Source organism: Protopterus annectens, chromosome 6.part0 (genome assembly GCF_019279795.1).
Source record: "Protopterus annectens isolate FY-2018-M chromosome 6.part0, PAN1.0, whole genome shotgun sequence".
NCBI lineage: Eukaryota > Metazoa > Chordata > Ceratodontiformes > Protopteridae > Protopterus > Protopterus annectens.
This window is the reverse complement of record NC_056737.1, coordinates 1,267,986,397-1,268,130,575: the sequence shown is the minus strand read 5'-3', so window position 1 is coordinate 1,268,130,575 and position 144,179 is coordinate 1,267,986,397.

Here is a 144,179-nt window from a genome sequence, read left to right as displayed (position 1 = left end):
ACAAAAATAGTAGTTATAAATAAACACACATTAAGTGCTTAAACACATGTTAACTAATATAACATGGTGTAGTCAATAGCATTACATTTATTGACTTAGGATCTCAAAAATAAGAAAGTTGAAAACACAACCCAGCATAAATTTCTACAGTGTAGACATCTTAACATTTCTTCACCAGTAGCCTCCTAGATTTCAACAGCGGTCGTAGGGGAACCCTTCCATTCAGACCTGGTGCCTGGTCAGCCCTGAATTTGATAATCCAGTGGATTTCCCTAGTCTCTGTATAGTTACCAATGTCACCTCTCCTGTGTGTTCTAGAGACCTGTTCTAAAATCCTAAACCTGAATTGATGTCCTATACCTTTCTCATTAGTGTGTTTGGATAGTGCATTGTGTAGATTACCCTTCCTCGTGTGGTAGACGTGCTCCCTAATCCTGTCCCTCAAAGTCCGGTTGGTCTTGCCTACGTAGTAGGCCAGACATGAGGTACAGCAGGCTAGGTAGATCACATCCTTGGACATGCAGTTGCCTTTCGTTCTAATATGGTATGTGCCAGAGCCATAGGGATAATGAAAGTCGGGTTCAGTGTTAATGTAACTACAAAAATTGCATTTATTGCAGGTGGTCATGTAGGGACCTGAAGGACCAGAAGGGGCATGACATGTCCTTGGGTAGCAAAGCAAATTCTTGAGGTTCTTTCTATTGCGGTATATAAACTTGGGTCGATCACCTGTGAGGCTCTTAATGGTTCGGTCAACTGATAGAACATGCCAGTGCTTGGAAAAAACATCTTTGAGCGTGCCAACATCCCTGGTATAGAAGATGGGGAAAATGACTTCATTGTCTGTATGAGAGTTGTACCTTCTCTTGTGCAGGTCATAGCCTGGGGCACCTGTATATGATTCCATGGCACCTTCAGAGAAGTATGGTCTCGCTCTATCCTCCCTGAGGTGCTGTATGTCATCCATTCCTCTGATGATATCCAACTGGCTATATCCACGTTCCAACAACTTGACATTAAGATCTTCCAGTTCACTTTCAAGATTGGAGTCCAGCGGTGTATATCTGGACATCCGCATAGATTGTCCCTTGACTATGTTCTTGTATACATGGCCTGGGTGCATACTGGAACGATGCAACAGTGTGTTTCTGTAGCAGGTCTTACGATATACACCTGTATTAACTAACCCCCCTGGAAGTTTGTCAACAAAAACATCCAGGAAGGGGATGGTGGTCTTTGACCATTCCATGGTGAAGTTCAAGAAGGTGATGGAATCATTGATCTGTTTGAAGAAACATTCTAATTGAACAGGTGGGCCATTCCACACGAGGAAGAGGTCATCCACAAAACACCTGTAGAATGTTACAAAATTCTTATATAAATCATTCTTGAATAAATGGCTAACCTCCCATTCTGCCATGACCAAGTTGGCGTAGCTATTGGCACAAGAAGTGCCCATAGCTACGCCATCTCTTTGCAGGAAAATATCCTCATGGAAGCAAAAGAGGTTGGATTCCAAGACCAAACCCAACAACAAGAGGATAAGATCAATATCAAGATTCAAGGGTAGGGTGGATCTCCTCATATAGGCATCTATCATCTCTTTACCCTCTATATTGGGTATAACTGTGAACAGAGACTGAACGTCCATTGTAACCCATATGAGATCCTCAATGCATGAACTAGTTTTCACATACTGGTAGAAGTCTAACAAAAACTGTCTAGTGTCCCTCAGAATAAAACTGTTTGCATCTACTAGGGGTCTGAGCTGTGCTTCAACAAATAGTGATAAAGGTTCTGTAGACCATCCCCTCCCTGCGACTATAGGTCTCATAGGTGGATGCAAGGGGTCTTTATGAACCTTAGGGAAGCCCTGAATAGTGGGTATCAGGGGGTGCATAACATTAAAAAATTCAAAAAGAGGAAGGTCAATAATACCATCATTAAAAAGTCCAAGAAGGGTAGAGCGTATAGTTCCAATGATGGTGTCTACCCTATCATTCGTGATAGGGATATAAAACCTGTCATCAGCTAACATCCGTAGCATGTCATGCTTATACCTGTCCTCATCAAAAACTACAATACCACCGCCCTTGTCTGCGGGTCGGATGGTAATGCCACTATTGTTGCGTAGAGAGTCTAAGGCTTTCCGCTGTCGGAAATTGAGGTTGTACCTCTTCTTCCTGACTCCCTTGTCTGAGCTGTCCATCCTGTATATTTCATCCTCCACCAATTTGCTGTATGCAGCAACCAATGGATGTATGGGAGGAATGAAAGTGCTGGGTGCCCTGAAGGCTGTGGTATTCGAGATGGTTCCCATATCTTTGAAGAAAATCTTTAAGGATAGGTTTCTAATGAAAAGTTTGAAATCCTTCAATGTCTCTTCGTAGGTGCTGTCCGATGTCGGAATGAAGGAGAGGCCCTTCGAGAGGACTTGTATTTCATATTCATTCAGACTATAACTGGATAAGTTGAACACGTTGCCTAATGTTTCGCCTCCCACATTTTCTTGATTGTCCGATTGAGAGAGATACCATAGATTTCCGTCTGGGCCATATCTTTACTTGGCCCAGGAACAATGACAACCACGGCAATTTTAACAGCACACAAATGGTCTCGTCAGCTAACGCTCGCACTCTTGTTAATGTGGTGAAGAGTGGGCACTCTACCACTGACACTATTAATGGGACAGCAATGGATGGCAACCCTGAAGTGTGCTTGGATAACATTTTGACAGATCCTGATGTCGCTGCTGTGGACACTGCGACTTCTGCACCTGTCAGTTTGGATTCAGTCCAGACATTACTGGACACCACCAACCTTGTAACCAACACAAGCACAGACAACAGGGATGCAACACCTACCTCACGACCAGAGCCGGTAGTTAGAAGGAAGGTGACTCCTCATGTGTCCAACAGAACCACTGATGGTCTGAATCCCACTTGCACTGTGGACTCACCAACACAGCATCCTCCACAACAGATGGGCAGCAGACACCCTTTTCCCATCAGGGTGCCCACCAACGAAGAGAGGATGCATCTGAACAACAAAGGGAGATACAAGAGGAAGCTATCCCCGGATCGTCAACCCAATCGGACAATCAAGAAAATGTGGGAGGCGAAACATTAGGCAACGTGTTCAACTTATCCAGTTATAGTCTGAATGAATATGAAATACAAGTCCTCTCGAAGGGCCTCTCCTTCATTCCGACATCGGACAGCACCTACGAAGAGACATTGAAGGATTTCAAACTTTTCATTAGAAACCTATCCTTAAAGATTTTCTTCAAAGATATGGGAACCATCTCGAATACCACAGCCTTCAGGGCACCCAGCACTTTCATTCCTCCCATACATCCATTGGTTGCTGCATACAGCAAATTGGTAGAGGATGAAATATACAGGATGGACAGCTCAGACAAGGGAGTCAGGAAGAAGAGGTACAACCTCAATTTCCGACAGCGGAAAGCCTTAGACTCTCTACGCAACAATAGTGGCATTACCATCCGACCCGCAGACAAGGGCGGTGGTATTGTAGTTTTTGATGAGGACAGGTATAAGCATGACATGCTACGGATGTTAGCTGATGACAGGTTTTATATCCCTATCACGAATGATAGGGTAGACACCATCATTGGAACTATACGCTCTACCCTTCTTGGACTTTTTAATGATGGTATTATTGACCTTCCTCTTTTTGAATTTTTTAATGTTATGCACCCCCTGATACCCACCATTCAGGGCCTTCCTAAGGTTCATAAAGACCCCTTGCATCCACCCATGAGACCTATAGTCGCAGGGAGGGGATGGTCTACAGAACCTTTATCACTATTTGTTGAAGCACAGCTCAGACCCCTAGTAGATGCAAACAGTTTTATTCTGAGGGACACTAGACAGTTTTTGTTAGACTTCTACCAGTATGTGAAAACTAGTTCATGCATTGAGGATCTCATATGGGTTACAATGGACGTTCAGTCTCTGTTCACAGTTATACCCAATATAGAGGGTAAAGAGATGATAGCTGCCTATATGAGGAGATCCACTTTACCCTTGAATTTTGATATTGATCTTATCCTCTTGTTGTTGGGTATGGTCTTGGAATCCAATCTCTTTTGCTTCCATGAGGATATTTTCCTGCAAAGAGATGGCGTAGCTATGGGCACTTCTTGTGCCAATAGCTACGCCAACTTGGTCATGGCAGAATGGGAGGTTAGCCATTTATTCAAGAATGATTTATATAAGAATTTTGTAACATTCTACAGGCGTTTTGTGGATGACCTCTTCCTCGTGTGGAATGGCCCACCTGTTCAATTAGAATGTTTCTTCAAACAGATCAATGATTCCATCACCTTCTTGAACTTCACCATGGAATGGTCAAAGACCACCATCCCCTTCCTGGATGTTTTTGTTGACAAACTTCCAGGGGGGTTAGTTAATACAGGTGTATATCGTAAGACCTGCTACAGAAACACACTGTTGCATCGTTCCAGTATGCACCCAGGCCATGTATACAAGAACATAGTCAAGGGGCAGTCTATGCGGATGTCCAGATATACACCGCTGGACTCCAATCTTGAAAGTGAACTGGAAGATCTTAATGTCAAGTTGTTGGAACGTGGATATAGCCAGTTGGATATCATCAGAGGAATGGATGACATACAGCACCTCAGGGAGGATAGAGCGAGACCATACTTCTCTGAAGGTGCCATGGAATCATATACAGGTGCCCCAGGCTATGACCTGCACAAGAGAAGGTACAACTCTCATACAGACAATGAAGTCATTTTCCCCATCTTCTACACCAGGGATGTTGGCACGCTCAAAGATGTTTTTTCCAAGCACTGGCATGTTCTATCAGTTGACCGAACCATTAAGAGCCTCACAGGTGATCGACCCAAGTTTATATACCGCAATAGAAAGAACCTCAAGAATTTGCTTTGCTACCCAAGGACATGTCATGTCCCTTCTGGTCCTTCAGGTCCCTACATGACCACCTGCAATAAATGCATTTTTGTAGTTACATTAACACTGAACCCGACTTTCATTATCCCTATGGCTCTGGCACATACCATATTAGAACGAAAGGCAACTGCATGTCCAAGGATGTGATCTACCTAGCCTGCTGTACCTCATGTCCGGCCTACTACGTAGGCAAGACCAACCGGACTTTGAGGGACAGGATTCGGGAGCACGTCTACCACACGAGGAAGGGTAATCTACACAATGCACTATCCAAACACACTAATGAGAAAGGTATAGGACATCAATTCAGGTTTAGGATTTTAGAACAGGTCTCTAGAACACACAGGAGAGGTGACATTGGTAACTATACAGAGACTAGGGAAATCCACTGGATTATCAAATTCAGGGCTGACCAGGCACCAGGTCTGAATGGAAGGGTTCCCCTACGACCGCTGTTGAAATCTAGGAGGCTACTGGTGAAGAAATGTTAAGATGTCTACACTGTAGAAATTTATGCTGGGTTGTGTTTTCAACTTTCTTATTTTTGAGATCCTAAGTCAATAAATGTAATGCTATTGACTACACCATGTTATATTAGTTAACATGTGTTTAAGCACTTAATGTGTGTTTATTTATAACTACTATTTTTGTTGCATACATGTTTTTAACTACTTGCCACTATGCTTTTACCATATCTGTCTTAAAGAGTGGTATGTTTATGAATTTACACTCATTTATTTTTTATTTTTCGTTCACCGTCTATGCATTTTGTTTCAAAGTGTTTTTATGAGCTATGCATCTTTAAGATGTTGATGTTTTTGGCGCCTTTTTACCTATTTAAAGCATTGATCTCTGATGGTTTTTTGTGATTAGGTCTGATGAAGCTATTGCGAAAGCGCTAACCTGTTTTATTAATAAACCTGCTTTTCATCAATTTTGCTGTCATTGGAGTAAGATTTTTACTGTATTGGGATTATCTTTTGGATTGTTATCCGTTTTGTCTTTTCGACACCCTCCATTGTTTTGCTCAACGGTGCCGCTATTTATTTAATCATACAATGTATGATAAATCCTTTCTATCATATGATCCACCTGTTTCCTAGTCACCTTCTCATAAGTACTAACATCATTAAGCATCTGTAACACTGAACCACAATAAGCTCTACTATCCATGATGACCACTGTCCACCTTTATCGGTAGGCCTAATGGAAATAGGATTGTCATTTGTAATTCCTTTAAAGCCATATTTTCATTTCTACTCAAGTTTCTAAAACATTTCCCATGCATCCCACTATCAAATAAATCAATAATCGCATTCTCACACATTTTTTCAAAGGTTTCTCAAATAGAATTATTAAGCGGGATAAAAGTGCTCCTTCTACTAAAAACATAGCTATTTGTAGCATCATTGTATTATTATGCCGTAGTTTAAATATGACATTATGTGTAAAAAGTTTCAACTCAATAATACAGTCAGTGATGTCAGTCTTTCTGGCTGGTATAAAATTTATAACTTTCTGCAATAACTGTTCCTCATATGGTGTTAAAACTTTGCATGAAATGTTCCAAACTAATGATCTTTCATTGACTGCCACACCTTCTTGAGTGTCCTGTTGTTGGCCTGTTCCGGCACTGCTTTCCTTTTCATTCTGGCCCTGCTGCTCAACCATTGATGTATTCCAGTCGAATGATTGGAAAAGGGAGAGAGAATTCATTCTAGCAAGTTTTTCCATTGTTACAGGCACAACGGTGCTGATAGGGACATTCAAATCGACCTCTATGGAAGTGTTTGTGTTCTTCTTGCATGCACCTCCATCTACCATGTTCACAACAGGCTGTGTTCATAGGTTCATAGGCTGATACTAGGCTATCTGCCCTAGGGCATTTATAAGCCTAGCCAGAGTATGTTTGGCTTTCGCCACCCTTTTAGATTAGTTGACTGTGCCTCTGTATAGTAGGTCACAGAAGGTAGCCCTTTTAAGGTTTGTTTACTGTACCTCTGTCAAGCAGAGACACAGAAGAGATCCCAGGGGTAAACTTACGATCTCCCATCCATTTGTCAAGATTTCTCTTGAAGAGGGTCAGTGAGGGGCTCTGCCTGACATGGATTGGGATTTTGTTCCAGAGTGAGGGGAGCCTCTGGGATATGAATCTGTCCCTCCAGCATGTTCTATTTATTTCTGTGCTGAGGTTCAGGTCCCTGGAGCATGTAGCTCTAAGGGATTTAGATTTCCTGAGGTGAAGCATGTCCATTAATTCTGGGTTGGACATGGCTTTATACGTCAGACACAGATCGCCTCTGAGTAGGCAGTATGCAACTGAGTAGAGCTGGAGTTTCTTTAGCCAAACTGCATAAGGCATCTGTTTGAGCCCCTTGATCCTCTTGGTGAGATACTTTTGGGGTCTTTCTAGTTGCTGAAGGTGTCGGGTAAGGTACATCCCAAATGGGGCATCGTACTCAATTATGGGCCTGATAAGTGATGAGTAGAGGGACACAATGACCTCTCTTGATCTAGATGTGAACCCTTTCATCATAAGGTGGGCTATATAGAAGGTCTTTCTAACCACTTTGGCAATGTGATTGTCAAAGGTGAGATTGCTATCTACTTGGGTCTCCAAGTCCCTAATTACTTCTTCCGTACTTAATGGATTACCACCTATGTGGTAATTTGTGGGCACTTTGTTTTTTCCAAAGGGGATGACTATGCACTTTTTGGCATTTAACTTTAGGCCATGGCTCTGGCACCAGTTATCCATCTCTGTGAGACCCTTTTGGAGGATGCTTGTGTCAGTCAGAGAGTTGATTATAGCACCCAGTTTGCAGTCATATGTGAACTTGGTCAGCCATAGTCCACCCGTGTTAGCCTCTACCTTGCAGAAATATGTACTGAACAAGAGAGGTCCCAGGACTGAGCCTTGTGGGACACCACTTGTAACTGGTTTAGAGTCTGACATGGCACCTGCTATTCTGACCATGTGGGTTCTATCCCTGAGCCAGTTTGCAACCCATCTTGTGACATAGGGGTTGATATTTAAGCTGGTGAGCTTATTTATGATGCCCGAGTGGGGTATTGTGTCAAAGGCCTTTGTGAGGTCCAGGTAAGCTGTGTGGACTGCCTTCCCTTCATCTATGGCTTTGGTAACTGTTTCAAAGAAGTCAACAAGGTTCAAGAAGCAAGATCTGCCCTTAACGAAGCCGAATTGGGTAGGATAGCATCTGGAGGTTCCCAATGTCTTTGTTTATGATTTCCATGATGATACATTCCATAGCTTTGCAGACCAGGCTAGTCAGGCTTATAGGGCAATAGTTTCCGGGGTCTGTTGTGGCACCACCTTTGTGGAGTGGGACCACTGTTGCTGTACACCATGCCTTGGGAACATATCCTGTAGTAAGGCTGAGACTGAACAGTGACTTTATATGAGGGTTTAGTTCTTCTTGGAGCTCGTGTAAGGAGCAGCCCCAGACGCCGTCTGGTCCCATGGATGCTGTGTTTTTAGCTTTGGAGAGGGCATCTCTCACCTGTGCATCTGTGATCTCAGGAAGGCTACACTCTGTTGGGATAGACATTTGCTCTTTTGGGGGGAAAGGTGGGGAGAAGTTTAAACTTTCATCTGCATTCCGTTCCTTAAATTTCAGCCATGCAAACACATGCCCGAAGGCAAAATCATTACAATCCCTCTCAAGCTTCTTGCACTTCTGATTTAACAGCTGTCTCTCATAACAAGAGCAGAATCAATGACACTATCCAATTTCTCATCCAAGACCTCTGCAATTATTATAAAGCTCCATTTGTAGGTCCTGAATTGCAGAAATCAACCTGAGTTATTTGGGTTTAAAATAGTGTATAAGCAGTTTTAAATAGTTGAAGCTAAGATCCAAATTTAACTTCTGCCACTTAATCAACAACTCCTTATATGTGTCTCCATGTATAGGCATCTTTAACACACGTAACCCTCGAGGTATGACATGTAAGTCCAAACAAGCTAACAAGCTTCAAAGTGATACCTCTGCATCTGCAATCTCTTTATTTGAACAGTTCATTCTCCAATTTTAACAATTCTCTCCTTAATAAGGTTAAATCATAGTCTCTCAACCTTTCAGAATCAGTAGAGTTGAACCCCTCAAGTTGTAAAAGAGGATTTCCATTCTGTTCAATGTAATTACAAAACCTTTCATGATGTTTCCTCATTTCCACACCTGCCCTCGGATTGTAATCACACTCAGGGGTGTCATAGCTTCCTTCAGCCATGGTCCCATGATGCCCAGAAAAAATATCCACAAGACAAAAAACAACAGATGCAGCAGTGAAGATAAATGGTCCAACATGAAATAACAGATAAATGTACAAAAAATAATGACAAGTGAAGAACCTTTCATAGGACATCCTCACAGGAAGCATCATTCTCAAGCATCTTGACATCTTTTCAGTTTTGTGAGTCATAATATTAATGCCTGGGTGAGACCCAGATGACCCCAGATCAACTACCAACCTGAGCTCTGAAGGAATCAGAAAGAGAGCTGGGGGGGGGGGGGTTCAACAGCAAACATCGGCTTATCCATCCTGGGGGTAGGAGGTGAGGGTGGTCAGGGAGTGGTAGAACACAGCCTGACCATCAGCATTACTGACACCCAACAGTGGTAGGTGCAGTGTGCTGTATGGAGTAGACATAGTTCAGTTCATACATGGAAACATACATGAGTCATTGGAATAACAATGATCTCTTGTAAAGTTCAAGCTGTTACATGAAACTGCTGGCAAAGAGCCCAGCAAGTACCCCACTGCCTGACTGGATGATGCCCTCTTATGAAATGACTCATGCCAGTGAAGAACAAATTGGACAGTGGGTTAATAGGATACTGGCATTCATCATGCAATAGGGAAAAATCAATTAGAAAAATTTAAAATGCTCATCATGGTATAAGAAACAGAAAGATGGAAAGAAAGAAAGAAGTAAAAACAAACAAGAAAAATCAGCTTAAGAGAGATATTGTATGCAAGGTAAGGCAAATGGCATGGGTGAGTGCTTTCTTGTAGAGAGCACTCTAGATTTTAAAACTGTACCGTTTTTTTCAGTTCTTACAAAAATCACAGCTATTCTGTCCTTTAAAGCTTATCCATATAGATATGCATTGGTAGAAAGGAGTAGAATTTATCATGTTTTCTTGTAAAATTTTCATTCTTTTATTTATTTATTTATTTATTTATTTAATAAAGTTCTACTAAAATGGTAATCTGCCTGGAATGGAAATAGTATTTGTAGAAAGTATACATTTAAAAATTGCAGTTTAACATCAAATTCTACTTAGACTCATGAGAGATGATCCTGCGGTACCCTTTCTTTCACTTTTATCATACACCTAAAACTGCAGTGCTACGTACACAAGGAGCAATAACAAAATGAAGAAGAAAGATAGCAAATAGTAACCACAAGCTTGAAAATATGTCAAGGAAAAGTTTACAAACTAAAGTGAAGCCATTTGATAATGGATCATTAAAAAAGTTTCAACCAGTTTTATTTTTTTTTTAAATTCTGCATTCTTTTTCTTTTCTGACTAGAGAGATACAAAGAAGAGCAACAAGGGATTTTGAAATCAAAGCAGTGTTTGGGCTTTCAAAGTAATCTACAGGGTTTTTCAAAAGATGACAATTTTTTTTTCTTATTCAGTGGCTGATCACTAATTCAGAACAGTCCTTGGACTGCAAATATGGCAATTATACCAAGGTTATGCTTTGACACTGTTACCACAGGCAAGTGGCCAGAGAGCATCTGTAGTCAAAATATCCAAGTGAGTTAACAAGCTCTTTCACTCTCTGCAGACCAAGAGAAGAAAGGGAATTCAACCCTTGAGAAATGTTAAAATGAAGGAGAAAAAAGGCCGCTGGTGTTTGTTAAAGAAAATGGTGTCACTGCCTTGGTCTGATCAAGGTGTAATGCCTGATTCTCTGACAGATGTCCATGCTTTTACTTGACAGGAAAGCTTTTTACAGCTCAGAAACCCTGCTTTCTGTTCTGTACTAATGAATGACTTCAGTCGTTGAGCTTTTGTATTCAGACTTCACCTTGGCTGTATGGAATAGACATATCAGTCTGGCAATTCTTTTTACTGTCTTTGCCCCATTTGTTTTTAAATGCTGTCTTCCAGAATAGCCCTGGCTACTGCACAAAGGACATCTCAACTCATTAAGTAAATGCCAAAAGAATCATTAATAGATCATTTTTTCTCCAGTCAGAGAAATCAGGTTTAATTAAGTAACCAGCTTTGATGGTAGTGAAAAACAAAAGGAGTTATCCTTGCTGAATGGTTCAGGTCCTATGCGGACCCCGTACTTAACAGCATAGCTCTACTAATGATGAGGGATTCTACAAAATAAAGGAAATGGGAAGAGAGAGAGTCTGTACTACAAACAAAAGCTTTCACATGAGATTTGCGTTCTCCCTCACCAGGTAATTTTTTGGTGCTCATTATAAAACAATTGTTAAGCAACAACAGAGCATACTACAAAGCCTGTGGAAAGCTGCATGACTTCCAGCAAGTAACTGCACTAGTAACCTACTTTCCATTGTCTGATGTTACCAAAGCCTATGTTATTTTTCTCAGGATAAGTTTTGTAAGTGTTTCAGTTATTATAAGCCATGATGTAGTGCTCCAGAAACTTTCCTAGTTCTGCCATGTTTCTATATGCTATTAGAGCAAAAAGGAGTGATGTTTTCCAAAAGCGTTTTTAAAATGTTTCATAATCACCTGTATGCACGTGCATAAAAAGATATCAGCAAAACTGGCCCCCAAAGTACTTTATGTATTTGTTGCGTATGGAGATATTGGGATATCGGGGATATTTATTAAAAGGTTGTTTTCTTCCTTTTATTATGTTATAGATGCTAATTTCATACTGTGACATCCTGAAAAAAAGTTAAACGCATACTGTACATAGTATGTTTTCAGCTCATATATGAAAGGCATAGCTCTTTTTATACACAGCACCTCTTTACGTGTAATTTATGTTAAATTCTGAAATATATGTTAAGTTCTCAAAAATAGACAAATACCCTATATCTTACAAGAGTTCATGCCATGAGGGTTGGTGGCAGTGTATGTCAAATCATGTTGCTAGTATTAAAGGCAAGTATGTTCTAGAAAAAAATGTTCTAAAGAATTCTATTAATGGTAAACCAGATTATGAAAAGAAAAAAATGTGCTGTAAGAACAAATAGTATAGATTGAGAATGTTGCTGCTCTACAAATATTTTAAAACCTGCATGCATTGTTACACAAACACAGGCCCAACTTAAAGATATTAGTACCCAGCACTTCACTTTTTGTGAAGTGTTTGTGTGAGAGGTGATCAGTTTTTGCATGAAATTCTTGGCCACTCAAACCATTATGAACAGTATTATCTGTCTGATCAGTTCTCTAATTAGCTATCATCTAAGACAGTGTACAAACTCTACCTTATGCTCACAGATAATGAACTTATACTCAACACTAATTGTATTTTGAGAGATTTATAAACCTAATCAATCTAGAGGCTGCCTTCTCACTTATAAACTTTCTGTGTGAACTGCATGCACCACACCACCATAATCCTTCCCTAGTCACAACTAAATTTCTTACGCCAAGGCTGTAAAATATTCATTTTCAGAGCCTCTTAGAAATAGGAAGATTAAGGGCTGAATTCTATAAACTTGTCAGAATTCAGCACAATCTGTCGAGTTTCCTGCAGTATTTGTGCCTAACAAAGTAAAATTCAAATCTCCCCCAGTCTATAGGGAATACATCAGCGCAAGGCAGACATAATCAATTTCATCAACACAATCACAATCAGTTGTGTCAAACATACATTCCAGGAAAACCCATTTGTAAAGTAATATATGTATATGCATCATCAATGCACATCTACCAAAGGTACACAAGTCCAACAGAACTTTCAGTAATATGCAAAAAGCACTAAATGAAAGCAGGTGTGCATTAGCCATTATCAAAAAAAAAAAAACAAAACCAAGAATAAAAGCAAAAATCCACAGACCATAAAGTCACAAAGCCAGGTACTCCAAAAGAAACTTTTAGTAAAACTTGTCTTAACACTTCGGCTCACAAGCCTTTTCCGAAAAACAGTCCTTAATATACTAAGATTACTTAAAAATAAGTCATGTATTAGAATACTCAATTAACACTTACTTAAATAAAAACCTTCCAGTTGCATTCTGCATTAAGACCTTTAGGAACCAGAGTATCATAGTTTAATATAAAGAGAGAAGTTTTAATAAAAGTTTCTTTTGGATTATCTGCCTTTGTGGCCAGTGCATCAACCATTATGTCTGAAATGTGACAAATATCTGAAAAAAAATATATATATATATATATATATATATAAAAACAAAAAACTAGCAGTCTAAAAACTTTGTTGATGAGCTCAGTCACAATAATTTCAAAAATCATGAAACCCAGATAGTGTTCCAAAGCAAAAAGCCAAGCAATCCTCAATAACAAAAAAATCAGAAACTGAGGATTGCTTGTCTGTGACAAATAAAGGCTTGTTGCTGTTGAAACTACCTGGTTTCATGATTTTTGGAAATTATTATGACTGAGCTCTTCAACAAAGTTTTTAGCCTACTATTTTTTTTCCGTTTTTTATTTTTTCCTTAAACCTTGTGTTGGTGAGGTTGGAACTAAACAGATTTGCGTGCTTTTTCATTTTTTAAATATCGGAAAACACGGATATCATTGTAATATGTCGATGGACATATACAAATGCACCCATTACAATTTGCACAATCCAACATAATTCACAACATTTCTACTAAAAAGTTTAACTAAGTAAGGTGAAGGGCAATCCTGGCTTCTTTGCCATTGTTAACAGTAGCTAAGAATGGGTGCGAGACACATGTGAAGAACACAAGTTACACAAGCACCCAAGGAATTAGGGTGATAGAAAAGCAGATGTGGGGTAAGGGTGAAAAAAAGGTGCACACAAGAGGTATGATGGTATAGGAATGTCAGAGGGAGAGTCAGAGGGGCATGGGCAAGTTTTTTGTGGGAATAGTCCCAATTTTCTTTTTTTTAGAGAATAGAAGATATGGTAAATACACAGAAAGAGAAGGTGGGCAAAAGAACAGGTGTAAACATATAACAACTATCAAAAGAAGTGACAGACAAAGATCAGAAATACACATTAAGGATAGGTAAGGTACATATAAAGCATACATATAGAGTATACAACACGGGTAAAAGAAAAATGAGAAACAGAGTAGGGATGCATACCAGCCATGGTGCAAAACAAAAGTTCACATGTAAAAATTATTGCTGAGATGTTGTAAACTGTATGACAAACCTACCAGAGTGAGTATGACTGATGGCAGTACACAATGGCTATCAAAATCAATCATCCACTAGGCAGTCAGCAGTGTAACTGTAAGCCAAGCAACAGCAAAGATGAGCAACTGCGAGTGCAGACAAGTGGAGGGCAGAGTAGAACCTACAACCCCATATTTAAAAGGCAAACAACTAAGCATTGTGCCAAAACAGCAGTACTGCAGCAAAAGATTAATGTGACTGTGTAACAAACAAATAAGTATACATACCACAGACACAGGAGAAATGGGATCCATGTGTCAAACACACATGTCATGCCAGAGGCAACACATATGGGTGTTTATATATGCATGGTAGATACATGACATGCAATGGCTTTACATACAAACAGAAAGAAGGCTCATCACACAAACTCACACCAATTACATGAAACATGAAGCAAATGATGATACAAGAATGATTAATGAAAGTTAAGGAATGCAAGACTATGCATGGGTAGGAAACAAAAAATCTCTATGCAATGCACAACACACAAGTACAACATAAACACTGATGGAATCTGCATAACTACTAACACCTTGTGTGCATATGTCTTGCAGGTGTATGATAACTTTCATCGTGGCACAAGGTCATGTTGTACTGACACACCTACATTATAATGATGATGCATTACAGGAAGGTAAACATAGACCTAACATATGTCATGCACATATGAAACATGTAGGTCAAAGCTATAAGGGGGAAGGGAGACAGACAGCATAGGCATATGTCAGTGAAGGAATACCAACATGACAAAGCTGGCACAGAATAAAGCAGGATTACCATAGCTAAGGAGGCACAGTGCACATGCATGTGTCTACAACACTAACATGGACTGCTCAACCCCAGGACAAACTCATCATCAGCCCCCCTTTTTCCCACTTTTTTCTACATGGGGTCCAGGTATCTTGTTAACTGTCGCCAGCTCTCTCGATTCAGTGCCACACTCCTGCCTTCTTCAACACTCATGCTTGACTGTCGAAGATCTTCTTTTACACAATCCATCCACCTCAATGCTGAATATCTTTGCTTCCTTTTACCTTCTTCCTGTCTGTTCCAAATCACCCTCACCAGATTGTCTTCTGCTTTTCTGCACATGTCTAAACCACCATAATCTGTACTCTTTGATCTGTTCTGCAATTGGAGCTACTTTGGCTTCTGCTGTTATGTCCTCATTTCGTTATCTGTCCCACAGTGTGCATCCTACCACCCTTCTCAGGCACTTCATGTCCATCACCTCTAGCTTCTTCAACTGTTCTGCCTTTACTGGTCAGGTTTCTGTACCAAACAGTAGGACTTGTGGCAGTACCCCAGGGTAAACTATATCCCCAGAAGTACAGAATTACCTTATACCCCCTTACTCTCCATTCTTCACTCATTTCCTTACTTCAGATTTTTCTCTCCCTAACTCTCTTTCTAAATATGCCATAACCCTGTTTTTTATCTCCCTTCACATTGCAGTTCTTGTTTATATTATACTAACTTATCTTTAATTTCTCTAAAGTGCCTACAATTTCTCGAAATATTAAATCATAAAAATATAAATTGTGTATGTTCTAAACTAATGTTTTCACATTATCTAATGTGGTATAAGTATTACAACTGCAGACGTGTTTTATTATTTTTATAAATTGTAAAATTATTGTTTTTAAAATGTTTTTGTAATACCTTGGAACTTTTCTCCCTGGGTCTCTGCTGAAAATGAATGCCTACCCAGTCAGATTTTCATGGTAATCTAATGTCAATAAATAATAAATAAATAAGTCTTACAAATGGGCAACATCTGACATATGTGCATAGTGCATTGGGAATGGCTATAAACATGTCTGTGTAAATATGACACAAACAACACGGGAATGTGTAACAGCTGAACAGCAAATAACATGGGTACACAGTTTGACTATCCCAAATCCATATATACTGCCATGCTCCTATAAAAACATAACATAACATGTGGCAGAATCACAATTATTGATATAAATATCATTATATAGTTGAAGACCTGATCAAAGGGCAGTCATATGCGCAAAAGAACAGCACAACAAAATGGAATAAGTGCATGTAGCCCGTTACATTTTTTTTTCTGTGAGTGATAGAGTTGCTTTATGTTCTTCCTGGTCCATTTTGTTTTCTGTTTTAAAAAATCTACTTGCCCTGGTGTTTTTGTTCTATGCGAGAAATAGACACTTACATTATCTAGGCTTCACATTTCACATGTTTTTTCAATGGGTAAATTATTTCTTAAGTGATGCTTAAATGCACATTGAATTTCTGAGTCTTTGTCTTTTTCTGAAAAAATTTCAATCCAACATAATCTAAAGCACTGCTGGTGATTCCCCGCTGTGTGAGGAAAGTATATATATATATATATATATATATATATATATATATATATATATATATATATATATATATAGGTTCACTACATAATCTCAAACTTTTGAAATATCGAATTTCAAAAGCTCGAGACCATGTAGCCGAAACCCCGGAATACCAAAAGACCAGAAGCATGAAATTCAAATTCCCTATGTTCGGACATACTGAATTAACACTTCTGGTGTTGCGGTTCAGGTAAGTATGTGTGTGTGAGTGTGTTTGTGAGGGGATTTGGTGTGTGTAAGTGTATGTTGTGACTGTGATGTGTATCTGTGAAAGACTGTAACATGTGGGTGTGAGTTTTCCTTGTCTGTCTGTGCGATCTCGGAGTTAGAATATTTAAGGGGGGGTGGGGGTGCAGGGGAGCTTGCCCCCTTCTTATCTGTAGTGTAGTGTGATATATTTGATTGTGGGGGGGAAGCTGTGTGTATGTGTGTGCTGTGTGTGTGTTAGATGTTCAGGATTTTAAAATTCGCTCTTGTGTAGTTTTGGTAAATAGGGGTTTCGGGTTTATAGTCTCGAGCTTTTGAAATTCAGTATTTCAAAAGTTCGGGATTATGTAGTGAACCCATACATATATATAAATATATATATATATATATATATATATATATATAAATATAAATATATATATATATATATATATATATATATATATATATATACATATGGATCTAGGACTTATGCACAAATGTGCAAAGTCCCAAATCCATAATCACCGAACATATATTAAAGAAAGCGCTTTCACTGAAAAAGCGCTTTTGTTAATATATGTTAAAAAAAAAGAAAGAAATCTACGTTTATGTGGGGGGACTTTCCCTGCACGCCCCACACCCCCCTACTTTAATATTCTCACTCCGAGACTGCACTACAGTGAGGAAAAGGGAATTTTCCCTTATCCATACCATAGTGCGGTCTCACAAACAGGCATACTTACACGAAAGTGCTTCTTTGGTGAAAAGCACTTTCGCGCAAGTATGCCAAACCGAAATTAGTTTAGGTGATTTTGTCTTCAGGGATATGTACGGATCCCGTATATATATATATATATATATATATAGATATATATATATATATATATATATATATATATATATATATATATACATGGGTCTACTTGACATAATCAACCCACACTTCACTGAAACTCCTCATAGAGATGTAAAGAGCGAATGTTCACATCAGAGAAAATGTTCACAGGGAAAGGAAACACTTGGACAAACTAAGAAAACTGCCTTTTTCCCCATTGTAGTGCAATCTCAGAGTTGGTATATATAGTTGGGGGGGGTATGGGTGGGTTTGACATGTTGCAGTGTGTGTGGCATTCATAAAGTGGCCAAGTGCTTCCTTTCCCTGTGGTATTTGTCTCTGATTTGAACATTCGCTTTATTGAACATTCACTATTTTCATCTCTAAGAAAAGAGTTTCGGCGAAGTGTGGTCCAATTATGTAAAATAGAGGTGCTCTCTGTTTTACCTGCTCCATTTTTTTCTGTTTTAAGAAATCTGCTTACCCTGGTGTTTTGTTCTATGTGGGAGATAGACACTTATCAATGCTGTACAGTTCACATTTTTTTTTCATTGGTTAAATTGTTTCTTGAGTGGTCCTTAAATATACAGTGAATTCATTTTTTTTTGTTTTGTCTTTTTCTGAAAAGATTTCAAGCCTGCATAAACTAAAAACACTGCCGGTGATTCCCTGCTAGTTTTTCCCTACCCACTTTCTCCTTCGTTGATCTACTTTTTAAACCTGATTATTTTAAGCTGTCCATCCCTACTGTAAATTGTGCTTTAAAAAATCCTCCCTTTCTACACTGCTGTTGATATCTTGAATTATTTATTGGCCTTTCCTTGTGCTTATATTGAAAAAGAGCATTTTGCCTCTCATTGTCTGTTTTACTGATTTACTTTGAGTTCATTATCTAGCTAGCAGCTGGATAAAGTAGTGGATTTTTACACTCTAGCAAGCATTTGCTTTTACATCAAGAGATCAGTGGATTTTCCATCTAGAGCACTTGGAGGTAGCCTGCTCTGTTAAGGTTAGGGTAAAACCTGAGATTTCTGCATGTAGTTTTATTAGCTATACAGCTTATTAATCAGCTTATCTTGATTTTAGTGCCTTTATAAATTCTATACAATTGAGTAGCTGTTGGCTCATTTATACAAAGTGAAGTACTTTTATTGAATAATCCCACTTTTGTAAGCTGTTTAAAGTACACTGCTGTATCCATACCTTTAAGTGTGTTTGTGCAGCATTTCATATATTTTAAGTTTGTTTCTGGTGGCATTTCACTCTGGGTACTCCTTTACTGTGCTTTTACATTAGAAGGATTACGATTATTCACAGAGAGGCAGTAGGTGTTTACCTGTCTATCTGAACAGGGAAGCACACAAAAGGGTTCTAAGTATTTTTTTGCACTTCTCTTTTATAAAGTGAGTTATATAGTTAATTGCACTGTATTACATTATATCTCTGCAGTGCTGTTCTTCTCACAACAGTGGTTACCAGTGCCCTGTATAGACACAAAACCTAAAAGCTCAGTTTTTCCCTAAACAGTTGTCAGTGAAAACCTTCCAAGCGTTTCTGTTGCTCTAGGAGCAACTCAGTTGCGCACTGAACATTGTTGCCTAATTGATCAAGCTTAGCCCACATAAAGTATAGGTCTCTCTTGTAGTCTCAGCACTAGCAGCACAGTCCTGTAAAATTAACCCATTCTCTCCCCTAATAAAACATACAGTAAGTGCCTGCTATCATGAACGGGCAGTTTCCCATCATCTTTTTGGCCAGGCTAATAGACATGGGCATCATGAAGCAATGTAGTAATTGTCTCATATATACTGACAACTACTTAATCCTGAAATAAACAAATACTTTATGTAAGAGATGTAGTTAGACTATGAAACTGGAGGCAAGATTCTCACATAAGGACAAATCGAATGCCAAACAGGTTGTCATCACACACACATTTCCTACACTAAATAAGGACATGACACATATACCTACACATGACTGCAGTACTCACTAGTAACTAACCCAAAGATCAGAGGTCTCCTAAATGGAAACCACTTATACATAATGCAAAAAACAATCACAATGCATAATAACATGCACACCAGTGTCTCAACAAGTAAGACCATAACACCACAAAGCTAATGCATTGGTCATAGGTGACTCCATTGCGAGACACAAAGATGGATAAGGAACAGGTTAGGGTTAGCTGACGGTCACATGCCAGGATCCGTCAAGTCACTCAAGCACTCAAGTCACTCAGTCACAAGTACCGATATGACTCCATCGCAGTCCATGTGGAGGTGAATGGCTTGAGATGTACCTCACTTGACCAAGTTCTCAGAATTCACAGGCAGGTATAAGCCTAGCCATTCTACCCTCTACAAAGATGATGCCACAATACAAACAAACAATAATTGACTTAAACAATTGGCTTAGCTTCTGGTGTCAGTCCAAAGAGACTGAACATCTGTCAGCCTGGGAAGACATGGTCAACAGGCCATGCTGCCAGAGATGGTCCGAACTTGTCTCCTGTAGGCTTTTAGATACTGGCAAAGGCATTAGTCACCCATATTGTGCCTGTTTTAGCTGTTGTCAAAATAACCAACCTCCCAACATAACAAAATCCTCTCTTGATAAACTGAATGTACTGCTGATTAATGCCTATAGTCTAAACAAGAAACTGCACTCCCTGGAAGCAATACTCACCTTGGAAGATACTGACTTCTGTGCATTCACTGAGGCATGGTTCAAAGGCACAGAAAGCACCGTGACCGTGCAGTACTACAATGACTTCCATACGTTCAGACCACAAACTGAGCATGAAAGAACCAACACAGAAGGTATAACCATCTTCATTAAGGATAAGCACACCTCGAGACCGGTCAAACAGTATGACTGTCTTGAGCTACTCCATGTCCAATTAACTATAGGCAAAGCTCCCTACCGCATCATAGCTAGCTATAGGTCCCCCACCATGAAACAGGAAAAGCATACCACATACTTGTACTTGTATTGGAGTCACTTGCCATACAGCCCAACACCTTACTCATGGGTTATTTTAATTATCTTACCATTGACTGGGAAACATATTCAACAAAAGCATGCTGGCTTAGAGGTTCTTGGACTTTGTCAATGTAAATGCTCTGAAGCAACTAGTCAGCACACCCACAAGAGACTCAACTGTACTCACTAACATGGGGGAGCATTGCACCCCCCCATGTGATGGCTTACCTGGTAATATCTGACTACAAATCAGTCTTGTTCGATGTAATTATAAGACCAGAAACCCCCTCAAGCTTAAAAAAGCTTAAGAATTTTTCAAAGACAAATTACCTCCTACTAAGTGATGGCATAAGAAGTTTTAAGGCCCCTCAAACATAGATAACATGGACTCCTATGCAGAGGTGTACACGAATACCCTGCATAATCACTTAAGCAGTTGTACAGAATCAGCTGCACCTGACCAGATTAAAACCAGGTCTTGCCAAAAATACAAGTCACCCTGATGGACCCCTAGTATAAACAGGCTGTACAGCAACAGAAAGAAACTAATGTCCAGGAACAAGAGTAAACTGCTTAACTTCAGTACATACTGACCACTATGTACTACAAAAACAGTGAGAAAATAGTCATTATTACGTTAGCAAGCATTTCCATAAAATACAGCACCAATTCGGTCACTGATGTTTCAGTCTCAGTACTGTGTACACATATGGATTACTGCAGCCAAAAAAAAGAGTAGTTAGATTCAAACCTAGAACAACTGCCACTGTTCACACTACAGACCAGAAGCCTACCTGCTTAGCTAATCAATCTTTGTTTTGGGAATATAAACTGATGGAAGTCAAACAGCTTTCATCTATGAATATGCAGGAAAGCATTACACACTCTAGCAGGTGTGTCAGTCCAAGATGACATTGTGTAAGTGTATGGATAGACCTAACCATGTGGACAAAGGCCTATAAATGTACAAAGTTATTGTATGCTGAACTCGTTGTGGTGTTATGTCATAATCAATGAAAATGTGTACACGTGTATGATGAATGATACCTCAATGTTGCAATTTTGCTGAGGGTACATATGCACAAATATAATTTAATCATACATATGTGTACATAGGCAAATATACACAGATCGATAGATAGACCTATGTTTGTCATTTTGTATGGACATGTACATACATATATTAGCCAAATGTGAAGTCACTTGTTATATTACATGACAAGTAAAAGAAAATTAAAAATGCTACCATGTGCACTGTGTATGTGTTGTTATACACATTAAACACCATATTGTGCGTAATATAACCAAAATGCATTGTGTGACTTCAACTGGTGACATTCAAAACATAAATGTCTAATAGAGTGGAACAAAAACACTACCATTCATTATGCATTTCCTGCAGTCAGGCATTCCTGTGTAATAATATTCAATCTGGCCATTGATGTACATGACGTCTGCAGTGGGATTTGTACAACAAAACAATGCAATCATGATTGCATGTCATCACATTGCTTACAGTGATACCACTCATCTATAACATTTCAGGGTTCCACACATGTAGATTAGGTATGAGGGCAGTCAATGACTCCACATACAGTGGTTATCCTACAGCCATAAGACATTATAAAGATTACAAATCCACACTTCTAGTACTTGCAGTGTGCATACAAGACCCACACATATTTCAGCCATGATGACATGCAATGGTCTTACTGATGAAAGCAGACATGGATTATAAAAGATTGTTGTGAATTTTATAATTTAAATTTTTCTAATATATGTATCACTCAGTTTTTACACATACAGACGTATACTGTATGATGTTTCTAGAATCTTTGTGGAGAACGGAAAAATACATAGTTATCTGCAGCATAATCCCTATATGTTTCAATGCATCATGGCCATGATAAAAGTTTAAAAATGGTTGGCAGTCTGATTGGAGTCTGCTACTGTCACACTGTGGGTTCTATCTGCGAGCCAATTTGCAACCCACCTAGTGATATAGGGGTTGATTCCTAGTTTGGTGAGTCTATCAATAATTCCTGAGTGGGGAATGGTATCAAAGGCCTTGGATAGACTGAGGTAGGCTGTATTTACTGCCTTGCCCTCATCCACAGCTCTGGTGACTGACTCAAAGAAGTCAACCAGGTTGAGCAGGCATGATCTACCCTTCACAAAACCAAATTGCGTGGGTTCCAGTGTTTGGAGATTCCCTATATCCTTGTTAATTAGGCCCATGATGATGTGTTCCATAGGTTTGCATATCAGACTAGTCAGGTTAATAGGGCAATAGTTCCCAGGGTCTGTAGTTGCTCCTCCTTTGTGGAGAGGGATGACTTTAGCAGTGCACCATTCTGTAGGGACAAAGTCTGAGATGAGGATGTGATTGAACATGTAGAAAACAGCCAGGAATATTTTCAGGTCCCATACAAATTGTATTCTTGGCCTTGGACAGTACTGTTTTAACCTGTGCAGCAGTAATACTGGGTGCCTGCCAATCTACTGGTATTGTGATTGGTCCTTTGGGGGGGGGGGTAAAGTTGGCACTGAATCTGTCGGCCAGTATATTGGCAATATCTGTAGGCTTGGCATAGGAGATACCATTGTGCAGTAGTTCAGAGCAAATCTGGGTATTGTAGTTAAGATTCTTTACATAACTATAGAAGGCCTTGTGGTTGTCTTTACTATTCTGTTTTCATAGCTAGCTTTAGAGGACTTGATGAGGGATCTCAACTTTTTGTTGAGGCTGATAAGGGTTTTTTTCCAGTCTTAGGACTTCACCATATTCCACATCAATTTCCTCCTTCTGTTGTAGATTTTTTTTATGGCAGGGCACCACCAGAATGACTTGCTTTTTTTGGAGAAGAGCATCTTGGTTCTATTGGGTATGGCGAAATCTATGCATTTGTGTATGTGTTTGTGCAGTGCATTGGTGTATTATTCAGTGATCATGCATCTATTCTCCATTTGTATGGGTGCCATGAAGTTAGCCACCACTGCTTTTAGGAACCCAGTGGTAGCTTTAGAGAAGTTTTTCATGGTGGTTACCTTTGCAGGGGGGAGGGAGGGATGTGGATTTACAAAGTGATCAGTTTGTGGTCGGATCTAACCAGGGAGGAGTTGACTACTGGTGTAGAGCAATGGTTGCCCATGTTAGTAATGAGCAGGTCAAGGATGTTGCTACCTCTAGTGGGGATAAGAACAAGCTTGTCCAGGGCATTGGAATTAATGAATTCCAGGAAATGTTGGGCATGTGTATTGGTACATGAGTAGTTTTCCCAGTTAATGGATGAGTAGTTGAAGTCGCCCAGTATGAGAATTTTAGATTGGACCCTAATATTCTCCAGGGTGCTTAGGAACATAGAGTGTGAGTCTTGGGACATGGTCGGGGACCTATAGCAGGCTACAACCTGAATCCCTGTCTTGCCCAATGTTAGCTGCACCTGAAATATCTCTGATGCGTTATGTTGGGCTACCAGTCTAGAGGTGGGTGCATCCTTTATGAATATGGAAACACCACTGCCTTTGGAGCTTTGGTCCAAGTTCTGGTGCTGAAAGGTGTGGAAAGGTGTGGAATGAGTTATAGCCTGATAGTGCAGAGATGCTTTCTGCTGCCTTGAACCAGGTCTCTGTTACAGCACAAATGACGATGTTCTCCATTTTAAGGAGTGCTTCAAGTGAGTGCATTTTGCAATTTAAACTTCTAGCATTGAGCAGCATAACCCTCAGATTGCATTTGTTTCCAGCTGTTATGGTGGTTATTTGGTCTTTGGAGCACTGCCTAAAAAATGCACTATAGGGGTGGAAAGAGCCTTGGCCAGTGTCTGGAAGCTCAGGGGTGACAGATGCAGGCCATCTCTAGCAAAGCATCAAGGTCTGTCAATCATGTCATCCCAGGCAAACAGATACTGGATCCACTTAGAATGACACCAGAAACTTAGCCAGTTGTTGAAATCAATCATTTTCTGCTTGTACTGTGGTATCATTCTGGGTGATGGTAGGATGGTGCTCAGGGCTAGGGTCATACCCGCCTGGGCTACATAATCCGAGAGCTCCTCCATATCTCTTTTCATGTAGTCCAGGGAGGTACATCTCAGGTCATTTATACCCGCATGTACCATGACAGAGTCATATTTGTCCCTGTTGTTGAGGAACCTGAGTGCGTGCATTATGTGGTGGATCCTGGCAACTGACAGGCGGCTGACTGTTACTTTCTCCTTATTTAACCTAGTGAGTGGGGACATCAGTGCGCCTCACTATTGAGTCACCTATTACTAGTGTGTTGGGCATGCTGTTTTGCCTTAGGGGGCTTTGGTTGAGTTGCAAACAGTTTAGGAGAGTTATGTGTCTCGTGATTAGTGTTGTGTTGTGGTGGTCAAGTGCATTTCTGCCTTGGAGATCTCTGCTATTTGAGTAGATTTTTATTGAGAGCCGCCACAAAGGTGGGTGTGTGGTTTGTGTTTTTATGTGAAGGCAGTGCTGGTGTGTGTTCTGAAGGGCTATGTGTTCCATATGGTGTGGTACAAGTGTTGACCTTCTCCTATAGACCAGCTATTCCAGTTGTGGCTGGAGAGTGTGTGGCTTCCAATTTGGATATATAAGTGCATCTCTTACAAGTCTGAGAGTTTGGAGGTAAGAGGAGAGGCTTGTCAGTGTACATGAGGCAGATGCTACATTGCCTTAAGATGCCCAAGTTCACCAGGTTAATAGGAGAAAGCACAGGGAACTGACCATTAGACATGCCTGGGAGGGTGGGCATTAATAATAAGTACTGGAGTTGCTTCCTTGCAGAATGTTTAGTGCTGGTAGCAGGATTGTCTACAAGCAGGATTGTCTACAAGCTGCATGTTCAGTGACTGATCTACAGATGTTCTCTTAGTTTCTTAGGTTCAGAAGTAAGTACTAGACTAGCTGCCCTTGTGTGCAATTTTAAGCCTAGCCAATTTCCCTTTCTCTGATACTTAAAAATGTTGTAGTAGTTGTGATTACATTCAGTGGAATGAAAGCAACATTAGAATGGGTTAGCATTTACAATGTTTTTGTGGTGAATTGTAGTCATGACTGCCTAGCAGGTCATTTTCATATGCTGTTGTTTTACTGACTTGTTTCTGTATAAATTTCAGTAGTTGTGTTGTATATCATATCGTGACAGTCATATTTGTGATGCTGTCTTTCACTGACTGTGATAATATCTGAGATGCATCCTACATTCTTGAAACAGAATTGGTAGTGTGTTCAGATGTGCATGTAACTATGGCAACGCCGTTGTTAAAGTACTGGAGTTGTGGCACACAGCTTATGTTCCTGTACCTTACTTGTTATGCTGTCAAGAAATGTGGGTTCAAATCCCATGTCTGCATATTTGAGCTATACAAACTTGTTGAACTGATTGATAGCTATGCACATGAATGCTAAAGTTAGGGCATATGGATCAGCTCTTTAAATGTGATTTTTATATTCATTCTGACTATCTAGACAAGACATTTGTATACATGACTCAGATTGTTTTGCATAGCTATGCACTGGAAATGAGAGGTGAGACATTCTTTTAACATGTACGTATAACATTGTCATGTCAAAATGTGAGCCCATATATAAACTCTAAGATGTGCATATCATCTTCCAGAAGTTAAAATGCAACAGGAGAGACAATTTCACACACAGGGAAAATGAGATAATAATAGATGCTCTACACCAGCATGGCTGCAGCCTGCTTGGATGGATGAGTAATACTGTGTGGAGGAATCAAGTGTGCACAGATCTGACACAGATGAAAATGCTGCTCGTGATCATAATAGATCTAGGGAGACTTGCTGGCGGTGTTGCCCTGATATGATCTTCCATACAGCCAACAGACTATGCTGCTCTGAGAGGGTGAGGAATGCCACTGGAATTGGTCCACCATTGCTTCCCCCAGATGAGTCTTAAGCTCCAAAGTCTTCACCTCCTTTTTGTTGTTCTTCAGTTTGTGGTGTTTTTATTTAACTTGGCCTCCCCCAGATGAGATTACAATGCTCCTGGCCTCCCATCATGCCACGTGCCAGAACCATTGGACACCTGGGGTAGGTATTGAAACAGGTGTTCCAGGACATACAGGTATGTCAAATGTTCACAAAACACTGAAGCATACACCATTTCACATTGAAGGGTATTAATTCACAAGTCTTACAATATTTTATATTTGTGTTATACTAGTAGAACTATGGATGTGACAGCAGACCTGATGTGGATGCACAGTGTAAGTGTTATAGCATGTTATCTTACCAACACAGTGCATACATAACACTGTCAACAACATGTCTGTTGTGTTTTTTAATTGCATAGCCCCATCAACATCTGAACAGCATCAACACATGTCATGTAAGAGTCTCCATATCCTACTAGTGTGATCACTAGTTGTCGTGTGCCTCTGTTTCCTATTATGATTATGGAGTATACTCAAGTTGCTGTTTGTGTGCCATTTTAATCTACAGATACTTCATTGCAAGACATGGGCCATGAAGCACTGACTACAGAAAGATCTGGTAAAGATTGTACATACTCTTGTTATCTATGATATTAATGTTGGCTTGTTCCCTACACAGTGTATCTGCACAGTGCACCATCTGTCATGTAAGTGTCTCCCTATCCTGTTAGTGTGATCCCTGTTATGACTGAAGAGTATAATCATATGTTGTTTTTGTTCCACTTTATAATACAGGATTCACTTTACATTGGATGATATGCTGTCCATGGGGGAATGTACCTGGTAAGGCAGCTATATGATTGCTACATTTCACTATGATAATTGCATCTGTGCCCTTCATGACTAATGTGGTCTTGTTTACCTGCACAGGACACCTGGAGCCACAATTCACGATAAAAAGGCTGCTTTAATTTTGAAATGCTGATAAAAACAAGTAAAACTAAGTGCTTTTGTCTTCTTAATGAAAATTTCTTCAGATAAAACCATGTTTGAAAAATTTAATCCATATATACACCAATCTAAATCACATGAATGTGAAGCCCTCAGTGATGTCATGCTTCCTTTGGGAAGATTTAAAGAGGATTTTTAGAACATTTAAAGGGCCATGCAGGTAGAAAATTGGCATGAATTACAACAAAATTAAAGTTAGTTTATACATGTGTTTCTGTTTTTTTTTTTTTTTTTTTTTTTTTGCATACTAATAATGTACTGACAGCATATACCAGCCATCACCTTTCTAAAGATTTAAGTTTTAAAATACAGGTGATGGATATCTGGTGATTCAAACCAGGCCAGTTTATGTTATTATTTTTTGGAGGACCTTTATATTCTGGTTTCGATTCCCTGGCCAAGTAGATTGAATATCCAGTCCACAGATCCTCTGGAAGCGTTGAATAACAGGATAGATAGGAGGATCTTATTTGTAGTTTTCAAAACAACCAGGAAATCAGGATAATGCAACCTGATAAGGGGGTGTGACCTTATTGCTATGAATACAATCAGTTAATGCAATAAAATGAAAGAGGTTTTAGACAATGATGCATACATGAAGTCTCAATTAATGAACTTAATTTTGCTTACAGGAGAATCAGATCCAACATCATGGACTTGTATATTGATAATCAGATCTCAGTCGATGACTATAACTTCTTAAATGTAAGCAAGCCAATTATACCAACCATTTTTGGGTTTCCTAAACTCCATAAGAGTATTGAACAACCACCACTTCGGACAATTGTAGATGCCAGAGGCTCCGTCACCCATCCTCTAGCAAAATTTTTAGATGTCAGTTTTATAGAATTTGTCATGGCTGAACCACACATCTGTCATGGTTCATGAGAGATTTTTGGATAAAATGAATCACATTCCCTACAATGAATCATATGTATTTATAACAATTGATATACAATATTTGTATTGTACCATTCCACATCATGTTGGCCTAGAATGGTTTTGTGAAATTTTAGCTGACAAAGGACTACAACAGGACATCATAAATGTGTATGAAAATCTTATGGAACTGGTGCTGAAAAATTATTTCATTATTTTCAGAAAAGAGATTTTTTTTACAGACTAAAGGTGTAGCCATGGGTTTAGCATGCGGGGGTCTATTTGCCAATGCAGTCATGATACAGTCGGAGAAAAAAATTCTTTTTGAGTCCACTTTCTGTAGTTCATGCAAATTCTACACCAGGTGCCTGGATGATATATTTCTTTTGTGGGATGGATATGATGACAACATTCCTCCAGTTCCTGGAATTCATCAACAACACCACAGAATTTCTCCAATTCACCCACCAAGTCCATGATACCCATATCTAGATGCTTGGCTCAAAGAGAACAATATCAACAAAAGATTTACTTCTGAAATTTACTGGAAAGAAGCCTACTCTAACAAATTTCTCCACTACACAAGTGTGCATCCTGAAGTGGAGAAGAGAGTAGTCATCAAAGGCCGATTCGTCCACGATGCCCGAAAGATCACTGATGGGGAAACATTTTGGGATGAATGCAACCTGTTAAGGGACATGTTTTTGAAACATGGATATCCACTTACTTTTATAAATGAATTAATGATCAAGATCATGAATAAATGTGAAAGGAAGCACTTCATACCCATCCTTGGGGCAACAGTGCAAGATCATATTAGCCCATTGGTTATGGATGCACAAACATCCACACATATCACTAACAGGAACAAAGAGGTTTTCATTAAGAAGATGAAAGTGCTTATCTTTTACTTGTTTTTATCAGCATTTCAATATTAAAGCAACCTTTTTACCATGAATTGTGGCTTCAGGTGTACTGTGTCCATACCTTTGAACTATCTTGCTGTGTGCTATATCTCAGGTGGAATGCTACGTGATGCCTTGCATTTGCTTAATGTTGAGTTATGTATGTTTATCCTTTCACATGACAGTGGCACTTTAGCCCTCGCAACTGGTGGTAGTGTCAGAGGAAGACATGTCAGGTAAGTTTTAGTACTTGTACTGACATCATCTACCATATTTATTCGATATGTAAATTACATAGCATATCTCTTATTATGTAGGGACCCTGACCCACCCAAAGCCATGACAACCTGGTAAGCCAATATCAACATTAGCATTATAGTTAAACATTTGCCCCAGATTTTGGTACTATGTGTGTCTTTGGCTTCTGGGAATATATGAGACGTGTTATCTGTCTCCTTCTTATCTGCCTCCTCCAGTAGCCCATCCACTGATCCTGAGGTGGGATGTGATGTGTCTCACTCTGATAGTATAACCTATGGCACACAAGACACTGTATTGGGTTCAGTGTCCAGCCTGGAAGGGGACAGGCATGTGATTCATTGTGTAGCCTCTGATAGAGAGTGCAATAGCACAATATGGCTGGCCATTCTGATAATATGAGGATATCAGATGATGGGCATGATGATGACCATGACCTACTGTCCCATGTGGTGTCTAGTAATGATGGTGACTCTTCCTCATCAAGGATTGATGCTGTCCATCACACTATATCTGGGGGTGTAGCTAATGTGCATGGATGCATGTCAGATGGTGTCCACTTACAATTACAGGTGCATAAATGTTCACATTGATGTCATGGCACTGACCTGTGTACATTTGCCTGTACCAACAATCATGTAACACACCAGCTGTGTATGTTATATGAAGGCCAGGAGTACACACATGGAGAGGTCATTGCACCATTGGCAGCACAGCATGGCAGTGTGGTATCCATTGCATACTCTGTTGAAAGCCTTGTTATGGCAGTGCTAGAGCAGTGCCATAGTGCAAACCAGGAGTTACATGCCTTAACTGTACTGAGCAGACTGCCTGCAGTGGGGAGAGGCAGACTCTCCTCTCATTAGACCCACACATGGCCCTCAGATGTCGTTGTCTGTGCTGCAACATGCAGGCAGATCTGCTGCTGGTCACTCCACTGTGAGTCCAGCAGTCATGTCCATACAGATGCATCACACTACTGCTCCTACTCAAACTGGCTCCCAAAATGCTACAGTCACCACATCCATCTCCTTTGTACAGAACCAAGGGTAGAGTGTTTCCAGATGTGATAAGGGGAGCCAGGACTGCAGTGGGGGACATCAGCATGGGAGCCTTTGAATGCGTTAGGGTAACACTGATGACTGATGCAATGCGTGTTCTGCTGTGCCATTTTGACTCTGTGGCAATGATGACCCACTGTGCTTTCCACTGACTAGTCAATCTATAGGCGGTTTTTCAAATATATGATGACACAGGGTTTTTCAGATCATTTCTCTGACCTAGGTGGTTACCCTCAAGTTGTGATATGTACTTCTTATTTGTCATTAGTATACATTAGTGCAGATGCTGACAATAGCAATGCTCTATGTGACAATCTCCATGCTTCTGTTTGCATATCTTGTTAGTTGATATATACATGATGTTATCTTTGTCATCCAGCATTGATTCCTACATTACACATTTCCATGTTGTCTACCATTCCCTCAAGGACAGGTATACCTATTTATGCATACCTTTATTATTTATTGTATTTTAATAAGATACACATGCCTCACCCTCAGCGCTCACTGCACTTCTGTGAACATGTTTCTATTTTCAGTCCACATGCTGACATGTAGTTCCCCATGTATGCCTTCCCATATGTCACTGATTCCACACCCATACACATAAACATTTGTATGTTGCTGTATCTCAAACCTTGTTGCATGTTCCATGGCTGCTGTGTAGTCACTGTTACTGATGCTCTGCATGACTGAATTCATTCTTACCTGTAACTGAGTCATATTGCAGCAATAACCCGTGCATGAAAGTATTGCCTGATGTGTGACTTTCCAGATCAGGCATGGGATGTGAGGCTTGTTTTCTGTTTTTTTTCCATCTTTTTAACTGATCTTTGAAGTGTTTGCAATTGTTTATTGTGTTGTTCCACATTGTTACACATCACACAATGGGCACAGGTGTTACATCAATGCTTTTAGGCTATGTTTTTGCTGATACATTCCCATACACTGCCTGGACTTAGATTTTCTGTGGTACCGGCTATTTTATGGCTACATTCCCATGTTAGTTATCTGTATGATGATATTCTTCATATACAATGATGCCTTCTGTTGTGCACACCTTCAGCATGCCACAAATTTGCATGTGTGGTCCTCTGTGGTCCTCTTTAGGGTTACCACCTGTCCCACTTTGCGAGGGACAGTCCCTCTTTGGGCAGTTGTGTCCTGCAAAAAAAATGAATAAAATGGCAAATGTCCTGAGATTTTAGGATAGAATTCTTTCCTATATTTTATTTAATAATTGCATAAAACAGTTATTCTGTATCTGAAACACCTAAATGTTATAAGAAACAGAATAAGCAACTAAAATGCTACAAGAATAGCTTTTATTTAGGCAAAAACATAAAGTTCTGTCCTTTGTACTAGCCGTGGGTATGTTTCGCCCTGCAAAATCTAATGTTTGTACCAAAAATGTCCCACTTTGGGCATTTGAAAAGATGGCAACCCTAGTCCTCTTTTGTGATGTGCCTTGCAGAGAGACTTCCTGTGATGATGTGGTCCTTGCTGAATGCTGTGTATATGTTGTTACAGGTGTATCATATGCTTTTGTTGTGCATGATGTTCGATGTGGACAAGTAATGTCCATAGGTTCATAGGTTAGTACCAGGCTAATTGCCCTTGAGGGCCATTTTAAACCTAGCCACTTACCCATGTAAGTATCAAGCCCTGCACCTTGTGTCTGTAAGGCAAAACCATAACCATTATGCTGATCTCCGACCTCATAATGTATAACCATTGCACACAGATACACTGCTGCAAGAGGGGTATGTTGACAGACACACACACACACACACACACACACACACACACACACACACACACACACACACACACACACACACACACACACAGTTGCCCTTTATGAGATTAGAACACCTACCTCTCTAGTACTATGCACTATAGTTCTACTTACGTATCCCATGCACCACAAAGCTTATATTTCTGTTGTGCTGCTCTAGTGGGGAAACACATGAACATCACTGTTTAGTCTGTGTGCATTTGTATGTGTGGCTTGTCATGACTCAAAGGTGTGTCAGATGATGTTGTGTTGCCTGAGCTAGGACATATGGTCATATCTTCTGTCACTCAAGCCTATTTCGTCTCATGCTTGTATTCTCCTGATCATCCTGTGACATCTGCGGTTCCTGGATTATGTCACCTACACCTACATCTGGCAGGCCACCATGATTTGATGTTAACATGTTGACAAGCATGGCATACACATTGACCATCTGTGATGCTTTTTTTGGTATGTATTGTACTGAACCCAATGATATGTCCAGACATCTGAATCTTGCTTTCAGATGGAGCTCTGTTTGTTGTAATTAGCAAAAGCTCCAAGTGGATAACTGCAGTGACCTGTTTACAGGTGTATGAAAAGGAATATTTGCTCACCTTGCTTCTTGTTGCAGTGTCTGACTACTGTTTACTGTATAGTGGTGGTTATGTACTTACCTAGTAAAAGCCTCACCAGTACTTTATCATGTTGGAAAGCAAACCTCAGGGAATGTTTCCTCCAAATTACTTCATCATACACACTACTGGAGTGTGTTGCCATGATATTAATAATGAGCCCAGCTGCAGAGCACACCACCTGACAACTGAGTGATTGGCACACCTTTCTACTGATATATCATTCAGCATCAGGTACAGCTGGGGTTTTAATTGGGATGTGGGTGCAGTCTATTGCACCAAGGACATGGGTGAAGTTGTGCATGACATAGAACTGCTGCATGGCAGTTCTGTGCTCCATGTGTGTTGTTAGAAAGTGGATATATTCATTCCCCCTTGGTGCACATTGCTGCCATGGAGTTTGAATGAATGTGATTGGCAGGTATCTAAGACATTCCTATGGCATTTCCCATATGCCCCTGATATCTCCCAGAGGTCAGTATAGCTAGACTCAGGCACACTTTTGTTTCTGAACATAATGTCTTAACACACACACGTGTGTTGCATTCATCCTGCACACAGCCTGCACCAGCTGTCTGTCTAATCTCTATCTGTATATGTATCAGTCTACCTATCTATCTATCTATCTATCTATCTATCTATCTATCTACCTATTATTTATTGTTCAGAGACCTGGCTTAACTGTAACCTAGCTCTGCATCTTGCTGGCTTTCTTCTGGGTCACATTTGCAGATAGTCCTCTGTTATGGCTTGCAGTAACTCAGCCTGGTGTAGTGAATTAAATACCTGTTGCATGTTTTTTAAAGTTAGGTTTGTCTAATATGCAGGACTTCCTAGGAATGAGTACAATATATTAGCATTAAGCACATATGGCCTCTGCCGAATGGTTTCAAAAAGTTGTTGGTGAAGTACTGCATCACATTTAAATTGTGTTGGGCCCACTAATTGTGTTTTGGAATCCAGTGGGCATGGGCAGAGCCTGCAATTATCCTACACTGAGTAGATAATTACTTGATCTTGTTTTAGTGTACACTATGAAATTGTAACCACCACTGACATCTTCCTTCAGCTTGCTTTTCTGTCCAGAACTTTCTTTTGAAATCTGGCCATACATTTCAGCAAAAATCAGGCCACTCATCCATCTCATGCCCACCTCCCATAAAAAGTCACCCTGCAAAAACACTCTAAATCTCAGACTTTAAACTTCTTCTTGTCTTTCGGCTGTTCCCATTAGGGGTCGCCACAGCGGATCATCTATTTCCATTTCTTCCTGTCCTCTTCATATTGCTCTGTCACACCAGCCACCTGCATGTCCTCTCTCACCACATCTATAAACCTTATCTTAGGCCTTCCTCTTTTCCTCTTACCTGGCAGCTCCATCCTTAGCATCCTTTTCCCAATATACCCAGCATTCCTCCTCAGCACATCTAAACCAATGCAATCTTGCCTCTCTGACTTCGTCTCCAAACCGCCTAACCTGAGCTGACCCTCTAATATACTGATTCCTAATCCTGTCCATCCTTGTCACACCCAGTGTAAATCTTAACATCTTTAACTCTATCACTTCCAGCTCCAACTTTGAACCATAGCAGCAAAAAAAAAAAAATGGTTTAGTGATTGGTGACTCTTTACTCAGGCACACTGATTTCCCATTCACAAGACTGAACAAGATGAAGGTTTCCCTAAGGACCTTAACACTTGATAAATATGACTATTGTACTGCTGAATGTGGGAGTGAATTATTTGACACATCAAGCCCTGAGGGCTATGCAGAGACATGTCAGACCTTTCTGTATGCTACAAATACAGGTAAGACACTAGTCCTGGTGCTATTGGATCTTTTAGCATTGAACAAAATGCTCGAAAGTCCAGCTTGCTTCACTAAGTATGGTCTGCATCTCTTGTTTCATGGCTTTTGCATACTGGTTAATGCATTTGCTGCTCCCTCATGCCTTTTTTTAAGGCACAGGCCTGCTGATTCTATTCAAAGCCATAAATATCTGAATTCCTAACTCCCACAATTATCTTTAAAGACCATTTACTCAAAGAGCAAACCAAGACCAAAAATGCCTCCACCATAACTTCGTACAATATGCCTGTTTAATTAATAGTGTTAAATATGCCTTTGCAGACACACTCCTCTCATGGTTTAACTTAAATGTAGCTACTAGTTTTGTGTCTGATGAGTTGCACAAAGCAGCGATGATGCCTCTCCATAAGGGTGGCCTTACCAAGGGCTGTAGCTTTCTCACTTGTTGCCCACTCCTGCTCCCCAGTTGGAACATCGATCGATGGTAAGTTGAGCAGGAAAAAAGGTCCATTCTTCATTTTGGCACTCCTTCACCTATGCTGTTATTCTCTTATGAGAACCTCACCTCTAGAATGTGGTGCTCTTTCCTAATAGGACAAGTGCCAGGTCCTAATACCCTCACCCTCTACCGTTGTCCACATTTACATGCATGAAGAAATTTAAGTTTAAAAAAAACTGAAGATCGCACCCCCTAATGCATTGTACCTTTGGCAGCTGTCCCCTTTGCCCCACCCTAGCTAAACTTCTGAGGCCAATAAGTGACCAGAGTAATTAGAGACCTATCCGCCTAATGATAATTACCCAGAAAACTAGCACATGTGTATTCAAACATGTCATGAACAATAAATACATGCTGAGATTTAAAATCATGAATGTTGTCAGGGGAAACAAATTTTATGCATTAGCAGTGTTCAAGGAACCAAATATACTGTTTATAGTTAAACTAGTTACTAAGTAGTTGTTAGAAAACGTATGACTCAAAGAGGTACCAGCAAGTCGATAACTACCCAGCGTAATGCTAATAGCACATATCTGTTCACCATTGTTTTTACAGATATGGTTAAAAACTTGAAAATAGATTTGTTTTGTCATTTAAAGATACATCAATTGATTTATTATGCATATGTTTCTTAAATTTGTAGGGGTAATCGAAGAGATGGCAGTTTTTATTGTGAGTTGATTATAAACCAGCAATATGAGGTTTTAAAGACCAGAAAGGACATTGCTGCCTACAGTCTTGGCAGTGCTGAGTTATAGCACCAGTGTGCCTAGTCCTTACCTCTCAAATTCTTGCAGCACGAAATCTGGACAAAGCCATAAATAATGAGGGGACAAAGGCCCCAAAATAGGAGCACTTTTTAAATATTGCTCTTATAGATGTAGAAAATTGATAGAATTTAGGTTTTGCATTAGCATGAATTTTCTGAAGGGTATGAAGTCTGAAACTCAAATGTCTGTCATTATTTTCTGACTTCACCCCTCAACAATATGCCAGTGATTTGACAGAAATCCATAATTTTATAAGAAATAGACCAAAAAACATGAAGCAAAAATCTGGTTATTCTGTGAAAATCTGTACAGTTGAGAGGTTTGCCCTAGTCAGATACTTCATAGTGTGAAACCATTTAGTGTCTACTGCTGTGACTCACATATGGTAGCAGAAATACCAGTGTTCCTGTACTGTAACCATCCTGTCATATGTGCTTATCCATATATGTAAAGTAGATCCATCTCTCTCTCTCTCTGTGTGTGTGTATATATATATATATAGAGAGAGAGAGAGAGAAAGAGAGATTTTATATATATATATATATACATATATATATATATATATATACATATATATATATATATATATATATATATATATATATATATACACATATATATATATATATATATATATATATATATATATATATATATATATATATAGATAGATAGACACTAGAAGTTTCAAAACTTCAAACTTTGAATGGTGGAGACCATAACATCGAAGTTTTGAAATTTCAAAAACCTAAGGAAAGAAAAAATAAAAACAAATATTTTTTTTCAAATTTTTGCAGGAGGGAAAGCCCCCTGCTCTCCCACACCCCCCACTAACTAAGTACTAACTAAACACACTACCTCTGAGATCACACTATAGTGAGGAAAATGGTAACTATCCTATTCCGTGCTATATGGCGATCTTCATTCAAAATGTTCGAAGTTTCAAAACTTCAATCTTATGGTATTGGTCTTTTGAAGTTCGAAGTTTTGAAACTTCAAGCTTCTGAAGGGGATCCCTATCGATATGTATCTATATAGCTCCTGTCACTACACTGCTAGTCCTATGATAAGAGCAGATGCTGTATGGATATTGAGTCCTGCTTACAACGACAGCCTTCTGTAATGCAGTATATCTCAGACAAATGTAGGCCAGTGCTGTTCTGGCACCATCTCATGTACAATTTTAGCACTTCTGCTACACTGAGCCTACATCAGATATCCTGCTTGGGAAACATGATGATACAGATATTGAGCAATGCCACGGAATGCTGCCTCCATGCAAAAATACTGCCTCTGTACATATGCAGATCACACATAAGTGTATGCTGTACCGATAGTGGCACAGGAGCATGCCTTTGCAAGTGAAAGTATTTTATGACAGACCTGGTACACTTTGTACACATATAGTCTATCCTCTCAACAAGTTTTATCATTACTATACATGTAGGTGTAACATAGACCCACATAGACTAAGTTGATAGTGTATCGGATCTGGTGATTATTATGCATTCATTGACATAGTCTGGTTATAGGAATATCGACTAATGATGTGTTGCTGTCTTACTTATCTGTGTTCCAATCCCTAGTCAAAGATATACAAGATGCAAGCAAGGAAAGTGTTTCATAAATTACTATTGCAAATTAAGTAGATCGAGCTCAATAACAACTAGTATTTCAGAATATAAATACTATGCTGACAACTCCTCAGTGATCATGATATCTCCCTGCATGGAGACCTGAAGTAGCTATACAATATAACTGAGATGATATATGACAGGTGACAGGGTGTTTTATGGTTGCCTTGTGTGTCATCTTAGAATGGCAATAATACATATTTTAACCAGACTGAATGTTCATTCCCAAGACTGGTGTTCAGCAAACTGAACATGTATTGATGCTGATTAAATCATTATAACCACTTAAGACACCTAGCATGCTGCACATATGTTGGCTGTATGCATTTGTAGCATCCTTCATAAATGTACACCTAGATGTAAGATTTTTATTTTCCTTTCTGCAGACATACACATGGCACCTTAAGCTGTATGCATGCACATGTACTGGTAGGCAAGTCATGGCCTTGTCATGTGACAAACATACCTTCACAGGTATACATTGTGCTGTATTGTGCCTCCTGTGCATATGGATGTTTCTGAGGTCACCACATCCCATGTTATTATTTTGTATTTGCTAGTGGAGCAATGGTGCAGCAGATGCTGGTACCATTACACACATTACTTCAAAGTGCTGCTTAAGGACACTAAGTAACATGTTGAATGTGAGTCTGGCTGCTACTGTTTAGTGATCCTGCACAACAATGGTTCATGTTGGTGTTATGGTCATCTGCAGCTCTTTGACAGATGAATTATAGGTTTACAGGTTCATAGATGTTTATTAGTAGGATGATATGGGCTAGTGCCAGCATAGCTATCTGGAGTTTTGTAAAGAATTATATCTTTTGAATATCAAGCTGATGTGTACAAAATGCTTGTGTTACAAATGTACTGGAACTGTATGGCATTTAAATATCAAACTGATTTGTACAGATGCTTATGTTACAAATGGATTAGAATCATATGCATATTTATTAGCAAAGGACCCTGGAAGAGCAGAGGCTAACCAGCTAGCTTACTTTAAGAAAATAAGGGAAATGTAAATGAGCTGGTAAACCATTAAAATAGCATCCCACAGTGATGAATAGGACTAGAGACAGTAGGTCTGGGACAGGCCATTGTTTAATATCATTTGTAAAGAAGAGGGAAGGTACTGTAATTGTTTTATGATTCCAGGGCACTGTGCTAAACATTTAGATCTGTATTGTAGCTGTCTATACTAAATTCCTGTCTCAGTTTCAAAGGGGAATAGTGTGAGATGCTAGAGTCATGTGACCAGATAAGGTTATTTTGCCAGCCCTAGAAATAATATTTTTTAGATATTAAAGGGAATAATCTCTGAGCATTGAGTATTCTGTCTTGGGACTGACAACAAGAAGGACCATTTACCACATCATCTCCTTGCTCTATTAAGTAAGTAGGGAATAGTAATTGTGCTAGATTCAGTCAGGAAAATATAGTGATGCTTAGCTTAGATATTGTTTTTCTTTATTTGTCTGATTCTGTCCATCAGTGTTATTTTCAATATTTCCTGTGATTTGAACTCTGTGGTTTATTGTACATATGTATTCAATAATTTCATGTTTTGTTTATTATTTATTATTAAATATATTTAAAACTTTTATTGTGGCTGGTCCTTTTAGAATGTAGCTGTAGATCAATGTGTGTGTATATATCTTTAAGAAGCTATCCGATGGCTTGCACAAGTGTATAAATACTGAGCACTTGCAAGCCTGACTGCCATTTTGTAGTAAGCTGTTGAGATGTAAGCATGTATGTATATAAAGTCTGTCTATTAGCCAGTTCATTTGTATTTTATGATGCTGCAATCCATCCTGATATGTTTCTATGCATTAAATCAACTAAATAAAATACCCTGCCTGCTTGTTATCTATGTTAGAGAGGGAAGATTAACATGGTGACAGAAGTGACATGTCTAAAAAGGACATGGTGTCAAAAGTGGCATGTCTAAAATGACTTGAGGCCAGGATGGGTACAAATTATTTAGTTTGAGGTCAAGAGGCACTCAGTTGAAACTGGAGGAATATACAGCAGTGAATCATCCCTACTGTATGTATACTTTGCAAAACTGGTCAGAAATGAATTTCAGGTGTTAAAACTTGCTCGCAAAATATGAAACAAGGCATACAGAATACTCTAGATGATATTTGTATAAACTGATATGTTTGATATTGATAAAAATACATGAATTACTATTGGAAATATTTGAAATAGAGTCCAAATTGCATAAAAATGAATAAAATAAAAGGAAAGGACCACATTTTCACTAAACACATATTTTTCGTATTGGTTAAATATATCCGAGTTATCAGACATGTATAAAGTGTTTGCATGTTTGTGCAGTATTACAGTAAAGTTATTTCACAAAATACAGCCATTTCAAAGCCTATTTCACAAAGTACAGTATTTTGAAGAGTTAACTGTGTATCTGAATGTTCTTACAAGCTCACAGAACAGTCTGTTCATACATAATTGCAAGGGCCATATTTTCAGTGTGTTTGTGCATACCTTGTGGGCATGGCAGTTGGCAGATGGATTTCAAAACAAGCAAGTTAAAGGGGTGGCAATGGGGTCCCCTATATGCAAATGAGATCATAGCAGTATGGGAAGCCCAATATCTGTTTAACTCAGTTTATATGCCTAACATAAAAATGTATACACATTTTTAGATGATTTATTTGTTGTATGGAATGGTCCCTTAGATTGTATTCCTGAATTTGTCAATTATCTTAGCAGTACTACTGAATTTCTAGTATTCACTTATCAGGCCAATGAACATACTTTACCTTATTTAGATGTCTTACTAACTAAAGAACAGGAAAATGGTATTTTAAAGACTAATATTTATCGGAAAAAGACTTACTCAAACAAATTTACATTTTACTAGTAATCACCAATTTCATGTGAAAAATTGTGTGATAAAAGGTCAAATGATCAGAGCTGCAAAAATGGTCACACTCACAAATGACTTTTTAGATGAATGCACCTTCATTGGAAAAATGTTTATTAATAGTGGATATTCAAAAGAATTAGTGGATTCTATTTAAATTGAAGTAATAAATAAAAGGAAAGCAGGTATCTATTGTCCCCTATTGGAAGATCATACCCCCGAGAGTAATGGGGACATATCCTTTGGGGTGCATACTAATAATGTTGGGACATCTGATTTTAATGTGGAATATGGATGTTTTGGGAATGGTAGTATGAATATGAGGGGTGCTATTTTACCATTTGATACTTAGACCAATGCTAGTCATCCAAGTATATCTATTAATGACAAGCATTTAGCATTTGTTATGCCCTATACTAAAGGCAATGTATCCACAAGATGTATACTAGAGAAGAATTGTCCTTTGATCTTAGTTGATCAGGACTTAAGTAAAATTTTGGGCAATGGTCCTAAAATTATATATAAGAAAGATAGAAATCTTAAAGATTTGTGTAATTTTTTAGTGGATGACAGAATAAATGTTAATGGAAAGATGAGAAAATGTGGCATGTGTAACTATTGTTCTAATATTTTAGAAAACAATAGTATTCAATTGGGAGATAAAATTATCATCATCGATGGCCAGTATAATTGTGGATCCAAGGGAGTGGTATATGATGCTGTATGTTCCAACTGTCCTGCCTACTATATAGGAAAGACAGAAAGGAAATTAAAACAGCGTATGTTTGAACATTTGTATGAGATCTCAAAGAGAAAAACTACAAATGCTCTATATAGGCACTTACAATTATTTACTAATCATTCTTTTTCCTTTATAGTATTGGAACAAGTTAACTCCAACCCAGGGGAGGGGGGTCCATGGAAAATTATTTTAGAAAATATGGAATATTTGTGGCAAGTGTTTTTGAATGCTTCAATACCACCTGGCCTTAATTAGACCATATCTATAGCTAGTGTTTTGAAAATGAAGATCGTTAATAGATAATTACATTTATAAATATTTTAATTCATTTTTTTAATAATGCAATTTGATAATTGGTTTTATTTTGTATAAAAGGAACATTTGTTGAGATGTGAGTGGTCTGAAGAAGGCTGGTAAATCTGGCCAAAAGCGCTTACCAATAAACTTATTGTGTGTGGATTATTTGGGTTGCTGCTTTTGTGTTCCTTGATTACTGGCCCAAAGAGGATTCTTCACATATTGGTGGCACTGGTGGGCATCACATATTGGTCGGCAGTGGTGGGGCCATCACATGTCATGACTAGGCTAATGACCATAATGTGGCAGATCCCAGCCCCTAATAAACAACTGACCGTGACTTTCTCCTTACTCAGCCTGGTGACAGGGACATCAGTGTGTCTCATGATGGAGTCGCCAATGACCAGAATGTGAGATTGTATGTTGCCTTGCCTTATGACCTTAGAAGTAGAGGCTAAACCAAATAATGCAGAGAAAGTGCTGCACTCTAAAGTACAAACTGAAAACATTAAAAACGGGACTACTATGTCCTCAGGAAAATGCCAGCAAATGTCAGCAACCAATAAAACCATTTATTTATTACATAAAGTCTGAGTTAAGTATTTTCTTCCAAGAACTAATACTGAGTTCACCAAACACATTTAAACAACAAATTTCAAATATCACATGATAAAAATCATCCACTAAAAATGTCAATAATAAAATGCATTACTGAATGTAAACATCTTCTATATATAAATATATATAAATAACAATACTTTGCAAATGCATGGGTATTAACTGAGAAATGTAAATGAATAAAAGTGAACCTCTATATAAAAACATATGGTAAAACAAGTCCTGCCAACTGTAAAGTTGTGCTCAACCACAAACCAAGTAGTATGAACAAAAATGTAGAACACAGGACCACAGCAAACCAATAAACAGCAGATGACAAAGAGCAGTGTAAAATCCAAATAGACTTTTATTCAAACACAGGTGAGCACTTTCACGATAAAATCTATTCTTCAGACCATATGGTTAAAAAAAGGACACATAAATAACCAATTTGGTATGACAATTAACCTGGGTGTTTATTTTAAACTCATTTTAAGTTATAAGTTATCTCCCTCATGTATAAATTTACACTGATTGCAGGAACCAATTTTTTTAGAGACCCATGTTAATTGTCAGACCAAAGGGGTTATTTATGCAGCCTTTTGTGATTCTTGCCACACATTTTATGCCAGCAAAACTGAATGACATGGCCTAAAAAATGCACTATGGGAATACAAAATTTTATGTCAGCAAAACTTGAATGCACAGTTGATGGACCCCCTTTGTGGCTGGTCACCACTTCTCCAGTACAAAACCAGTGCTCAGGCTGTGGTTAGACATCTAAGTGATTCCACTGTTCTTGTTTTAGATTGTTTAGTATGCAGCCTGGGATGTTATCTCATCCCATAGAGGCTGTATTTCTAGCCTTGGAGAGTGCTTGAATGTCCTGTTCTTTGGAGATAATCGATAGAGGACAGGTATCACGAATGCTATGGGGTATGGTTGGTGGGAGCAGGAGGGTGAAACTGCTGCCAAATCTGTCTGCTAGCAGGTTGGCAATTTCTTCAAATTCAGTATGAATGCTGCTATCCACTAAAAGTTTGGCACATAGCTGGGTATTCCTATAAGTTCAGCACACAGCTGGATATTCCTATAGGTTCAGCACACAGCTGGGTATTCCTATAAGTTCAGCACACAGCTGGGTATTCTTATATGTTTGGCACACATCTTGGTATTCATATAAGTTTGGCACACAGCTGTGTATTCCCTTTGAGGTTTGGGATGTAGCTAAAGAATGTGATATGATTGTCTTTAATGTATAACTATCTTTTTGTTCTTGATAGTAATATCTAACAATTTCTAAATACCTAGTAAGGAAAGCAGTTAAAATCAAGAAAATGTCTAGCTATATGTAATTTAAGCATACCTTGTTGATTATTTGCTCTCCTACACTTCTTCTAAAGCCAAGATGGGTATTGCAGTTTATTTATCTTACCCATATGTTATTTCCTTTACACGGGTAACTTATTTCTTCGCATATCTTCTTTTATAGTTTAGTAATGAATGTCTCTAGATTATGAGGGTGAATTATATCCCCTATCTATTAATTGAATATCCAACTGGCTTACAGACAAGACCCAGGAAGTTAGAATTGGGTATTCCACCTATTCAAGGAGGCCAGTCACGAGTGGAGTCCCTTAAGGATCAATCCCTGGACCTCTCATTGTTGGCATTTACATCTCTGATGTCAAGGGCAATGTCAGTGGTCCCTGGCTGACTAAATTTGCAGATGACTACAAATTAGGAGCTGTCATTGAATCCCACACTAACACAAATATTCTTTAGGAAGGGCTATTACAGACAAACAACTGGTGTCAGAGCCATGGACTAAAACTAAATGCCAAGAAGTACAACCACCCCTGGTAACTATCACATTGAAAAAACACTCCTTAGAGTTGACCCAGTAGCCAGGGACTTAGGGACACCCATAGACAGTAATCTAGCCTTTGACCATCATGTGTCACAGTAGTGAGGAAATCATTCCATGTTGTGCAACTTAACTAACTAAACAAAGGTATGACATATGTGTCCTAGACAGTCATTGTTTCACTGTATTTGGCATCATCAGCCCTATTACTGAGTACAATGCCCCCTTTGATATGTACCTAACCAGACATTTCCAATAAACAGAATGTCTAAGGAGGTTCCCAAATAAAAGAATACAGGACATAAGTAAGATGTCCTATGCAGACTGCCTCAAGGCCCTATCCCTGTATTGTGTCTCCTACAGGCTGTTGATGGGAGATCTATGCATGGCATACTGGGCATTATCAGATCCCACTCTGACAGACCTCCTGCATATCCACAAAACAAACAGCACTAGAATTACCCAATCTGAAGTCTTAAACCTTGCCTGTGATATAGATAGGACTTACTGGATAGACAGATATGTATCCCAGAGACTAAATACTACATAATCTCTGGAACAGGCTCCTCACCCATGTGAAGTAGAGTTACTCCCTAACCCAATTTAAGTGTAACTTGAGCAATTGGATGGGGAACAGGAAATTCATCCCTGGCTTGGTACCTATGCCTCTAATGGACACAGGTAACCTGTAATGGGTTCATTTGCCAGGCCACTGCTTGTAAATGTTTTATCTCCCAAGCACCTGCTTCCACTTATCAACGGTACCAGAATTTGTTGGAGATTTAGGATGCATGGCTAGGCTTTAACAGGCCCATTTAGTCATTACCCTAGTAAACACCTATGAACCTATTAGATAAAATATTTACTGCAGAGTTCTAGCAGAAAGGTTTTTTTTGTTATGTTATCACTTTAGGCCAAAGTCTGGTTAGCTAATGTTTGATAGTCTGATAGGGATTTTATCTGTTGGGTTAGGAATTTTGATAATTCCATGTTTGTAATTAATATGCATTACTTACAACATAATTATTGTATTTTGTATTATATTATTATTAATTTTTATGCTCCAAAATGATGAGAGGCATTCAATAACTTAATATGTTTAATTGCTTTTTTCTTTTTTTCCCATTTCAGGGAAGGGAGAAGCTGGAGAAAATTGTAATCTTTTATCATATAATTATCACTATTATATTAAAACATTAATGGTTTAAATAAGCCAAGGAAAATTTCAACTCTGATACAATATATAAATATTAATAAGGCACAAGTGGTCTTCATACAAGAAACATATTAAACAGATGGAAAAGGATATTTTAAACCCTGGTGACTTTATAATTGTTGCTCGATCTTCTTTTAAAACTAAGAGAAGGGGATTCATGATACTTTGGAGGAAAAATATAGATTTCCCACAAAGTATTTATAAATATGAAGATCAAGACAGTCTTCTTACTTTTATAATTTTAAAGTTTAACAATAGAATATGGACTTTAGTTAATCTGTACTGGTTTCCTAGTATGGGACAAAGTTTCCCAAGAAACATTTAGACTTCATCCCTAATAATTATAAAGGTGACTTAATTATCAGAGGAGATTTTAATTGTATTTTGGAGGATTCTGACACCAGTAATAAGAGAAAACTAAGGTTGACTTCCACTGTGAAAACATTTAATTGGATAGAACTTATTAATATGAATAATGCATTTAATACAAAAGATCCCAGCTCACTGCTCTTTTCTTATAAGAACTATAAATATAGTACATAGACCAGAATAAATAGAATCCTAAATTATCAAGATATAATTTCTCAGATATCAAATTTTAACATTATTCCTTTTCCTGTATGTGATCATGATGCCCTTACTCTAAAAATTCAAAGCAATTTTAAAAGATTATCATTTTTGACCAGCATACCTGCATATTTAAATAAACCTAAAAAGATCAAATGCTGGTTAATGTCTGAACTAAATATCTTTTTGGAATCTAATAACACTTCTGATATTACTGCAGTCATAATTTGGAAGCCAGTAAAGGCTTATCTCTCTCTCTCTCTCTTTCTCTCCACATATATATATATATATATATATATATATATATATATATATATATACACACACACACACACACACACACACACACACACACACACACACATATATATATATATATATATATATATATATATATATATATATATATATATATATGGGGTTCCTGCATTTTATCTTTTGTCAAAAAAACCCATATAAATTAATTTCAAAACAACTGACTAAATCTAAATTTACTAAAAATAATAAATCTAATTTAAAAGAATAGAAACATTAGATAAACAATATTTTAACATTCTATCTCATAAATAAATTTGGTTCTAGAAATATCAAAAATGACTTTCTATTCATTGTGTCCAAAATATGCATAATTTATCAAAAAAGCCAAAATGCAATCAAATAGTAATAATATTCTAGAATTTAGACATGGGGATAATAAGAAAAACACTACTGATATTGGAGGCATACTTGATACTTTTAGATTCCATTATACTTCTCAAAACCAAGATCCTAATTCTGATGTTAAGAACTCAATAATAAAATTTGACTCTGTTAATATTAAAAAATACCACCTAAATTATAGGCTGAGTTACAGAAACAAATCTCTCATAAAAAATTTATTGATAAAATTAAAAAATTAAAAACGAATAAAGCTGGATGAAATAATAATACAAGCTTATAAACTGTTTTCTCCTTTTATTATTTCCTTTTTTCATAAAGCTTTTTTTTAATTCAAATCTCAAGAAAAGATCCCTCCTGGGAAAAAAATTCCTCAACTTTGCTTCTCTTGTAGACCTATCTCACTTCTAAGTAATAATTACAAGATCTTCATGTATATTATTACTGATAGAATAAATAACCCATAGCTCATATAATGAATTTTTGTCAAACAGGTTTTATTCATCAAAGGCAAAGTCAACATAATATAAGATATATACTAACCCTTATAGACTTTGTGAAAAAAAAATATATGAAGAAGTTCATTTAATTAGTCTAGGCATTGAAAAGCTCTTGATTTTTTTAATTGGCCCATGTATTTAGAATTCTAGAATTATTTGATTGTCCTACATATTTTATTTCACTTTTAAAGAATATTTATAAAAATAAATACTGATTATGTTAAAATTGGCCCCTTTTCTTCTGAATACATTCATTTCAGTAAAGCTGCTAAGCAGGGTTGTTCATTATCTCCAGTTATATTTGCATTAGCCATTGCTATTATAATTTGAACACATTAAAATATTACTGGCATATATATTTGTAATCCTTACTCTTTTAAAAGTATGCTGTTTGCAGATTATGTATTATTAATGCTTCCAAATTCAAGATCAACTCTTTTAGAACTGGAATCCTTAATAAAGTTCTTCCAATCTATTTCTGCTCTTTACTTCAGTCAATCTAAGTCTAATTCCATAATACTAAATAAAAAGAAAAACATTTCAAATACATAAGAATTATATTATTGCAAACACATCTCTTCATTTGAATACTTAGGTATCACTTTATTGAAATCCATGCATGAAATAATGTCTGCCAATTATGATAATATCATAAATATATTAGATATTCTTATTTCTAAATGGAGAAAGATTCTTTTACCTTAAGGTTTGTATATAATTCAAGCCCTGTCTCTTTGTCCAGATAAACACCACATTAACAACATAAACAAATAATTGTTAGAATTACTTTGGTTTTCTAATAAATCTGGAATAGCACTAGCTTATTATATCAGACCATGGGTTGTTGGAGAAGCTAATTTTCCAGATATTGACATTTATATTAAGGCATCAATTTTTTAAATTATTTTAAACTGGGTAGATGCAAATTTTAATACTAATTGGAAAACATTACACATGAACTATTTTTAAACATAATAATGAAAATTGGGTAACTTTAATTTAAGTAATCAAGACAATTTCTTTTGGCATTATCTTTGCAATTTCATACAGCATAACATTTCCCCTCTTACAAGCTATACTTCTTTAAGCTTTATGCTTAAGACATTTAAAATACAATTATCTCTAGTAAAATTTGGGTTGTTTCTTTATTTCCCTTTAGCATCACCATAGGTTCATAGGTAGGTACTAGGCTATCTGCCCGAAGGCATTTATAAGCCTAGCCAGAATGTGTTGGCTTTTGCAGCCTCCTTAGATTAGTTCCCTGTGCCTTTGTCCAGCAGAGCCACTGAAGTGATCCCTGGGGTAAACCTTCTGCTTCCCATCCACTTGTTAAGGTTTCTCTTGAAGAATGTTAGCAAGGAGCTCTGCCTAATGTAGACTGGAATCTCGTTCCAAAGCATGGGAAGTCTCTGGGACTGGAATCTATCCCTCCAGCACATCCTATTTATTGCTGTGGTGAGGTTTACATCCCTAGAGCATGTGGCCCGAGGGGATAAGGTTTTCTTTAGGTGGAGCATGCCCATCAATTCTGGGTTGGACATGGCTTTGCATATCAGGCAGAGATCACCTCTGAGTAGGCGGTATGCAACCGAGTACAGGTGGAGTTTCTTCAGTCAAGCTGCATAGGGCATTGGTTTGAGGCCAGTGATCCTCTTGGTGAGGTACTTCTATGGTCTTTCCAGCTGTTGCAGAAACCTTTTTAACAAAACTCATAGTCACGTATTCACTATTTAGGAAACCAAGAATTTTGTTTGTTGTAAACATTGTTTTTTTTTTTTTTTTTAATAACTAAAAGTCAAAGATATTCAGCAACTTATTTGATAGAATATGATTTAAAATCCCATGACTGGTTATTATTGCAAAGTGTGAAAATGCACACACCGACTGTGTTTCTCTCTAACTTTGTCACTGAAACTTTAAAGAAAAATCACATATTAATATATTTCTTTTATGAAATTATATTTAATAAAACAAAAAAATTGAAAATTTAATTTCAAAACTTTATAAAATATTTTTAGAATACAAGATAAATTTAAATGTTAAATTATGGAACCATATCACAATGGGCCACATCTCTTTTTTAACCTCTGAAAATAACCATTAAACACTCTTCTTGGTCTCATTATTGGCACAGATTTACATGGAAATTTATGCACAAAGCATTCCTAATGCCAAATAAAATGGCTAAAATTAATCGAAACAATGATATATACTGTTAAAGATGTTTCTAAGAATGTAATACTGATTGGATACTGTTTTTAATTGTTTTTCTCTAAGTGAATTTTGATAGAATATTGATGATTTTTGAAAGATATATTCTTTGGCACATTTTCATTATCCAAGTCTTTAATCTTATTTACTGTAAATGATAGATATGAGTTAAAAACGATAATCTCTTTCTGCTATGAACTATTCTTGCTGTAGCAAGGAAAGGTACTACCAGAAGATGTAAATCAACTGCATCACCACTTTTTGAAGACTTCTTATCCTTCTTAAAAGAAACTGCTTTTAGAGAGACCAAAGTAAAATAACTCAGGATTCATCCTAAACAATATAACAATAATCTTTTGACAAAAGTGGTATCTCTTATTTACTTTTTTTCATCAAAATCTTTCCTCTGATGATTAAAAAATGGAAAAAAAAAGAATATTTTTGGAAATATTGTTACATATTAAGTTAGGTTTTGTATATATTATACATAGTTTGATTATGCTCATCATTTGTGTATTTATCCTTTTATCATTATCATTATATTATTATAACTGAATGTTTATTATTTCTTCATCAAAAAGAACAATATTTTGTTTTGAGAAAAGAGGACACCATGTCACATTTCTTGTTTTTTAATTTAAGGCCAAGGTCCATACACCATTTGTTGGTACATGCTATGCCATCCTGGAGAAACCGGAAGTCAGATGAGGAGTTTATGACCACTCCAAGTTTGCAGTCATCACAGATTTAGTAAGCCAAATGGCTTTCAGGTCAACTGTTTTACCAGAGAAATAAATACTGAGGAGAAGTGGTATTAGGACTAATCCTAGGGGACAACACTGGTAACTCTTTTCTATCCAGTGAACATATGGGATTACATTTAGTTTGATTAACTTGTCAATAATTCCATAATGTGACATGACATCAAAGGCCATTGCCAGGTCCAGGGGGTGGTGTGAACTGATCTGCCTTATTCAATTTGCTAGTCCATCAAGGACAGTTTTTTTTCCTTGGTTTGGGTGACTGACATGTTGGAAAATGGATAGCAATTAATTTATTATTAAAGTTATAAAAGATAGACCAGCACTCAGAAAAGCTTTTTGAGCCACAGAATTAAACAAATTCCATACATTTGAGTTCATTTTTTTTAAATAGATAGTCAGCCCTATAAAATATTTCTGAAGTCTGTCTCCTGGGAGGTGGGGGATGAATTCCAAACTGGTATCACTCAGCAGACAGGAAAACAAAGATTATTCAGGATCTAGTAGACAGAGAGTCTCTGATAAAAAAAATCTTGTAAGTTGTCTTTCCTTGTAGGTTCCTTTGTGTATAACCCATGTCCTAAATAAGGAGTTAAATAGGTTATTAATTGGACTCAGAGTCCACCAATTTTCTGGTAAAATAAGGTCACTGGCAAACAGTTTTCATGTGACTGAAGACCTTTCTAGGGTTATGTACTCATATACATAGTAACAAGTATAGCACACTTGAAATGTTTCCTTTGTTTCTTTAGGTGTGGTTTATTTTCAGTGAAATATTAAAAGTTCAGTTTTATCTTAAAATAGAAAAAATAGCACATTTTCACTTAACCCTGTTCATTTACAGTTTAGCTTTAACCCACTTTTATAATATCTCAGTGCAACACAACAGTCCTTGTAGTCAGACATGTTGCTTCAGCTTACAATAAGCTAGCATGTAACCTTCATTTATATCCATATGCAAGTTCTTGTATTCCTTGAGAAGATCTGCAGGACTCTCAATGATTCTTTCAGTATTTCCACATTTTCTCTAGTAAAAGTAAAACAAAAATATCTACCCTTGGGCTCAAAATCAATCCCTCTATGATAGTGAAATGTCTCTGATATTATTGCATCCCAACCTTTCTTTTAACAGGATATACTGAAGTGACCTACATTAGACTATATATTATTACTACCATAATATGCTGACTATACATTAAATTTTTTACTGTAATATATGGTATATTCTAATAAATTTTATCAGTGGGACAGCCAATGTGCTATAATGGCCACTGTCCAGCTTTGAACCTGGCTTCTATACTGAATCTGTACTTTATACTGAATACTAATCTTGTACTGCAACTTTCAGATTTATCTACTCTGAACTGAACAACTGTTTTTAATGAAACTATTAAAAATGGTCGTTCATCGATTTAATGTAAAAAAAATAAAATAAAATTCTATATGTAATTTCTCTATAGGTTGTCTCTATATTTTCTGTAAATATTCTGTCATGCTATCTCTGATATGTGATATGTAATGATATTTTTGTTACTGTTTGGAGCTTTTCTCCCCGAGCCTCCGCTGAAAATGGACATATATCCAGTCGGACTATCCCGGTTAACAAATGTAAAATAAAGTAAATAAATAAATAAATGTGATGGGCTATGGGAATGTGGTAATCCAGCAACATTCTTATTGCTGTTGCCAGTTCTTTGCCTGATAGTAAAATTAAAAAGGAAAAAGCGGTAGGATCTCAAAAAGCAGATTGAGTGAATAACAAAATGGGAAGATGTGCTACTTTAGATATTAAAAGGTATATTACTACTATTAACTTAAGAAAAAAGTGAGAGCATTAAAGGTGAGGCAACTTTACTGTGTGCTATATGAGGAAGGATTGAAAGATGAGAATAACTGAATATGTTAATCGTTATAATAACTGCTGCAGTTGCCTAATCTATATAGGATATGTCCTGCCAGGAACAAGATTCCCAGCCAGCATACAAAGCTTCAGATTATCATACATGTGTTCAAACTGTTAAGCAGCTTGAGCTGAACTGAATGAAAGACAGGGGTAGTCAGTGTTGATCATAGACTCACTGCTTATATTACATCCACCCAACCAAGGACAATTGAGGCAACTCAGGATTAACATGGCTAGGCTTGTAAGGGCTCTAGGGCTGCTAGCCAAGTAACTCTTAGGAACCTAAGAACCTATGAGTGCTGAGCCCTGCAAAACTTTCCTAACACTGAAGAGAGTGCTCCTTCTTTGGGATTCAGTGGATTGACAGTTGTTTAAAGCTGTTCCTTGGCTAGACAGATAAACTTCCTTCAGGTAAAATCTTCTATTTTTTTTTTTATTAAAAAGTATCTTAATCGTAGTAAATGTTACTTTTTGCTAACAAAAATAAATCAATAAATAACTAACTAAATAAATAATGGGCTCTGCATATAGGAGTGCCACTTCTTTACTTTTGAAAATAAAGCTGCAATTCCCTGTGATTTCCCTGACAGACAAATTGCTACAAAGAGATTCCTGGGAGAAACTGTACTTAATTTATTTTTGGGACTGTGTTAAGTTCTTTTTACTGTGTGTTTTTTGGGGGACAAAAGTCACTTTTTTCTTACTTGCCTGTTTTACCAACTGTTGCTGCTAACCTTATCCAGAAATCTCACACTTTTTTTGGCTTCACCAGAAAACGACCTACCGATTCCTTAGTCCTACCTTCATCCATTTGTAAAAAAAGAAGCAAATCAGTATACAGCCATTTGCCAACACAGCAGGATTTTGAATTGCCTTAGCCATGGATGGGGGGCTCTGAAGGGTCCAAAGCTTGTTCCACAGACCACTCATCTTTTTCTTTGAATCCTTGTGGCATAGTCCATGTAATCACCATTGACAAAGGATTAAGCATGTCCTCTCTGGCTGTTAGAGTGCCATTTGTGGACAAGGGGGAGCCAATCTTTTTGGTTGTGAAAGTAGGGACAGAGAATTTCTCTTGTCTAGTCAGAAAGTTGTGTGCTTTCCTAGGGAGGCTATAGTTATCAGCTCTCATTCTGTGTCTTCAATAATTTCTGCTAAAAAAGAAGCAAAAACTATAACATATGTCATCCTATCACAGTTACAGTGGATATAGTATTTTTGAGAACTTGCTCAGGGTTTACTGCAGACACTGGACCCCTCTAGTGTGGCTTTTTCTGGTAAAAGAAAAAGATTTCTCATTTTCTAAAGAGATCCATATTGCTGAACCTGAAAATGATTTTATGTGGACAGATGAAGTGGTTTTGCCGCAGAATTCAGAAGTTTGATTCTGAGGAGCTTGTTGTCAAAGATTCATTTTCTCTAAGAATATTACCAGAAAGAATCAGCTTTTCAATGGGAAAACAATGACATTTCTTAGTCCCTCAGAAAGTACTATAGGTTCATAGGTAGGTACTGGGCTATCTGCCCGAAGGCATATATTAGCCCAGCCACATTGTGCGGTATTCACCGCCCCTTTGGTCAGTTCCCTAGGCCCTTGATCTAGCAGCTAGTACCCTTGGCCCCTATCTAGTAGAGTTGTTGGTATGATTCCTGGTGTGAACTTTCTATTACCCATCCACTCGTTAAGGTTCCTCTTGAAGAGTAATAGTGAGGGGTACTGTCTTATGTAGATCGGGACCTTGTTCCATAACAAGGGAATCTATCCCTCCAGCATGTTCTATTCATTGTTGTGCTGAGGTTTATATCCTTAGAGCGTGTAGCTCAAGTGGATTTGGTTTTGCTAAGATGGAGCACGTTCTGGGTTGGACATGGCTCTGTATGTTAGACAGAGATCGCCTCTGAGAAGGCGATATGCCACAGAGAAAAGCCTTAGTTTTTTCAATCATGCTGCATAGGGCAACTATTTGAGGCCAGTAATCCTCTTAGTGAGGTACCTCTGTGATCTCCCCAGCTGCTGGAGATGCCTAGCCAGGTACATTACAATTGGTGGATTGTACTCAATAATGGGTCTGATGAGGGAAGAGTAGAGGGGTACCGCTACATCCTTAGATCTTGATGCGAACCCTTTCGTGATCAGATGGGTCACATAGAAGGATTTTCTAACCACCTTGGCAATGTGGTTATCAAAGGAAAGCTGACTGTCTACTTAAGTCCCTAGATCCCTTATTACTACTTCAGATTTCAGGGGGTTACCTCCTATGTGGTGGTTCGCAGGTACTCTGTTTTTTCCAAAGGGGATTACGACGCATTTTTTAGCATTTAGCTTGAGACCATGGCTTTGACACCATGCATCAGTCTCATTAAGGCCCTTCTGGAGGATATCCATGTCGGCCGGAGACTCTATTATAGCACCCAGCTTGCAGTCGTCCGCAAACTTGGTCAGCCACAGCCCTTCAGTGCTTGCCTGTACTTCTGAGAAGTATATGCCAAACAGGAGGGGCCCCAGGACAGAGCCCTGAGGCACACCGCTCATTACTGGTCTGAATTCGGACATAGATCCCGCTACTCTTACTTTGTGGGATCTGTCTGAGAGCCAGTTTACAATCCATCTTGTGATGCAAGGGTTTATGCCCAGGTTGGTGAGTTTATCAATAATACCTGAATGGGGAATGGTGTCAAATGCTTTAGCAAGGTCAAGATAAGCCGTGTGTACCTCCTTTCCCTTATCTATAGCCTGAGTAACTGTCTCAAAGAAGTCCACCAGGTTCAGAAGGCATGATCTGCCCTTGATGAAGCCGAACTGTGTGGTCAAGTGTTTGGAGGTTCCCAATCGCTCCATATATGAGTTCCATAATGATTCGCTCCATTGCCTTACAGATCAGACTGGTCAGGCTTATTGGTCAGTAGTTCCCAGGGTCGGTTGTGGGCCCACCCTTGTGCAGCGGAACCACCATTGCTGTGCGCCATTCTATGGGCACATATCCTGTCGAGAGGCTGATTTGTTACCACTAGAATTTCAAGAACCTTCCCCATTCTTCTTGTTCTTTCTACCTTGAAGAATGTTTTTTTCTTACTGCCTGTAATTTCACTGACAAACAAACTGCTGCAGACAGATTACATAAGGTTCCACAGTCTTTTAAGTTTTTATACAGTCTTCTCAGAACTGACACAGCAGCTGTTGCTTTATAGGTTCATAGGTTAGTACTAAGCTAACTGCCCTTGCAAGACATTTTAAGCCTTGTGTTGGTAAGGCAAACACCTTAACCATTAGGCCACCCTCCCACCCCTTATTGAATTCAACTACTGCTAAACTTCTGGTTAAAACTAACGCCTCACTTTCTGACAAAGAAGCAAAGGCTTGAGATAAGTTTGAGAAAAATGTGTATTCTGCAACGCTTGCATTTGGAATTCTCAACTGTCATGGTCATATACTAAAGTTCTTGCTTGCCATGAGTTGGAATGTGAAACATATTTTGGCATCTTCTATGTCTCAGATATCTGCTCCTTATTTAAAATATACTTATCATGCTGTTGATGCCATTTCAAGGGCTTCTGCCACTGCTACAGTTATGAGAGAATTTGCCTGGCTGTGGTATCCTAAATCCAGGTTTTCACTGCAGGAGCTGACACAGCAACTGCCTTCTCATCTCTTAAATGCTGTCACTCAGATCCTTGCATAGAAATTCTCTTTCTTTGGTTTGATGGTTTCCCTGATCCCTGAAAACCATATACTATTTCATGATGTCAGCAGTACACCATATATGGTAATTGCATGTGCTACTTTCATGTAATAACAATAAAATGTAAATTCTTGCAGTGCAGCACATTTCCAATGTTCTGTTACCACTATTGCATTTTTGTAGCCACTTCTGTCTCTCTTACCCTCCTTCTCAAGCATTTATCTCATCTAGTCATATCCTTTTGTGAGGCTATGTATAAAAAAGTTATACAAACCAATGTTATCTTTCAGAACTAACACCTCTGGATTAATTTATACAGCATTTAACCAGCACACACTATACAATACACATGTATATAGAAATATAAATGCCTTTGCTGTTAAAATCTTTAAATCATAGCCTCTTTGCTTTGAATTATACATAGTGTACTGAAATGCTATTTAATGTACAACCATATATATTTTTGTACTAAATTGTTTACTGATCATTATGATTTTTATTGATGCAATATTAAATCTTTAATTATTATTACTTCTGTATCGCTGTTTACCATAACAGCTTCGGCATCTTGATCCATTTTTTGGAGAGTTAGAGTAGAGACATGTGGAACTGACAGCTATAGATGTTATTTGGATATAATAGCCAGAGAGTTTAAAGTGCTGTTATTCTATTCTTGTTCTGGTTTCTGGCCAGAAGATATCAATGGGAACATGGCAAGCTGAGTGCTGTTTCTTGTCTCTTGAGGTCATCCACCTTCCTTGCTGATTTCATAACAAAATCTGCCAAAGTTCTGGCAATGAGGTATGGATGCTCACACTTGTCTGAGCACTGAGAAGACTTTTGACAGATTTTGCGAATACCTTTATGCCAGCAAGACAAGTGACAACCGCAACACATAAATGAGTTCATGAGTGATGCTTTCATGTAGTAGTACAGAACCACCATGGCATATGCTGATGAAACTTGTTCAAAAGTCATATCATTATGTATATATTGCAATATATTGAAATATACAATACTTACAAACTCGGGAATAAACTTAGTTTCTCAGTGCATGTCTCTGAAGCATGAATTGATCAGTAACAGAGTTTCAGTTAAAATGTTCTTATATTAGAATTTAATTTATATGTTAGAATTACGTACAATTTCTCCGAAAGGACGATTAATTATTTGATATTCAATTGAATATTGATGAAGACCATTGTATTTGTACAAAAGTTAGACACAAGGACACAGTACCTTTTAATTTTCTACATGGTAGTAGTGATCACTCAAAAGGGTTGATTGCTTCATTGCTGTATGCTCAAACAGTGTTTAAATAATATGCATTCATGGGGTGGGGAAACTGATTTCTTCTCTGGGAATAGTAAGTTCTGTTGTATTCTCCTTTCTTGTTGTAGTACTGTGCCCGTCTCTCTGAGCGCCTGAAAGTGGGAAAAACCCTGTCATCTGGATTTTGCATATCAACCCCTTCTTCCACCCAATCGTTGGTGTGCCCTGCATAATTGTCCACAATGGAAGGTGAATGCCCTTGTGGAAATTCAACACTACCATGTCTGTAATGTTGTTTGTGAATAGGCTTGTTCCTATTGAACTTGTTGTAAAATACATTTTGATTTTTGTTAATATATACAACATTGTCTTCATAATTCTTTTGGTCCCTAATAATTTTACGTTTTTTCTTTTGGAAAATGTTGAAACATCTATTCTCAACTCTATCCAGCATTTTGAAATACATAGTACTGTAATGTGAAAACAATAAATCATTTCTAATTTTGTTGTCTAAACTTTGTACATCCTTAAAAACATGTTCTTTTTGAATTTCATAATACTGTACAGTTTTTCTTAAAAGACCCAGGCCTATTTCATTAAAGTAATCACAAAAATCAGACAAAATTTCATCAGAATAATCTATGCCAAAAGGAAATTTATAAATTCTGAGTCCCTGTGGCACAATTTTTAAATTGATACATTGTTTTAAATATGCAATGTCAATTTCAATGCTTTTGCATTTGAAGAGTCTTTTTTCCATAGAAAAAATCAATTCCTTCAAGGAAGCATTGTGGTAATCCTTGTCAACATGGTTAAAGTTGTTATCATTATCATTAATGTTGTCGACACCAGAAAAGCAGTATTTTTTTGTAAGAACCTTGTCAAATCTGTTAGTAGCCTCCTGTTGAGAGACTGTCACCGAATGGAAAACCGGTGTAGCGCCACTGTCATTGTGAATAATATTATTAATAGAAAGTCTATCATTATTTACTATAGGTTGAAACACAGTACCTGCTTTGGGTCGAACATCGGTGTTTGTAGATGTAATAGGAATGTTGCCTGACCCCACAAGAATGGGGGAAGGACCCAAATCTGTACGACATCCATTATGTATACCCTTAGTACCATTCGTACGACTGGAGTCTGTAATATTTAGTCCAAAGTCAGGAACGTCTTGTTTGTCCGACTCGCCATTACTATGAACCGCTCTAACTTGACTAACAAAGTTCGGGTGTTGGAGCGGAAGTCCTGCACCATTGGTGTTGTAACCAACATAACCCGGAGGTACGAACACACTACGCTCACCCATAAAGGAAGGAACATTAGCACCGTAACTGTTTCTTTGAGTTAAGAGTTCCAAAAGTTTGGTGAGTTCACCCTTTAACTGGGAAACTTCGCCACATAACTCTTTTATCTCCGCTCCTTGGTCCTCGGCAAGCGTGGTGTTGGACAAGTTGAGATCCCCAGAAATATCCATGGTTCACAAAATGCCACAAACAAGTAACAAATGGAAAAACTAGGTAAACCAATGAGATAAATCTAGTTGAACCAGGAATCCAGGACACCAGTTGAATAATGTAAAAACTAGATTTATCTCATTGGTCCCCTCACCCTATGCCCATACAGCAACTCAAAAGGTGAAAAACCTGTGGATTCCTGGGGAACCACTCTGTAAGCAAACAGCAGATGGGGTAAATATTTGTCCCACTCCCTCTTAAACTGATCTGCAAATGCCCATAGCATGGACTTGATTGTAGAGTTTAACCTCTCACCAAGACCATTAGTCAGGGGATGGTAGGGGTGGTCTTCATGTGCTTCACCCCACAAGACTTCCACAGACAAGCCAGTAGGTCTGGCCTGAAATTGGCACCTCTGTCAGTCAGTATTTCTTTTGGGAAACCTACCCTTCTGAAAATCTCTAACAATGCATTTGCCACCTTCTCTGCTTCAGTGGAGGACAAAGCCACTACCTCAGGGTATCGTGTAGCATAATACATTACCACTAGGATATACTTTTTCCCTGTGGAACCTGGGGTACACAGAGGACCCAAAATATCCATAGCTACCCTCTGAAATGGCTCCTCAATCACAGGCAAAGTCATTAAAGGAGCTCTCACATTGTCTCCCACCTTGCCTACCTTTTGGCACTGCTCACAGGTCCTGCAGTACCCTGTTACATCTCTGGAAATTCCAGGCTAATAGAAGTTCTGCATGATATGCCTCTTTGTACGTTTTATGCCAATATGACCTGCAAAGGGAATATCATGGGCTATGGCAAGAAGCACCAGATGGCAGGCTCTAGGCATTACCAACTGCTGTACTCTCTCACCTTATAGCCCTCCCTCAGGGTTCCACTCTCTGTAAAGTAACCCTTTGTCCCAGTATAAAGATTCCCCCTTTACTTGAATATCAGGTGCCTCCTAGCTACCTGCCTCATGCTTTGCAATGTAGGGTCTGAGAGCTGAGCTTGTCTCAATTCTGTCCTTGTAACCCTTCCCAGCTCCCCTTTCAAAGGAAGTTTGGCATCCTCTGACAGTGGTGCCTCACTGTCAGCCTGGGTACTACTATTCACCTCTACCTTTGCAGTCACTCTGTCCCAGGGAACATCAGTACCCACAAGCAGCCGTGGCTCACCTTCAGTCTTACTGCTACTGGGTAGCTCCCTCCCTAAAGTAACCACCTCACCAGTCCTGACTGCAAGTCTGGAGTCTGTCTGGGTCTCCCCCAGGCTACCAGACCCACATGCTTGTCTCCTAGCCAGACTGCGTGTAACTGCACAAACACATGTTACTGCCTCATCCAAATCCTTCACTATCAGGACATCTGCAGGATGGCAGTTTGATACTCTTGTTGTCTCAAGACAACCTACTACTGGCATTTTGTCTTTCCCACTTACTGGATCCCTCATCATTTGTTTCCCACCTTGCCTCCATGGACACCTATATGCCACATGGCCCCACTGGCTGCATTCAAGATATTTAACCCTAGCTCCTGGATGTGTACCTGGACTAGTGGCTTCCCTACTACTGGCAGATTCTGTTGGGGCAGTCTGTGCAACCCACCATGGGGTCCTTTGGACCCTTGAGCAGTACTGGGGGTCCCTTTCTGTGCATGGCTGCCCTGCTTGCCAGGTATATGTCTCCCTTCTTCCCCAACTCATCCAAAGTGCTACATTGTCTATCAGCTAACCAGATCCTCATATCCTCAGGCAAAGTGCTAAGGGCCTGTTCCCTCACCAAAAGATCTGCCAGCCCTTCAAAAGTGGTGACCTGACATCCACTCACCCACCTATCAAAATAAGTGCTCAGTTCAGCAACATATTCACACACACTTTCATCTGCCTTGCGTCTATGCTCACGAAACTTTTTCCTATACTATTCAGGTGTTAGCTTAAACAATTCTAACAAGTGATTTTTCACAGCAGTATAATCAAAACATGCAACGTCAGACATTTTTGACAAAACAGTTACAGCTTTACCATGGAGTAAGGGGGTCAGGAACCGTACCCAGAGCCTTTGGTCAACACCATACTGTTTGCATACCCTCTCAAACATATGAAGGAAACTATCAAAATTATCCCCCTCTTTAAACTCTGGAAGAAATTTACTGACCTTTTGTGCTTCTGGGGTCCAGTTACTCCCTTTCCCATTACCTCCATGACTCTGGCAAAGAGTCATCATTTCCCTCTCATGCTTCCTCTACCGCTCCTTTTCCTCAGCTTCCAGGCATAGCAGTTTCTCATTCTCCTCAGCCTGTAGACTCCTCAGTCTCTCAGCTGCTTCTAGCTCAAAATGCCTGGCCTTCAACTCAAGTCTCTTTAGCTCCAGATGGATTTTTAAGTCCTCTGCAGAAAGGATGAGCTGTCCATTCTCTGAGGGTATTATATCTCCACTGTCAGTCTGATTGTCCTCCTGGTTGCTGTTTTCTGATGCAGCTGTAATCAAGGTTGCAATCAGGTCTGTCTTAGTCAGGTCTCCATGCACCAGTCCCCTTGCCTGGCACATCTCCGCCAACTGGCTCCTTGTCAGCTTTCCATACTCCTCTGCTGACATGCTGCCTGCTCACCTTGACTAGCTAAGCTAACAAAAGAAATAAAACAGTTGTGATCTGAACTCTGAGTATTCACTGCATGGCTGATTTGGAGTACAAAACACTTTCAAAGCTCACTGTACACAAGCTATAGTAATTCACTCTACCCACACCACTACAAGCCAATTAGTATTTGCCAACCAATTAATATGTGGTGTGGATATCCCACCACTGCCAAACAATTAATATGTGATGCCCGTGCCCTGGCCCAGCAATCAAGGAGCCTCAATCCTCACCACTAACACCAGTGAGGGGCATCTCGTATGGGAGGAAAGGATAACAAATACACATAGCAAAGTGTAATTTCCCTTAAGGGCACACAGAGATCACAGTCAGTCCAGGGCTGGTTACTCCCTTGATCTCCAGGTCCTCAATAAGACACCCCAATGGCACAGCTATAGGGTCCAGATCTCAGCCTAGTGGGCAAGCTAACACCTCCAGCACCCACTCTGTACAACCAGTGCTTTGTGTACCGCCCAAGTAGCTCACACACACACACACACACATACACACACACACAGACACACACACACACACACACACACACACACACACACACACACACACACACACACACACACACACACTTTGAGAAGAGTTTATACAACCACACAGACACTCCTGGGGAAGGCTGGCACAGGTTCTCCAGCTGTATATGGTAGTACCAGCTGCCACCACCCAGTAATATTTATCAGCTACTCAAAGGCCCTTAAAAAGGTGTCCAATTATTACTGTGCAATATTATTATCCAATTGGTAGTATAACCTAGGGCTAAAGCTATTAGAGTGGCTTTGTACAATTTTACCCAAGCATGCAAGTACTCTAAAGAGCTTAAATTATCTCTACAAAAGCAGCCACAGTTGAAAGTGTTTAAAATAATTAATAACAGTCAAAAAACAAGACAATAATTTTTAATACACAGTGCTAGTCAAGAATTCAGAGTTCACAGAGAAATACTTAACATAATTCAGTAGTACAGTTCTGACATCACAGAAAAACACTTAGTCTAATCTTTCTAGTTTCTAGCTATTTCTAAGAGAAAAACACAAGTCTAAGACAAACTTACATATAGAGCAAAACAGTGCTGGTGAGTTGGATAGTCAAGACAAAAATGCTTAATGCTCTCTGATTCTCTCTGTTTTTAAAATCACATTCCTGGTTCACATTACATCATTCTTCACACTTCCCTGGGTTACATTACATCATTCTTCACACTTCCCTGGATTTCCAGGCTAACAGAAACTACATTTACATTCTTCACCTCTGGGCAGAAACCAGAGCAATAAAGGACATTTATGCATGCAAATTTTGGCCATTAACTCTGGCCTTAAAACAATAGCCAGGATGCCCCACTCTAGGCTCACTGTCTCCGAATCCTAATATCAAAGGGTCACAACATGCTTTACTTGGTCAGTAGAGTGCACTGTTGTTACATTTTTTTCAATTCCACATGTAACACTATGTTTACCATTTAAAACAACAAGCCTGTGGTTTACATTAATATTTACAAATAACAGAATTATCTTCAAAATTCTATCTGGCTAGGCTGGGAGCCTTCATCTATCTTCACCCAACCTTCACAATACATAGTAAGAAAACAATATAAGAGTGGTTATAGTAAAGATCAGTTGATGCAGTCTGTAAGAAAATGATGTCAGGAGGATTTAAAAAAAAAACATATAAAGTTAATATAAGGAAGAGGAATTTTATTTTATGGAAAGATTTCTGGTGGGTAAATTATTGAGAAATAACAGGATGTGGTGTTATATGTGCTAAGGAATTATTTTTGTACAAGTAAAATGGGTAATGCCTATTGACAACATTGGCATATATTATTTACAGGTGAATAATTGAAATACATCTTTTATGATGATTTTATATTTGTTTATAGAAGGGATAACAGTATATGTGATAAGATTATGCATAGCTGTTATAATAACAAAAAGACAATGACCTAACAAACAGCAAGGAAAAGGCAAACAAAATGTTATGTGTGAGCATTGCACAGCTTTCAATTACCTGCAGGAGGAGATGTATGCATGTATGGTTAATTGCGCAATACACAGTATTTATACGCATCTCAAGTGCAACTCGGAGTATGTAATATATGTTATATTCTCCAGACATTTCAAATTTTATACAGGGTAAACAAAACAAACATTAAAATAAAAAATATTGGAACATGTGGTAGATTTTAGAAATCAAAGACTAATACATCATGTAGGTATTTATGCATTGTATGGAAGCAGGACATACTGTAGAACAAATAATCCCCGGATTCATGAAACTTGGCGCAAGTCCGGTGTAAGGCTTGCGCCGGCCGTGCGGCATACATATGGAGTAGTTGCGCCATATGCATATTAATGAAGGCGCGCAGCCACCACAGCTACGTGCATAGGAAACTGCGCGAGTGCAAGGGGCGTATCGAAGTTGCGCAGGGAGGCGTGTCAATGTCAGCTTACGAGGAGCAACCTAAACTGCTGAATATTATATTCCGCCAGCAATAGTAATCGTACCTATCAGTGTCCGTGGAGACTGAAACGTATGCAAAGCAGAGTCCCTGCGAACAGAAAATGAAGAATCAAACACAAATGTACGGTAGGGAATAATGGGTCCCTACCCATGAACAAATGACATGAAAACCGTGTGCCTATAGTCCACCGTAGTGTTGATAGCTGTACCATGTGGAAGTGAAACGTATCAGATGTTAGCGCGCTGCCAGTAGGTACGTCCAGTCCAACGGAGAGGGTCACCAGCCGACCCATAATGTGAGGGAGGGAACATAGCTGTGCAGATGTGTCCATAACAAAATACATGAGGAGAAATGTAGATATAGGTAGTGACCGTATGTCTGAATCATATCCCACAAGCCATGTAATAGTCACATACAAAAGGTATTTCCGTATTTCACATACCAAATGTGATAGGAAATAGCATACACATGTAAACAAAACAGAAGGAGCATATAAATGAGCCATAACAACACGGACACATGTAGGCCGAAAGGAACAGTATGATCCATTCCGTCGACCAAGGTTACCACCTGTCCCACTTTGCGAGCGACAGTCCCTCTGTGGGCAGATGTGTCTTGACACAAACATGTAAAACTGGCAAATGTCCAGAGAATATAGGAAATAATTCCTCCGTAGACGTCATGCAATAGTTGCATTAAACATATTTCACTGGACGTATATTACATAAATGTCAGAACAAACAGAATAAGATACCAAAATGCTACAAGAATAAGCTTAGATATAGGCAAGAATTGTAAGTTCTATCTGCCGAACTGACCGTGGGTATGTGTCTGCCTGTAAAATATGCTGTGTTCACCGCAACTGTCACAGTAGGGTTGCCACCTTTACAAATGGCCAAAGTGGGACATATTTGGTACAGATATCAGATTGTACAGGCCGACACATACCCACGGCCAGTACAAAGGACAGAACATAACTGTTTTGCCTACAGAAAAGCATATTCCTGTAGCATTTTAGTTGCTTATTCTGTTTCTCATAACAGTCAGGTATTTCAGATACAGAATTAACTGTTTAATGCAACTATCACATAAAATATAAGAAATATGTTTGTCCTAAACTCTCAGGACATTTGCCATGTTTACAATTACATGTCAGGACACAACTGCCCAAAGAGGGACTGTCCCTCACAAAGTGGGACAGGTGGTAACCCTATGTCACACTGTGGCCAATTGAAAAGGTGGAAACACAACCGTCAACTGTGAGGAGGCAATGTCCACAACAGTCGGACATGTGTAAGGAATAGCTTGGACATAGGAAAAGGTGCCATCCTACCAATGAGTAGAACAGGCTGGCAAAATCCGAAAGGCAGCTGTATAATCCGAACGTGTATGTGACACAGTCGAACGGGTAGTACCCGGATACACCAACCAAGTAATGAAAGTGAAGTAAGGGCGTGTACCTATGTGAGTGAGGTATAGCATGTGGAAACCAAACATGGCAGGGTAGTCCCCAACACATGTAGGGTTGTCAATGTGTAACTCTGGCCATGTCATGGGCCAACAACCAAAGTAGTGCTCTGAGTAATTTGCGTGTGAGGGGTGTGTGTTTAATGGTAAATTCCTCAAAGGCGATACTTGTGTCGTATGCAGAAAAGGTGAACCGGAGGTGTATGAGGGGGCAGAGGGTGAAGTGGAAAGAAACACAACCCCATGTAGAAACAGCTGCAAGACAAGCAGACAGGCCATAGTGTAGAACACAATCCCACAAACATATGAATATGGAAATATACGAGACAAATGTATAGATACGGCACCATCACATACCCACAGATGGGTCATGATGGAACTGGCCATAACAAATACAACACACCTGGATGCATAATAGCCTACCCAGCATACCCTCCACAACACCCAACCTGCCACCATACCAGAACGTCCACCAAATCCAGCCGTACTTGGTCCACTGGTTTGTTGCAGAAACAGCTACACACAGTGACCCCTACACATATGTAGTAGGTATTGTCAACCTAGGCAGTGTCAGGATTGCAAACCATGTATCCCCTGCAGGTAAAACCCCCTGCACATTTTCGTGAAGCCACAAAAATCTTCATTATCTAACTTGTTTTGGTCTTGTCCAATTTTTGGGATATCCCTCATGGGATGACCAACTTGTGTAAATAGTAGAATGGGTATGACGACATGATGTCCAATCCAGTAGATATCTGGACACAAGTCAGAACGTGCAGTGGTGGTCCATGACACTGTCCAGCCCTAAGTGGGCATGCATAACCTACCACCCAGGATAAAATACCTTCCCGTGACGCACATGTCCAGACCTGAATAGGAGAGAGAATATAATGCACACATTTGCAAAGTGGAAAATGGCATGAGGGCGAGGAAGATACTACGTAAACAGGTCAACCCTGATCAAGTGTGAGGGACACTGACTGTATGCAGTCGTGACTGACCATACCTGTCAACCTGTGTGAGCAAGATATCTGGACAGAGCCATGAATATAAGTGAGACAAAGGTCCAAAATCAGGGACAATCTGTAAACATATCTCTTAGAAACATAGAATCTGATAGAATAACAGTTTGCACATTGGCATTAATATCTGGAGTATGAAGTCTGAAACCCAAATGTCTGTCAGCACATTCCGACTGCAGTGTTTAATGCTGAACTACTGCTGTGCCAGAACACAACAGCATATTACAGAGGTCCGTGCCATACCACTCAACTGTCTGGATATTCGCAGAATGACTAGGGTCATCACCTGTCCCACTTTGCGAGTAACAGTCCCTCTGTAGGCATTTGTGTCTTGTGAAAAAATCAGGACATAGCAAATGTCCTGAGAGTTTAGGACAATCTTATTTCCTAATTTACTTTAATAGTCGCATAAAACAGTTATTTTATACATGAATCCTCAATATGTTATGTGAAGTAGCATAAGCAATTCAAATGTTACTAGAATAAGCTATTATATGTAAAAAAAAGGTTAAAGTTCTGTACTATGCATGGCCTGTAGGTATGTTTTGTCCTGGAAAATCTGACATCTCTACGGAACATGTCCCACTTTGGGCAGTCGAAAAGGTGGCAACCCTAAGAATGACCGCAGGTTCACCCCATAGTATTGTTGTGTGCCTCCGACAATCTGCACCAGTGTGGTAAATAGCTGAGGATTGACATCACTAAATAATGAGAAATATCCTGAGTATAAGACTCCACAACCTGCAGAAAAGTCATGCTAATGCAAAACCTAGCAGTCTATCAACGTTCTAAGCTTGCATGAGCAATCATTAAAATGTGTCCCTAATTGTCCCCCCATCATGTAGGTTTTGCGCAGGTTCGGTGCTCTAAGAGGTTGAGAGGTATGGTCCGTACATATTTACAGAAACAGCCCTTCACACTTGTGTAATGTACAACTGCATACCTGTAGTCACTTCATGTCCAAAAATAATAATCCCCGTATGACTGTATACAGGTAATAGTCAAATGGGAATGGGAACACCCCTCACCGTGGAGTAAGGACTGTAACAACCCCACCCATAATATGTAATGCAAACAGAATAAGCTGCTGACAGGTGCCCAAACACCTGTGTCTAGAAACACAGGTAAAACTTCAAAATAGGGAGATAATGCCTGTCCATATGCTTCGTCTGACATTTGACCTCGGCCAGGGAAGTTCCGTGCACCAGGTGGACAAGCCTAAACTCAGATCACTACATGAACACCCTGACAATCAAAGACCTGTATGTGGCTGGACTATATACCTTGGTGTTCTGCATATCCTCGGAGTGATTAACAATGCAGCCGGAGTCCACAGCAGTAGGCAATAGGGAATGTGTAATATGTAGTACCACCTTTTTCCCAGCAGGTGAATGGATGCCTGTGTCGTAGGTGAAGCGGTGAGGTGTATGTTGATGTAGCTAAGTACTATGGGTATGCATATCAATGAGGGAGAACACCAGTAGAATAGCGGTTCCGGTATCCGGCCAATGTGAATGCAGTCCCGGTTGACCTACGACCACTGCACATATAACTTGAAAGTGTAATGAAAGCGTTTGTGCTGTACACACATTTAAATATGTAAAGGTGAATGTGTGTTTCGCAGTAGTCCATAAACTGGAATACAGATATGTAACTGTTACGGTCAGAATTATGAAAGTACACGGAAGCACAATTATCTATGAAACATATGTAACCCACAATAAGGATATGCAAGTGCGCCTGCGCATGTGTAATCCGCTCACAGAATAGAAAATGAATGGTGTTTTCCCCGCATTCTATGTACATGGCTCATACCTGTTAACCCTGTAAAGTATGAAACCGGACAAAGCCATGACAACTACTGGTACAAATAGGGACAATCCCCAGATATTGCCTAACAAACATAGAAAGTGGATAGAATAACAGGTGTGTCACTAGCATGGATTCTCTGAAGGGTATGAAGTCGTAACCTGAAATGTTTGTCATTATTTACCAACGTCAGTCTTTAATGATATGCCACTAACTTGCCAGATAGACACAAGGTTATGAAAAATGGACCAAAGATAAGAGGCAAACAGCTGTACATGCAGCGGAAATCTGTACAGTTGAAAGGTATGATATGGAGATATATATATATATATATATATATATATATATATATATATATATATACACATATATCCACAGACATAATCCAAAGCAAATTATGAGATGAGGAATGTACAGACATATGCATATATGTATATATATATATATATATATATATATATATATATATATATATATATATGCACACACGATACATGAATAGATATATACACAACAAACATATGTCCCTGTACATATAACACATGTACATAAATAGGTCACGGTATAGCTAATATGGATAGACAGACAGACATGCACGAAAGGAGAATACACCGATGGTTTCCAAACCATTTCCCAGAAAGTACCAGTGTGACAGGGCCTGCAAGTTCTACACGTTAAACATGAATATAGGTGTCCTTTGTAGGACCCCAAAAATTGATCCTGTACGAAGTGTGAATCATCATTGATGCGAAAGATGTCACAGCTGCAACTATGATATAGCTGTACAAGCAACAGTAGCAGGTGCAAGGGTAATAACACATGGGTCGATTGAATGTATGATGTACGAGCTGATATCCGCAGAGTGGGGAGTGCTTGGAAGTGTCCTCACACTTTATTATCACTCACAGTAAACATGTCTAATGAGTACTGTGGAGGTGTGTCAGGAATGGGAATTATGGGTATGCAGAACTGGGCCAAGGTGTTGGTTGGCACAGATCTATTAGGTACGCCCCATGGGAGTGATCAATATACCTATGTAGGTATAGCACATGCCTATATTCACCAAAAAGGTGCAACCATCCACTGGATATTGTGTAAACCATTGGGGGAAGATGTAGGGACCTATATCAGTGTCATGTAGGCAATTATCATGGATGGACATGCATACGACCAAGATGGTAACCATACCTGCCAGAATGTCAGAATAAGACAGCTGGACTAAGGCATAATACACAACAGACAAATAGGGACTATATTAAATATACCTCAGACAAAGTCAGACCATTGATAGAATAATTGTGTAGTCGGGAATACGAATGTTATGAGAGTTAGTAATCATGAAATAGAAATGTCAGTCGTGCTTACCTAACCGCACAGTCCATCATGGCTTGCCAGCAATCTACCAGAAAGGCACATTATCATGACAAGTGTAACAGAATCATAGGTCAAACCTCAGGGCGTATACCCATAATGTGTACAGGTGAGAGGTATGAAGGTAACCCGTCCTAATGAAATGTACAGAACTAGTGATACTAGGTGGACAGGTGAGAAGAAAGACATCAGGACAAATGACAAAACATGTACAAGTCATAAGCATGTTTGTCCACAAATGTGAATTACAACGTATGGCCTGTGAAAGTCAATGTGGAAGGTTAATAGACTCAAATGACATGTGTCCCTCAGGGTGTCATGCAGTGTCACCGATACAGTGTCCAGTCCCCCATACCCGTACGTGAGCTCTGCCACTGACGGAAAGCGCAAATACCGGCGTACACATAAGGTACATGATCGAATAAGTAGTGTGGATAAGCACCTGTTGGCCTGTGTGAGGAATATAACCCAGTGGGTGGGTGTGTCCTGCAACAGGAATGTAATGGTAACTGGTCTGTGATGGCACCATGTATTGTGTGTATTGCCGTAACTGTACGAATGTGCAGATGTATGCCTCATATGTGTGGTGTGTTCCTCTCACAATCTGTACCTGTCTGCCAAATACCTGAGAACTGATGTCATTAAATAATGATAAACATATGTGTTTAAGACCCCAAATCCCTCAGAAAGGTCATACTGGCGTGGCCAAGGATGAACACAGGATAGCAGCAGATTTCTTCAGCTCCACCAACTTAACTACACTGACAGGAAATAATTACTTTAAAAATCAACTAATTAAATAATTTTCTTTCTAAATACGTTTGGAATATCAGTTTCTTGAATAATATCTAAAAAAGAAAGAAAATTTCAATAATTTTCCTGTCAGAAATCATCTTGGAAATTTCTCTTTCATCACCTCTGTTCAAAATGAGTTCCAGTAAGGCAAACAGTCAGGATTCCAGCATCAAGAAAGAGCTTCAGTCTCTGATATCTACTATTCAGCACTAACAACCAAAATGGACAAACTGGATACTAAAATTGATAACTTCATAGAAAAAACTACAAAACAAATGGATTTGTTACATCAAGACTTGCAACAACAGAAGGCTCAGATTACAGGCATAGAAGAGACTGTTAATGATATGGAGAACAGAATCCAGGAAGAAGAAATTAACATTGAGTTTTTGATGAAGCAGAACACACACCTACAATCCAAACTTGATGACCTGGAAAACAGATCTAGACGCAATAATATTAGGATTTTTGGACTGCCAGAAAATATTGAAGGTAACAACATTACTTCCTTTTTAAATACTTGGCTTCCCAAAACTTTAGACTTGTCAGAAGCATTTTCTTTTGGTATTGAAAGAGCCCATAGGTCCTTATCTAATTTTAACTCTAACAAAAAGTATTCTAGATCAGTTATAGTAAGATTTTTATCATCTTATGACAAGGAGATGGTATTAAAATCTGCATGGGCTAAAGCACCTATTAAAATTAATGAGGCAACTGTGCATTTTGACAATGACTATTCTTCCTTGGTAATAACTAAAAGAAAAGTTTTTTTTGCCATTAATAAGAGAGCTTTAGAAAGCACAGTTCAAAACTTACCTTTTATTTCCTGCCAAACTAAAAATCTTTTTACCTGATGCCCTAGAATTTTTGAAGATTTAGACTCTGCTTTGCTGTATATTAAAAAAAATAAGATATTAGATAAAATAGAAGATATGGAATGGGCAAGTCCTTCGTTAAAGAGGATGGCAACAGGAACTTCTTGGAAGACTTCAGAGAAGCAAAAAAGGCTAAAAAACAAATGACATGTTCTATATTTTTTTTCTTTCCTTCTCTCTTAATCTCTTCAAATACAGTTACTGCATCTCCAGAAAGCCACAAATATTTTAAAGAATTATTCAAAGTTATTTTTCTGTGTGCAAAAAACTGTTTTTGTTTCATAAATAGTCAAACTCTCTGAGGAACAAATAACATGCTATCAATCAACTTGTTTCTCTTTGTGATAAAGAGACCTAAGGTTAGTAATTTGATACATTTTCTTTCTCTTCTTGTTTTAAATAATGGCATTCTTTTTAAACTATGCATTTAGTGAGGGTGGGGAGGGCAAGGAGAGAAGTATGATGTAAAATATGGAAAAAGTGAAATAATAACTTATTAGTTCTTTAAAACTATATATGCTGTTTAAACACTGTTGCTAAATATTATACCATGACTTTATTGCTTATACATGATTACAAATAATATGTCATGATATAATTGCAAATAATTAGAACTAAAATAGTTGTAAGTAATATGTTTCATGTTTAACTTTATTAATACAAACAACAAGTAATATTTCTTTATAGATACTCTTTGTTGCTTCCTTTTTTTCTTTCTTCTCTCTCTCTCTTTCTTTTTTTTCTCTACTCTCTTCCTTTTCTTTTTTTTCTCTCTCTTTCTCTTATAAGTACAGTTATATGCTTCTGATAATACTGATATATGTATATAATAAGATTTGTATGAGAAAATGAAATGGGGCATATAAAAATAAGTTGTATAACATGTTAAATAACTGTAGGCTTGGTTTCACTGTCATAGAGACTGTAATGACTTGTAAAATACTTCACAAAGGTTTTGCACTGTTTAGTTTCATTTGTATTACTAAATGAATGTCAGTCACTTGCATTTACTAAAATTCCCGCCAGAATGTTAAGGGAGACAATTTGGGATGTGGGTTACCTCGTGAATTGTGTCCTCGAGTTGTTTTAAAAGCTTCAACACTCGGAATACACGCAGAGAAGCTGAATGCAGTCATTTTGAACTTTGACCCCTGATTTCACACTGACACATCGCAGATTCAAGAAGAACACTGTTCCAGGAAGTAGAACTGCTGTAAATGCGACTTTGTGATGAAAAACGAACTTTATGACATCTAAATGTGAGTTATTCTTTATAACAACTTACTTATTTAAGATGTAATTTATAAAATATGAAAGTTATAATGATTTTAAATGATTCAGTATGCCATAGTAAGCAAGTGAGATATTTTAGAAGGCATAGAAGGTAAAACATATATACACATGTTTTTGAAAGCTTACATGACTGCAACATATTATTGTATATAAATACTTATGATTTAAATATATATAATGTTATAAATCATTTGACTTATCTAATTGACATGCACAAGTATCATTATGATTATATCTTAGAAGAAACTGTCATGTGACATATTTTAAAGCAGCAGTTCAGATATATAAAATACAGATGGCTTTCTTCACAATGATTTATGTATAACTAGGAATTTACATTGCTGTGCAGTATGATTTGTAAACATATGTATGAGTATAAATATTTTATTTACTGGCAATAATAAGTATGAGAAGAAAGCTTTGGTGCAAGTAATTTAAAGTTTTTAAAACTGTTAACTGCATTTCTATGGCAGAAAGTAGGAATACCCTAATATATGTAATGTCTGAACCATAATAGCCTAAGTTATTGAATCCAAATGAACATAAGAACTTATTTTTACAAACTTTTAATAAACTAATATATAGATATGCCCCTTTTTTTTCTTTTTTTTTTTTTCTCTTTTGTCTCTCTCTCTCTCTCTTCCTTTCTCTCTCTCTCTCTTCTCGGTTCACATTATCAAGTTTATTAGAATGCTATTTTGATTATGAGTGTATTTTACAAAATAGATGTACATAGTAATATGAGCTGTTTCTAAATGTTCTTATTTGTTTATATGAAGCTGATTTATAAATTGTTTAGCTTTGTCTTACTAGATAATCTAATTAAATGAGGTTAACTTTAGTTAATAATAGTTAGTATTGAATTGATATGGTGGCAGCTGAGGTACTGCTGCTTAGGATAGGGGATAACTTGAGTGGTATGTGCTACTCAAAGTTGGAGTTCTTAACTCCAGGCTGGGTGCAATGTTTAATCCTAATATTATTTTCACCTGTTTATTGTTGTTTGTATATAGTTCTGACATCCACAACACATTTTATAAACTCATTGTCACTACAAATAAAAGTGAAGCTTATACAAAATCCCATAAGATTTTCAATAAATACAGCTATAATTAATGGTACACCTAAAGGAGGAGGTATAATATCATTTATTTTGTTAATTGTTATTCTGATTATATGTTTTATATGTTTATAAAAGCTAAATGATTTCTCTAAAAGGAATTTCTTTAAACATTAATGGACTGAATAACCCATGTAAAAGGGCAAGTTTAATGAGATACATTAATTTGCATAGGGCCAACTTAGTATTCCTTCAAGAAAGACATCTCCTGAAAAAGGATATTGATAAATTAGCCACTAATAAATATACAGTCTTGGTTAGTTCAGAAAACACTCAGAAAAAAAGAGGAGTGGCTATTTTATGGAATAAAAGTATGCCCATACCTAAAACTATTAAGTCTTATAAAGATGATAAAGGAATGTTTTGTATGGTTACAATACAGATTAATGGAAAGACATATACATTAATCAATGTATATTGGATACCAGGAATTGGCATTAATACAGTGAAACACCATCTCAATAAGATCATATCGTTTTCTATAGGAGATATTATTTTAGCAGGTGACTTTAATTGTATCCTACATGAAAAAGATACTACTACTATAGGAAAAAGGAAAATTACATCTAATGCAAAACATTTAAAGGATTTTGTTAATTTATATCATTTGAATGATATTAATAATCAGATAGATTCAAAATCATTACCATACACTTTTTTTTCTAACAGATATAAAACTTACTCAAAAATAGATAGAGTCTTTATTTCTAACCAGATGGTAACAGACTTAATTAATTCTGAAATCATTTTGTGTCCTATATCAGATCATAATTCAATTGTCTTTGAGTTTATGATAAAAAGTACTTACAATGTTCAGATCAAAAGGATACCAGCATACTTAACTCAACTAAAAGACTATAAAGATTATATACTTTCAGAGGTGCAACATTTTTTAGACTTAAACAATACACCTGAAGTCTCCATTGTTTATGTTTGGGATGCTTTAAAATCATATTTATATGGACAAAGTATCAGATGGTATAATAATAAAAGGAAATCTTGGGACAAGGAATTACTAGATATTCAAAGCAAATTAGACTCATACAAACATAATAATAAAGAAAATATTATGGACAAAAAAGTCATTGAAGAAATAAATAAATTAAATGAGAAATACAAAGAAATTTTAACTCATAAAGTTAAAATAACATTAGAGAAATATAAGTTCTTGTCTTACTCAATAAGTCCCAAATACTTACATAGACTTAAAAATTAAACAAAAAGGTTGAATAAACAAAATCATATCAAAGAAATTTTCTCTCCAAGGAAAAAGAAAAATGTTTCTAGTTTACCAGAAATATTAGATGAATTTAGAAATCACTTTCACAAAATTAATCATAATAACATTAACATGGAGCCTAAAGATAAAATAAAGAAATTTATAACTACAAACATGAACAAAAAACTTAATAAACAACAGACTAAACTAATGGATAAAAATATTTCATATACAGAGGTTATTACACAAATAAACAAGCTTAAATCAAACAAAGTACCAGGTAATGATGGTATTATACCAGAGATCTATAAAATTCTTCCCAAATGTACTTACTCATTAATACATAAGGTTTTTATTTTGGCCCAAAATGAGTTAACAACTCCCCCATCTTGGCAATACTCATTTATTTCACCAATTTTAAAACCCAATAAAGACCCAACCAGATGCACTTCATATAGACCAATTTCATTACTTAATGTTGACTATAAAATGTTTATGAGTATTTTTGCTGATAGATTAAAGACAATCATCCCAGGCATTATAGATATAGACCAGACAGGCTTTATTGTAAATAGAAATACTTTTGATAATATAAGGAGATCTTTAACGTTAATTGATTTTGCAAATAGGAAAAAGAAAGATTTAACACTTATTAGTCTCGATATAAGTTCAGCATTTGATTCAGTAAGTTGGGACTACTTGTTTATCTTACTGAAGTGCACAAACTTCTCAGATGCATTTGTAAATCTAATTGAACATCTATATAAAGGAGCATTGACTTACATTAAAATAGGAACATATGTCTCACATAAAATACCCATTTTAAAAGGTACAAAACAAGGGTGTCCACTCTCTCCATTATTATTTACTTTAATAATGGAGTCTTGGGCTAATTTGATCAGAAACAGTACTGATATAGAAGGATTTGATATAGATGAAAATACAATATCTAAAATTCAACTTTTTGCAGATGATGTTCTCATTACATCAGCTGGATCTAACTCTTCTATGCAGTCCTTATTTGATAAAATGATGGATTTTAAAAATATCTCTGGTTTAATATTCAATGAAGAAAAAACTAAAATATTACCAATATACACACGAAAAAATGTCCTCATTAATGATTTTAACAAATATATACCCAACTCAGATCAGATAACTTACTTAGGTATAATATTAACTAAAGATATCAAATCTATTATACATAATAATTATAGTACCTGTCTTCTTAATATACAAAATCTTTTCAATAGCTGGAACAATATGTTTTTTTACCATGGAGGAGAGACTCACAATTATTAAAATGATAGTATTCCCTAAGATATTATACTTAATACAATCAATAATACTCCCACCTACAAAAATAATTATTAAGAAATTGAATTCACTAATGTTAAATTTCTTATGGGCACCTAATAGACCTAGGATTGCATTAAAGAAACATACTAATAGCTGGTCTCAAGGGGGCATTTAATTTCCAGACTTTAATTTATATACTATCTCTTCTATTATAAAAGTTATTACTTTGTTAATAGATCAGTCATATGTTGCAAGATGGAAAGATTACTGGGAACTAATTAGCATTCACTTCATGAAAATCTCTTTAATACATAAAAATATTATTGTAAATAACCCCATGTTATGGTTACTAAAAGAATTTTGTACTTCATCCATTACACCAAAATATATAGTTAGTTACCCATTAAACATTATTATCAGTTATCGTAATTTTATATTCATGCATCCTAAGTATAAGGAATGGAATGTTATTCTATTCCCTATAATGTATACACAAGGTATGCTTTTGTCAACCACCTCTGAAAGAACTCTTTTAGTCACAGAGAATGATCTAAAGTATTGGTATCAGTTGCTGTCTGATAATAAAGTAAAAAATTTAGACTTCTTAAAGCAAAAATTTGATTTGAGAGAAACATGTTGGTTAGAAATTCAGACTTTTAGACAACATCTTATTAATAAAATTGATTTAATGTCTTTAACAGTTAAAGAATCTGTTCCAATACTGATTGATTACTTGATATTAAATTTACAACATAGAGTTTCTGATAAAGGTAAGCTCTCATACATACATAAAATTATCAGAGAAGAAACTCATTACAGTTCAGATACCTATTGGAATTATTTCATTTCCATTAATGGTGAATCACCAAAACAACAAGATAAACAATATATATTGGAATCTGCTTATAAAACTACTTCTTCCATTAATTGGAGACTTTTTACTTGGAAATTTTACATAGATCCTTTTATACACCTTTAATGATGAATAAAATAAATAATAAAGACAACTTATGTAAAAGATGTAATGTAGAAATAAATGCTGATTGGGCACATATGTTTTATGACTGTATAAAATTGAAGGAATATTGGAAGTTAATCAATGATTTTTGCAGGCCCTTTTCACAGATAATTTCATTGTTTCTAAATCACTTATATTATTTAACACACCTGTTCCTAAAAGTGTTAAAAAGTTAAACTTCCCTTATTATGGTCTATTCTAGCAGTGGCTAGAAAAATAATAACCAGAAATTGGATTTCAGATACCCCTCCTTCATTTAATGAATTTAAAAATGTTATGACTGAAGTGTGTCATATGGAATTGATGACAATAAAATCAAGAACTACTAGAAAAACATCTTATTATATTATATGGGATACTTTACAAAACCTGTTAAAAAAATCTTAGTCTCAATAGCATGACATTATAGTTTAATCAATTGATTTGATTTGTAGTGGATGTCTTTGTAAATACTTTGGTTATTTTATTGAATGTTATAACTATTTCTATTTTAATTGCTTGTATAAAATTGTTATGATATTTATTTTGTATGTTAAAAACAATAAACTTGCTTTAAAAAAAAAAAAAAAAGAAAGAAAGGTCATACTAATGCAAAACCTATAATACTGTCAACTATCTACGTTTGTAAGAGCAATATGTAGAATCTGCCCCTATCTGTCCCCCCATCATGTTAGGCTTTGTACAGATGTTTTGCACTAGGAGGTTGATAGGTATGATCAGAAACAGATACATGTCTGAGGAAACAGCATTATCGGCTGCAAGATAACTCAGAAGGTATGAAAAGCGCTCCAGTAGGAAGCTCATCCGCAGGTATGTGCTGACATGTCAAATGACACAGCAGTCTACAGGAAGTACCTATAGGGTGTCACATTTACCAATGATGACAGTGGGACATACCCACAGCCATGCATACACCACAAATAGACATAGCACACAGCAAAGCCTAGGCCATGATACATGAAGCCTCCAGCGTGTATGGATTCAGTGAGAGTACAGCAAGGAAAGATGACTGCCAGGCTATTTAGCAAACACCCGTAGGGGCGTGCAAGACCGCCCGTAACACGAACATTGCACGGACAATGTTGGGATTTGCAACATACCCCATTTGTATGTGTAAGCTATGCAAATGATGTAATTATGGGGTTGCCACCTTTCCAAATGGCCAAAGTGGGACATTTGTGCTACAAACATCAGATTTTGCAGGGCAAAACATACCCATGGCCAGTACAAAGGACAGAACTTCAGTTTTTTGCCTGAATAAAAGTTTATTCTTGTAGCATTTTAGTTCCTTATTCTGTTTCTTATAACATTTAGGAGTTTCAGATACAGAATAACTGGTTTATGCAACTATTACATAAAATATAGAAAATAATTTTGTCCTAAAATCTCAGGACATTTGCCATTGTCTCACACTTTTTTGCAGGACACAACTGCCCAAAGAGGGACTGTCCCTCGTAAAGTGGGACAGGTGGTAACCCTACATAATTACGCGATACATGAAACAGTAAGTTGTCTGTGCAAGAGCAGAGTTATGTGCAGAAATGTACCCGGATGTTATGCGACTAACGTTTTGCACGTTGCTAAATGGAGCAATGACAGTTGCAAATACAGTATGAATACAGTCGAAGAAGCATGCAAATGTCCAAGTCCAAGGCCAGTGGTGGCTTTGTCCATTGGATATCAATGAACCAGTAGTTGTCCTCCCCCGATCCCTGGTGTGGAAGCGTAATGCAGCACCACGACAACACACTGCGCTTCAAAACAAGACATATGGATAATATACATACAAAATGTAGGTTTTAGTTAGATGTTAGTACGCCATGCAGATAAATAGCAAGCTGGAGACAACATGGCTACTGCGTACTGGTACCTATGTGTGGAAGTGCTCTGTCAGAGATGTAACGAAGCATTTGTAGGCAATGTGAGGCAAGTGAGGCTGAGGATAGTGAATCACAACATGTCATGCCATATGGGCCAAGCCTCTACAGTGTAGTGTAGGTTAAGGGGACTATTAGAGTAGAAGATAGACGACAACAGGAGTGTGTATGTACAAAACACTGTAACCTCACCAGAGCAGTGTCACATGTGTGCTGTCAGTACTCAGTGGAAGAGGCGTGTCATGAGATATCCTAAGGAATGTCAGGAGACTGACGGCACATGCATTGGATACCACCGATGTGACCTGCAAACCTGCCCACAGTGTGTCTGCGCCCGTGCGCGCCAGTAAGACCAAGTAAGCATGTGTACGCATGTGTTAGCCCGTGTGCGCATGTGGAAGAACGAATAAGCTAGTGTACGAATGGTGAAGCCCGTGTAATGTCGTGTATGCATTTGTAAGCATGTATACATGTGTACTACACACATCACACACGTACTGCACACACAGACACACATGTTGTCAATACTACACACATCCGTGAAACGGCACATGGATGGAGACTACATCATCAGAAGTAACCGTGCTGTAAACTATGCTACAGTGATAGTCATAGCTGCAATGCATCATGCCTGCTGAAGTACACCTGGAAGTAACACACTGTGTGTTAACAGCATGCTAACATCAATACAGTGGAATAAAGCCACTATGTGCAGCAGCAGCACCAGGTTAGTCAGATGCTGCATCAATGTTACACATCACAGGTGGTGGCACATGTGACATCATATGCACAGGGTGTGGTGTTAACATGTCCAGAGCTGTCATAGAGCCATCCAATGTACACATAGGTGTGTGTGTGTGAGGGACAACAGTTATTGCATGGCCCAATGGTGGTGCAATGGGTGTGTGTATGTGATAGCCGTAGCTGTTTGTGGTAAGTGTGTGTGTGTCTGCATATACACAGGTACAGCATGTGTCAGCCATATACAGGAGGTTGTGGGACAGTCACAGACCATACCTGCCAGGCTGTAGAGATCCCCATTACTGGCCATAGACACCCCTTCATGCATCCAACACAACCCAGTCCTGCACCTGTCAATGTCTACACATACAGTCCTGGGATCTGTACCACAACCTGTGGATAAACGTGCGTCTGTAATGTTAACCTGGGGTGCATAGAATTGACAGTTACTACAGACAGATATGAGTCATACTCACACTCCAATGTAATAACCACTGCTGACTGTTGCCGAGATCTGCATACAACCAGTCAAAGGTGCTGCACTAACATTGTTTCCAATGCCCCTGTAATACCCAGCAACATAATTACTGGTCACTACACATGTATAACCCACGATCACTACAGCACACAGTATGTGCACTATCACAGAGCCATAGCAGATGTACATACATCCAAGGTGCTCACGTACAGACAATGCAGCACAGTCAAGAGTGATAATCCCAACATACATATCTATATACAATATACATTTTATATATATATATATATATATATATATATATATATATATATATATATATATATATATATATATATATATATATATATATATATATATATATATATATATATATAAATATATATAGAGATATATATATATATATGTAGATAGATACATACACACACACACACACACACACACACACACACACACACACGTGGCAGGGTTGGGAGCAGAACATAAATGTAAGCACTGTACCACATGACAGCATTACACAGTTACAAAATGCCCTACCGTGATCAGTGGATCACATGATTCACACAGGCACATGTCTAGCCTGCAGACAGCAGCATCAAAGGCAAAGACGCCGCACGGATGTTATGGAGTGTGAATACTGTAAAAGCAATGTACTCTTGTCATGCAGCTGGAAACACACACACACACATGCACACACACACACACACACACACACACACACACACACACACACACACACACACTTGGCAGGGCTGGGAGTCGAACATACACCTAACTACCTTAACACACTACAGCATGACTCATTTACAGAACGCGCTACCGACATTACTAAGCACAGCAGTCCCAGAGGCAGACATCTAGGTGCGTGTCATCATCCGCAAAGGCAAAGACGTCGGTAGGAAACTGCTGTGGTGTGCGGCATCTAAAAGCAAGACTGAGTCCTCAGGCGGATGGGAGCATGCGCGCAAACACACACACACACACACACACACACACACACACACACACACACACACACACACACTTGGCAGGGCTGGGAGTTAACTACCCTAACACACAACAGCATGACGCATTTACAGAACGCACTACTGAGATTACTAAGCACAGCAGACCCAGAGGCAGACATCTAGGCGTGTGTCATCATCCGCACTGACAAGGACACCAACAGGGATTTTATAGAGAGTGATCAGTCTGAAGGCCTACAGACATATTACTGTCCCACATTACACGTAGACAAACACATGGCAGTGGTGTGATTGTGGCAACGTAAGATGTACGGTGCACCACGATAACATGACATAGTCACGGGACACCCCACTGACAGTACACCCTTCAAGATAGTCGACCAGTGTGTACTCCGTAGGCATCCATCGTGACGTTGAAAATGGACATCTGTTGGCTGGATGACCACCATGGCTATACAGGATGTCAACAGTCATGCACAGAAGGACATCACCGACACAGGGTGTCACTGGGCATGGCCGCACGCTTAGTCATACACGTCCGTTCGGACTGTACTGTGTGTCGATCTACACAACGGCGTACTGGGCATGCTCACACACTTAGCATTTGCAAAGGGCCATCTTGCATGTGGATGGAGTCTCAACTCGCAAGGGCTCAGTTGGGACTATCATGTGTGTCCATCTACACAAGAGCATACTGGGCATGCTCACACAGCATTTGCAAAGGGTTGTCTTGCATGCAGACAGAGTTTCAACTCGCAAGTGCTCAGTTGGGACTGTCATGTGTGTCCATCTACACAACAGCGTACAGGGCATGCTCACACACTTAGCATTTGCAAAGGGCCATCTTGCATGCAGATGGAGTCTAGACATGGAAGGGCACAGTAAAGCATAACTGTCCCCACACACAGAGCGGTCACACACATGTAGTGACCAGCACACGCTCAGCTGCCATCACAGTTGTTACAGGTGCAGATCACAGATGTACACACCGCAGTCTACACTGTAGCCCCTGAGACATCACCATGTTGTTGCTGCAGCAGTACACAGCCATACATTACCACAACACCGTGTGACACATGACCAGTGGACTGTACAGAGGTCTACAGCAACTGTGCAGGGTACACATGTACTGAGAGGGTTCCAACAGGTGTTATGCATTGCAAGTATACCACTATACATGACCAGGTCAGCTCAAGACATACCAGGGGCCCCGGGTGGTACACAGCTGTGACACATGAGTGTTGCTGTACACCAATGAACACGCATGTTTGGATATGTCAAACATGTGATTGTAGTGAATGTGTGCATGGGCCACACACAACACATATGTACATAGCTAAGCCTTTGCTGTCCCTCATGCAGAACAGTGGCCTAAGCAATCATACGCACGCAAATGGAAGGTGGGTCCATGTCTGTTGAATGCTCACAGTACAGGAGGTAGCAATGTCGGAGGACACATTCCCCTGTAGTAGTCACACATGACACCCGTGATATCATACCTCAGTCCATGCGTCATGTATGTCAACACACATGTCCACCAATAGCAATGCATACAAACATGGCTACAGGAGACACATGTAGGACCAACAAACATGTACAATCTGTACTGTGCATGCAGCATCCATACATGTGCAGTGGCCGATGTCCGTACCACAGCTGTGCCCAACTACAACATGCAGTCGCAATGCAGCCCCATCATTGACACCTGTATATCATGACATACAGACAGTACAGTTGGTTGTACATCCAGTATGGCGGGATCTGTGTACATAACGTGGTGATCCACCTGTGTAGATTTATGTGTGCCAGGGATGGCTCACAGGTGTGTCACATGCCACCCTACCATGCCATGTGCAAACAGTATGCTATGTCACTGTTACTTGATGGTGATGACTTAACGCATACATAGCGGTCAGGTGTAGCCAACTGCATGTCACATGACACCTGTATCACTGACATCCACCTGTGTGCACATAGCCACACAATTGCCAGACATAGCGTTGGTACACATACTGCGGATAGTACCACTGCATGTCTATCAAACAGATCATCTTATGGCAGGTGTATCATTCCCAGCACTGTCATGCGTGCCCGCTTGTGTGACTACACATGCCACATATGGTGGGGACTACGTCCCAGATGTAACACATCCCTGTACACTGTTGTACAGATCTGTACATACTGCAGTGTGGAAAGCATGAGGTCGGCAGGTGTGGTGCATCACACACATCGGCTATCCGTACACACATAGCTGGTCACCACAGTGTGTCTGTGTATGTACGTATGGCTGTCTGGTGCTTGGTGTGAGGGTGTATGCTATCATACTGTGGAAACAGGATCACTAACCCCTCATGGTGATGCAGTCTACTACTCTGTTGATGCCATCGGTCCCAGCCATACTGGCTACCTGTGCATGTCCCTTCTCTGTGCCACATTGTGTGGGTGCAAAGTACTGTGAGGGTGATGGCAACATAGGCACGGGTCCGCACATGAACACTATGGGATGTGTTATAGTGCTGTAGACCCCATAAATGTGGCCATGTACCTGTACTGTGACAGGGTATTACTGATACACAGTGTGGCCTCATGCTATCAGGTGGCCTCTAACGTCATCATTGGCCTGACCATGTCAACATACCTGTAATGTTTCCTGGTATGTATGTCACATCTCTGTCCACTGTAGCCTGTTCAACTTGACCACATGCTTTAGGTGCAGTATATGTGTGGACATCTGTGTCATGTTCGGACATCTGTGTCATGTCCAACTGTCCAACAGTCAGGTTGAGGGTGCGTTTAGCATGCTGATATTGCCATACGTGCCTGTGAGTATTCCACAGTTACACATGGGGGACTGCAAACACTGCTAACTGTAGGCACATGCCAGTACACCATAGGAGGGAACCAGGGCATTACTAACATGCTGTTACTGTTGTAACCGAGACACATACTGTGAACATATTACAATGCATGCTGCACCTGGACTACATGGTATGACTGGTGCATGTTGACAGTACACCACTGATGTCACATACACATCTCTCAGTATTCACACACGTCCAATGTAACATACACATCCCTCCATATGCTTACACAAGTAATGAGAGATACACCTCTCACATCTCAGTATTCACACACGACCAATACAACATACACATCCCGCAATATGCATGCACAAGTAATGTTAGATACACCTCTGTAGTCTGTTCACCCTGTGCATCAGACCATATGAGCATATTCCTGCACCGATGGTGTGGATGACAGGGATGTGGCACAGGCTTCATCATATGCACAGGGTGATACTGTTTGCCAGGGGCATAGGCTGTGCCAATGGATGACATCATGTGTGCGGGTAAGGGCCAGTGATTTGAATGGACATGTCTGTTCCACATGTATGTGGGTGTTGTGGAGCCCTACAGCTGTGTTCGCTGTGTGCGTGTATGTGTGCACACAGTTCTGTCATTTGTAAGGCCTACACAAGGGTATTATGGACAGCTCCAGAATGTACAGACCAGGTTGTACAGCTCACTGTGACCGGACATGGCCACGTGTCCTGTGCCTGCCAGGAGTTGCACGGGCACTACCAGGCAGAGGTACAGAATGGCTACTGTCCGACGACACATGGCCACTGGAACCATGTCCCCACAGGGAACATCCAGGGCCATGTCCACGTGGCCTGCTGTGACCTGGTGTGGACATCACAGCACCAGCTGCACTGCTACTGCTACCAGCACTATGGGAGCGGCCATGTGAGGTGGCATGCACGTGTTGACCTGCACTAGGTGGTGTAGCTGGCCTATGTCCATATTTCCTATGCCTCACCCCTACCAGATGTTCCAGCACAGACAGCTCACGCTCATGGATTGCCATGCCACGGTCGAGGATTCTGACCATGTCACCCAATCGCCTGTCCAGAACATCAGCAAGCTGTTGTTGAGCAGCTGCCAATGCCTGGATGTTGTTGTTTAGGGTAATGATAGCAGCCCTCTGCAGCCTCTGCCCTTCTCTGTTCTGCCATTCGGCACATGCCTGTGTTGCCATTACAGTCTGGAACATGTGTCTGGTGATCCCAGCTGCTGTGCTATATGCTGCAGGTGCATGTCTGCCAGAGGTCCTCGTACAGCAGGACCAGCCACATCCCTGTGTGGCACATCTGCAGTCAGTATACTGCCACCATGGTGTGGAGACACACCTTCTGTAGCCACCACATGTTCCTGTTCAACGTTAACAAATGATGACTGTCCTTCCTTTATGGCCACTGTAGATGTCGTATGTGTTGGCAGCTGAACTGTGTGTGGGGAAGAGGGGGGCATAGCTGGGATGGCAACCATTGGCACAAACTCACCCCTGACATCCCTGCCTGTACCTCGTGCATATGTTCATCACTGCTAGCATCTGTGGGGACACTATCAGATGGACCACAGGAGGGTAATGCACCTACATCACCTGTGAATGCAAAGAAATACTCTACATTACAATAGACACACCGACACACACACACACACACACACACACACACACACACACACACACACACACACACACACACACACACACACACACACACACACACACACACACCGACACCGACACACACACACACACACACACACACACACACACACACACACACACACACACACACACACACCAACACACACACCGACACACGCACACACCAACACACACACTGACACACCATGCATGTGAGATGACAGATGGCATGCAACATGCTTGTGATACAGCTGACAGCATGCAGCTCAGACATCAATAGTGTTTGCAAGCATACCCCCTGGAATGCACACTACCATGCAATTCACACAATCATGGTAGTATGCATGCATCCCCATGATACACCATGTGGACCAGAACAGGATAACAGTACACATGGCTGATGTGACCTTTTTACATGTAATCTGCTGACGTTCATTAACATGCATGCATGCCTGACACAATGGTGTTGTGACACATGTACAGCATCGTACTGGGAATCACATTGCGGTGTTGTCCATATGCCCTACAGATAAACTGCATGTTGAGCAAATGTGCATGGGCATGGTAGAGGACTGGGCCGTCTACATTGCTGTATAGTGTGATGTACAGACACTGTGCCATTGCATGGCATCATGAGGCGTCTATATTGCTAAACAGTGCATGTTATGTACACATTGCATATCCAGAACTGCATGCATACCCATGACATACCTGTGGATTGTGACCTATGATGCTGAGGTGTATACACACCCAACCATGCTGTGTCATGTGTCAGGTCACTGGAGGACATACAGATGACACCCCTGCATGATGACTACAGAGTGTTAGCTGCCTGGCAACCATGTCCACACATAGCGGACCTGTCACGTCACCATTTCACACATGACATTGATGTACCATGCACACATGGTGCACAGCTAACAGTGATGTCCTATGGCAGGGGGGAGAAGTACTGTTTCTGTGGCCTGGTGTCACTGTCAGTGGAATCTGTGAAGGTGACTACCGTCATGCTATGACACAGACAGCATGTTCAACACATCTTATGAGGTACATGTCACTGACACCTCCGCTAGCTGTGCACAAGCAGTTATGATGTGCAGCGTACCACATCACCTGTACAATCGGTCTAATATGGCTGTACTTGGACCATGTGTGGACAAAGTGGGACAGGGTGTATCCACATCCCGTCTTCTGTGTGGCTAAGTGTTTCTGGCCATCCCCCATGGCCATGTGTGCACATGTGTTGGTCATGTATGTGATGGCCATCTATCACACATGTCTGTGTTGTCCCATATGACATATACCCATAGATGTTGGTTATGTCACCATCCACAGGGCTATGCAGACAACAGGTGTATGTGGGGTATGGGTTATGGGGAATTGTGACAATATTGCAACCAAAACGCTACATGTCTCGGACATGTCGGATGGAACATCACCATGTGTGAAACCTTTGCAATGGCATATAACACAATGGTGACGCCTGTGGTCTGCCCATATCACAGCTCACTGTGCGGTACTGGTTTGTGTACCACACATTCTGTTCCACTGTATAGTACATATGCCTCCATTGTAGAACACCTCCACCATTGTATGCACAGCTGGACACACATGTAGCAGTGACAAATACTGTAGTTTCATGTCTGTGTATCATTTCAGTTGTATATATTGCACATGGGTGGCCTATGTGGATGATGGGTGATGCAACCTGTGTATCCATGTATTAACTGGCCACATGGCGAACAGATCTATGCTTTGACATGCCTGATACTGATGATAGACTCACCTGCAACGGACTCTTGTCTGTGCGGCATGCCAGAGGTACCTGTATAGGGTGACACAGCAGTATGGACATTATCCATGACTGTATGACAGCCACAGGGTGCACAGTGCAGGTTAACACATTCGCCTGTACAATAGCATATAGTCAGCACATGTGTGCATACCATACCTCTCAATCGCTTAGAACAATAAATGTGGACAAAGCCTACTGTGATGGGGGACATATAGGGACAACTATGACATATTGCTCTTACTAACCCGGATATTTAATAGACCAATAGGTTTGCATGCACATGGGTTTGCAACGGAATGTGCAGTCATAAACACAACTGTATGTCATCATTTAATGACTCCATTCCTCAGCTATTTGCCAGAAAGGGACAGATATTAAGGGGAACACACTGACAATATGAGGCTGACATCTGGACATCCTGCAATTACCTGTACAGTTCAGAGGTATGGTGCATACACAGGGTAGCAGAAAGCATGTGTGTCCACATACCTTGCATATGTTGTTACATTACATAATGTACACTGACACATGCACATACGTGAGATATACTGGCCATATGTACAGTACTGACTTACCAGGCAACTCCAGGCTCATTGGTTGCGAGGCACCCACCTCCACGATGGCAGCTACTGTTTGTGGGGGCTGTTCCGAGGGTGTTCCCAGACTGGCCAGTAGCTCCTCCGTGTGTGTGAGTGGAGGCTGGGTTGGTGGCCCACCACCCATATCACCTTGTTCTCTGGCAATTGCAGTGGCACGCTGTTTTGCATGATGTATGAGGTCCGTGCAATGTCTGCGCACCTGCTGGTAGGTGCGATTGTGGCCACCCACTTCCTTGACCCTCCTGCAAAGATCCTGCCACAGGTCATCCCGCTGCTGTGCATGCTGTGGCACGTGGCTGAATAACGCCTCACAGTTCTCATGGAGGTACGGTATTACGACATCATCGTCCTGTCGGCTATATGCTGGTAGGTGTGTATGCTGCATTATCTGTAAAACATGATGAAGGTGACAGGTCACATTTACAGACATGTACAGTGATACTGCTGCACATAGATTCTAGTACATTCGCACAGTTATCTTTGCAAATCAACATGACACTAACACGACTGGCATGTATGTGTCTCACACATGTAACACCCAGTATGCATTAGATATCATCCCCATATATGTGTGTCACCTCATTAGTGTTCCTACTGCATGTGATGTCAGTCTCCATGTGGACATGTCTGTTTGCATGCACTGGTGTTCTTACCTATCTACCCATTCCTGATGTATCCATGGTAATGCTGTTGACCTAGATGTTGTGGATATGTCACATATCAACACGGACACAGCCTTACTGGACTTGGGTAGTGACAATGCACCAAGTACGCATGGAAACCTGTACATGCATCTGTTTTTCCATAGACATCTACAATGCACAGCTGTTCAAAATCCTGCCACGGATCACCTGTGTTGCACATGTGATAGGCATGGGACAGTGGCTAGTCGGACGTCATTTGCAGGTAAGGTTATCGGCTATAGCATGTACGGGCTGGGTTTTCTAGCTGTATCCAACACCCATTACGCCACCACGAGGGGCATCAGTGACACATTACTGATCCAGATAGATGATACTACATCTACCATACGGCCAGCACACCATGTAAGGCAGGGGTGATATGTGCAGCTATGTGGACAGGGCTGCATGGTATGGTGGGAGTATGGCACAGGGATCTGTCCAGCATGTGGCCATCCTAGTTGTAGGACGGTGGTTGTCCATGATGTATGTCTTTCAGATCAGGCTATGGACATGTAGCATGTCTAACAACATAGTGTCGCATATGTCTGTATGCAAGGTGGATAGCATGCTGCATACTGGAGGTGAGTATTGTGGAGGCTGGTATTGGCCATCCACGCATGGGCCCTACCCCTGGAGGGTGATGTGTATTCCAATATTGGTCACACGGGTGCTGTGTATGCCTGTCCAATGATCTCCATGCACATGGATACCACCCCGTCATGTCATGGGTACCTCAGATGACTACATAAAGGGCCAGGGAGATGTCTCCAGCTCAGGGAGGTTTACTACACTACACCATCCCTAACACAGTGTCCATACTGTTGACCACAGCCTAGGTGTTGCATAATGGGTACAGGGGTATTCCCCTACTGGTGTCATTGCTGATATCATCCACCAGAATGTGCACATATGTCACACACATCACACACACACAGCCCATTCTGTATGTTGTTCACAACACTGTGACAACAATTGCCCATAGGTCATGGCCATTCACATCATCACACATACCGATGGCTGACATTTGTCTGTGTGGTATGGGCTACAATGCGGGTGGGGTACAACACATTAACCCTGGTTTACTGTAGCTGACACTGTGTGATATGCACATGTCACTGTAGCACCTTTGGTAGTTGTGAGTCTGTCAACAGGCCACTAGTAGAACACTTCTGTGACATACACAGGCATCTGTAGCTGAACATCCGTACTGTCTTGTACATCTGTACTGCTAACATCTACATTGATAATGGTTCATGAACCTGCAGACCTTACCCGGCAGTGTTCTGATGTGGTGCCACCAATCATGACTGTTGTCAACGCATGTGGGTTGATAGTATACAACACCCTGTCTGTAATGCGTGGGCATGCTCAGCACGTCTTCAGAGCTTCTTGGCATGTAATGTGCTACTGCTTAGTTTAGCAGCCATTTCACACCAGTCCTCACAGGTACACTGTCTGTCCATACATTTCCAGCTTGATAACTGTGCAACAGCTGTCGTACACACATCACTCACATACCTCGTGAGACATGGTGGTTTCCATGGCCTGTCCACCTGCCACGTACCACTTATATACAGGCATGTCCAACTGGCATGTACCAGTGCTATTGCCTGTCACTATGATGACTATGTTGTACATGTGGCAATAGAGCTATTCTCATGTCCACAGTCAATGCACACCTCCCAACATACAACAGTACAGCCTGTGGGGGATGCACATATGCAGCCCTGCTGGGGGTTATACTGTCACCAACCCTGACTGCACCTGACAGTCATGTGGGGTTGTGCAACATTGGCAACGCACCCCACACATCACATGGTCCCACATGATCCCCATCACAGGCCACACATATGGAGACACCTTGTGCAGTACCCCTCCATACTCTGTGTGGGCACCAACAACAGCCCACATCGCCAAACACAACCACACCAACCTGTAGCCCACAGTCACGTGTGCCCATCACATACAGCCAATAGGGCGTCAGAATATACTCAACACACCTGTCTTAGGTGACTGTTGGCAGTCACACTGCTGTTCCACTCAGCAGGCTACACAAGGCGATAGTCACTTACATCCTGCTGTCCAGTAACTGGTTCTGCAACATAACCTATGCACACATGCCACAAGTCAGCAGGTACGGTGTGACTCCCCTTCCATGTTTGTGTGACAGACGTTGTCACTCAGGGTAGAGACTACGTGTGTAGGGACATGCAATAGCCCACCAGTGCTGTTGCCCTGCTGGTGTGGTCCATGCCCTGGGAAGCATTTTGCGTTCATCCAGACCTGTTACCACTGTATTATGAACGACTGTGTCACTCCCAACAGTTGTCCCTGCTTCTGCTGTCATTCCACAGGCATCTAGTATACGTCCACTTTGACAGACCCGGCCAAACAACATGATGCTGTGGCACAGTTGACCTGCACCTGTCAGCCCTGGGAGTACAGATCACATGTTGGTCTTTTGCTGCTTTTATACTGCCTGTCTTGCACAGTGCCCAATAGCAGTCACCACCAGAATGGGAACAGGCTAGCGAAGCATATGGTCATGTCACACAATGCTTGACATCATCCTCTGTGATGCACGCAGGCAAGGAACACCTAATACTGCACCACTGCAACATCTCTGCAGTGACTGGGACCTACCTCTTGGCTGTGCAGAGCACACCTGAATTGACTGGGTATAGACAGACTGTACCTCTCAGGCATGTACCTGGACTGGCACACCCACAGCTGAGGTGTCCCCATATTCCACTATGTTGTACACACATCCCGGCTGGTTACTTCGCATGACAGTGGTAGTTGTTGTCGTGACACACGTGCAGGTGGACAATGCACAAGCAAACGCTGAGACATATTCCAGTGCACTTCAGTAGCACGTACACGACAATGTGGTTCATGCTATTCCACACAGAGCCATGCAGGTATACACCAGAATACAGACGACACTCTGGGGGTGCAGTCCCATGGACATACTTTACAACAGGTGGGGGCTGTTACACAATGGTATACATTCCCATGGGCGGGGTGACTCACTGGTCAGCCTCAGTAGGGCCACAGGATCCCATATCACATACACCATAACTAGCTACATACACATTACTGTAACACATTCCAAGATGTACCACAGGGCATTTTGGTGGTATGTCAGTAGTCGTATGCAATACCCACATCTGCTCACACATACAACTGTCACTCTGGAACATGACACTAACAGGTGATGTTGGCAACATCCTGTCTGATGGCTTCATTGATAACATTACACCCTCTCACTCCCTGCAGGGCCACATTCCTTGCAGGTACATTGCGGTGTACCTGCAGTCACACCTACACAGTACTGACCTGCACTCTATATGCCCTAGGACACAGGCCCCTTGTCACCCTGCAATGTCCCAGGCTGTGATGTCCACAGAACTCTGAACAGCATTTCTCCCCACTGGGACACCATATTCAGTAATAGCCTTGTACCAGACTTTGTGGCCCCTGACTGGCACCCAGCGACTGTAACACTCCTCACAGGTGGCGCCACACTACATGACTGGGACTATTGCCCTACACACCTCACTGGTCTGTTATGCACGGCTATAGGGCACATAATCATGGACATCATTCGTCGAGTCTCTGTTGTGCCCCAGTCCTTTGATGCCAGCTGGGTTGGTCTTGTTGGGGCCACAGCATGCCTCCTACACCTGTTAAACACCTTTCCTACAGTCGCCATAGTTGTTGATGATGACACGGGTGTCCACACAGCCTGCATTGTCCTCTTGCTGCCATTCAGCACCGTTCTCCATTCTGGTATTGACTACATACGCATACACCTGCACATCACAACATATGTCTCCGGATGTTATGCAATGTGGCTAATGGATGGGACACACACACTGAGGGTGGCATACCAAATCACATACTGCAATCCAGTTACACTTGGCTTACCACAGTCCTCAGTCATGGGTCCCTCATGTTCGGTATATGCTTCCCTGAGGTACAGGCTACCACTGAGGGGACTTCCCTGCCTAGCTTTACAGACCACTGCATACCCAGCACCGTTGTTGCTCCACCAGCTGATACAGACCCCATCCATATGGGTGTCACTGTGACAGATACCGATATGAACATCATGGCCTCTACCTGCATGATACTTGGTGTGTACATCACCTTTGCAGTACACCATCCTCCCACTGGTTATCACATAGGTGTTATTCCCCTACATACATGTTTCATTGTACATGTGTGTAAGACACATGTATGTCGCACACACTCCTGTGATTAACACATTGCCACTGTGGCATGGATATCCTTCTACATGTTCACACGTGTCTGTCCTGGGTGTGTAGCTGGTACATGGGCACCCATTGTACCTCTGAACACCAGACGTATACACACATCCATGGGTACAACACCCCACGTAGGGTGTACCTTACACAACAGCTTTACATACCCCAACATTAATACGCCATGATGTTTATTGAACTACACCTGGTGACGTATGTGGCTTATGTACAGACACCACATATGTACACATTTGCAGACTACATGCTCAGGGGTGACGTCTGCTGCACAGACAGGGCCCATGTCTGCAAATATGTTTATGGATATACTCCGCATACACAACATACACAATAGCCACTATGACCATGATGCTCATGGATATGTGCACACACGCGACTGTGTGTGGCATGTGCTTGGGGGTTGCATTCCCAGACCGGACACTCACCATGCTTTGAGACATGTTTCCTATGTACGTCACGCATGGACAGTCAGTAGCAGTGTTCATGTGATACCTCGCTTGCTGGATGGTGGACATATGTACGCCAGGGATCACTGCAGTGGCTGTACTGTGCAGTGATGCAGGTTACAGATGACTCTTCTCTTCACAGGACACTACCCTGGAGAGGTGCCACTGGCGTGCACACTGTAGTTGTTGTTACACATTGACTTGCCAGACTGCATGGTACACCACTATGAACCTGTGCAGCTATTACATGAGCTTTGTGCATGGTTACTGGTATAGCTCTTCCAGTTAGATTGGCTGTCACGCTATTACAATGTCCTGTGACTATGGGCCATATGTCTACTGTTATTGTACATGCCAATCATGTTCATGTTTGTCTGTCACATCTCTTCCGCTATTCTAGTATGGAAGTAATGTTTGCGTCCTTTGAGTACATAGCTATTTCATCATAACTGTTTATACATATCTTAATTACATAGTACTCACATCACTATATGATACCTTTGTTATGCATCATATGCCTGTTCTCCTGTGTAACATATCTGATGTATCAATCTACTGTACTATACATTACACATGTTTTACATGGTATCCCATAATTCAACCATTACTTGTACAGAGGGTCCACCTTAGACATGTCATTGACGTTATATGCACATACACATACACATGCGTACTGTTACAGTATATCTACATATACCAACCCCTGCTATGGCACGTATTTATTGGACATACCCTGCCACTGACGGCATCCATAAGCAACTACTTAACCACCTACTCCAAAACAACTTACCAGCCAATTGTCAACACGGATTTAGACTTTCCACAGTACTACCACTTCCCTACTAACTTCACAGACTTCATCAACAAAAACCGAAACAAAATTCTCTCCTCTGCAGTCTTTATTGATTTATCTAAAGCTTTCGACATGGTTAATCACCATCTCCTTTTAAATATACTGAAATCCCTCTCACTTGAACCTCTAACCATAAATTGGTTTAAATCTTACTTAGACAATAGACAACAGGCTGTGCTATGGGAAAACAATCTATCTACTCACCTCCCTATTTCCCTAGGTGATCCACAGGGCTCTATATTAGGCCCACTCCTATTCTCCATTTTTATTAATGACCTTCACTCAGCAATTCCTGGTGCCACCTGTATTCAATATGCAGACAACTCCACAATAATTTGTTCAGCCATGTCTCCAACTGAACTACAGTCCCTTACCCAAAAATAATTTAATACAGTAGAACAACGGTTTTTAAACCGCTGCCTCCTCCTAAATCCTAAAAAAACTAAACTTTTACTTTTCACACCAACCCAAAAATCCACACCAATAAATTTCACACTAGTATCTAATAATGGCACTATCATATCTCCCGACTCAACCACTAAACTTTTAGGAATAACAATAGATAACAACCTTAGCTTTGATACTCATATAAACAGCACAATAAAAACAGTCAACAAGAACTTGGGGTCCCTCTATAGAATCAAACCCTTTCTTACACCAGTGGCCAGGACCGCCATAGCCAGAACTCACCTAATCTCCACCCTACTCTATGCTTCACCTATATTCAATAATCTTTCTAAAAACAACCTCAACAAGCTGACTATCTCCTATAATAATAATATTGCTAGATTTGCCACTGGCTCTCCTTTTAGAACTCATCACTGTCTTAATCTTAAGCAGCTAGGATGGCTAAAGTTACAAAACTAACTGCAATTTCATCAGCTTGTCATAGACCATAGGACCCTGTATCAACCCACCAACACTCCGATACTCTGTTGCCTCATTACCCCATATAACAATCTTAAAAATTTATGCTCCTCAAACAAACTCCTTATTAACACCAGCAGATCAAGCAACTTAGCAGGAAACTCTCTGTTCTCTAATACTGTTGGTAAACACTGGAATCTTCTTCCCACTGAACTCATATCTCTGTCTTCATTGACACGTTTTAAACAGAATCTAAGACTATTTCTCAGTACTCATTGGTTATGCCCCTGTACTAACCCTGACTAACTTTCTCTCCAAACACTAGTTTTATTACTCTTTATCTTTATTGACCTATCCTTAATCAACCAAAGACCATGTTATTGCAATTTAAAATATGTATATATGTATATAGTAACATCTCTTGTACATTACCTTGTACTGTCTTGTGTTATGCTCACTAGGAATACTGTATTTTACTAACAATAGCTGTTATATACTTTGACTATTGTAACTTACTATATTGTCTTTATGTATGTGTCTTGGAGCTTTTTTCCCCAGGCCTCTACTGAAAATGGACATGTATCCAGTTAGACTAGCCCGGTCAACAAATGTAAAATAAAATAAAATAAATACATAAGGAAAGAGGGTGGTGGGATGCAGTCCAGGAAGTCATCAAAAGAAAAAAGTAGTGTTGGAAAAAGCAGGAGATAGAAGAGATGAACCAGGCTAGGAAGGAATACTGGTTGGCTAACAAAGAGGATAAGAGAGCAGTTGTAATAGCAAACAACATGGCATAAGAAGCACTCTAGCAGCTTCTGGAAGGTGACTTAGTAGATGGCACAATGGAACTATATCAAGTTGCAAGGCAAAGACAGAAAGATAAAGAAGATAGTCAGATGCCCTTCATAAAGGATGCCAACAAAATCCTGCTCACCAGTCCACAGGGCATCAAAAGCAGATAGAAGGACTGCTTCCAGCAGCTTCTGAATGAAGAAAGTCCCACAGAAGATATACTGCCTCAAACACAACCTACAATGAAAGAAGAGAAGAGATCACAGCAGATATGATCAAGATGGTGGGTGAGATAGGGGAGAAATGACTCATGACTGTACTCATAGCAGTGTAGAGAGAAAGGCGTATTCCAGGTAACCGAAGAATAAGCACATTAGTAGTAGTAGTGTACAAGAACCAAGGAGATATTCACAACTTTGGACAGTGCAAAACTCCTGTCATGCTGCATGAAAGTGAGAGGATGATTCATAAGAGAATATGCAGAGAAGTATAGAGTAAATGGGAGATGAGCAGTTCAGATCCAGATCAGGGTGCAGCACAACCAGACCAATGTTTGCAGTGAGACAGATAGTTGAGAAGAAGCTAAAGAAGAGAAAAAAGTCCAACTGGGTATTCCCAGACCTGGGGAAAGCATAACACAAGGTCCCAAGAAAGGCAATTTGGGCAGTTCTGCAGTCTCACAAACACTGGTGTATTTAGTGCGGGCTATGTACAAGGACCTAATGACTCAAGTAACAACAGTGTTCTGTCTCAAAGAGGTGTTCCTAGGGGGAGTGGGTGTGCATCAGGGTTCAGATCTGAACCAACTGCTCTTCATACTGGTGACAATGTTAGCAAACACATTGGAGGGGACAGATCAACAAAGCTGATTTTTATTTATTTATTTAACCGGGAAAGTCTGACTTGGAATGAAGCCAATTTTCAGCAGAGGCCCAGGGAGAAATGCTCCAGATGCATGTCTTTATAACGTGGGAGGAAACCGGAGCACCCAAAGGAAACCCACATGAATGCAGGGAGAACATACAGACTCTGCACAGAAGGCACCCCAGCCGAGAATCGAACCAGAAAAGCTCTTGCTGTGAGGCAACAATGCTGCTAATGCACCACTGCGCCATCCTCCTGATATATGCAGATGATGTGGCATTACAGGCAGACCCTTAACAAGAACTTCAGTAGAGGATAGGGTAATGGAATGCAACACTGAAGGTAGATGGATGAAACTGAGTAAAGATAACACGGTTGTAATGGCAGCAAATAGAGAAAATCAGAAGAAACTGAAAATTAAGACAGAAAGGAAAATAGTGGAACAGATGAACAGCTTCAAGTATCAGGGAGGGTGTTTGAGGAGAAGGCAAGTCTGAGTGAGAAGGCCAAAGCTAGAATCAGAGAAGGTGAATCCAACTGACAAAAAGTGTCAGGAGTAGAGTAGGATGGAACGATGTCTATGAAGCTGAAAAGTAAGTTGTACAAAACATTGGTCTCACCAGTGCTACTGTATGATACAGAAATCTGGGCAAGAAAGGCAGAGCAGCTGATGAAGGTATAGGTGATGGAGATGAAGTGTCGGAGATGGGTGGTAGGAAACACACTGTGGTAAAGATGAAGAAATGAGGACATCAGAGAAAAAGCCAACGTAGTTCCAGTTACAAAGATGGTCAAAGAGAACAAATTGCTGTGCTTTGAGCACATGTGCAGAAACAAGAAATTAATCTGGTGAAGAGAATCTAGGACAGAGAGGAGGAAGGCAAGAGGAAATGAGGGCATCCAGCAAAAGGATGATGGTCTATGTGAGAGAAGACCTGTGACAGTAAGGCATGAGTGTCAAAGAAGGGAAGAGGGTGGCACTGAGTGGTGAGAGATGGTGACAGTTGACACAGCACCCCAACTGTGTACAGAAAATTGGAAAAAGGGGGGTGATGATTATGAAATGATGATGATGATGAGGATTGCCTGTTTTATATTCAAATACCACAGCTTTGACAACAACAGTTACGGAGTTTAGGTCAGCCATTGCAGAGATGTTGGATGTATATATCCCATGCTTTGTTTGAGGTGGCAGTTCTCATAGCTGACTGGTAAATTGTGCACTGCAGCTATACAACTGGTTACAACAAAGAGGATTACCCTGCTGCATAACTCTGTCTCTAAGCTTCTCTGGAATTATTTATGTATTTTAAATACATATCAGCTCACCTCCATGAAGTTCAGTGTTAATGAACCTCATCCTTAATTGCTTGAGTCTACTACTCAAATATGTTTCACTAACCATGGTTACAGTCCTGAGATTCTATACTCCCATAAATAAACCTAAATTCCCTGTGCTTGTGAAGTGTTAAAATACTTTATAAAATGGGTTTCTTTGCTTTTACTTCTCGAACATGATTTGCTTATTATGGTTATAGTCCTGAAGCTATAAATGCCCAGAAATAAAAGTAATGCTCAGTGCTTGTGAAACATTACATCAGTTACAGAATGAGTTATTTAGCTTGCTCCATTATAGAAATAAATACAACTAGAAAAAAAAAAAACAATCCCAAGTATCAACTACTGCTTAAGAGCATGTGCATGGTTGTCTTACAACACTGTTAGTTATAATTCCTCTGTGTTTAGAAACATTGGCATGTAGTAAGCAGCTACTAAGTTAAGTAATGGATACAGATATGTGAGTTCTTTGCCATCTTGATCTATTAACCTATAATCAACCACATTATTTATCTATACTTCTCAGGCACTGTATAGATCTGTGTTGCGGATACAGGTGTGTGAGTTCTTTGCCATCTTGATCCATTAACCTGTAATGAACCACATTATTTGTTGATCTGTACTTCTTAGGTACTGAATAGATCTGTGTTGCTAAACATGAAGTTGAAATAGCTTGCTTGCATTTGTTGTTTTGAGGAGTGCTGACAATTTCTTTATAAAAGGTTGTACATAATGCATCTTTTGTCATTCTCAGAACGCATCATTAACTTGTCATAAAATATAATATGGTTATGCATAATCAGTATTCATGTGTAACATTGTGTAACTGGAAGATTCTGATTGTGCGCTTTCCTTTTAGTGTTGATGAATGTTCCCCACCTTAGCGTGTTTTTTAATTTGCTATTCCTTTTGGTGCACTTTTTCTGATGGAGAATGTGGAATGTTGTAGAAAACAATTTAAGGCATATTGATTTACATAACTACTATTTTTATAAATTCTCAGAGTGATAATGCAAAGCAATACAACCATTACATTGTCAAAAGATTTATCTGCTAGTTTATTAGTATTTTTAACATAATGTAGTGATATAAAAAGTGTTTAATATCCTAATATAAAGAACTGCAGTAGATAATAAAAATGCATAAAATCACAAGACAGAGATGCATTTTAACACTTAGTTATGTTTATATGCATCTTATAAACAAATCACATCACTTACACCTCCTTTTAGTGAAAATCTCCAACATATTAAATATTATCTACTCTTGCTGAATGATGAAGCCAGATCTTGTTAGCTCCTGTTATCTGGTTGTACCTATTACATCATTTGATTTAGTACTTAGGTTTAAGCACCTAAATAAGAGCTGAATTACATTATTAATTTATATGTTATGCTATTTACTAATCTTATTAGCGTTGCAAAAAGACACCCACATTGCAAATGATTCATATGAAGGTTGTTTTTCATATTAACTAGTTATTATTTAATACTTTTCATTTGTTGTCTTGCTTGGGAGTATTAATTTTCAGTGGAGTCACAGAAAGAAAAATCTCAAGGAATATTTAATCTAGGTTGTTAAGCAGCCAGTGGATATAAATTATTTATTTTATACTGATAAAATGGGGGGATATTAAGAAATGATTATCACTCAAGATTACTTAAAAGGAAAAATTGACAGGCAATGCATGGGAGGGGGTGACAGAGCTGGGGCTGGCTCATCTAGTGCCTAGTGCCACCCTAATCTGGTGCCCCTTTGGAGTTAAGGGGCAAAATAGAAAAGATTGATAAATAGTGCACTTCACTTCTCTCTTAAGGAGGAGCTCTACGTCCTCAGGACCACTGACTTTAAAGTAAGAGAATAAAAGTAAATAAATGCATGAATAAATAAATAAAATTGCCAGGATTTTCTTGTGAAAAGGAACTTCATTTTTGAGTTGATGCTGACAGCAGCAGCATCATTAGCACAGCAACCTGTTTTATTAGCCACCTTCAGAGCCAGGATCAATGAAGCTGCTCTCCATTGACCTTAGTGTCACAAATGGGGTCCATCCACCTGTGGCTGACATATTATCACTTACACAACTAGGACATTGCCGATCATTATCACAAGGATAGTGACACCATATGGGACTCAGTAAAAATGTGCAGGCCCACACATAGAATTAAAGAGGACATGTAGAATGCCTATCACACTAGACACAAAGGTTTGTGTAGCACTAGATATCTTTACTTAGGAACTGTTCAGCATCCAGCAGGGTGGTACAGTATAAGTTTTGCCAGCATCGGTTGTGTAAATGCTACAACATTTCCTTGAAATTATACTGCAACATGAAGAGTGGTATATATTGTTTCTAGAGAGTATAAGAGAAAACTACCACTATGCAGGCATTCTATGACACTTTATGAACCACCTCATTTCCCTAAGGTTCTGCAAGTTATTGACTGTACTCATATTGTTACTAAAACTCCATCTGATTCACATGGTAACCATCAAATCAACTTGAAATGCTTCTAATCCATCAACTGCCAAATGAACAGAAGTCCACAGCTTATCATATTCAATGTTTCTCGGCAGCATCATGACAGTTCCTATAATTCTGATATCTGGCACATGGATGACCTCTATTAGCATTTCATGTGGGATTGACTTTCCATGACATTGTCTACTTGGTAGTGGCATATATTGTCAACTATAGAGTCCTGGATATGCTGTTCCCATGTATGTCAGAAGCAGGTCACTTATAGTGCTGTCCACTATTGTGTGCTGTCAGTGATGCAAGACACATCTTAGAATTGTGGCTGATGATTTCAGTCTGCATCCCCGAGACTATGTGAAGATGGCATACAACACAACATTGTCACAGATACACAAAATATCAAACTCTTGTTTGAATTCATGGAATTTTACTTCTGCTGCTTGGATGATCCTGTTGGCACACTGCAATATGACCCTGAGATCTGCACTAATGTATTTAACAGGAGGACCAATTGGCATAATGGTTAAGGTCTTTGCCTGTCATGCAAAAGGTTCAATCCTGCCCTCCATCCAATACTTGTTTGGAGTTTTGCATATTCCTCCCACCTCCAAAATCATGCTGAGTGTTTCCATCTTAAACTCACCAAAAATAAAGTTGTGGACAGCAACACAGACTCTAAATGGTGTCCTATAGGAGGACGAGTTGTGAATACCAACCAGTTTGGGCATTTACTGTAGTGCACAGTATCCTCAAGATAGGAGAAGATGGATTGCAGACTGCAGACTGCATGCCGTGGCATGGCTAGCCACTTTATGGTGTAAAATATATCTCTGTGTGATTCACTCATGTTGACTAAATCACCCAATGGGCATGGGTATTTGCTTGTGATAAATGGGTTGAGGACCCACTCTACTCTGACCCACAACAAGGACTCGTGCTAATTTTGGGAAGGGTATGTAAGCCCACTATAAAGTCCAGCAGCCAGCTATTGTCCAGTTGCCAGTTTGGTTTGCTTGGAATAACTTAAAATCTGGACATAAAACCAATCAACTTGTCAAGTATTGTTATTGACAGGAAGGCATTTTGAAGTGGATGACATGATGGTAAGGAGGAGGCTGGTCATCATATGTATCCAAGAGACAAAGAGACGAGATGGAAGAGCAGCACAACAAAGCCACTTGTCTTGGGATCCAGAGTCTGCTACTCAGGAGGAGGAAAACCGGCTAGAAATGGTGTGGGAATTGTGGTGAGGGAGAAGCTTCATAAGGCAGTGAGGGATGTCATTGGAATTAGTGACAGACACATGTCAATTACACTCCAGCTTTATGATAGGGCAGTATGCATAATCTCAGCCTATGCTCCACAGCAGGGTTGTGAAAAAAGTTGCAGGACCTACTAGGTGAAACAGGACAAAATTAATTGATTTTGATATGGTTCATAGGTAGGTACTAGGCTATCGGCCCAAGGGCCTATGTAAGCTTAGCCAACAATTTTCCCTGGCTTACGCAACCCAAGAAAGTTAATTTACTGTGGCCCTGTCGAGCAGAGCCACAGTAGTGATCCCCAGGGTGTTTTTCCTATTTCCCATCCACTCATCAAGATTTTTCTTGAAGAGTGCTAATGAGTAACTTTGCTTGACATAGATGGGTAGCTTGTTCCAGAGTATAGGAAGTCTCTAGAACAAGAATCTATCCATCCAGCATGTCTTGTTTATTGTGGTGACAAGGTTTAGGTCCCTAGATCATGTAGCTCAGAGGGATTGGGAATTCTTTAGGTGTAGCATGTCCAACAGCTCTGGGTTTAACATAGCTTTATATGTTAGGCAGAGATCTCCTCAGAGTAGGCGATATGCTACAGAGTAAAGCTGGAGTTTTTTGAGATGGTCAGTGTAGGGCATCTGTTTGAGGCCAGTAATCTTCTTTGTGAGGTACTTCTGTGGCCTTTCCAGCTGCTGCAGATGTCTTGTGAGGTATATTCCAAAAGGGCATTGTACTCTATAATGGGTCTAATGAGTGCCAAGTAGAGGGGAGCAATGATCTCTTTTTTCCTGGATGAGAACCCTTTTGTGAGGAGGTGTGCCACATAGAAGGATTTCCTGACTACTGTGGTGACTTGATTATTAAAGGAGAGACTACTGTCCTCCTGGGTCCCAAGGTCTCTTATCACACATTCGGCATTAAGTAGGATGCCGTTTATGTTGTAGTCCATGGGTACAGAGTTTTTATCAAAGGGGATGACAATGCACTTTTTGGCATTGAGCTTGAGGCCATGCCTCTGACACCAGGCATCTGTCTCAATGTGGCCCTTCTGTAGGATATCCACATTATTTGGGGGCTCGACTATGGGTCCTAATTTGCAGTCATCTGTGAACTTCATTAGTTAGAGGCCTTCTGTGTTAGCCTGTATTTCAGAAAAGTAGATAACAAACAGGAGAGGTCCCAGGACTGAACCCTGTGGTACTCCACTTGTCACTGGTTTGAAGTCAGATTTGGAGTCTGCAACTTTTACAGTGTGGGTTCTGTCAGTGATCCAGTTGGCAATCCATCTTGTGACATAAAGATTTATACCTAATTAGTGAGTTTAGCTATAATTCCAGAATGGGGAATGGTGTTGAAAGCCTTGGCGAGGTCAAGATAGGCTGTGTGAACCACCTTACCTTTGTCTACGGCTTTGGTGACTGCCTCAAAGGGGTGACCTAAATGCACATATTGGGATAGGCATAACAGGATATGAGGACTGCTTGGGTCCACATGACTGGGGCAACAGGAGAGGCCATTCCAGACTTCTGTCTGGCAAATGGCTTGATAACCGCCAACACATGGCTCAGAAAGAGAAACAGTCACAACAGAATCACACAAGAGTGGCCAACACACAACTCAGATAGACTTCCTCCTAGTAAGGAAAGGGCATTGGGGTAGAATCAGTGATTGTAAAGTCATCCCCAATGAAACAGTCAGCCCACAGCATAAAGTGCTCAGCAAACAGTGGTCAGAGAGGGCTCTAAAGTCAACAGAGACCAGGCTGAAGACCTGGAAGTTGACTGAAGAGAAAGTATAGTTCAAGGAGGTTTCCAGCACCTCAAGAGGAAGAAGATATAGGTGAAACTGAAGAAGAGGAATGACAGCACCTCAAAACAGCATAATGGAACAGATATGTGGGTGAGGCAGGTATGGGAATAAGGTACATAAGGAAAGCTGATGGTGGAATGCAGAAGTCCAGGAAGTCATCAAAAAAAAAAAGACTGCAAGGAAAAGTGGGAGACTGAAAAGACAGACCTGGCTTAGAAGGAACACTGGATGGCTTATAAAGAGACTAGGAAAGTTGTTACAATATGCCTGTCTGCCCCCTCCCCCCGGGGCCCCCGCGGTCCCTAGCAAAGAGCAAGGCATTACAGGCACTCTATCAGCTTCAGAAAAGTGACTCACTAGATGGCACAAAGAAGTATATCAGTTTACAAGGCAAAGACAGAAAGATAAAGACAGTCAAATAACCTTCATAAAGAATGCTATCAACAATCTACTCACCAGTCCATAGGACATCAAGGACAGACTGAAGGAGTACTTCCAGCAGCTTCTGAATGAAGAAAACTCCATAGGATCTGTACTGCCCTTGATACATTTTATGATGAAAGAAGAGGAGGAGCCCTCCCAGAAGAAATAAGAACTGCACCGAGGAAAATGATCCGAAGGAAAGCAGCAGGCTCAGATTTGGTGACGGCAGATATGATAATGATGTTGGGTGATACAGGGGAGGAATGGCTCCTGAACGTACCCATAGTAGCATGGAGAGAAAGACGTACCCCAGAAGGAAAGCAGCAGCTCAGATTTGGAGACAGCAGATATGATAATGATTTTGGGTGATACAGGGGAGGAATGGCCCCTGAAGGTACTCATAGTAGCATGGAGAGAAAGACATATCCCAGATGACTGGAGAATAAGTATACTGGTGCCAGTATACAAGAGCAAAAGGGATATCACAACTGTGTACAGGAGGTATCAAACTCCTGTCAGATTGCATGAATGTTCTGAAGAGGGTTATTGATAAATGAATACTCATAATAGGAAACAGTAAAATGGAGATGAGCAGTTTGAATTCATAATAGGATGCAGCACTACTGACCCAATAATTTGCAGTAAGGCAGATAGTTGAGAAGAAGCTAAAGATGAGGAAGAAGTCAAACTGGGCATTGCTTGACCTGGAGAAGGACTAGGACAAGGTCCCAAGAAAGCTAATTTGGGCAGTCCTATGATGGTTTCAAGTCCCAGAAACATAGGTAGAATTAGTACAAGCAATGTACAAGGACCCAATGACTCAAGTATAAAAAGTGCTCAGTGTCATAGAGGGGTTCCTAGTGGGAGTGGGTGTGCATCAAGGTTCAACTCTGCGCCCACTACTGTTCCTACTGGTGATGGACTACAGTAGCAAACAGGTCAGAAGGGACAACTCAAGAAATTTTCTGTATGCAATGTGGCATTACAGGCAGACTCCAAGCAAGAAGTTCATCAAACAACTGGGGAACAGAATGCAAAACTGTGGAACAGGTTAACAGCTTCAAGTATGTGGGAGGGATAGTGGAGGAAATGGGAAATCTGAATGAAGAGGCCAAAGCTAGAATCAGATGAGCTGCGGCCAATTGGTACAGACTGTCAGGGGTAGTGTGTGACAGAGGAATGCCAAAGAAGCTGAAAAGTACTGTGTACAAAAAAGCGGTGTGACCGTTACTACTGTATGGTACAGGAGATGAAGTGGCTGATGGGGGGTAGGATGCATACTGAGGGACAGATGAAGAAATGAGGACCTAAGAGCAGAAGCCAAAGTAGTTCCAATTGCAGAAACTGTCAAAGAGAGCAGATTATGGTGGTTCAGGCACGTGTGTAGAAAAGCAGAAGACAATCTGATGAAAAACATTTGGACAGATGGGAAGAAGGCAGGATGAAATGAGGGCATCCAGGCATCCAGGAAAGAGGTAGATGGATTGTATGAGAGAATATCTGCAACAGTCATGCATGATTGTTGAAGAGGCAGGAGAGTGGCACTGAATTGAGAAAAATGGTGCCAGTTGACATGACACCCCAAACCCATGTAGACTAAGGTCAATAACTGAAATAGGATCATGCTGCTGATGGACACTTACAGGCTTCTCTCCAAAGGTGGATGCATGCATCTCAGAGGCAGTGCAGCTCTCAGATGCCAGAAGGTCAGCTTGACCCTTCACCACCATCTCGTCTGAGAAATTTGATTGCACCCTACATTGTTAGCGTTGCAGGCCTGTACAAACTGAATGTACTGGACCTTCTACCATTGTAAATTGTGAAAGCATAAAGATAGCATACCTCTGACAGTGCTGCCATGGAATACATACTGGTAAATTAATTTGTTTGCATGGCACATTTACATAGCTTGTGCTGCAGATTGTTGCAGTTGCAGGCCATTGTGCCTGGAGAACAACTATGTGTGTTTTGTGCTATGTACTCCCCTCACTCATGTGAGTTAGTGCATAACAGTTATGAAACATGCTAGGACTAACCTGGTGCATCTACTAGGGGCACTCAGACAATTGTCATCAGTCCCTCTCTGACATCCAGCCACCAGCAGTTATTACAGTTCTTTCACATGCCTCAGACAGGGTTACCAGGAATACTTCCACTTCCACTTCTGTGAGATGGTTCTGTGTTGGTGGTCCACATGATGTGGAGGATAAGTACTGGACAATATCCTGCACCTTGGTCTCAGCATGCAATATCATGCTGCAGGCACTGCAACATAAATATAGTTCTGTTATGGCTTCCCACAACACTTATGTCCTGCAGCACATCCTGCTATACCTGGTCCCGGAAAGCCTTGTCAGGTTTACCCCTGTCAAGGATATGCATGCCCTTTGTCCTTAGAGTCTGCAATAACAGTTCTATCTCTGCTGAGGTTAACATTTTCAGCCATTGTTGCTCTGTCAGTCCCATGAAAGATGTGCAACCCTGTGTGTTATACTTGGATCCGTGTGTGCATTTGTATGCATTAATGTCCTTGGCAGAACCCTATGTCTCAGCACTTTATTCTTGTCTCCTGGTGAGCACAGACCTGTCTGCTATTGTTTTGGCACTACTCTTACCCTGTACCATAGTAACAGCAGCAATGAGTGTGTTATCACTGGTTGCTAAATTATTGCACTGTGCAGCCATCATGTGGTGTGAGCAATGCACAGGAGTCATCATTTTTCTTGTAAGATACGTTGCAGTCTGTATGCATATCATAGAGTTCGGCCACCCTCCATTGCTGGACAGCTTCCTGTTATGCTCTTGTGCTCTGTTCCCTGTCATGGTGGCCCACAGAGCTGGACATCGCTTTCCCACAGCAAGACAGTACTTTTTTCTGAATCTATGCACTGTTCCCTGACAATATGTTTGCAGTGAGACAGTTGAACAGTAACTAAATAGTATTTGGTCACTTTACATTCACAATTTCTTGACCACTTACTGTTGTGCTATGTTAATGCTATACACTGCACTACTCGATATCAATTCACGTAGCTTTTATACATCCATGTGTGCACCATGCAATCTAAAGGCCGATTTCTACTTCCCTTTCCAGCTATCAGTATACTCAGAGGAAATGACAAACAGTTTTCCACCTTATTCCATTCACTGTTATTCATCATGATACAGACTCCTGCAATATGGTGACCACACTTTTTATTGTGCTAAAATGGGCTGTATAGCATGATGGTCACGGTCAACCTAATAAGAAAATCTACAGTGATAGTCTTTGAAGAACTATTATGGTAATTCTTATCAATTTATGGGCTACCAATTCATGTTCAAGTTACTCTCGTACAAAGAGACTGCAAAGCTCATAGTGACACTTGTGCATAGTAGGAATATTTTCCATTGTACACCTTTGCTGCCCAGTGATGCTTGTCACATTGCATCCATAATAACTATGCGTATTGGGCTATCATTTTCATCCTCATTCTGACCTGCAAAGTGAGCACAGCCTCTGTGGGCCCTGGTGTCTGCAGGACTAACACCTGGTATGGATAAGAAATTTAGGTCTTTCTCTTCTTGCCGCATGGGAATTATAAGGTACCTAGCTGGGGAAATTGAATGACTCCATGCGAATGGCTGATGCCTACTGCAGTCTGCTAGGCTGGTGATTGATTCCATTGGCATTATCTGCTGTCAGCACAGGTAAAGCAACTTGCAGATATAGAAGCAAAATGTCCAGCAGAATAAAAACAGCATCCTAGTGTGGCTCTCTGGTCCAAAATTTAATTTAGTGATATCTAAACACTATTACAGAAAATCTCTTCAACAAAAATAACAATATCTATACTTACATGTCAAACATTTGTGCAATAGCTATTGGTGTTATTCTGCCTTGGAGCACATTTTTTTCTAACCTTATTTTGTATACTATGCTCACTTCTGGAGCTCCAGCCACATGATACAGACGGTGATCTAGAAACAACAGAAAATATAGTAAACTATTTTTACTTAAAAGAGCTAATGTTTACTATAATAACCTACTTCTAAACAAGTACCAGTAACAAGATTTTATTCTTTGAACACCTCTTGTCTAGTATAACCAACTCAAGTACCATGAATATGAAAGACTGCATGGAATCTTTACTATAAATATGTTTTTAGAGTGCATTGGTCTGAACACATCTCTGGATGTCTGACAAATGATTAGCAATGCATTATTTTAATCTTTGATCTATCTTGTCTATATAGAAAGAGTTACAGGCTTGGCATTGCATAGATATACTAAATGCTTCAAGTCACAGTCAGTATAGAATATAATGTTAAAGATTTTCCCAGATATTAAATAGCTACACTTTAAATAATTATAACAAATTAGACATAATATAAAAATGGTTTACTATCATTATTTTGAAAGGCAAAACATTTGCCATTCGAAATAATGAAAAGTTAAACCAAAACCAAACTTTTCAAATGTACACAATGTTGCCCCAAATGATCGACACATTTGAGTCAACATTGTCGCCAAAAGTGTCATGTCATAGCCATATAGGAAATTATGTAAATCAAACTCATATACGACATATCATGTTTTTGTAGGGGGGCAAGCCCCCCTGCACCCCCCACAATCCCTGCTACTAATATATTCCAACTCCGAGATCGCACTACAGTGGGGATATGGATGAATTTCCAATCCCCACTGTACCATGATCTCCGTACATATAGTCGAACACACTTATGCGAATGCACTGCATTTGCATAATTGTGTTCAACTATCCAATACACTTTTCATTTTGTGCACAACATTCTGATTTTTGGCAGCATAATTGCCGATAGAATGTCGTTCTTACAAATGATAGCAAACGTATAAAAATATTAGTTAAGAATCGATACAAGGTAAATGACAATCATTTAATATTTAGAGAAATTTTGCACAGCTTGTAGAGAAATTAAAGGTAATACAGATAGAAATTGCAATATGAAGTGAAGGAAAAACAGGCTTATGGTATATTTATAGAGAAAGATAAGGAAGAGAATTAGATAGCAGTAAGGAAGTAAGTGAAGAAGACAGAGTAAGGAGGTATAAGGAATGAAAAGGTACTGGTTCACATTTAGGGACATCATTTAGCCTGGCTTTGAGTCAGAACAAAGCCAGATTATAGCTAGGATGTCTTTCAAATTGGTTTTAAAAGATGGGAGGGAGGGTATTGACCTAATAGATACAGGTAATAAGTTCCAGGCCTTAGCAATCTTGCACGAGTATAGACAATGTCCAGATTTGTTAGGCTTGTAGACAGACAGGAGTTTTTGGTCTTTGGAGCTCAATGACCAACTGAGAACATAATTGTTTAGAATGTTTTTAGTGCTGGACACGCAGATGGATGCTAGATAATTTTATAGCTCGTAAGAAGTTGTGTATGTTTTTGATGTGGCAGTTCTAACCAATTAAGGCTTTTCAGTGCTATACAGTGGTGGGTTTTGAAAGAGGTATGTGCTGCAAACTTAGCACCTTTTTATAGCATTGTTCAAGTTTGCATTTTTATGAAACCAGGAAGTTAGTAAGGCTGGAAGCATCATATAGAAGAGTGGGGAGGAGATAAGTAGTTGCAAGTGTAGTTTTAGTTGCATCGGTGAGAAAGTTTTGTTCTCTGTAAACCGTCCCTAGTTTTTGATGAGTTTTTCTTATGCAATTTTACATATGTAGGTCAAATGTAAGACTATCATCCACTATCACCCCTAATAGTTTACTGTGAAAAGTGAATTCAATGATTGTACTAGCAAGACAGAGGAATTTAACTTTTGTTTTTTCATTCTCGTTTCCCAGAATGCTTTGCAATTATATTTAAACATTCTCGCTATTAAATTCTCATCCTCATCCTTTACCTCCTTTAATAGTCTATACAAGCTTAAACAAGTAGACTATAGAAATGAAGCTAAGAGCCCCATTCACCCTTCATTTTTGCTCATGTACAACATATCTCTTCCCACTGGGTATAAACTTGAAACCCATATGAAGGAAAACACCAACTGTGCAGCTTCCTTTCATATTTTACTTAGATCATGTATACATTTTACATCTACACTATTTTCCCATTAATACTGAATTTACCAAATAAATCTTTTTCCTCAGTGCTAATGTATCAATCCCCCACAGAGGATGTATGTCTATTGTTTCTTTTATCAAACTTTCCCAATGCATCATAACTACATAATGTTTCCCAAATTGTATTCCTAGGAACATTACTTCATTCATGGAAAAATATCACCACCCCCCACAATTGTTACCACATCATCCAAACCCGTTAATCTTCATTGAAGGTTATTCCCATTTCTTTAACCCATTCAAACAAACCAACACTTCCCTTGTCCATATTTTGCTCATATCATCTACAACTACATTATCTATGTATGACAAAACAACTAGTATCATCATTTCCTTTTGCATCATATATCTAGTATCTTTATATAAACTACTTCACTCTCTCACTATTGCAGTCATGAAAAATGCAAACAATATTCCACTAATGGGACAGCCGTGTCTTATACCACACTGTTTTAGTTTTTATTTTTTACTTGATATATCTTTAACTGTTGTCATGTGATCTTTTATATGAGCTATAAAGGTGTGCGTTTCTTGTGTGCTAATTGTTACACCTGATGATGCCTATTTGGTGAAAGCGTTTGTGTTTGTGCACTGAGTAAAGATTTTTATCCTGGATACATCAGCCGTGACTGTGCCTCTTCATTTTCTGCAATTGGATATTAGTTCTTTTGAGACACAGTGTTTGAGCCTTTTTGTGGTAACAGTTTTAATGAGTTTTACTTAACAGTTTGTTGCTGCTCTCCTTTATTGCCTGCCAACACTTCTGCATAAGTTTTAACTGCTGCTTTCTCTGCTTCAATAAAACAGACTACAAATTATCTTAGTGCACAGCAAAGCAAGGCCATGAGATTTTCACAAGTTTACATGCTTCTCTTCAGATCCATTTTGTCTTACTTTACAACACAGCACGCTGGATAATCGGGTTCTTATTAGATGACCGAAGATGCATTCTTTCAAATGCATCTTGGTTGAACTTGAAAAGACGAAAAGGCAAAATAACAACGGGGCATATAAGCAAATTATTTCCCTGAGAAAGAAATCGCTTGGTCGTGTCTGTTACTTTGCCGTTTTTGTCACTGTAGTGTGATCTCAGAGCTGGTAAATTTAAGTAGGGGGTATTGGGGGCGAAGCCCCCCACTTTATGTTATGTTTTAAGTGTTTTTTTTTTTTTTGGAACAGCAATTTTTTTCTCTTGGAAAAAAACCCACTGTTCTAAGCGTTTGAGTTTGTAAGCTTTTGCTTACATGGGGTCAATAAATCATCGTTCACTTTTCTAAGCATTTGATGATTTAATATAGACCTCCGGGTCTATTATCTTAGAAGGCGTCATCATTTGTGTCATATTTTCTTATTCTCACTTGGCTGATAAAATACTTCATATCTCTTCCACTTTCACTATCATACTGTAATGTATGTGGTAGATTGGCATGCATAGTAAATTTTACACTGTGCTGTATTCTCATCCTGTGCAGTTAGCTAACCTAACTAAATGACCTAGTCCTTAGCATAACTGACTGTTGTGTACTACTTATATAAATAATTATTTACGTCCTGTTGTATGATCGAGTTTATGGATCATGTCTGTTTGCTCTTGGGTTGCAGTATTATTTCCCATGTTTATATGACATATTCTGTGTAAGAGAACTGTTTATTTTTAGAAATTCATTTCAAAGATTAAAATGCATTGTGTATCAACCTGCAGTTGTATTTATTAACTATTGCAACACTGACTACTCATGCCTGACTTGTCAAGATGTTTATTCGTTGCAAATCACAGCAATCTGAAGCTTATTTAGCTCTTGGAAAGACAAAATTGATAGCTGCTATTTTCATGCAGGCCAGACTAAGCCATCTATTTGAATACTGTAAAACATAATGATTAGACTGTTCATCTCTTTCAAATCCACAGATGTACGCATTTGCAAATCTTGAGAACATTATGATGATACATATTCAACTCGGATAACTAGATTTATGAAATACCTTATTACTATTGTTATTGCATTTAAAGCTTAGCTGAATAATTCCTACAGAGTTTTAGATATCATATAGAAAGGCATTCAGAGTTTAATGAAATAGAATGATAATGCTTCCACTTACCTTACGACAATATTACTAGCAGTGCGTCTTTTCACTGTCAGAATGTGTCTAAGAATTGAAATGACACTTTTGATCTTAATACTCAGAGCTATCATTCATTTTATATGACATTCTTACTAAACCTGATGACCAATTAATTTTGTGAAGCACTTCTACTAGAAACAAATTCTGCCTGTGCAAAAGTCTTTAAGAATTTTAACCCAAGGCTAAAACTTTTTATGTAAACAGAAACATATAGTTTCATAGTTTCATAGTATAGTACTAGGCTATCTGCCCTGGGGCATTTGTAAGCCTAGCCATAGTGATGTGGCTTTTGCCACCCCATGAAATGGTACAAAAAATGTACAGAGTAAATTTAGAATACTGTGCTTCTGTCTAGTAGTGACACAATGAAGGTCCCCTTATATAATAGAATTAGTTTACTGCGCCCCTGTCTAGCAGTGACACAGATGTGACCCCTGGGGTAAACTTACGATCTCCCATCCACTCATCAAGATTTCTCTTGAAGAGAGTCAGTGAGGAGCTCTGCCTAATACGAACTGGGATCTTGTTCCAAAGCATGGGAAGCCTCTGGGTTATGAATCTATCCCTCCAGCATGTCCTATTCATACTTGTGCCGAGGTTTAAGTCTTTAGCTCTCGTGGTCTTGATGGATTTGTATTTTTTGAGGTGGAGCATGTCCATCAGATCCTGATTGGACATGGCCTTGTACGTCAGGCAGAGATCACCTCTGAGCAGGCGGTATGCTACTGAATAGAGCTGAAGTTTCTTTAGTCTGGCAGAATAAGACATATGTTGGAGACCCTTGATCCTCTTGGTGAGGTACTTTTATGGTCTCTCCAGCTGTTGCAAATGCCGGGTGAGGTACATACCAAATGGGGCATTGTACTCAATCATGGGTCCGATGAGGGAGGAGTATAGGGGTACAATGACCTCCTTGGGTCTGGATGTGAATCCCTTCATGATGAGGTGTGCAAGGTAGAATGTTTTTCTAACCACTTTGGCAATGTGGGTGTCAAATGAGAGGTCGCTGTCGACTTGGGTCCTTAGGTCTCTGATTACTTTTTCCGTATTCAGTGGGTTGCTGTCTATGTGATAATTTGTGGGTACTTTGTTTTTCCCAAAGGGGATGACTATACATTTTTTGGCATTTAGTTTAAGGCCTTGACTCTGGCACCAGTTGTCCATTTCTGTGAGGCCTTTTTGTAGGATGTATGTGTCCGCTGGTGTATCGACTATGGCGCTTAGTTTGCAGTCATCTGCGAACTTTGTCAGCCACAACCCTCCCATGTTTGCTTTAACATCTGAGAAATAAATGCCGAACAAGAGGGGTCCTAGGACAGATCCCTGTGGGACACCACTTGTGACTGGCTTTGAGTCTGACATTGCTCCAGTGATTTTAACTTTTATGGGTTCTGTCCTTTAGCCAGTTTGCAACCCATCTAGTGACATAAGGGTTTACGTTTAAACTGTTCAGCTTATCTATGATGCCTGAGTGGGGTATTGTATCGAAGGCCTTAGCCAAGTCCAGGTAGGCTGTATGGACTGCTTTGCCCTCATTAATGGCTCTAGTGACTGTTTCAAAAAAGTCAACCAGGTTCAAAAGGCAGGATCTACCCTTTACAAAGCCGAACTGGGTGGGGTCAAGTGTCTGTAGGTCCCCTATGTCTCTGTTTATGAGTTCCATAATGATTCTTTCCATAGCTTTGCAGACCAGGCTGGTTAAGCTTATGGGGTGGTAGTTCCCAGGGTCTGTAGAGGCACCCCCTTTGTGGAGTGGGACCACTGCTGCTGTACGCCAGTGTTCAGGTGCATATCCCGAAGTAAGGCTAAGGTTAAATAGCATTTTTATGTGTGGGTTTAGCTGCTCTTGGAGTTCACGTAACACGCAACCCGGGATACCATCAGGTCCCATTGATGCTGTGTTTTTAGCTTTGTTTAGGGCGGTTCTCACTTGGACATCTGAGATGACAGGGAGATTACATTCAGCTGGGATAAGTATTTCTTCTTTTGGGGGTGAGGGAGGGGAGAAATTTGCACTGAACCTGTCAGCCAGAATGTTGGCAATATCTGTGGGTTCAGTGTATTTTATGTTGTTGTGAACTAACTCTGAGCATATCTGAGGGTTTCCGCCCAGGTTTCTAACATAGCTGAAGAAGGCTTTCTGGTTATCTTTAGTGTCCTTAGCGATTTTTCTCTCAAAGTTGGCCTTGGATGTTTTTATGAGAGAACGTAGTTTTCTGCTAATGTTGATCAGAGATGTCTTCCCTTCATGAGATTTTGCTCTGACGTGCAGTAACTTCCTTCTTTTGTTATACAATTTGTTAATGGCTGAGGTCCACCAGACAGGGCACTTGCCTTTGGTGGAGAGGGACTTGGATTTTTTTGGGATTGCATGATCCATGCATTCTTGGTGATGTTCATAGAAAGCATTTGTGAAAGATTCGGCATTGTGGGATGTGGTATCCACTGGCACAGTGGGCTTAAAGGATACCATCTCAGTCTTAAGAAGAGTGAAGTCTGCTTTTGAGAAGTTTTTCACTGTGGTCATTTGTGCTGGGGGTGGAGGTGGGATATGTATATCCAGGGTGATTAGTTTGTGGTCAGATCTCACTAGTGAGGGGTATACTTCCGGTGTGGAGCATTTTGTCCCCATGTTTGTGATGATCAGGTCTAGTATATTATCTCCCCTAGTGGGAGAGGTGACTAGTTGTTCCAGTGCATTTGAATTTATGAATTCCAGGAACCTTTGGGCTAGGGTATTAGGGCTAGAATAATGTACCCAATCTATGTTTGGGTAGTTGAAGTCTCCCAGTATGATGGTATTTTGTGATACATTCATATCCTCCAATGTCTTCAGGAAGGCTGAGTGGGGTTCCTGAGATTGGGAGGGTGGTCTGTAACATGCTACCAGTTGTATAGCAGTTTTGCCTATGGTTAGTTGTGGAGGTGTGGGTGTGGGTGTCCTTGATGAATATAGACACTCCCCCTCCCTTTGTGGTTCGGCCCGGGTTTTGGGGCCGAAAAGCATGATACGAGGTATAGCCTGGTAGCCCTGGGGTGCTCTCAGGAGCCTTGAACCAGGTTTCAGTTACTGCACAGATGTCGATGTTCTCCATGCTGAGGAGTGCATCGAGTGCCTGCATCTTGAGATTTAGACTTCTGGCATTGAGCAGCATTACCCTTAGTTTTTTTCCATTTTTGTTTTCTAAGGAGATGGGTTTGTCTTTTGAGCCTTGCCTAAAAAAGGCACTATGGGGGTGGCAAGAGCCTTAGCCAATATCCGGAAGCCCAGTGGTGACAGGTGTAAGCCATCCCTTGCGAAGCAGCGTGGCTTGTCCAACATGTCATCCCAGGCAGACAGACATTGGATCCTTAGAATGACACCAGTACTTGAGCCAATTATTAAAGCTGATCATCTTGTCTTTGTATTGTGGTATCATTCTTGGTGAGGGCAAGATGCTGCTCAGGGTCAGGGTCATACCAGCCTGGGCTACATAATCGGAGAGCTCCTCTATGTCTCTTTTCATGTAGTCCAGGGAGGTACATCTCAGGTCATTCACGCCAGCATGGACAATGACGGAGTCATATTTGTACTTGCTTTGGAGTGACTTGAGTGCGTGTGTTATGTGGCGGATCCTAGCTCCCGATAGACAGCTCACAGTCACCCTCTCCTTGTTCAGCCTGGTCAGCGGGACATCAGTGTGTCTGACTATAGAGTCACCTATTACTAGTGTATCAGGCATGGTGTTTGGCCTTAAGGGCTGTGATTGGTTGACACACTGATTTATTGAAGTATGTGTTGCATGTGCTTTGTTTTGAGGTGGTGGATTTTTGGATGTCTGCTTTGGGAGCCTCTGTTGTTTTGGTAAGTTTTTTATTAGAGCCTCCGAGTATGTCTTTGTGTTTTTATGTGTTTGGTTTGCAGTTGTGGTAGGTCTGTGTGGGACTGGGATTGTTGTGTGTGTGGTTACCATCTCCTCCTTTCTGGTCATGCCAGCCCTGAGTTGAGAGAGTTCAGCCTCCAGTTTGGCTATATAGTAACTTCTTTCACATGTATTTGTGTTTGTTGGGAGGAGGAGAGTGTTGTCTGTGTACATGTGGCAATTGTAGCATTGTCTCAAGATACCCAGATTGACCAGCTGAACTGGAGAGGATGCCAGTAATCTACCACTCGACATACTAGAGCAGTATAAGGGAGTGCTTTACCTTTAAGCGAAGTGGATATTCACAGGGGTGGTAGGTAGATGTAGTGCTTTACTTAGTACGAGAGTGCTTACTTAGTAGAGAAGTACTGAGAACAAGGGCTAGGCTTATAATATAGTGAGTAGTCTGATTATACTAAGAGTAGAGCTTCCTTAGCGCTGCGCTATGCGCACAACCGCGCAAAGCCGTGCGAACGTGGATTTTAAACAGTGAACTACAAAAGAGCTAGAAATGGTCCAAAACAACCAATTACTACAGCTTCTTGTGCTGAGGTCACTTCCTATAGGGTCAGGTAGGCTGCTCAAGGCTCCCCACTCCCACTGGTGAGCAAAGAAACTTCCTTCTATCCAAGTAAGGTAATGGACAACACAGGAACTACACCACAGCCCAGAATACAGCAATGCCTGTAAACTGGTCTAAACTAGTCGAGAAGAGGCGGGAAAACAAGGATTATTTTTTTTGTTTTTTTGTTTTTTTAATAGAAACACACAGAAAATGCAGAAACAGTGATAAATCAGTTTTAACTTGTGTAAATGTTACTAGGAAGATTAGTTTGTATAAATGTTAATAGGAAGATTAGTTTATTTATTTATTATTTTTTCCTTTTTGCTGACCATTTCAGTGGAAGATCAGAGAGAAAAGGTCCGCATAAGTTTAATACATTTTCATATAGTATATAATAGTTTACTTAAAAAGTTAAGTCAGTTAGAAATGAAGGGTTGTACTAATAGCCCTGGGTTTTGAACCTGCATAGCTGTTATCTGAGAAGACTGCCACTAGACATATATGCAAATACGCTAAGCACAGGTCATTCATACTGACTAATGAAATGCAAAGGCATTTTGAAAAACCCACCTGCTTACACGAAAAGGGTGAAGTAGCTGAAGATAAGCTGTAAGTTTATGCAGAGGACTGTGTACTGTGGTGGTGGTGCTGCGGTAGCGTTGTTGCCTCACAGTAAGACGCTGTCCGGTTCGATTCTCAGCTAAACCGTCTTCTGTGTGGAGACATGCATGAATGGGCATACCTTCGTTGAAGGTTGTGCATCAGGGCAGGCAACTCGGTATGTAAAAATCTACTGCCAATCATTAGCAGACCGGAGTTCCGCTGTGGTGAGCCCTAACCGGGAAAAGCCGAAAGAAGTAAATATGTAATATGCAAAGGACTGTGTGAAAGCCATAGGCTTTGTATGACTTCAGGTGTACTTGGATATGGCTGGTGAATGTAGATATGAGCAGTCATGCATGAAACACTTAGGGCAAATAAAAGACTCTGCAGCTTTTATCATTAATATTTAAAAAAAATAAAGGGGTTTAATGTGTTTTATATGGGTTCCTATTACGTAATTGAACTTCAACAAGTTCAAATCCTATATGGTCGAAACCATATAGTCGAACTTGCTGAAGTTCGAACACAGAAAAAAAAAATAAAAGCTACAACAGTAAACTAACTGTTGCAAGCAGGGGGGCAAGCCTCCCTACACCCCCTACGTGGGGGCTGCACCCAACACCCCCCCCCGCTCTTTAAATATTCCAACTCTGAGACCGCACTATAGTGCGGAAAGGGAATATTTCCCTTTACTGCACTGTAGTGCGATCTCGGAGTTGGTATATTTAAAGAGCGGGGGGTATGGGGGGCTTGCCCCCCTTGCTTGCAACAGTTACTTTGTTGTTGCATCTTTTATTTATTTATTTTATTTTTTGCCCTGTTCATAGTTTCACTTCGAACAGACAAGTTCGATATTGTCGTGTTCGAAGTTTCAAAACTTCGATCACATAATAGGATCCCGTTTTATATAAGGGTATCCTTATGTGGATACCCTGTTGTTTTCATTAAAGAATGGAAAAGGGGAGACAGAAAAGACTGATTTGAGGGACACAACAAAGAGGGAAACACAGCATGAACGCATCAAGAGAGTTGAGCTGGAGGAGGAGGGAGTTGGGGGGGGTACTATTTTTTTTGTTGGTGGATATACCTCCCTAACTTTTCAAATTCTTTTTAATATAAGATGATTATGTAGGTGTGACATAGATAAGAAGGTATAGGAGATCAGATAAGGGAAGGAAGAGGTGAAGATGAGTGAATCCCAACAACAGTCTCCAGTGCATAAGAACTCAAATGTTTCCACTGCCAGATGATGTTACAGTGGAGGACCCTGATGATGACAGGAAGGGGCCTGTAGTTGTGTGGTAGTCAGTGTTGGTTGGGGTAGTGAGTCTTTTACCTGCTGATTTGTAGCCTTAACTGGTTGAAACCATCTGTCTATCACCTGCTCCACCACATCATCAACCAAGTCCTGAAGCACCAGCATCAGTGAGATTTGCCAGGCTGGGACATGGTAGGTTGAATACAGGACCAATAAGATCACCCTGATCCCATGTATACATTCCTGGATGAGCAGAGGGTGAACATTGCCTAATATGAGAGGTACTTAGCCTGGTTGTTCCTAAGAGATTTGAATTTTGTAAACAAAAGTAAAGAAGGACAAAGAAATGCATAGTTATAATACAGAAAAGTAAGAAAAAGGTGGGGGGAGACAAAGAATAAAATACACAAAATAAATTCACATATAATGTTAGCATTCAGTTTATTATTATCAACCAATTTTATTTTTATAAACTTTTATTGAACTAAAACAAAATGTATAGGAAGTACTTATGTGTACATGGAAAAAGTGATATGGGACATACATATGCATACATGGGAACAATAATATCGGAAGTGCTTATGCATACTTGGGAACAATGAGTATACTGCTATTAAGTCATTGGGGGGGTTACATTTTGTATCTACTATAGTAACATAAAAATTATAATATATTTTATATATGTGCCTGATAATGCATTTGGTTGCAATAAACTACCCTTTATAAATACTTGCAGTGATATATATATATATACAATAAAAGCAGTAAAAGACAAAATACTGCATTTATACATTGACATATATTTTGGATCCAATACTGCCTGAAAACACTTTAGACCTTCAATTGCTACCCTTTATAAATATTTGTAATCATATATAGTAATGAGATTAGTTAAAGACAAACTACTGCATTTATTTCTTTATTCATACTTACTAGCAGCTTCAACCAGTTATTTCAGTCTCCTACTGTGCTTTGCAGTTTTATAAGTGATCCCCTCATCCTCTCGATGGAGAAGACATAAGTCCATTGTTGTTTACCTATATTAATCATTTTTTACTTAACATTTCTGATATGATCATAATACTCTGCAAGGCATTTAATTCACTGTTGCAGATGCTTAGTATATGTTTTCTTAAATATTTATTAATATCTCAGTTATCATATTGTGCCAATATTTCCTTTAATACAAGTTATAAATAGTAGGGTTGCATCTTCCTTCAAATTGTTATACTTTTGTAAGCATGCACAGCTTGTCTGTTTGGGAAAGTTGTGTTGTATGGAATCTTTCCATTCAATTTCAGACTATATTATATTTTGAACTGTTATCATTTGCATGTCTAAATTATAGTTTCACGTAACAGTGTGAATTTTCTACAGGCAGAAGGAGAAGTTGTGCACTCACATAAAAATGTAGCAGTTGAAGTAAATATTCATTTTATTTCAATTCAACCTTCAGTAAACAAAACATAATACCATTACTTCAGGACAATAATGTGTGCTTTGAGAGTTTTATGCTTAATAACTGTATGCACATAAGGGTTTTTTTTATGTATACAAAAGCAATACAACTGGTCATTTATCACTAAACTGTGTGCTGATCATTCACTTAACATTGCAACCTCATCCTCTTCTTTAATTAGGTTGTGGTGTGCCTCACTGAGTTCAGCCATCTTGTACATGCAGCTAAACTGTGGAAGAAATATTATGTCATACAAGTATTATACTAATAAATATTTTCTGGCCTACAGCAACAATATTTACAAAAACTGTCTGCATGTACTTAAACTTCTAACTTCGGTAAGACATACTGTAAATGAAATTATGTGACAATCCAAATATTTTGGGGGGATTTGTGTATAAATGCATATATTATATATGTGAAAAAAAGTTAAGTGTACTTATACAGATGTATATCTGCAATTTATAAACATATTCACACTTCCATATATTTTATTATCCATATATATATAAATCTGTATTGATACAGAGAATTATGTTATCACATAAACATCCCATATATTTGTATACAGATACAGTTCAGTATACAGATAAGTTTTTGTTTCTTTTTGCATTACTATAACATTAAACATATTTGCATTTGCACATTATTTTAGTTCATTTTTAAACTTATGTTTAATATGACCAAAAAAAAAATAAAACAACAAATAAATAATACTTACTGCAGAACTTTGACCTTCTCATCACTACCTGATCAACCCACTTAGCCAGCTGGTCAGGCCTATGCTTCTGTAGGTCATCGTACTTGTGTCTGCACTGAGGGCCAGAGTTGGTGATCCCTGTCAGGGATGACAGGTGCTCACCTAACTCCTGCAAGACGTCAAGCTTTTTCCAATCAGACCCTCTTAACATATGCCTGCATTTTGTTGAAATATGAATTGCTTATACGGTAGAACATTATTTTGGTCACTTTATCTGAAATAACCTTGTACCTTCACAGGTGCTATGATCATTCAAAGTGCCAGTACCAGAATGAAGAAAGTATGAGCAGAGCTATAGTTGACAGGTTTAGAACTACTCACTCTAGGATGAGACATCACCCTAACCAAACCCAATTAACCAACAGAAGCAATGGACCTGGCACTATAATTACGGACAGCTTTGGTTTAACCAAAAATGCTTTGTCACTTGTATATCTTTTTGTAAAGGAATACATTCACTTTTCATTTTATATGTGAATAAAAGACATTAATTAAATCATCATTTTTTACTTACAGCTGCTACTATTACTGTGCATTGTTTTTTTTTTTTTTTTTTTTTTTGGTGTATTACACTTGAATGAATGAAATTTAGACATCCCTCACACAATATAACAAACTAAAATAATGAGTGAGAAGGTCACTGAAAAAACAATCAGTGAAAACAAAATGAAAACTCCAGCAAAACTAGAACTTTCACTGAGTGACCACCCAAATCACTTGCATCAGGGGCACATGGGATACATTCAAAGGATCCTTATGAACATCAGGTGTTTCAGCTAATTGTGCAATTCTGAATGCCCATGACTTGTTCCATCATTTTAACGGACAATACCAGGCCAATAAAGCCAAACCACAGAAGCTGTGGATATGCATATTTCAGCCTTGTTATGACATCATCAGCACAGCACAAGCATTAGAAACACAGTGCTGTTATACCCGGCTGATGTCCATTATCATTAGGGTCACTGCAAAAATATCCTAAACAACAAGCTAAAACAATGAGTGAGAAGGTCACTGAAAAAACAATCAGTAAAAAAAAAATTAAAAGTCCAGCAAAACTAGAAGTTCCACTGAGTGACCTCTCAAACCTCTTGTATCAGAGGCACATGGGATATATGCAAATGATCCTTATGAACATCAGGTGTTTCAGCTAATTGGTGATTCTCAATGCCCATGACTTGTTTTGTCATTTTAATGGACAATCTCTGGCGAATAAAGCCAAACCCCACTAGCTGTGGATATGCATATTTCAGCCTTGTTATGACCTCATCAACACAGCACAATTAGCTGAAACACCTGATATTCATAAGGATCATTTGCATATATTCCATGTGCTTGTGATACAAGAGGTTTGGGAGGTCACTCAGTGGAAGTTCTAGTTTTGCTGGAGTTTTTATTTTGTTCATACAGTATAACAGAAATTAACATATTCCTCATACAGTATAACAGCAGTATTATTATATATATATGTTTTTTTTTGGCAGGGGTGTTTGGTGTTTTTGCAGAAATAAATATTCCAGCGTATGAGAGTAAGAATGTGAAGTAAATGTTGAGTTCTTTGAGATGATAAGGTGTGCCAGATGTCGTTAGATGGGTAGATATTATAACTTATTGTTGTGGAAACTAGCATGCGTATGCTTCCATTTTGTCATTTCTAAACATGGTCAACTTAGAGAATAACCAAGATTGTTATCCGAGAATTTCTGCAGCAATCTAAGAACTACTGAGGAGAACTGCAGACTCTGCCACTATCCCCAGCATGTTCTGAAGTAGCTGAGACTTAATTGCACACATAAGTTACCATACACATTCCTGTATTACTACAATTTATAGAGATAAATGTAAAAGGGCCTAGTTGCAAACAAAATGTATAAATGATCCTGAACTTACTTGAATACGTTCCCATATTAAGTTGTGATTACTTGAGTTAGGCAGTAAATGACTTAGGAAACTGCAGTAGGAAAAAATAACAGAAATATTGCAAATTAATATGAAACAGTTCAAAATGATATAAGATTAGTGAGTTCACTTCAAGAAATGTTTGCTTTACTGATATGATGTGCATATTACAATGACGAGTGAATACTGCAAAGCTATCATTTGTACATGGAAAATCATTACAGCAGCAGTGGAAATATTTATTTTGCTGTCATTTAGTGATTGTACATACATGGTAGAAATGCAGGGATGTAACTCTGAAGTACTGAAGTGTCAGGTGTACTTTATTGGCTCAACTTACACGTGTTTTTACTGTGAGATTTGTGAGTATCACTGCTGAATGAAAAATTACAGTATTATAAATATGAGAAAGTAGTAGGGGCCAGGGCTAGGGGAAGGACAGATCTGTTGTCAAACTGATTGCCTAACAACTGGGAATGTATTTATGATAGGGTAAACATTACTTCAGAACAGATTTACTTTGCTGGACAGAGCAATGTGTATTTAAGAGGCCAAAGACCCTCTCAGTAACAATATGGGTCTGGGACAAGGCTGTATTGCAGGCCTCATTTGCAGCTTCACTTGAATTTATCACTGGTGTCATGAGCCATGAGTCTAGTGGATATCCAGCATCCACTGAAAAGAGAGAGAGAGAGAGAGAGAGAGAGAGAGAGAAATGGAGGGCAAAATAAAGAAAAAAGTGGTTTAATATTCATCAGTACAATTTGCCATGAATAAATTGTTTTTCCATTTACCAACAAGTTGACTACCGGGCATCCTACCATGCAGAAAGAGGTGGCAGAGTATGAGGGTACGTCTCTAGAAATTGCAATTGCAGTTGATTACCTGCATGGTTCCTCAATGGAGTCAATTAACTAGGCAACAGAAGGAAAAGAACTTAGAAAATAATGGTAGATTGTAAAGAAGACGAACGTATTTTGGGAAGAAGAAACACTGGCTGGAAAAATAAAATTGTATAATTACAGATAAGGTGTAAGTAACATATTACTATTCAATAATATTGATGTAGAACCAATAGCACTAAGCAATGCAACTGGGAACCATCAAAAACAAACAGTTGCCACTGTCTTTTTTTTAGGTTCTTTTAATAGAAAGAAAATAAACGTTAATATTCATCAAGTGGTGCAAAGTTTTCTCCAAGCTAATCAGCATTAGATTCCTATAGTTACAAAACATTTAGCATTACTTTAAAATATAATTTCAATTGTTAGATGCCTTTGTAACATAGCTACTCCAGCATCTTTTTATTAGTCAAGCCAGTCTAATGCATGGCAGATTGTAAACAAGTTAATCTCATGTGTGAGGCAAATACAGGTATACAAAAAATGTATATTGCGCATGTAATTGAACAAGAAATATTCTCAGTTCTATTACAGAAGGTAAACATGGTCATTATACATAAAATTCACACAAAGTACCATATTTTACCTTGGTTGACTTACAAGAAAGTCTTGTAAGTATACTTTTACATGCTTTTGGCTGATAAAAACCACACAAATTAAATGTTAAGAAGTTCTTTCTGTACAAGTTATCTGTTTTCTTTCAATGATGTTAAGCAAATAGAGTTCAAAATGTGGTACGAATTAAGTAGAGCCTGCAAACCGTAGGAATGAACTCACTGTATTTTGAATGGCTCTTCTGCAGCTGATTACTTAAAGTCTCTGCTCAGACTGGTTCAGCCTAGATAAGATACCAAGTCAAGCAAATTCTTTATGGAATAACAGTATGTATAATGTACTGAAATGTCACATACAACTGCATTGTACATTTGGTAAAAAGTAGATTTCATTGATGTTTGAAATAAGAGTACACAAAAAGGCTAGCAAACAAATTGCAAAATTTACAAATGGACCCAGTTTCAAGAATATGCAAAACTGAACATAGATACTATTAAAAATGTACCTCATTTATCAGAAAATGGGCAGTTGTAAGGAAGTGTTTAGTTTTAGCTCTGCTCCTTTCTTACACCATTATAGAAAAGAGTGCAGACAGCTTAAAGTGAATGAAAAACAGCAATCTAAAAATTATCAAAAATTACAAAAAACAAAAATAAGAATTGATTCCCCCATACGCCCTGCAAATTATATATCCCAACTCCACAACTGCAGGGTAGGGGCAAATTTACTGATCCTGCTGCAATGCAATCTCACACAGAAAAAAAGCCAACAGGCTGAAAAAACAGAATAAAAGAAGTTATGTACTCACCATAACATTCCATGTGAGTTGTTCATCTTGCCTTCATTCTTACTGATGGGTTTGGAGCCGATCCTCAGCTCTGACTCAGCCAACTGCAAAATCTCGAGGTCTTCAATTAGCTCTAGGCCCACTCCCTATCCCATGATGCACCTTGTGCTTCCCTCAGATCTTGTTTGCTGCCAACAGGCTACATACTACTAGTAATATGCTAATACTGGAAACTGGATAAGAGACAGTAACACCATGAAATAAATAAATTCTCTGTCCTCAAGAAGCCTGGATGGGGGTTGGTGGGTGGGACGTAAGAATGAAGGCAAGATGAACAACTCACATGGAAAGTTATGGTGAGTACATAACTTCTTTATGTGAAGTTGTTCTATCTCGCTGTACATTCTTACTGATGGGTAGCATCCCAAGCACCATCTTTCTTGGGTGGCTTACAGGAGAATGTTCTTCAAGACAGTGCAACCAAAGGAAGCCCTGTCCCTGGAGGCCTTATCTATTTTGTAATGAGTGATGAAGGTATGAGGCCTTGACCAACTAGCTACTGCACAAATAGTATCTAATGGTAACTTAGCCATAAAGGCTAATGAAGCAGATACAGCTCTAGTAGAGTGGGCCTTTGTTTTCTGTTGTAACGGTGTATTCACTGAACTGTAAGTGAAGGATATACAGTCTAATAACCATTTTGATGAAGTGGTTTTCACCACTGGAGTGCCTTTTTTAGACTCTGAAAAGGAAACTAAGAGCTGATCTGTTTTCCTGATATGTTTGGTCCTGTCTAAATAGAATCTAAGTTGTCTGTGAACATCAAGTTTGTGCAGCATATGTTCCATCTCATTAGTGTATTTAGGGATAAATATTGGCAATTCAATTGAGTGGTTGAGATTTGTCTCTGAGCAAACTTTAGGTTAGAATGAAAGATTCGTCCTGAGTGAGACTCTGATGTTATGGAATATCAAATGAGGGGGTTTAATGGACAAGGCTTGTAACTCTGAAACCCTCCGAGCAGAAGTAATAGCTATTAAAAATATGTTTTTTCGTGATAGGCATTTCAAGTCAGAAGATGCAGCTGGTTCAAAGGGGGTCAGGATTATACGGGAAAGAACAAAATTTAGGTTCTGTAGCATGACTGGAGCTTTGATCAGTGGTTTCAAATGGACAGTACTCTTGAGAAAGGCTTTGGAGAGTTTATGTGACATAATATTAGACCCCTGGTCACCTAGATGAAAGTTAGCAATCGCTGCCAATTGAAATCTAATGGTTGCTGCCGCTGCCCCTTCATTGAAAAGTTTAGTCAAAAACTCCAGAATGGATGAAATTGAAGCCAGGTATGGATCAATATTGTTCTGAAGTGCCCATATAGAAAACCTCTTCCATTTACTAAAATACAACTTCCTGGTAGACGATTTATGAGAGGATGTTAAAATATATTGAGCCGCAGCTGATAGACTGTGAATCCTGGCTATGTTTGGAATTGGAGCAGCCAAGCTGTCAGTTTGAAGGACTGAAGAGAGGGGTAGAGAGCCTCTGAAGAATGAGTTAGGAGATCTGGCACTGGGTCCAAGGTTCTTCCAATAGATGAGGCTGGAGGAAAGGGAACCAAATTTGATGAGGCCAGTAAGGGACTATTAGAATGATGGTCCTTCCCAGAGCATTGGCTTTCTGTAAAACTTTGGGTATCAGAAGAAAAGGAGGGAAATCATACAGCAGACCCAGAAGCCAATTGTGTACAAGTGCATCCCTCGGGGCATCCCCCAAGGGGGGGATTAGGGCAAAGTAGCTGCTGCATTTTGTGTTTGTTGGAGTTGCAAAGAGATTTCAGCGAGGCTGGCCCCATCTGCAGAATATCCTTTCCGCTACTTCTTCTTTTAGGGACTACTCATGAGGCAGTAGAATCACACTGCTCAGCTTGTCTGCTATCACATTGGATCTCCCCAGTATGGGCATTGCTTTTAGAAAGTACTGGCTGGAAGTTTCCCATTGCCATACTCTCGGGGCCTCTCGACACAGGTTAACAGATCTGGTTCCTCCTTGTTTGTTTATGTACCAGACCACTGATATATGTCTGTCTGAATTGCAATAATTCCCAGAGGGTTTGAGTCTTGAAAGAACTGCAACACTAGAAGTACCACTCTCATCTCCAGAAAATTGATATACAGGTGAGCCTCATATCTGTTCCACGTGCCTTGGGCTGTTCTTCCCTGATAATGCCCCCCACCCTATCAGGGAGGCATCTGTGGTCACCGTGGCTATGGGAGTGGGTAGAACAAATGGGTGACCTAGAGTTACTTGGTGAGATGTCACCCACCACTGAAGGTCCTTCTTGCAGGAATTCATTATCAGGATTTTGTGTGACATCGGGAGTTCTTGAAAGGACCATTGCGTGAGCAGGAGCCATTGTAGTACACACATATGCATCTTACCCAAAGGAATCCCAATGCCCAATGATCGCTGCCACCATTGTCCCTAACAATTTGAGTACCATTGACACCGGGGCTTTTTCTCTTGGAAGCAGGTCCAGAACCTGATTTCTTAGAACACAAACTCTTTCTGATGGAAGGTTTAGGGTCATAGTACTGGTATTTAGCTCTGCGTCTATAAAAACGGTATGTTGCGATGACAACAAGGCAGTTTTTCCTGAATTTATAGTAATCCCAAACTGACTGCAGAGGTTCAGAGTTGTGTCCCTTACTTGTATGAGTTGATGCCTGGTGGTGGCAGTTAGGAGCCAGTCATCTAAGTATGGAAACACCTGGAATCCCAAACATTTCAGATGAGTCGTGACTACTGACATGCATTTGGTGAACACTCTGGGGACTGTAGTGTGACCAAAGGGCAGAGCCCGAAACTGATAATGACTGGCTCCCAGCCAAAAGTACAGATGAACTCTGGATGGCCTGTCCATTTTTATGTGGTAGTAAGCATCCTGGAGATCTATCGAGCACATCCAATGGTCTTTCCCTAAAAAGGGAGGAATTGACTGTAGCGTGACCATCTGGAATTTTGTTTTTCTGGCCAACTTGTTTAGTCTGCTGATATCCAAAATGGGCATCCAGTCCCCTGTTTTCTTTGGAACTAAAAAGAACCTTGAGCAAGTTCCAGATCCTCTTTGGTCTGCTGGGACTGGTTGGATTACTCATTTTTCCCACAACCTTTGAATCTCTGAGGCTGCCTGTTTCCTGTGACTGGGTGGAACATCCAGGATTTTCCTTATAAGGGGAAGGGGTGGCAAAGGGAATCGAGTATCCTCTGGATATGATGCTTTGTATCCAGCTGTTTTTGTTATTTTTAGCCAGGCATCTGGGTACAAAGAGAAGAAGCCCTTGACTGCCTCCAGAGATGGACAGGTGGGCATCCTCTCAGGAGCACTGATAGGGCTTGCCAAAGAACTGGTCTCTGTCGCCCTGGTTCTGCGGACCCCCTCTGCCGCATGGGTGGCATCTTCCATTGTTACACCCTCCTCTGCCTCTAGAGGGGAGTTCACCAGGCATGTCCTGACAAGCTCCTTGAGTTTTACAGAACCACATCTTCCATCTCTTCTGACATTTGGGGTAAGATCTGGTAGGGGTGGAAAAGTGGACTCCAATGACAGACAAAGTCTTTCTGTCCTGTTGAGTCCTGGTAAGAGTTTCCTTCACTTCAGGTCCAAAAAGAGATGAGCCGTCAAAAGGAGTGTTAATAAAGGATGACTTAAAGGGCTCCGCAAAGGAACATAAGCACATCTATGAATGTCTCCTAAGAGCAATTCCTGTCCGCGTTGCCCTACTCATTCCATCAGCTGCATAGGAGACCAGGTACATGGAAGAGTTTACAAGATAATTTAGACATTGACTGAAGGATTGGAGACTTTAAAGTAGGAGCTACCAGCTCCAATATCAGGGACTGGCTCCTACAAACAGTAATAACCTCTGGTTCCGAAAGCAGTCAAGCCAAGGTAGGAGTCCTAATCTGTTTTGAGGTCGATGAACACGTTTTTTGGCTCTGACCCAGAAGAAGACTTAGAAGACAAGGTCGTTGAAGACTTGGATGTTTTGTCTGGTGATTTGTCCTTAACCAATGATTCCTGAAAGGAAGACTTCAGCAATCCCCTGGCTATCAGCTTACTCTTACATTCATGAAGAACATGAGAGTTAAATGAATGACAGATGGCACAGTTCTCCTGTAGGTGAACTTCACCTAAACAATAAACACATTGCATGTGACCATCTGTTATTGACATTTTTTTAAATCCTGACTTAGCCTTTTCTTGCTGAGACATGATAGAACTATGAAATATCTAACTACGACTGAAGTATAACACAACATGTAATAACACTATAGAACTCTTGAAAATGCACTATTTAAAGAAGGAAACGCACAATTATGTTATAACTCTAACTTCTAGAATATATACAAACACACACTAAAAAGAATATGGAACTACTGCCCTAAAACTTGGGCCCAGGTTCAACTAGCCTTAAAATCTAGCAGGCTTAACACACACTATGGCTAGGGAGAAAGAAATATCCAGACAACACTCTAATTTAAACAGGTTGTTACTCTAAGGAAGACAGATGTAAAAAAATGGCCTAGAAAAAGCATGGCCACCAACGAGTAGTAAAACACACACACACACACACACACACACACACACACACACACACACACACACACACACACACACACACACACACACACACACACACATACACACACACACACATACACACACACACTACTTATTCCTAATTATCTATGCTCATAGTATACAAAAAACTTAACGAACTACAAAAATTAACTATCCAAGGTAAGCTATCACTTTTTTAAAAGAAATATAAAAGTTTCACTGGCCAGAGCTGTCAAAGCACACCTGATCTGTTGCAGCAGCAAGTGAGATTTGGGGGAAGCACAAGGTGCATCAAGGGATAGGGAGTGGGCCTCGCGCAAGTCGAAGACCTCAAGCTTTTGCAGTTGGCTGAGTCGGAGAACCCATCAAAAATTTTTGCAAAAGCAGGTTAGGTATTCCATAGCACTTAAATGTTTAGGAGAATGTTGTGTAATTTTAAGATTTTAATGCATTTTATTCGTAACAGTTATAGGGCTGCAAAAATTTTTGATGCTTTTGCAAACAGTAGTTGTATTTGCTGTTCCCACTAAGAATGTTACGTGTTTAACTATTACAGTGTCTGAATGGTTAGGAGAATGTTTTTATTTTTACTTTTAACAGATTTTAAATTGCACAGGATATGACATCAGACTGTTTATGTCACATCCTCTATAAATGTATGTGAAGGTTTTTGAAAAGTTGTGTAATGGCCTGAAGAAGACCTAGTTGAAAGCGCTTGCCGAATGTTAAATAAACCATTTCTTTTTCTTTCACTTCGCTGAACGCTTGGATTATTGTATTGATGTGTTTACAAGTTATTGTTCGGTGGAGTTGAATGGTGCAATTGGAAGTTCCTGAGAGTGCTGAATAGCAAGTTGTGACTTTTTGTAACTGACTTTTGAATTTAAACAGCAGTTGATGGTGTGCCATAGCAGGCAGCCGTTTTGAGTATACACGGACATTGTTTTTCAAGATTCCTGCTCCTCCGTGCAACAGTTTTGACTTTACGGACTTGGTATTACTTATTTTCTTGTGTGCACGGAGCTTGTTGTGAGTGCTATTTTGTCTCTGCACTGTGATTTTATTTATTTTATACCACTCACACAAGCATGGCAGATAAAAATGTTGAAAGTTCTTCTATAGAACTACCCTATAATCCGGAAGTTGCTATGAAATCCCAAACGTGTCCTGCTGTTAATAATAGCAGGTTTGAGAATGCTGTTAAAGGTGAGAACAACCCACTACTTAATTACAATTTCTCTATTGGTAATGATGAGAATGAAAACACACTATATGAATATCAAGGGCTTGATACAATGTTACAAGAGATGGAAAGTGATTTTATGAGGTTAAAACGTCTCCAATTACAGAGACAACATTTTGAAGCCTGTATAGCACGTAAAATCGTTCATAGGGGGTTGAGGGTCCTAAAAATGCCCACTACTGGAACAGTATACACAGATTTACTATATTTATGGCAACAGATTAATTTAGAGACTAGCTATAAATATATGGAACTGTTGAACACGTATTTTTTGCCCATTGAAAATGCCCTGAGGGATAAAATTAAAGAACAACAAGTGAGTTTATATACATTGTACCCAAAACAAATACTAGATACTAGACTAGACAGGATGTTAGATGGTGTATTCATATTTGAGAAAAAATTATTACAACAAAAGAGAGATAAAATTAGGAGGGACACCAACGATTTCAAAAGGGGCAATGTCTTCACCTGGCCTAGGGTGGAGACATCGCTCACAGGGCCAAAGGATGGTAGAGAACAGATGCAAGATAAACTGCTCACTACCAGTAGTAACAAGAAAGATGTATTAACAGATACACGGAGTGATGGAGACCTGAATGTATCAGGTATACATGGTAGCAACAGTATAGCTAAAAGAAAAGACGGTGAACAAGGTCGCATGAAAAATAAAACTATAGTAACATCAGCTTTGATACACCCTGATAATAGAAATAATGGTATTGCATCACCAGTGAGTAATGTACATGATATCTCTGTTTTTGAGGAAGCAAATAGACGAATAGATATATGTGAACATATAGAGGATGGCATTAACAGTATAAGTGAAGATAATATGAATAATAGTTTGACCCCATGCACCACTACTAATGGAACTCCCAGTAAGAGTAATTGCCCACCCCACCCTTTCCCTATTGCCAGTCAATGGAGAGGAGGGGGAGGGGCGAGAGGACGTTCCATAAGCAGGGGGAGACAGAGAAAGAGGCCAGCAGAACAAAATCAAACTGGACCTACATTAAAGAAGATCTGGCAAGGGAACAAAAATCCCTAGTGTGGAATATATCCACCAGGGAATTGACTGAAGAAGAGCAGTTTGTCTTAGAAAAAGGCCTAACTTTTATTCCATCTACTAGAAGCGACATTACTGATAGTGTTATTGACTTGAAACTCTTTATTCGTAACTTGCAGATTAAATTAAATTTTCATAATTCTTTGGAAACACCACATCCATTCAGCAAACCTAGCACTTATGTTCCTAACTATCATCCCCTCATAGAAGCTTATTCTCAACTTGTTGAACAAGACTTATATAAGAATGATTATGCTAATAGAAATAAGAGATGGGCTGGCAACTTAAAACCAACCCAAAGAAAAGCACTTACAAGCCTAAAGAATGATAGGGCAATTATGATAAGACCTGCTGATAAGGGTGGTCCAGTCGTTGTGATGGACATGGATTTCTATAAGCAACGGATGACCTCAATGTTAGATGACAATAGCTTCTACCAAAAGATTAACACTAACACAGTTGACAGGATTATATCTAATGTGCACAACAGTTTAGATGTTATGTTGAAGGAAGGTAAAATTAATGAGGAATTATTTAAATATTTTACAGTTGAACACCCTACTATACCTATCATTCAAGGTGTCCCTAAGATACATAAAGATGGTGAACATCCACCAATGAGACCTATTGTTGCTGGTAAAGGGTGGGTTACCGAGCCCATATCTCTATACTTGGAATCTTTATTAAGGCCTATAGTCAACAAGTATGAGCATATACTAAGGGATACGAAACAGTTCTTAATTAAACTATATGAGAAAATGGTAGAAACCCAAAATAAGCATGATATACATGATAGATTGTTAGTAACATTTGACTTCCAGTCACTCTTCACAGTGATACCAAATCAAGATGGACTCAGAAGGCTTAATAGACGGTTAATGAAGGAAGGCACTTATTCTGAAGGTAGAATTGAGGTGATATATAATTTAATGGAATTAGTATTAATGAATAACATCTTCATTTTCAATGGTCAGACTTATATACAAAAGGATGGCGTAGCTATGGGCACTTCCTGTGCCAATAGCTACGCCAACTTAATTATGGCTGATTGGGAGGATGAATCACTTTTTCAGTTTGATAGATTTAGGAAATATGCTCTCTGTTACACCAGATTTGTTGATGACCTCTTTCTGATTTGGGGTGGTACAGAGGAGGAACTTAACATTTTGGAATTTGAAATGAACACGGCTACTAAATTTCTAAAATTTTCTATGACCAAATCGAAAGAAGTTATACCCTATTTAGATGTGTATATAGAGAAACTTCCTGATGGCTCCCTGAATACAGGGGTGTACAGGAAAAAATGCTATAGAAACACCTTACTCCATCGCAGCAGCATGCATCCAGGTCATATATTTAGTAATATTATGAGGAGCCAAGTGATGAGAGCATCCAGGTTGAACTCTAATTATCCAGGATTTCTGGGTGAGCTAGACGACTTACGGACTAAATTCCTAGATAGGTCGTATGCAGAAGAAGAAATTGAAGAAAACTTCAGAGGGATAGACAGTCTAAGGGAAGGCAGAGCACACCCGTATTTTGCTGTGCAACATGCTGACACATTGAGCTCTGGATTTCTCCCTGATAATAGTAATCATTGTACTCGGATTCCCATACATTTTACTCAAGATGTAAATAGCATCAAGTACATTTATAAGAAACATTGGGATATCCTTTTGACAGATGCAACCATTTCTAAGGTGTTAGGTGATACCCCTAAATTTACATACAAAAATAAAATGAACCTTCATAAGATGTTATGTGGCCCAAATAGGATAGATAGAGCAGCACCTAGTGGTGATAACATTAATACAACTAAGAAATGTCATAAATGCAACCAATGTAGATTATCAAAGAATCCAATGTTTTTACGCACCCTACTACTAAACAAGAATTCACATTTACATCACCAGCTACATGTGATTCTGAACATGTTATATATTTGGCCACCTGCGTATATTGTCCTGCATTTTACGTAGGAAAAACAGATAGAAAACTAAAAGAGAGAATTAGGGAGCATGTCTATAAAATTAAGATGATATGTTTATCCAATGCACTGGCCAAACATGTCTCGAAAACTTCGAAGGAACATAGTTTTGTGTTTCACGTAATAGACTTAAACAAACCTGGTAACAGAAGAGGGGATGTGTACAATAAAACAGAACAGACAGAGGTGAAATGGATTATTAGATTGAGGGCTGATAGGAGCCCCGGCCTAAATGACAGGATATCTATCAAGCATATACTTAAAGGCAAACCCATTCGCTGAATCCTGTTTTCCAGTTATATTCCAACACACAGTAAAAAACATTCTATTATGACTCAGCCCCTGTGATCGCTTGCTTCACTAGTTTTGTGATACCATCTGTGAAAGGATAATTTAACATTTCCTGCACTCCCTACCTATTCCCACCAACCCTTCCCTCCCTTTCTCCCCCCCCCTTTCTTTCCCCCCCATACCTTCCCATCCCCATCTCGCCTTACCCCTTCCCTTATACCCTTTTGTCTGGTTTGACCGACCTCGTACCTGTTGTTTCACACACCATCATCAGTTTCTACACTTACTACATTTCACCACCAACCTATTTTCACCTTCATTACTTCTACACTATTTATGCCAACTTCTTAATATTACAGTACATTGCACATAACTAATAGCACCTTATATTGCAGGATAGATGTTTCTCTTTTGCTTTTTTACCAGCAGGATTTAAATAACTGATATTATCAAGTATCTATAATGCAAAGTCTTATAACTCTCTATATATTTATATATGTCATATGGAACAAATGTAAAACCCTATAACCAGTACTGTAGTTATATATATATATATATATATATATATACCCTTGGTAATAAATATCACAGACACCTCTTTAAATCGCATTTCATATTTTAGGATAATTTATTGCCTTTGCAGTTTTTAAAATTTTTAAATATTAAATATAGTAAGGAGCAATGAGCTTGGACACTTTAAGCCTTTATTAGTAGAGTTGTACCCCATCAGGTACCTCGAATATAAGTGATATAATAATAAACATACTTTTCCTATGACGAGGCAATAACTACTAAATATTAAATAACACTGCTAACCCTAATGTGCATTTAAACAGCAGTGCACTCGTGTGGGAATGGATGTTTAGCTCAACTTGAACTTCTGTCTTATAAGTTCAGTGCATACTAAGCCTCTTAGACACCTAGTTAGATCACGTATACTGCTTGTAGATTGATTCATAATCTATAACTATATCTAAAACTCTTCGCTACGTTAGCTGAACTGTGTGAAGTGTTCATTTCAGATATGCCCCTCATAATAGCTAAAGCGACTGTCTACATTAAGTTAAAATAGGAATATTGGCTCCGCTTTCGTTATAGCTTTCCAATTGCCGGAAGTTGAAGCAGCAACCGGCAACTTGGATAATTGAGTGTATGCAATTTTGGATCTAGAGTTTGCCACCGTTGACAGATACTGAACTAGGACTCTCTCACTGTAGCTTCTGTGAGTAAGATTTTACCTACACACGCAGTTTTTCTACATGTGATCTAATTAACAAGAGTTAGACACTAGGAAATATTAGAATTTGTTACACCTAACATAATGTTAGGCGCACCACTTCCACAGCGCCTGAATGTTTAGAAGAATGTTTGTTATTTCAAGGTACTTCAGTGTGAATGGTCACAGAGCTGTAATTGACGATGTTTGTGCGAACAATACTGTAACTTGTGGTATTAGTTAACGCATGTGGAAATGTCTTATGTAATATGTTATACCTAACGAAAGGTTAGGCATTCCATAGCGCTTAAATGTTTAGGAGAATGTTGTGTAATTTTAAGATTTTAATGCATTTTATTCGTAACAGTTATAGGGCTGCAAAAATTTTTGATGCTTTTGCAAACAGTAGTTGTATTTGCTGTTCCCACTAAGAATGTTACGTGTTTAACTATTACAGTGTCTGAATGGTTAGGAGAATGTTTTTATTTTTATTTTTAACAGATTTTAAATTGCACAGGATATGACATCAGACTGTTTATGTCACATCCTCTATAAATGTATGTGAAGGTTTTTGAAAAGTTGTATAATGGCCTGAAGAAGACCTAGTTGAAAGCGCTTGCTGAATGTTAAATAAACCATTTCTTTTACTTTCACTTCGCTGAATGCTTGGATTATTGTATTGATGTGTTTACAAGCTATTGTTCGGTGGAGTTGAATGGTGCAATTGGAAGTTCCTGAGAGTGCTGAATAGCAAGTTGTGACTTTCTGTAACTGACTTTTGAATTTAAGCAGCAGTTGATGGTGTGCCATAGCAGGCAGCCGTTTTGAGTATACACGGACATTGTTTTTCAAGATTCCTGCTCCTCCGTGCAACAGGTTTGACTTTACGATTGTTTACAGTATGTTAACTCTCTTTCTTGTCTGTAGCCCTTTCTGAAGTATCTTTCAATACTCATTGAAATCTTGTATAATTTACTTTTAGAATGTTTGCATAATCTGATACAGCATATGGCATATGTGGTGAAATATTTTGCCTTTAGAAGTTGTTATTCAAAATTAGCAGGTAGCAGAGGTATTGGTGGAAAGAAATCCAAATGTGGATGAGACATCCACAGCATTTACAAAAATAAATTAAAATAAAATAAATAATTTCAAACACATTCCTGGAAGATGCCTTAGCAAAAAAAAAAAAAAAAAAAATCATGCCATGTTGGATTATATCAACTTAAAAAATAGTATAAATAAGTTGTAACAATATAGGGTACAATTAGGCATAGAAAAACAAGATATACTAAATATTTACATATATATTTTGAGTGTCTGTGAGTATTCCTCACCTCAAGCACAAAATATAGCCAAATAAACATAAAATATTACACATACATGGAACAAATGCTGTGAATGCCACAAACTATCTGTATCGTGTTAAAACCAAATAAACATAAAATATTACACATACATGGAACAAATGCTATGAATGCCACAAACTATCTGTATCGTGTTAAAACCAAATAAACATAAAATATTACACATACATGGAACAAATGCTATGAATGCCACAAACTATCTGTAGCATGTTAAAGTTAGGGATAGGTTCATGTCTAACATTAGGTTTAGTGCTAGAGTTAGTACACATGAGCAGGATAGAGCAAGGGGACTTTGCATAGTCATCAAAAGTCCAAATCGCTGTTGTGTTTAATCTTCTCCCAATCGTTGGTATGACCCGGCTGTAATCTTTGTTGAAAAAGGACTGCACCCACCATCTGAGGGGCTTGCCTCCATGTCACTATACCTAACTATAACTAACACCAGGGTCACAGCAACACTGGGAGAAAAGAAGAACACTGCATTGGCTGTGAGATTGTCTGCCCATTTTTTCAGTAAAACAGCATGCTACTCTTTAAGGAATATCTTTATTGCTCTTACTCATTCACAATTATTTTTGTATCTGCTTATTTTAGAGATATTATCCAGAATGGAACCAATCATTGACTAACCTTTGTTGGTGTTTCTATTGAATGAAACTGAATAAGAATTGATGGGTAACTCGAACTGAAACAAATATATTATTTTCTTTTTGATGCATGGTGTTTTATCAAAACGCATGATCAGCATAAACTCTTAAGAAATGCAGTGTTCTTCCCGGGTCTATATCAGTTCAATGAAACAGCACATCATCAAATACAACAACCTCAAACTTCTAACCACAAAATCTAAAAACATCGAAAGCTCAGAACAGCAAATTTTTTCCCTGGGAAAAAAATTTACTGTTCAGAGAAACACACACACAGCACAAGCACACCAAAAAAACAGCAATCCACACACATACACTTAAAATCCTACATCTAAACCTACGCTAAACTGTACATACAGTACTATCTATCCACTATCCTTAACCCAAACCCTAATGCTAAGGTCACTATCACCCACTCACCTCACCCATGCCCTAACCCTAACTCACATACCCAGCCCTAACCCTAAAGTCTATCATTATCGCGCACTTACCTCACCTGTGCCCTAAACCTAACTCACATACCCTGCCCTAACACTAATGTCCACACAATCACACACTTACCTGAACCCAACCCGTAACTTTCCACCACAGTGTTGAAAATAGCGAAGCCACAGAAACGGACAACCAAATTCTTTCCCTAGGAAAAAGTTGGTTATCTGCATCATCGCTGTTTTCATTTTAATATTAGACCATTCAAAGTATTAACACTTTGATGATCTAATATAGACCCTTCTTCCCTTCCTCAAGCACCCCGGTGTTTGTTATATTTTGGTAGGAAGATGTGGGAGCAGACCTTCTCATGGGAGTTTTAGGGAGCAGGCATCCAGCATAAAAGTTAGACAGGGGTAGACCAACATTAGGAAAAGGAAGAGCTCTGTAGAGAGCAAGACTTTCTCCAATATTGCTCTTTGTGACTCTTTCAAATATGACCTGACAAATGATTCCCATTAAAAGTCTTTCGTCATTTCCCGGTTAGGAGTCTAGTTTTTATAAAAGACATTCCATGTTAAAAAAGTCATCTCCAGGTGAATGTACTGAATTGAACAGGTGATTGTTTTCTTATTAAACCTTGGAACACAGATGTTTGTATATAACATTAATACATTTTAATGTGTTTAAGTATAGCTGATACAAATATAGCTTTGATCTAGTTTTGTAAAAGTGTCCATTCAACTAGAAGCTATGTATAATTACAAATGTAGGCAATTTACTGATGAACATCATACAGTACTCTATAGACATATAGAAACACCAGAATGCATTTGATCATTTGAAATGTTTATTCATCAAAGATCTTCAGACAGGACCAAATAAATATCTGTGCTTTACAATGTCTGGGAAGGAGGACAGTCTGTAAATATGAATATAGAATTTTCAGCCATAGAATATGTTCTAGTTTTCAGAAAATAAAATATATCTTCCCATAGAGTTATGAGACTGCATAATGATAATAAACTGGTAGAAGTTACAATTTGTACAAACCTGGATATTTGATAATTGAGATGAGTAGATATAATGGCTTCCTGTCATACAACATTTGTGATTTTCACAAAAAATGTAAATTGCATTTTCTAGCTCAAAAGTACCATTCCACAAATCTTGGAGACCCAATATCCTTAAGTATTTTATGTTGAGACCAGGTTTCAAAGTCCTTGTCTATCAGTTAAGTTTTCTTTTGAATGCTGTTGTATCATTTCTGAGTTTATTGTCTGCAAACTCAAAGTTGATATTGTAGGTGTTAAACCCTTTATGTCAGTAACATGCTGTTTGTGACTAAATTCAAGTTTTTCTTCTTTGATAATAATATGCATAATGATTTGAAAGCAATTCTAACCTTCAGTTAACCACAGAACATTTGCACATGTTCCATGACTAGTTGCCACTCTGCATATTTTCTAAGACTAGATGACAGGATACCATTTACTAAAGAGTCATCATTTCTTTAGAGGTTCTTACATCAAGCACTGAATTTCATCAAAGATTAAAGTAATAACAACAGCATACTCAATAACCTTAATCAGATTCAATGGTAATCTTCTTTTACACTTTTCATGGATTTTTGACTGCCTGCCTCCAAACTCTGCTATTGTGTGGTCCATTTGTTGCCCATTACAACAGAGTGAGAGATTGTCATCGAACAGCCATCATACAGGCAGTCATGAGGGAATTTCAGTTTCTTTGTCAATAAATCTTTCCATAGAGGCTATTCTGTATGCTGCATATGTGAAGCTCTCCCATGTGCTCCACTGTGAGAATGTGCATTCTCACACATTCTATGAAGGCTATTTTATAGTTATAGTTTAACCTTTTTATAACCTCTTTCAATATTATCAGCCATGCCAACTCCACTATAGAAGTTGTTCCTTTTGCTAAACTTCTTGGGGTTACTATTGACAAACACCTAAAATTTGATACCCATATTCTGTTAAATATTAAGAAAACCCATCAGGAACTTGGCATGCTGTACATAAACTCCCACTTTCTCTCCCCTTCAACAAGACAGACCCTCGCCACTACCTTCTTACTTCCTTCACTAATGTATGGCGCTCCCCTACTATCCAACCTATCTTCCTCCATCTCTTCTGAACTCTAAACCTGTTACAACAAAATCTCAAAGTTCGCCACCACATCCAAATACTCCACCCACCACTGTATACCTCTCCACCTGCTGCAATGGCTAGAACCTCCCAACTACCTTGACTACCTCCAACTCACAACACCTGCCCACCAAAATCTAATCTCTGTATACAAACCAAATTGCCCCGCCAGTCAGCTTCTCCTATCCTTTTCCTTAGCCAAAAAAATGGAATTTACTCCCTCGGTCTCTAAGAATTTCTGAAAACTTTGAACACTTGAAAACCCAGCTCCATTCTTACCTCTCCTATAAATGGAAATGCGATTGCACTCTTCCTACCTAACCTTCTTAATACATGAATACATTCATTACACATAAGGTTCCTTCATCCTCACCATTTAGGAATTAACCTTACTTACTGCCTTTTTACTAATCTTACTTTTATACCATTCACAGATGATTTAAACCTTATTTACTGCCTTCGTACTAAAGTTACCATTCTCAGGTGATTTAAACCTCTATACAACTTTAACTCTGTACTACTGTTCTCAATATGTAAACATGTAAATATGTATTGTATTTTACTCTATGTTGCTGTTTAACTTTGCTTAGTTTTGCTATTTTATATTTACAATTTGCTTAATTGGTACTATTTCTACTATGTATTGTACTATGCATTATGGAGCTTTTATCCTCAGGCCTCCACTGAAAATGGGCTCCTTGATCCCAGTGGACCTCCTCGGTCATCAAACTGGAAATAAATAAATTAATAGTTTGGCAAATCCAGCTACATAAATATGCTGAATGTTGCATACCGTTCTGTCCACTAGATGGCAGCACTGCAGCAGGCTGTACCACATCACTCCACTTTGATGGGAATGTTAGCATCAGCCATTCACACTTGTCTTTCCTCAGTGGCTTCTCCAGTACCCAGATTGTTAGTCAGTCCCTGGTTATCTACGTCATAGAACACTACCCCCTGTAAAATAGAGCTGCCATGGATCTCATAGCAATTCACTGATATTTTGATTGATAGACAGTTTGCCTAGCAAATCCATCACCACAGCATGGGTAATGCTCCAGTTTATCCACAGTATGAGTAATGTTCAGTGCAAGGGGATCATAAATGCCAACAGTTGTTTCCATGGAAAAAGAGAAAATACCAGGACAACAAGTAGCACAAACATATCTCCTTATAAGCAATAACTGGCAAAACTCATTTAGTAAGTGAGGATTAGTTTTAGCCTTGGATTGCCTTTTTTTATTTATGGACTTCTGAAATAGAAGATTTAAGCAATGACCCTCAAATATTAGACAAAAGGAACAGCTTATGAAATTTTCTTGCAGCAATAACACAGGATCCATATTTCATGGTTTGCCATCTAATTGGTAGGACCTCACAAAATTTGACATATTGAATTTCTTATCTAGCTGTTAAACTCAGTTTGATATACCAATACTTTCACCTCCAGAGCTGCCCTATTATCTTTCCGTTTCCCCCTGATGATAGCTTTGTTTTTTTATCTGTTTTGTCTCTGCTTCCTCTGCACTTTTGCAGTTGTGAAATGCAACTCATTGCTTATTCTCGTATAAAGTTAGGATCCCTTTATGTGAAGTATTTGTATTAAACTGCTGAAATTACTATGGAATGCTAATATAAATTTATGTGCTGAAACTTAAGCATCATATTAAAACATGTTCAAAGCATTCATCAATGTGCTTGCTTAGTATACTTTCTTGCTTGCTAGTATATCTGAAATGAAAATTGTATAGACTTTTAAACTATTTCATGAAAATTGCTGGCCAATGATTCGCTTAAGTGCTCCTTTTTGTCCCTTTAATATAATAACTGTGTTCCACAATGCAGGTCTTAACTCCATTTTAGTCTTGCCTATGTAAAAGACAGGACAGCTGTATACAGGTATATAAATCGCTTGCACAGATTTATAGCTACTAAAGTTGCTGTTAGTGAATTTGGTAACTGCAATAACACATAAAGCTGTCATTAAAACAATATACTGGAAGCCTTACAGTACTGAAAAGAAAAAGTATCTTTTTATTTACCATTTATTCCAGCTGTATTAATTTCATTTTCTTAATTCGAGTCTATATTAGAACACCAAACGTTCAAAATTTCGAGTGTTCTAATATCGACCCATTTTCAGTGAATGCTGAAAATATCAAAGAAACAGAAAACCAATTTTTTTTCCTAGGGAAAGAATTTGGTTGTCCGTTTCTGTTGCTTCGGTATTTTCATTGCTGTGGTGGAAAGTTACCGGTCGGGTTCAGGTAAGTGTGCGATTCTGTGGACGTGAGGGTTAGGACGGGGTAGGTGAGTTAGGGTTAGGGCGTGGGTCAGGTAAGTGTGCGATTGTGTGGATGTGAGGGTTAGGGCAGGGTAGGTGAGTTAGGGTTAGGGCGCAGGTGAGGTGACTGTACGATAGTGACGGACCTTAGGGTTAGGGTTTGGGTTAAGGTAAGTGGATAGTTAGTGGTGTATGTATAGTTTAGTGTAGGGTTAGGTGTAAGAGTTTAGGTGTACGTGTGTGGATTGCTGTTTGTTTGGTGTGCTTGTGATGTGTGTATGTGTTTTGGAACAGCAAATTTATTTCCCTAGGAAAAAATTTGCTGTTCTGTATATTCGATGTTTTAAATTTTCGGTTCATAGGGTTCGATATTAGAATACTCGAAATTTTGAACGTTCGGTGTTCTAATATAGACCCCTTAATTCACTAGTTTTACAACAAACTTATCCCTTAGTTTACAATAAGATTTGATTTCAATCTGACAAAGAATCATAAATGAAAAGATACTAAGTTGAAACCAGTGAAAAAAATAACCTCATATGTTAATCATAAGTCAAAGTTACTTTCTAAAGTATGTGGAGTATGTAGTCCACATACACATGCTGTTAAAAACAAATTACATTAGGAAATGCAGAAGAGAGAAACAAGGAATAGATGGCAGGTTGCATTAGGAATAGGCTTGAATAAACAGGTGCAATGTATAGTAGCAATTAGACAGGTGTTGTAAGAGACTTGTTTAATTGCACCAGAATACACAGACAGGCAAAGTGAGGCGGAAGGACTCAAACCCAGGATTATAGGAAGCAGCTTTATAGTATCTCACATCTTTAGTCCTCAGTGCTAACCACCGTGTAGTTTAAAAGTCCTAGTGGTCACAGTGTTCCCTTTCACCCTTCAACCCTTCAATGAGCAGATTAGTCGCACGCTTGCGAGGCTTTGAACAAGTCCTTGTCAGTTTGTGAGTAATATCACTACTTTCTTACTTTGTACACCAGCCCAGGTTATTTTAGTAATCCAGCAATAATTACTCCCAACATCATATACTATAAAACTATCAAAATACTAGTCACTAACCGTACCTTGTAAAAAGTCCTTCCTTTAGGTTCATAAATAGGTGCCAGGTATTCAGTCCAAGGCAACATTAATGACCCTAACCCAAATTCTCAATTACTTCAAAGAACTGATTGGTTAAGTGACTTGATCAAGGTGATACAGTAGGAAAATAAAGGTTGTGGGAATCAAACCCTGTACCACAAGAAATAACTAATTAATAGCTCATGGCCTTAAGCTTCTGTGTCATCTGTTGTACTACTTAGTGTGTAATCAGGTAAGAAGGATATAAGCACTACAAGAGCTCTCCTTTTCAGACCTTGTCAAAGGATGGTTTGTAGAAACTGCTTTGTGTTTAGCAAACCATACTGCACACTCTCCAAGATAAATCTTATATAAGAGGTGCTATTGTATAGCTTGAATCAAACTTTCCAGGTTATAAAGATGCCACTAAGCAAATTCCTTCCAGAATTTATGCTGCGGTTCTTAAAAATCATTTCCTCATAACCAAAATAGGATGAATTCTCTGACGCATAGTTGCAGTAACATACCGTCTCATAACCATATAGGTAAGTAAGTACAGGCAATCAGTTTGCAGATCATTACAAACATAACCAATAACCAGAGGCTAGAACTAAACTCCATACCCTGTGAATGGGAGGTGACTATATTAACTGTTATGTTAACCTTCCCACCTTCTATCAGATGTCTTAAAATTCATGGCCAGAAAACAAAAGATTGCACAATATTCTGATGACCATTAACATTCATGAAGCAGTTCGTTCTAAATTATAATACTATCATCTTCAACTACTTACAGATGCAGTGCAACTGACATTGCATAACTAACTGACTAAGTCACTATGTGTCTTTTAGGAAAACTAAAAGAGCTGTAAGGAATTTGGAATGATTTCAATTTTGTCATTGTTCACGTAGAGGTGGTCATACTCAGTGATTACCAAACAAGCTTTCATGCATCCAACACATGGGGAGTGGAAAACC